At 37.4% G+C, this 144,179-nt stretch overlaps 5 protein-coding genes across 5 annotated transcripts; 4 read left to right on the top strand and 1 right to left on the bottom strand.

Moving 5' to 3' along the window:
• Window positions 1-20,754: 20,754 nt before the first annotated feature.
• fgf3 (fibroblast growth factor 3) lies at window positions 20,755-25,418 on the top strand. The gene is made up of 3 exons (XM_026268497.1): window positions 20,755-21,919; window positions 23,141-23,244; window positions 23,653-25,418. The coding sequence occupies exons 1-3, from the start codon at window positions 21,643-21,645 to the stop codon at window positions 24,076-24,078; spliced, it is 807 nt and encodes a 268-aa protein (XP_026124282.1). The 5' UTR covers window positions 20,755-21,642; the 3' UTR covers window positions 24,079-25,418.
• Window positions 25,419-31,133: 5,715 nt separating this feature from the next.
• Window positions 31,134-36,323, top strand: fgf4 (fibroblast growth factor 4). The gene is made up of 3 exons (XM_026268496.1): window positions 31,134-31,776; window positions 32,991-33,094; window positions 33,790-36,323. The coding sequence occupies exons 1-3, from the start codon at window positions 31,482-31,484 to the stop codon at window positions 33,964-33,966; spliced, it is 576 nt and encodes a 191-aa protein (XP_026124281.1). The 5' UTR covers window positions 31,134-31,481; the 3' UTR covers window positions 33,967-36,323.
• Window positions 36,324-50,432: 14,109 nt separating this feature from the next.
• fgf19 (fibroblast growth factor 19) lies at window positions 50,433-53,333 on the top strand. The gene is made up of 3 exons (XM_026266376.1): window positions 50,433-50,726; window positions 51,441-51,544; window positions 52,551-53,333. The coding sequence occupies exons 1-3, from the start codon at window positions 50,525-50,527 to the stop codon at window positions 52,875-52,877; spliced, it is 633 nt and encodes a 210-aa protein (XP_026122161.1). The 5' UTR covers window positions 50,433-50,524; the 3' UTR covers window positions 52,878-53,333.
• A 1,025-nt stretch (window positions 53,334-54,358) lies between these two features.
• Window positions 54,359-56,613, top strand: lto1 (LTO1 maturation factor of ABCE1). The gene is made up of 5 exons (XM_026268495.1): window positions 54,359-54,521; window positions 54,674-54,779; window positions 55,496-55,566; window positions 55,671-55,788; window positions 55,906-56,613. The coding sequence occupies exons 1-5, from the start codon at window positions 54,463-54,465 to the stop codon at window positions 55,975-55,977; spliced, it is 426 nt and encodes a 141-aa protein (XP_026124280.1). The 5' UTR covers window positions 54,359-54,462; the 3' UTR covers window positions 55,978-56,613.
• Window positions 56,614-61,707: 5,094 nt separating this feature from the next.
• ccnd1 (cyclin D1) lies at window positions 61,708-69,197 on the bottom strand. The gene is made up of 5 exons (XM_026268493.1): window positions 68,738-69,197; window positions 67,157-67,372; window positions 66,616-66,775; window positions 65,062-65,210; window positions 61,708-64,977 (listed from the first exon to the last, which is right to left on the bottom strand). The coding sequence occupies exons 1-5, from the start codon at window positions 68,933-68,935 to the stop codon at window positions 64,822-64,824; spliced, it is 879 nt and encodes a 292-aa protein (XP_026124278.1). The 5' UTR covers window positions 68,936-69,197; the 3' UTR covers window positions 61,708-64,821.
• Window positions 69,198-144,179: the final 74,982 nt, after the last annotated feature.

Below are 144,179 nucleotides of genomic sequence, written 5' to 3'. Positions count from 1 at the left end.
AAAGACTCCTGAGGCTTTTATTTTAGCAAGGTAAACAAATAAGTACACCTTCAGAGGACTTTCCGACCGAGACAAAATAGTTTAAAGAAGAGATTGGTTTTATGGTCTAACACATCTCCACAATGCCCTTGTGTTGTCTTGACGTGTCTAGTTAGAGAAAACATCACGCTAGAGTTCCGTTCAACTCAGAGAGTTGGAATGTCCAGCTCCATTCTTAAAAAAAAGTACATCAAAACAATACTTGAAGTTCCAGCTTGGAAGTTATCAACCCTGAGATGCAGTTGTCCATGGACATGACAGCAACACAGTTATTGACGTACATTTATTTTAAGCAAATAAAATTAATCTAAGAATCCAACAATAAAACCTGCGGGTGAATTATCTTTACGTTTGATAATCAAACAGCTGCAAAACAGATGCTAACAATTTTATGTTATCCATAACCTTCTGAGAATTGCACAAACAAAATGTTTTATGGGTGAAAATCTGAAATTGGATTATCCCACATGCAAATTTAGCTAAATGTGACTCAGCCTGTAAAAGGTCACAAAATTTAAGCCTATAATTTTGACAGAGGCAATATATTTCCTTAGGGGTTTTTTTTTGGCAAACAAAAACAACAACAACAACAAATATTCTATCTCAAGATCAAATGTGTGAATTTGTTTCGCAGTGGTCGGATAGTGAGTCATTTGGGAACATAAATGTTCCTGAGAAGAAGCATCATCCAAGTTTGCCCCAGATTTGAAATTTAAAAAAGATGTTTATCTTGATCTAAATTTGATCAGCCTGGGTTGGGCTTTCCATAGATCACTGACATTCAACTAAAAAGTATGTCATCATCTACCCACCCACATGATGCTTTACCCATGTAACAACTTGTAAAAGCTACTCTTTTCCCTGTAATAAAAATGCACGGTAATCACTGGCTGTTCAGTAATTGCATAGTTTATTAAAAATGCTCCGTCTAAAGTCAGGATTTGAGCCCTAATCCCATTTCATGTTAATCAAAAAAGTGATTCCTCTCTTCCACATGTAAAGAGAACTGCTACGGTAAGTAGTCCTTTGGTCAGGTCTTATCTTACCTAGTACTCCAAAAAAGGTGCATGACGCCATTGCCCCTGAGGCGGCTAATGTCTGTGTCGCCACTTCAACTAAATGGAATGAAAATAACGGCACAGAAGCAAAGACACAGTATGCAGAGAGTAGACAGCATACCCTAACCACACTGATGGGATTCTGAGAGTGGGTGGGATGGAGGGTACCAGACAGGAATGTACTGCTGCTGGGACCTTAGAGAAATGTGGGCCATTGTGTGTTGACTGTCTCTGGAATCGAACAGTGGAACCGATGGTATCTCCACCCAGCTTCCTCACTTGGAGTCCCAGCAGGGGGATGGGAGTGGGATGTGATTTAATTGTCTGAGAAACAGCTATCCCTTGTAGGCTGGCCAAATCCAGTCTGGAGAAGTGGGTTGATTTCTTCTGCATTACAGAGTGGCTTGACGTGGTCAGGGACACACCGAGGACAAGCCCTGTCTGCAAGGCAGGGCAGCCCCACCTCATCAAAGCTCACAAAGGAAAGCCAGTCCTAAATGTAGGGCAATATATAGTATAAAGCAACCAAAATACAGGTGACCACCTATTATCTACAACTGGACATTTTATTCAGTTTTGTCCATCAGGAAAGATCTCCTCTAAAAAAAGTAGTACACTGATACAGATGCAGGTCTGGATCTTTTGACGCTTTTTGCCAGTGAGACTGTGACGTCTGCTTTCATTTACATGTCTGAGCTATTCAGGTCTTCTACACACCTTTTATTCTCGGTGGGTGCCCTTTGGAGTAATAGCTTGTTTAAGCTGCAGTAAAGCAACCAAATTAAAACAAGGACAGAAGAATAGAGGAGGCAAAATAAAGAGTCACCCAAACGCATGCCCACAGTCTTGTTGACACCTTGGAAATACATGCAGTATCATTCTTTTAGCTGCTTCTATGTGTCTTGTAGTTGTGCCTTGTGTGAACCATCTGTGGAATCTATGGCATCTCATGAAGGCAAACATTGAATAGTATCTCTGTTTTGGAAAGGGTTGTTGTGAACTGTGGTTTCCTTGTAAAAGCACCCATTTGGCATATATAACATTGCTAAATGTTTCTATTGAGTGTGGCTGAGAGTGTTTTGTGCAGACCTGTTTGAGCAAGACAGCTCAAAGGGGGCTTGATGATAGAGCTACTGTACAAAGTCTGGCCCTTAAAATGAGTAGTCTACCGAACTGAAGCTAGGTGGCACAGTACATTTGCAAATGTAACCGTATTTACTGGGAATCGAACCCTTGACTTAAAGCTTGTTGGTGCAGTGCTTTTCCAATTGAGCTACAGGAAAGAAAATATATGGTCTTCTTACAGGATCTAAACTCATTGTAAAAATTATATTGAGAGCCTTTTCAATAAGCTGGCTTCATCCTTTATACTTCTCTAGTTATCAAAAAGAGGATATTATAGTTTTTGTACATCAAATAAAGTAACTTAGAAACCAAAACTATGCAACTGACGTGGTTTTGGTTTCCATTTGCAACTGCTTTATTTGGAACCAATATAACTGTGCAAAAGCTATGTACAGCTGATGTCTAGGCACGTAAATCTGTTAGTAGCTCTCACGACAGCTTGTTTGCATAGTATCAAACGCACTGGTAGAACTGGTATTGTCACAACAGTGGCATCTGAACAGCGTAAAGCCCTCCTCTACGATTTACTTCTGCATTTATAAAATCCACCTGCAGTCTTTAAAACACAACAAACCCTCTTCCATCTCCAAATATTCTTCTAGAGGGCCAAGCTGGTCTTCATTAGGGTTTTCAAAAGACTCTTACAATAGATAATAAAGAGCTCTAATGTCTCCTATAGGCAATATCTTTATAGCCATGTCTGCACATCTCTTACACCTCCTTCCCATGGTGCTACATGAGGCCCACCTGAGTAAGAGCTCAGGGAGATCAATGTCTTTAACACTTCTGGTCTCAGTACTTAATATTAAGTGCTTCATCCTAGCTGTGCGGCAGTTCTGAACCACCTCTTATGTTCAACTATACTTCTAAATAGTAACACCTGCTGAAAGCCACAAAGCTGCAGCCCAGGGACAACACACAAACAAAAGGGACAAAATGAAGGAGAGGCCGTCTCCTGGAGATGAAAGACAACAGCAAGGAGGGCCTTTCTTCTTTTGATGAAAACAAGAATCATACGATGGAGACTAAAGAGCCTGCCATGTCATGGCTTCGTTCAAAAGCCACACCTGCTGTTTGCAGTGGCTGTCTCTCCACTCCCGCCGCACAGAGACGAAACAACGCTGCCAGAAAAAAGTTCAGAACTTCAAACAGTCGGCTGGTTTCTGCTCATGCTGCCACACCCGGCTTAAAAAAACACAGTTTTTGATGCCTATATGTAGAGCTGTTACAAGTAAAGACAAGTTATCATTGAACCCCGAAGCCTTATTTAACCTTAATATGACACTACTGATGAAACATTATTTATTGTTGTTTATTAAATTCCTTCAGTGGGACTGAATGATGTAAAATTGTTCTTTGTAATATGTTTATGTTATAAAATAATAACTTTCTTAGAAGTTTGTGGACATGTTGGTGCTGCAGTCTTCAGATTGCAGGTGCATTTTAGCAAATATCAATACACAGACTGCAATAGTCTTATTACTGGCCTCATAAAAGGGTTAGTTCATCGAAAAATTTTATGTCATTAATAACTCACCCTCATGTCGTTCCAAACCCGTAAGACCTCCTTTCATCTTCGGAACACAGTTTAAGTTATTTTAGATTTAGTCCGAGAGCTCTCAGTACCTCCATTAAAGCTGTGTGTACAGTCTACTGTCCATGTCCAGAAAGGTACGAAAAACATCATCAAAGTAGTCCATGTGACATCAGAGGCTCAGTTAGAATGTTTTGAATTATCGAAAATACATTTTGGTCCAAAAATAGCAAAAACTACGACTTTATTCAGCATTGTCTTCTCTTCTGTTGTGAGATTTTAAAACACTGCAGTTTAGTGATATCCGGATCACGAACGAATCATTCGATGTAACCGGATTTTCTTGAAACAGTTCACCAAATCGAACTGAATCGTTTTAAACGGTTCGCGTCTCCAATACGCATTAATCCACAAATTAATTAAGCTGTTAACTTTTTTAATGTGGCTGACATGCCCTCTGAGTTTAAACAAACCAATATCCCGGAGTAATTCATTTACTCCAATAGTACACTGACTGAACTGCTGTGAAGCGTCTGAACCGAGCTGAATCTTTTGGTGATCGATTCTGAACTGATTCTGTGCTAATGTTAAACCGAAGGCTTGAATCGAGGGCAATCATCGCAAATGACGTCATTACGTCAAGCACAAAAGAACTGGTGAACCGTTTTCTTCAACCGGTTTTTTAAATCGAACTGTGCGAAATAACTACTGGTGATCTGAAAACCGATGCATCCGGTTTGGGAACGAGTCAATCTTTTGTTCATTATCTGGCTCGGCTCGGTGTTCATCTTCAGTTCTCTCTTCACAGCAGTTCAGTCAGTGTACTATTGGAGTAAATTAATTACTCCGGGATATTGGTTTGTTTAAACTCAAAGGGAGTGTCAGGCACATAAAAAAAGTTAACAGCTTAAGTCATTTGTGGATTAATGCGTATTGGAGATGCAAACTGTTTCAAACGATTCAGTTTGATTTGGTGAACTGTTTCAAGAAGATCCGGTTACATCGAATGATTCATTCGTGAACTGGATATCACAAACTGCTTGTTTTGAACTCTCTCACAACAGACACGGAAGAGAAGACAATGCTGAATAAAGTCATAGTTTTTGCTATTTTTGGACCAAAATGTATTTTCAAAAAATTCTAACTGACCCTCTGATGTCACATGGACTACTTTGATGATGTTTTTCTTACCTTTCTGGACATGGACAGTATACCGTTCACACAGTTTCGATGGAGGGACTGAGAGCTCTCGGACTAAATCTAAAATACCTTAAACTGTGTTCCGAAGATGAACGGAGGTCTTACGGGTTTGGAATGACATGAGGGTGAGTTATTAATGACATAATTTTGATTTTTGGGTGAACTAACCCTTTAAGACAACTGTCATTTTTTTGATGAACCCAAATAACCCCAATAAACTCTTACAGAATAAGTAGGGATGTGGATTAATTTTTCAATTTTGAAAGAAAGGCTAAATTCTTAATTTACTCACCCTTCATGTCACACCAACCCTGTGTGATTTTCATTATTCATTGGAGTTGTTTTTTTTAAAAACCTGGCCATTATTTTCATGTTAATGACACTGAATGAGGACTAGAGCTGGCAATCTCTTAAATAACATAAAAAAACATAAAATAAGTATAATAAAAGTGGCTGTGCAGTATATTTAATGTCCTGCTAAAATAGTATGATATCTTTGTGTGAGAAATATACTTCAATCAATAAAAACACATTTTAGGTATTCTGAGATTTATAGAAAGTAAGTGTTATAGATGTAAGAATGTCTGAAATAATTTTTTACAATTCCCCCCTTCAGTTGTATTTTTTGAGTGAACCATTCCTTTAAATGATGCCACTAAAGACACAATCCCAAAAATAACAACATTAGGATGTACATTTGCCTTTTTTTAAGAATATGGATGAAGATACTAAGTGAATAAGAATGATTTAGGATAGGTTTAATGTGGTTATGTCTAGGTTTAGAATTGTCACATTATTTTTTGATAAATACACTAAAACTGACTGACAATGCATGCTTTGCATTCCTTGCTTTTAGTCATATATTGTACTATGAGCTACAGTTTGTAAATGGGATTGCAATAGAGGTAACCGTGTGGGCACAGGGTTAAGGGCCAGTTATACGCCATACCATACCAAGAGGTATTTTTATCCTCCCATGTCCTTGCCCCCTCTGCTATGTCCCTACACTGGCTACAGCTAACAAAGGGACCTATTCACTTTGATACACAGACACACATACACACACATATCTTTCCAATGAAAGCCACAAAGCCACAGCAGCCTCACTCAAAGCATTAACAAGAAATGTTTTGATGGAGACATTCTTAGATGTCGATGTTGAAAATCAAAGATGTAAGTCATAGCCTTGCACTTGCTGGTGCATTTGAATGTATTCAGCGCTGTAGACATAAAGAACGCGTGCTACGGCCGTGTTCTGACCACATCAAGCACAGTTAATTTCAACAGTCAACAGACGCACAATGGAGACAGACATCATCAAACAACAAGAGGCTGATTAACCGCTACAGAATCAAACGCAGAGGCACAGGTGAGACGCTTTGCATAACAATCAAAAACTTGAGCCGCATGCCAAAGGGGGAAAAAGGTTAATGCTTGTTCCAGGAAAAATGGATTTGAAACGTTTTTTCTGGTTCAAAGATTCCATAATTTTGAGAATGAAAGACAAGTGAGTTATTTCAACTTCTTCCCTAGATTGGAATTGGGTCAAATACTAACAAAAAATGAAGGCCAGCGGCAGATCAGATACTAGCAATTATAGGACAAAATCTTGCGGCTCACTCAAAGTTCATAAGTCTCCCAGGAATGCGATACTATGGAAACCTCTCAGCTCTTTTGTCACTAAATGACGTGAGACCAGATGTACAACACATTTCGGCATGTCACCACTACAAAGGACTGTTAGACAACACACCTTCAAATGCTGATGTGTTAGACCCGCTGAGTTATTTGGACCCTGTGAGCTCCAGTATGTAATATTATGATGGTCACCAGGCTAGCATGCAGTAATTAACTGAAGCAGAAGAAACTGGGATCTCCTTGTGGTTTCTGGAGGAGTTCTGCTTGCCTTTGGGGAGGAAAATTCATTTAGCTGAAGACTCACACTTTGAAACTGAAGTCAGTTTGGGATTGTAACTAGCCAACGGGCACTTATCAGCCATTTAAACTTCTCACTCACTTTTCTCAACTGGTCAGCCAACTTCAGCTCATTTAGGTAACATAGGAGCTGTTCAATCCCGAACACCTAAGAAAGGTTTATATTTTGGATATAAGTTTTAAAATTCTCACTTCTCCCATTCAGTTAGTGTGCTTTGATTCTTTCTCTGTCTCATTCTGTTCTCTCCTGCATAGCTTTCAGTTTTTGTTCTGTTTCAACCATGTCAGCCATTGATGTCCCACCCAAACTTTTTTTCTCTTTCCCCTTTTGATTCCTTTTTCATCCAGCACTACCTGCATGAAGCTGTGTAAAGAGAAGGGACAGAGGGAGGGGACACAGCGCTGACACATAAAACCCGCATTTCTCAGTTTTCAAATGTCTCATTGAAGCTCTCACAGGCTTTGATATTTTAAGTAGGTATCACAACAAAGGGGCAACAAATGGCTGGAAAGGTAATGCAGAATATTAAGGCAGCTAATGGCCCTGGCCCTCTGGAGCAGAGCTGGCCCAAAAGGAAAGCCCTGTCCCACGAGTCCTATTCGGTTTCTGATGGGCGGACCCACCTGCCTGGCTGCTCCCTGCTGCTGCCCTCTGCATGACAATCATTTGGACATTCTGCTCGGTTTACCATAGGACCACGACGCTTCAAACTACACCGATACAGACTGTGCCGTAGTTTTAAATCATGAAGCCCTGACACTCTTGATACAGGTTTCCTCTCCAGTGATGACAGTCTTTTATTTTAAATGTGTCCCTCAGGTCGGCAGTATTATAATTGTACCAGATGGAACAGGTTTGATTTAATTCAGGTTATCAAATTACATTCTCTACTGTACAAACTAAGAGTAGATGACTTTATTATCTATATTATGAGGAGATACAACCGGATTTTGCCACAGTTGTATGACGCAAACAAACTCAACTTACGATTGAGGATAAATACAAAAAAGTAGTAGTATATTTTTTATTTACGCCATGTCAGCATCTTAGGCTATTTTAATTGCAAAAACAATAAAAACATAAAAGTATAACAAATATAAACATGTGCTAAATATTCTACTAAATACAATTCTACTAAATAACTCTTTGATAAACAAGCAGTAGATTTTTTAAATTTTCTGAAGAAAATCTGATTCCCTCACTATCAAAAACTTTCCAAGATATAAAAGCATTTTGGGTGTTTGCATTAACATTATTAATGCAATAATAATTTTACTGCATTGATAATAATATTCTAAGCATTGGGTATCTTCTGACTATTATTAATTCATCATTGTCATTAGGATATGTTGCCAATATCTTCAAACTGACTGTTATTAAGCCTCTCATTAAAAAAACACAACTTGATCCCAAAGAACTAGTTAATTACAGACTGATCTCGAATCTCCCTTTTCTGTCCAAGATACTAGAAAAGGTAGTATCCTCACAATTATATTCCTTCTTAGAGAAAAATTTTATCTGTGAGGATTTCCAGTGAGGATTTATACCAAAACATAGTACTGAGACTGCTCTCAATTAGAGTTACAAATTTCCTGCTCATATCATCTGATCGTGGTTGTATCTTGTATTAATGCTACTAGATCTTAGCACTGTGTTCGGCACTATTGACCTCAAAATATTTTGCATAGACTAGAACACTTTGTTGGCATCAGTGGAAGTGAATTAGCATGGTTCAAATTATACTTATCTGTCCACTATCAATTCATAGCAGTGAATGAAGAGGTATCATATCGATCACAACTGCAGTATGGAGTACCTCAAAGCTCAGTACTAGGGTTGTTACTTTTCACACTTTACATGTTACATGGTGTTAGCTTTCACTGTAATGCTGATGAAACTCAGTGCTATAAAACTTTGCGGCTTGGCCAAATATACCAATTTGAAAAACTAACGGAATCCATAGTTGATACAAAAAATGGATGATGAGTAATTTCTAAATGCTAAGTTCTGAAAGGTGTTTATAATCAGACCAAAAACCTCCTCATGTAAAAACCTAGAACACTGTCTAAGACTTGATGGCTGCTCTGTCAATTCTTCGTCATCAGTTAGGAACGTTGGTGTGCTATTTGACAGCAAACTTTTCATTGAAAGCCACATTTCTAGCATTTGTAAGATTGCATTTTTCCATCTCAAAAATATATCTAAATTAAAATCTATGCTCTCAATGTCAAATGCAGAAATGTTAATTCATGTGTTCATGACCTCAAGGTAAGATTATTTAAATGCTTTATTGGGTGGGTGTTCTGCACGCTTAATAAACAAACTCCAGCTGGTCCAAAAGGCTTACTAGAACCAGGAAATATGACAATATTAGCTATATTCTGTCAACACTGCACTGGCTCCCTATTAAACATTGTATAGATAAAGCCCTGAGTGGTTTAGCACCTCAGTATTTGAATGAGCTCTTTTATGGTCCTCCACGTCTGCTGTGTTTTCAAAGGTATTTGATAATACCTAGACCTTCAAAATTAACTGCTGGAGGCAGATCCTTTTCCTATTTAGCAATGTTTGAGAGGCAGACACACTCTGTCAGGTTATCTAGATTAAATACCCATCTCTTTAACCTGGCTTACACATAACACACTAACACATTTCTAATATTCAAATCCGTTAACAAAGTTTAAGGCTGTATAAATTAGGACACTGGAACTGGGAACACTTCCAATAACACATGATGTACTTGCTACATTGTTAGAAGAATGGCATTTGCGCTAATATTAGCCTGTTTTTTTCTTATTCAGAGGTCATCGTAGCCACCAGATCCAGTCTGTATTACGATCATATGGTCACTGCAGTCACCCGGATTCAGTACGTATCCAGCCCAGATGGTGGATCAGCACCTAGAGATGACCTTGACAGCCCTGAATGTCAGCGGAGACCAGGACAACTAGATGAGCCCCAGAGACAGAGCGCTAGTCAAGACCTTGTCTCCTAGACGACCACCGGGACAAGACCACAGGAACCAGATGTCCTCTGCACAATCTGAATTTGCTGCAGCCTGGAATTGAACTATTGGTTTCGTCTAGTAAGAGGCGGAATATGTTGGCGGAAAAGATGAACGCTTCTGAAGCGAAGAAACCGATCTGCTCATGCGCGAAGTTAAAGCGCGCGAACAGATCATCTACGGGACAAGCAGGAATCCACCAAAGCTTCACAAGGTAAAGAAGGAGTGGGATGGAGTAGAATTTCATTCATCATTATAAGTAGTAATAGGCTGAGTTGCAAATAGGTAGCCTAATTCAATACACGCAATGACTATCCATCATTACATTTTTATATTTATGTAGCCTACACTATAATATTCTTTTACACTGTAATCCTTTTTGTTTTAAATATTTGCCATGTTTGAGTGATGCACATCCCTGTGTGTAATAAGCAAAGTCAACGTGCACTGTGGACCCGGCCAGTGGCGCATTTTCTACCAACGCGCTCTTTAAATAACAAAAAAATATTGCGCCATTGACTTAAGACTTTAGACCAGGTTTGAGTTGGTCTATGGCGCAGTCTATTTTCAGCTCCTTAAAATAGCAGTGCACCAGCAATGCGCCTGAACACACCTCTGTTTTAGACCAGCACGCCCAAGGGTGCAGAAATGGGTGCAAATGCATTTGCTAATTAAACGACGTGGGGCTAGTCAAAAGAGCCCACCTCCAGGACTCTCCTTCAACATAAGTCTAGAGAATGTTTATCCATTTTATTGTCTTCCATGCCAAAGTTTAATATTTAAGCATAGGAGTTTATTCAAATCCTTGAGTATGAGGAATAGTAATTATGATAAACATGACTAATTACATCACAAGGGTGATCCTTGCTTTACCTTGTTGCTTAAAATGTCTTGATCTTTAAGAAGATGCTGGTTGTTTGAGGTAGTTTTGCTAGGTGAGCTAGTTACGAATACTGACACTAGTGTCTCAAAAATAGGCTGCATCCTGCTATGCTGGGCTATTTAGCAAGGTTAGCATTTTGTTTCCCACACCAAACGTAGTACATGTGCCACGTTGGACCTTCGAGGGCCATATCTAGTTCTGAAGCTCCTACAGATCTGATTGTAACCTCATTATGATAGTTACTAGCTAAAAGCCACCAGTTCCCAGAGACACTAATCAGCACAAGACAAACATGGATGATGACTCCTGCCAGCATGTACCCCTTCATGGAGGTGTAGACACTGCTCCAAGCTCAGTTTGATATGGGAATAGAGTCTTCAAACAGGATGTCCTGGACTTTATTGGGGTATGCTAAGCATTACAGCATCACACTTCCTCACTGGGAGTTTGAAAAAAGGATTAGTAGCATATGGCTCATTGAACAAGAGCTCTGCTTTTCATTAGCTAACCCCACCACCCAGCATCATCCAACCAGCAACTCAACTCATTTCTGTCTGTAAGAAAAAAAGCATTCCACATATGTGTGTGTGTGTGTGTGTGTGTGTGTGTGTGTGTGAGAGAGAGAGTATGTTTTGGTGAGGTGGGGGTGGAGTCATTGGCGGGAAATCTGGTTTTAGTTTATATTTTCATTCTTTTTCCAAAAGCAAATGTGTGATTTTGACCAAGAAGGTCCCATTGTTGATGTATATGAGTATTAAATACAATAAAATGGCATCGGGTTTTTCTTTGGGGCACTTTACACACTAATACCATTGTGAAGCAAAATGTCTTGTGGAAAACAAGTGCTTTTCTCTCACAGAGGACAAAGCATGTGGAAATATTTCAACATATATTGCCCTGAAGACTCTTTTGATGTCTAAGGTTGAGGAAAACTGACACTGTTTGTATAAAGGACACACTCAATGATGTACCCAAAAGAATACCGAAAAGCACACATTGGCGTAGGGATAGCAGAATAAGCTACAAGGCTAACAAGTTGTTGTGGTTGTGGCAAAGTAAGAAAAATAGAGCATTGTGCTGAAATTAAGAGGCAGTCTCATACCATACAAAGGCTGCATCCCAGACTCTATTTTTGGGGTGAACCAACAACACTTAACCCTTCACCTTTGCTGATGTCGACAACGATTCCCTGCCTCCTCTCAGTCTTAGTGTCACGCAAAGCGGAAAAGAGCAATAAGTAACGCCTCCTCCAACATGTCCGGCTCTACGTCTCTCTCTCTCTCTTCTCGTGTCAAACTCTGCCATGACTGCACTGTCACATTTAATCACTCAAACATCCAGACACCACTCCACGAGGCAAATGGGGGAATTACCCAGTGTTTGGTGACAAATAATTAATCAGATCTGGTGTTGGAAAACATTAGCATTCCTGTGGCTAACACTGCACAGAGTTCAATACTGTTTCCAAAGCCATCATAAAAGCTGATCCTTCAACCTCCATGTATGAATGCGAGCGCTTAGAATTTGATCTGATTCTAAACAAATTTCCATATAATTTAACTTCAACCATAAAAGCAGCTAAAAACAACTAGCTTTTGCAGTCTAATTCAAAATGGGTGTATTGAAAGTTAGCACACACAAATGCATACTCTAGGGTTACCACCCAGCATGTCAAAGGTATCAGAGGATTTCTAGCCCCCCTCCTTGCCCCGAAACCAGAGAGCAAGGCCACTGGCCTCTAGCTTTACAGTCTACAGCTCCATAACACCTGTTCTTGGTCCAACTGACAAACAATTGTGTCATTATTCACTGCCCAAAAAGACAGCTTGACTGCATCCCCGCCACAGCCAGCTCCCATGCCCTCAGTACCATTTAGGCCACAGTGAGGTGACACCGGCTGAGTTTACCAGCTTTGTTTGTTTATTTAGCCGGCTATAAAGGGTCTAGTTTGCAATAAGTTGTAGAATTTACAATCTACTTAGAATCAGGTACTTGTATCAAATTACCTTTATTGTGAACTTGCAACAAAGCATATGATAAAATGGGAATTGCTTAAAGTTAGCATATTTAGATACATTTTTGCTTTCACGTTTTATCCAATTTATAATTATGCAGTGCATTCAAAAGTCAGCCAGATATAATATTGTCTTCAACCCTTAAACATTTCTGTGGAGGTCTATATATATATATATATATATATATATATATATATATATATATATATATATATATATATATATATATATATATATATATATATATAAACAACAAACTATTTCAGGAGACACTTCACCTCTGAAATAGTTTATTAATGGGACAATGCCCTGGAGCAACCAGGGGTTAAGAGCCGTGTCCAAGGGCATAATGGTGATTGGGCAGAAGGGGTAAATTGTCCCTGCCTGGGTTCATGGCCTCCTACCTGAATGTTACAAAAATGGTTTCTTCGCTATTAGGCCACTATCACATTTTACAGTAAATTATTTCCTGTAATAAGCATGGGATGCTATTTTGCCAATAAATTAATGAGTTATTGCAGCAGCATTAGCCATTCTTAGATGTTTGACAAGTGGCTATGTCTCCTACAAGAGTTCTAGGTCAAGTCTTTGTTAAAAAGTGAATTCAATGTTAATCCTAATCCCCCTCTTCAAAGCCAGCATTCAGGCCTGTATGGAGACAAAACCTCTGCTCTGCTGTTGTCCCTCACTATGTGTCTGCATAGAGTGTATTTAGCATTGCAACAAGTGATTAATGGTTCACAGGGTCTAGTGGGTTTTATATAAAATGCAAAAATGTATGCAGAATATTAAAGTAAATATGGTTTTCTTATACTGTACTTATACTGTAAGATTCAGACCTTTAATAGCTGATGCAATAACCATTTCAACAACTATTTCAAATCTGTCTAAAAGACTATTTCAAAGTCTCATAGACACAAAACTGAGCATACAGTGATTGTTGTCTAGAAAGTTTATTATTAAGTACTTATTATTAAATAAAATAAAGTTATTTGGTGTTTATTGGTTTATTGGTGGAAACCTTGTCATCCATGGAAGCTTTCCATTGCACACGAATGGAAAAAGTGCATTAGATGATGCAAAATGTTCTTTTAAGACCTGTTCTTTGGATAACCCAAAATGGTTCTTCTATGGTATCACTGTGAAAATCCCCTTTTGGAACCTTTATTTTTAAGAATATTTAGAGCAATTTGTGTGTGTATTGATTTAGTGTTTCTTAACTGGCTATGCCTCGGAACCAGATTTCACATTGGAAACAAACAGCACCAAAACTATAACCATATTTAATTTAGCCTGAGTTGTAACTTCTTGTATCTTGCACAGTGGGTTCTGAGGATGAGGACCTATTGCAAAGTGTTAATGCTGATGGATGAATGTGTGCCAAAATACCATATACACAGACCTACACTGTTGAAAAAAACAACAACTACTCATGACCAACTCAGGACCAACTTAAACCAGCTCAAACCAGCTGCCATAGCATAGGCTAGTTTTTTTCTCTTTTTTTGGCTTCTCTAGCTATACATGATCATGCATTTAGCATTTTTATCCACAATTTCTTTATAGCCTTATATGAAAAGACCATGTGGCCAATTTTTGGGTCCTGATCTACCAGCTCCACTGGTTTAGTTGCCATTAGCATGTGATTTGGCAATGTGTCCCCCAGTCTTATGTGAAATATGTTTAGGCCTTATGAATCAAAGGCTGCTACAACTATTTACCAGAGTCACATGCTGGAGTTTGAACACTGTGACCGGAAGAGGCCAAGGAATGGGCCAGTGCAAGGTCACAAGTCATTGCTCCACTGCACTCAGACCTGCCAGACTCTTGCAGTCAGGATGCCTAATGACACTATATGATCAGAAAACAAGGTAGCTTTTAACTATCATAAAGTAGCTTACTGTGAGTTGAAATATACAACATTCTACTACTACTCAGAATTAAAGAGATTTTTACATATTTTTATTTGGAAATAAGAATATATTGAGAAAGCGGCTGGGAGAGAGTTTAAACCCCCCACATCTGCTGAACGTAAAGCAGTATATCCAGTTTCATGGTCATTACTGAGAGCCACATTCAGCCTGGTTCGCACTGCAGTGTTTCATGATGCCACAATGGATGGAAGAAGAGTGAACAGTCTCATTTCTTGTTGAGGTTTAGAGGTTGTGTAAAACTGTGATTTGTCACTCATGTGTGGACAGATCCTAGAAACAGATGTGCAAAATCCAACCACCAGTCAATCATCCTCACCACCTCAATCCCCAACAAACACACTCATCCGAATTTGACCCTTTACAACATGCTACAGTGGCCCAGATTCACTCTGCCCTCGGACTGAACCAAAGTACATTGCCTTTAACATCATTACACACTGTCTAGAGTATAGGCATAGGATTCAGCTTTACATTGTACAAGCACCTTTCTGTGACAATTCAGAATACAATAGCATCAGGTTACAAAAATATCTTCCTCTGCAAGTAAACATTGACATTAATACTTGACTTGGCACTCATTTTTTGAGAAACAAATATTATTTAAATATATATTAATCTTTTCAATTCATTAAAAATGTTGTTTGTAATGAATAATAATGACATTAAAAACCAACATGCATGGAAATACTCTGTCAAGTGTTGTGCATGTTAAGCCACAACTAACATGAAGCATAAACATTACGGAGTCTTGCTGTCTTTTAAACCATTGAAAGACATCAGCAAACAATAACATCTTGTTAAGTGATTTCAACACAGGATTCTGTCAGCACTTCAATTTCACATGGGGGCACGCTCATGCATTCTGATTAAACTGGGAAACCACAAGAAATTAGATTAAGTACAGAGAAATCCATTTAACTATGCTTAGTGGCTGTTACTCCCCAGAAGATGTAATGGGGCTGGCAACCATTATGAAAACATGGGGTGATCCTGGGGGTGACAGGCGTGTGGTGGCTGCACGTGGTCCTCTTTGGGTCACCGTGGGCTCCGTCATCACTCTTGTGAGACTGCTCACTTATGTTAGCACAGGCAGAATCGTAAGTCTAGGGATTGGAGCACATATCTATTTCTATCCCATGCACCACATCAGTGTATTTATCAGCTTTATAATCCGTCCTAATGCATTTGTAGTTAAATACAAACCAATCCTGAATAAAGTGATGATGCAAATAAAAAAGTTAAATTCTGCCTTGATTTACTTACCTCCATGTCATTCCAAACCTGCATGACTTTCTTTCTTATATGGAAAACAAAGCACGGTATTTTGAATAATTGTTGCATCCAAACAAAACTGAGATCCAATATACTTTCATCAGCTAAGTTTACACGCACCCAAATAATCCATTAGTAATCAGATTGATGGCAGAACTGATTTGATAATGAGACATCTGTTTGCATATGTTTTACTTTTAATAACATTGCATATATTTATTTCTGACTTATGAACTAGTAAGTGGAGTAGACTTAAAATTTACTAAATATTTGCTAAAAAAAAAAAAAAATCTGACATATTTGCCAGCTTTTCTTTTAGGTATGTCTTCAGGTGTAAAAGGGAAAATTTTGCTACTTACTGTAGCTCTGTTGTATGCTCAGTTCTGAAGTTTTGATTGAAATATATAAATAATACACTTATCGACGAATATGTGAATTGCATTGACAATTTTAGAGTTCATATAAACATGAACTTTTAAGAATTAGAAATCGAACTGGATTCATTCAGACTGACAAAAATTAGTGCATGTAAACATACCTATTGTATGAACAAAAAGCCCTCACAGGCATTTTCCAAACTATCTTCTTTTGTGTTCCACAGAATAAAGAAAGTCATACAGGTTTGGAACAGGTTTGAGTAAATGCTGACCCGAATTTTCATGTTTGGTTGAACTGTCCCTTTAACATATATTGTGATAACAGTTGTATGTGTGTGTGCACACAAGTATATTTAAGGAGGTATAGAGAAGAACAAAAGGTGTTTGAAAGTAAAAGCTCAGAGAGGGTCCATATAAATGTTGCCATGAAGTTTTGAAAAGGAGAAATGGGAACAATGCAGTTTGCAGCAAACACTCCTCTGCCATCCATCTTTTACACAATCAACATGGCCCTTTCACATGCGTTGGCCCCTGCTGGGGACCCCATCCCTCTGTCAATGGCCTTATATTTAAGGGAAATTAGGTGACATTGAGTTTCAAATGAGTCATTGACAGCTGCTTCGTCACTGTCGGCCTGAGCAGTGTGCTGTTCAGTGGTGGCGTGACATTGTTTTCCTGCAGGACAGAAAGAGCAGGAAGGGACGGTACTGTACCAGAGAGCGTAACTCAATAGCAGCGCAGACAATCGATTGGTTTTGCCACATATAAACACAAAATCGATTCGCATGTGTTTGTCGAAACGCGCATTTGTGGCGAATGTAAAATGTGTTGATTGTTTTCATCGCTCAGCGCGCTCTCCCCCTCGCACCCTGAGCACTCAGTGTGACAAACCATTGATGCCTTATACAGTTACAGGCCACCACAATCATTTTACTGTTGGAAGGTGCAGAGAAATCCACTGTCCTCCCAAAAGGTATTTGAGACCTGCAGCTAGGAATCAAAGGGCTGCAGAGGTATAAGGAACACCTATCTGGTTTCAAGACGAAGTGTGGGAGAGGAATAGAGAGCGAGCGAGAGAGAGAGAGAGAGAGAGAGAGAGAGAGAAGTGCTGCTGGCAAATCACTTTGAGCCGTCATTGAGATTTATGAAAAGTGTGTGTCATGAGCTAGATGATCTGTCTCTTGGGAACTGGAATCAGTATTAAGGGGTGTTGCATTAAAATCAGTTCAAAGCAAATAAAAGTGTCCTTTGGCATGTTCAACCCTGACAGATAAATTGGGCGTGTCTTGACCACAGAAATCAATCCAACACTTCTGACATCTCGCAGGCTATGAAATGGAAAAGGTGCAATGAGGCGCTACGGCCAGCATTTATAAAATCGTCCCGTAAATCTCCCCTATGTTCTGCTGAAAAGGCAATGGCCAAGGATGTGATGTGGGGTTCTGTTAAGGGCTTTCTGGCAAAAATAATAAGACAAACTCCCATCAGTGAGCAGAAATGGTTAACATGCCCATGAAAATGCTTTGCATTAATCGGGTATTTAAAGGGGTTAACATTTTTTTTTCCTAAAACCAACCTGAGGTAATGAGGTATGAGAATAAAGTGGTTGCCAATTTGTTTGCAGTGCGTTGGGACTGTACGGGAGTTCTTTCTGAGCCCCTGACAAGCAGGTGAGATCAAAGTAAACCCGGACAAAAGGGGCTCAACAGTGATTTGTCAGGGGACGAGAGGCATTCTCGTCTGGCTCTAGCCCGGCCCTCAGATTACTAGTGCAAAAAAAAGCATGCCATGAGAAAAAGTACAGCAGAAAAGGTTCAGAGGTCAGCTTGATTTGGTCTGGATTGTGGTACCTCCTTTTCTGCAAAGGAGCCGGGGGAAAAAAACTAGTGACTATTAAGCTTTGCTGAATGTTGGGGAGAATCTTGCACAATCAGTTTTTAGCAGATTCTATGCAGCGCCAAAAACTCTTCAGTTCAAAAAACATTTCAAACTGTACAGTGTTTTTTATTATCTTTTTTTACATTTATTTATATAGATTAAAGTAATAGTTATTGGTGTTTTATGTTCCATAAAGCACCAGTACATAGTTTTAAGAAAATAATAAAGTTCAGAACATTTTTTGGAATCTAAAAGGCTTCTTCTATGGCATCAAGCTCTAAAGCCTTTTTGGTTTGGCTTAAAAACTTTATTCACTAAAAACCTTTAGTCATATTTAGTAACATATTCATTTAGTTTATTCAATTCAAACTAATGTTTTACTGTACATCACAGAATCAACCGGATTACAACAGATTTTATATATAAAAGCTATAGCCTAATATGTCATTGTTAATATGACTTTAGTTGCATTTAATATATATTAAATAAATAAATATTAATTAAATGTTAGTAAATGATAAGAGCAAATTGCTTGACTTGCTTGACCATTTGAAACCGTGCTCTGTTCTTTTAAATGTTTAAACAACTTAGGACAATCATAATTGATACTGGTCAGTATATTTTTTGCAGATAAAACAGGTTAAATAATACAACATACTACCACGTGATTTATACAAATCTGAAGCGGAAGGCTGTGTATAATCAAGTGTATATTCCCATATTTTTTTTATATTACAATACAGGAGACTGGTGTCTGATGCATTTAATTTAGCAGTGACTTGTGTGCTGTGTAGGTCTCAAACGTTTATGTAATATCTCCATGTCTGTACGCTACAATTCATGCCATAAATTTAACTTATGCCATAAATGAATGTGGAGTGCAAAGTGTGCCGGCTGCACTTCCAGGGTGGGCTGTAACACTAATAGAAAACACAGTCATTTTAAAGGTTATGCATGAATTCACAGGGGTAATAGAATTTACTTTTTCAAAACCATTATTACGACACACCCTCATTTCATGGCAAACAACCGAATTCAAAATAGTAGATGCAGGAAATATATTAACTCAACAAAAACAGAAAGACAAAAAAACATACATGAATGATTTTTTTTTTTTACCCATTTCTTACCTATAGTTACTTTGTCTCAGTCTTTTTGGTATTTTTGCTTTGCCAGATATTAGATAATTTTACATTTAGATTATAAGCTTGTGCTATTATACGTTATTATAAATCAAATTAAAAAAAAATTCTATTGATTAACATCTATTTATTTACACACAAAATCCAATAAAAAACTACAGGATAGCTCTTTTATAATTGGTCAAACTGTTAGCCCTATATCTCATCCAATTTTCCAACAGACCCCAATTTGCCTTAGTTTAATTTTAAAAGCAAAGGGTCGCGAAGAAGTTAAAGTGATAAATGAGGGCGTGATAAAGAAAACGACTTTAACATGGTACGATTTAACCGTTCAGCTTCAAAATAATCGTCAACATCCTGAGTGAACTCCCCCTCCTCTCTCTCTCTCTCTCTCTCTCTCTCATACTGATTATTACTGCTGGGCTTTGTGGGCGGCTGTGGGCCGTAATTAAAATACTTCCAGAAAGAAACAGCCGACCACATCAGAAAAGCAACCCTCTGTCAGGATCAAACCACATCAAGAGCGTCTCTCTCAGAGATGGTCACCAGAGCGGCTCGTGATGTACATCAGTAGACTCGTATACTCCAGGTCTAGTCTGACACACACCGGCTCTGCAGCGACTAATAACTTATTAGGAGCGGCTACCTGTTTTAAAACATAGTGGCAAACAGTCAGAGACGCCAGTTGATGTATGGAAAGAGAAGATGAATGAAGGGTGCCTTCCCACGAGGTTTTCTAGCATGCGCTGGTGTTACGCCAAAGGGCAGGGAGATTTGTAGATGATGGTGCTAATTACGAGAATGGTAACCATAATGCGACCAATATGGAAGCAATTTAGGCAGAAGTCATTTGCGTGTTACTCTTCCACCCACTAGCAGCACACACCAGGAGCTTGAGTGTAAGTTGCTGCAGGGCTTTGAGTCGCACTTGCAGTCTGGTTCCTGAGAGAAGATGCATGTCAGGTATACCGCAGTTTTAGAATGGCCTGCTAGATTAAGACAAAAATAAATAGGCGTGAAATATGTTTGAGAGGGAATGGAATATGTAGCCTCTCTCTCTCTCTCTCTCCAAAATCAAGATAGAAACTTCGGAAAAGGCAACATTTTTGGATTTCTTCTTCTGAAATGACAGGGAAATGTAGCTGCATGTTTTTTACGGAATGCAATGAATGGGAAAACAGGTCTTGATCGATTTATTCCGAGCATCATCCTAACTAGCCCACTCTCAAAACCTGTGCTTCATATAAAATATTTAGAATTAATTATTGAAATATAGCTACTTCGGAATGATAATGGGCGGTCTATTGAAAGATCTCCGCATCAGTGTAGCTAATATCGCGTTAAATGTTCGTGATTGGGTTCATAATTAAAATAATAAAATCGCTGTTATTTACCGTGCTTCTAAATAAGCAAACGAACCGCGTAACAAAACATTTTTATTTTATTTTTATAAATGCATAATGTCTCATCATGAACTTTTTCCGTTGCAATTGATTTTTTTTCCCTAGCTGATTGTCCAGACTGTTTTGTGTTGTCAGTCAACTCTTTCATATTATGAGTCAGAAACACTCCATACATAAATGTGGATCATTGAAAGCCACGTGCGTATGTCTATGAATGTTAACATCACTGTCGGAAAGTGCCAACAGGCATGAAAAGAGAATCAATAGCGGCTCTCCCATTCAGGCCAGTATTCATGTTCAATATAATTTTCGGATCTTTCAAAAGAAGCAAACTCTTCCCTTGGATGTCTCTCTCTTTGTGATGCGGTTTTCCGCTGTAAGCCACCGTGTGTAGTGCTGTGTAATTTTATCCACGCTGCAACCTCTTGGTTCACACAAGACTGATACCTTGCCTCCCCTTTTCCTTTGTATCAATTGGTCGGGGTTCGGGCTATTGTTGCAGGAGGGCTCTTTTATTTCTGTGCACACTGTCGATCAGCGAAATCTCACGATAGGCTCCCTGTGAAACCGACTGGCTGTTTTCTCCTCCTCGGTCAGATACAGTCTGCTTGGAGAGCAGAGTGGAACCCATGAGCACCAACGAGGCGAACCCATGCTGTTGCTACCAAGCCGGCTCTAACAGATGACCGCGACGTTTTAAAGAGGGGACAGAAGGATACAGCACGTTTTGATTTTAATATTCAGTTGACTGGATCACTGACTAATGATACTTCTTTGATGGGACCCCGTGTGTCAGCTCTTTCTATTCCAGCAAGATTTTGCCGACATCCCGCCATGCCACAATGGTTATAATTCTGCTCTTGTTGTTACTGAGCTCCTTGGATCCGAGTTTACAGGAATCGCTGGCTTCGGCGCTGACCAGGACCCCAAGGGCGCCCTGTGTCAGGGGCCAGGCTTGTGACCCAAGGCAGCGGCGAGATGCTGGTGGACGCGGCGGGGTTTACGAGCACCTCGGAGGAGCTCCAAGACGCAGGAAACTGTACTGCGCCACAAAATATCACTTGCAAATTCACCCGAACGGGAAAATAGACGGATCCCTTGATGAAAACAGCCCTTTCAGTGAGTAGCTAACCCGTTCTCGCTTTTCATATTTGTCAATGTCAATTTCTGTGCGGTATGAGACTTGCATAATTGTGCAAATCCTACACTGGAAAACATTGTGCATTGCGCTGACAGTATTCGGGAGGCGCCCTGCGCATTAAATAATTAACATCGAATAATAATTCACCCTGCCCGACTTATGCTTAGTTGACGAATATAAAACACTTAAATCAGCGTTCTTACCAAACTAAAATTAACATTAAAGTAATGATGAGAGCACTTTTGCGGACTGCACAACTTGTAACTAAAAGCTAAATATTAGGTCTTGAAAATAAAGCAACTAGTTAGAAAAAAAACTGTATTGCATTATTTTGTGACGAGATACATTTTCAAATTGCTTTGATTGTATAACTTACACCGTAAAGACAATTTCCTGTCAAATTGCCTATTGCAATCTTAAATCGTCGTTGTTTAAATTATAGCATTCGTTTATCTGTCTTAGTTTTCCAATTAGTCAAATCCGAGTGCCCATGGAACATTACCATACGAAAACAGGATTCAACAGACAGTTTAACATAATGACTCAAACAACGGATGTGTTTATCCAACGTAAAAGGATGATTATTCGAAACAGGAGAACGCGGAGAGACATTAATCAGTGAAAAAAAGGGACGAATAAACATCCTCTTTAAGAGGCGTTTAGAGTCTGTATATCTAACCTGACAGCGTATGTTGAGTACACTGTGACTTAATCAACGAAAAGCCTCTGTAGAAATAAAATAACATTTAAAACTGCATGTAACACAGTATTTACAATGAATCCGACTAAACAACACACATTCCTATTCCAAACTATTTTTTTTTAAATGATTAATAAGTTTAAAGCAAGTGGTTTAGCCTAATTAAGTCATTTAATTAAGACATAAATCAATAATTTTTATTTATATAAAATACTTTTATATGAATTAATATTACCGTGAATAAAGGTAACTATTTAATGTATAGTATTACAACACTTTTATAATCATTAATTAATAATAGGCTGGAACCAATCGTTAACTGAATAAAATTACGTTTTCTCAAACATTAGCTAAACCAGGACAGGTTTGTGAAAACTGATGAACGACCTCGACTGACCTTGTATCGAATCCTACACATTTGTAATGCTATTTGGAAAGCTGTTGTAAAAGACTTTGGCCATTTCTAGCATGCGCAATAACTGCTCCGCTCTTTTTCTAGGTATACTCGAGATCACAGCTGTGGATGTCGGTGTTGTGGCGATAAAAGGCCTGTTTTCTGGAAGATACCTGGCAATGAATGAGAAAGGACGTCTGTATGCTTCAGTAAGTGTTATGTCACGTCGGAAAATCAAGTAGCTGAAATTCGCTAGCTGTAGGATCAGATAACAAGAAGGGCTATTTGAGGCTCTCGCCACATGGTGGTGTTTTTCATGCGGAACAAATATGCCCACATGCTGCTAGATTATTGAGAGTTTGATTACTGAGTTTTGTTTCCCTCACTTGGGACCTTGTCACTGAAAATTCTGGTGAGCAAAGAGTGATCACCACATACGAGGTTCTTACTTTTGCCAGACTACTGAGAGTATTTGTCAATTGTGCAGGTTGGATCAGTTTAAATGTTGACTTTTCTACAAAATGGAGATGACTTGTTTTTCTGGGCGCATCTTGTTCAAGGTCCAGTTATGAATGTCAAAATATAGTAATACAATTATTATTTTTTTACCCTTTCAGGAAGTCTTCAACCGAGAGTGTGAGTTTCTGGAGCGCATTCATGAGCTAGGCTACAACACCTATGCATCACGGCACCATGCTACCACCCAGCCCCCACCAACAGGGTCCGGGGCAGGGGGCAGCAAGCGGCGTGCCAGTTCTAAGAGGCAGTGGTACGTGTCCATCAATGGGAAGGGCCGGCCCAGGAGGGGGTTTAAGACACGGAGCACGGATAAAGCTTCCCTCTTCCTGCCCCGTGTTCTGGGCAACAAGGACCATGAGATGGTGCGCAAGCTCAGAGAGAGCCAGCGGCACCAGGCCGGCTCTCACAGAGCCTCTGTGGGTCGGGCAGAACGCAGAAGACGACGCCACAGGGGCTCCAAGGGCCACAGCAGAAGGGCTGACATTACACACTCTCTTGACACAGATGGAGAAGAGATCCACTGAGAGTCCAACAGACCAAAAGAGTCACATGGAACAATTTTCTCAAGAAAGGATGATGTTAAAAAAGAAAAAAAGAAAAAAACCTTTTGGAGAATTATGTGGCAAGGAGAGCCGAGAATGAAGAGAAACATCCTTTTGCTTTGTTTTTGCATCTGAAACACAAAGACAGTTCAGATAGGTTCATGTGACCAAATTTAACACTACTGAAAGTTTTGTCTTTTGCGTTGTTTTTTCATGTTCACTCTTTTTGAAGTCTTTTCTGCTAACCCAGGTGCAAAAAAAGCACACTTCCATAATGTGCTTAAAGTGCTCTTATTATTTAGTGCACTAATTTTGTACTTAAAAAAAAAGATTATAAGTACTTCTTAAGATAATCTTCTAAGTGTACTCAACTGTCCTGTTTTGAGACACCATGCATATGAACTATAATGTGCTTTTAACATACTGTCTCTGTATTAATAAATGTATTTAGATACCACTTGTAGTACACTTGAACCCACCTTTGCATGAAAGATGGCTTCAAGTAGTACCTAAATACATTTTTATTACATTTTAGTTCATATTTATGGTGTCTTAAAATAGCACAGTTGAGTACACGTCAAGATTCTTAAGATTAAGTACTAAAAAATAATTTTTAGTATATCAAGTACAAAATTAGTGTGCAAAAATAGAGCACTTTAAGTATGCAACTGTTGTTTTTTTCACCAGGGAAAGACGTGTAATTATTGTACATAGCTGTACAGTCATTTACTTTTTTTATGTGAGCAAGATAACATAGAGTAAATGTTTGTAATCACGAATTAGGATGTTGTACAAGTGCTTGACAATGCCAATGATGTGTTATGTATCAGACTACGGCTTTTATAGGTGGTGTACAGACAAGCACTTTTTCCTTATTGAAGTATAAAGTAGAAAACAAAGATCCATAAACATAAAACAGATGCTTTTTAACTTACATGTGATAGGCTACTGTTCTTAAACTGCAATCAGGAGTACTTTGTACATTACTAATGTAATACATATTTATTTTGTTTATATGTTTTTAAGTTATTGATGACATAGTTTCTACACTTCCAAATATCAAAGATTTTCTTCTTGCGTTGTTAGAATAACACTGTTCTCTTTGAACAACTGAACAATCCCGTATGAGTAGACTCTTCAGCTTCCTATTTTTTCATACAAATTTGAGTCTAAATATATGTAATGACATCAGCTCTGAAGCATAGTTTTGATAAATGTCAAATGTATTGAACACTGTAAGCTGAGTAATGCATTAAAACGGCATTGTTTGACACTGAAAGCTAAACATCTGGAGGAATGTCACCAATAAATTATATGAAAATTTTTGGTTGTATGGCTAAGCATACATGATACAGTACATGACAAAAGACTAGAGTGAATGATCAATGATCTTTTATTTCGTTCCCACCTTACATGCATTCTCTGTTTCCAGAATAGCCTTCATATTTTGTGGAGCTTAATTAAAACTTTGACAGCTAAATTAATGGCAATGTCTGCAGATATATTCACCGCAACTGTGAAAGTGATCGCATTGGTATTGAAGTCTGTCCGCGGTCCAGCAAAAAGGGACTCACTCTTGGGACCATCCCCCCTTTCTCCTTAACTGCCTCAAGTGTCATCATCTACAAGAAGAAGAAGAAAAAAGAAAATCGATAGGAGAAAAGAAAAACACTATAACTTATACTCATATGAAATACTATTTTTTTTTTTAATCCGTACTTACTGTAACAACCAGTGTTTTACATGAACAGCGGCTACTTGCAAGAACAGAGACCTGTGCTTTTGAAATCTATAGGAGAAAAAAGAGTGTTATTCTATACTTCGCATTTTCGAGAGCTTCCTGGCGTTCACAAAGGCGTATCTCTGGGGGAACCTGGGAAGCCTTAGAAAAGGCGATTTTCTAAACAAGGCAATCCCCGATGAAAAAATATGTCTTAGAAAGAGCAACGCGTTGTATAGTTTGTTATGAATGCCAAACTCTTATATTACTTAACAGGTATGCCGGACTCTTAGATAAATGAAACTGTTTGAATGAACTTTTGTCTTGCCATCCTGATAGCTTATTTTTCACATACCCTTTCATAGACACATAAATACATGAGAGGCGACATCAAAGCTTTCCGCGACGTCAAATATTATATTCTATAATCACCATATTAATCAGAAACCAAGGAGTGCTTTCTTCCCTCTGGCCAATGAAAATAATGACAGCACCAGCTTTACAATACTTAATACAAATAAGTGGTTTGATCTCAAAATTATGGGTAACATGATTCAGATTTAGATGTATTCTTCTAAAAATAAAGGTGTATGCATTTGGATCCAAAAACAATTGTATGCAGCATGATATCACAAAAAAAAGTCTGAAATCAAACTTTTCATTAACAACATTTTACACTTTTTTGACACGTTAAAGAAAGCACTATTGCACTTTTTATTTGTGCATCACTGATCAAAGTTTACAGCCGACTCAAGAATAAAGGAAAATAAATGTATAACAATTTGATAATTGTTGGCTTATTAAATATAAATCTGAGCAACAGACCTTACGATTAAAAAAAAAAAAAAACGGGTTACAAAAATATTTGAAGCCACTGGAATTACAAAACTCATATGTGCAAAGTTTTGCATGCTCTTTGGTCGTAGCTGTAACTACCTATTCAGGCACACGACGCCCCTATTAGTTCAGTGGCATATAACAAGTAAACAGAGACCCAGGGGTTAAGGTTCAGCGTCCCGATCGAGCGACTTCTGATGACCTGCCTTCAACAATGACGCGTCTGCCGCCATGTCGAGGGCATAAGCACTCATTAACCCTGCTGCCAAAAAAAAAACACACACATAAAGCTATAAGGCTATAAGACCCTGTCGGGTCTTGTTGAGAGTACACCTCACGTGTAATTTCGAATGAGAACAGAAATTGTACAAGTGCTAAAAAAAAAAAAAAAAAAAAAACCAGAATGAATGATTGAATAAGTTAATAAATGAATAAATAAATAAATATTATTTCGAAAATTACTGTTATGGTTTTAAATCTATTGATAATGAAATTACCCCCCGAGTGCTTTTTCAGAAATTACTTAAAGCCGTGCACTAGTGAAAACCGCTGCAATTAAAATCACTGTGATTCAGTCTCATTCTTCTCCGGCCCGAGGGCCTCAAGGGGCTGCTCCTCGTGCCCATCTAATTGGTATCGTCAGGAATTCCTCAAGTATTGACCCAGCGGAGCCTGAGGGGTCTTTGTTCGTACAGACAGGCATCCTCTGGCCATCTCCGTGGACCTTGTAGAGTTGCTGACCTCTGCACTAACATCACACCACATTGCTTCCAGCTTTTTAAGTGATAGTATATTAATACTGTTAAGTTATTAGATAAAATGTTTTTAAGAGTGCTAATCTGTAAAATGCTTCATATTTTATAGGGTATTCTTCTGGAATATTACTACAAATACCAATATAATAGGTTACATATGAGGCAAAGATAATGCTCTGAGCAAAGTAATGTTTGAGATATAAGCACAAGCTTTAGAAAATAAATTCCACTAACACACAGCCAACTGTTCTGTCTTTATTCACTAAAGCTTTCTGTAAACTTTACAGCAGCCTAGGCCTAATTGTCTGGGCAAAATAAATCCTATTTGAATTAGTCACACTTACAAGGAAGGTTAATGCACTCCGACATCTCAGCAGTCTAAAAGTTAGCAAACTCTTCAGTCACTGTGTTTCCTGAAGTGTCCTATAGGGGGAAGCACTGACTTCTGTCCAGTGTCTGTGGAATCACACAACGTTATCAAAGGTTTGCAAGTGTTGTCTTTACAATAAATCTAGAATTTGAAGGCCGGGTTGTCACTTCTGTGTTTGATGGTGTGCTGCAATAAAAGTAAAAGTAAAATTAAACATAAAAGTAATTAACATCTGAAGAGAGGAGTCACAGGCCCTCTAAACACTTGCTCAGTAAATCCAGCACACTATAATAATACAACTGTATTACTGTGAGAACTCACAGTTAAAAGAATTGTGCCTGATTTATAAAATCCTAGAGCATTGCAACTAATTAATCTCACAAATACAATCAAACAGCACAAGTCAGTTTCTCACGACCCCCTAATTTCATATTTCACGCCACTTTTATTACATAATAATACTAAAAATAACAAATCTAAAAACTATCTCCTTGTATTAACCCAAAACTTTTAAACCGTTTGACTGAACAAAATCGTCTCATGTCCACACACATTTGAGAGGCGGATCTGAGGCGCTTGAGCGCGACTGCAGCACCATGGAGAGCGGCTGAGCGCCCTGTTATTATTAAATTCACTTCATTGCGCTGCTTGTAGTCAGAAAGTTGATAGGGCTTCAGCTGTAAGAGACTATAATAGTTCAAATGTGTAGCATTTGTTTATTGCAAGTTCTATATCAACGGCAAACACCCGGTTTAAAAAGTAACACAGTGACTTTCATGTATATAAAGCGTTCATTATTGGTCAGAAGCAGATTAAATTATGAAAGCGTGCATGGTATGTGGGTCTAAACATAACCTCTTGTAAAGACCGTTTGAGTTTTTTTGTCATTATAATTCAGCAGTGGGTATAAAGCATCACACGCCTTTTCGATTTGGGTATCCAAATGGGTCAAAAAACAAGTCTGTTTGATCAGTGTCTGTGCCGCCAACGTGTAGCCTATATAAAACCAGCCACACATGCTTAGATCAAATGAACCGCTTGACAAACGACCCATTCCTGTGTGCAGAAGACCCCCATCAACAAGCAACATTTAGTGAACCGTCAGAGCTCGGATGGGTGGGATCGCCTAGATACAGGTTAAGCAATTTGGGTAACAGGCTCTGTGTCTAGAAGGTATTCAACTCTCCTTTTTGAAGTTAAGAGATGAGAGTGCTCTGTCTGGAGGAAACGTTGTCACGCGAAACAAAGGAGGGGCAAGCAAGAGTTATAGTGAGGGAACTTTTTGTTTGTTTGCCACGATGATTTGTATAAACAAATCAGGCCCATATACTTTTAAATCAACAGACCTACCTTGTAATTAATGAAGTTTTGGACATTTTACCACTTCCTCAAAATACAAAAACATCTGAGTGTACATTTTTTTTCTTTCATTATAGTCTGCTCCTAATATTGTTAATGTTATGTAGAAAGAATGTGCATCAAATTCAAAATGCGTAAAGAATAAACAAATAAATGAAAATAAATAAAATAATGAAATAAAATTGTTAACAATTAAGTAAAAATTATTAATAGGCATCCATATAGTGCCCCTAAATGCATGTAGACATTTTCTGGACACACCTAAAGCTAAATAACACAACATCTGCAAATAAATGATTTTAGATTTTAATATTTCGAACCAAGTTCTGCAAAGATGATTTTTGAGAATACATGAAGTAACTGCACGTTCTAGCAGAGTTTATCAAATTATCAAACACCTGTTTTAATTTTAAACATTACATTGTTTAATGATTATTATTTATACGTGAAACATATCCATGGATACCAAGTATGGTAAAAGTATCCAAATACTTCTGTACGCCACTGTAACGTGTACAGGCACATTCTCTAACTGTCCTTGAAGAGGAACTTGTTTGTTTGTACACAACAGAACATAAAAGACTCCTTCTCCTATAAACGGATGTGTAATTAAACCCTCTGCGTAATTTGCTCCAATATAGTAAATAAGCCTACACCCTCGAGTATTCATTCAGCCTGAGCAGCAGCAGCAGTCGGTGCGTTAAAGAGGTGTTCATTCTGGGCGGAATGATTTTCACGTACTATCCTTACGAAAGCCTCTATCAATAGTAGCGCAAATTGCGATCTTATAGAGGTTTCAAGTAGGTGTCTTACTTTTATGTTGATAAGTGTTTTGACCATCCCCCATGGTCTTTCCGTTTTACGTCGCATCCTCTACAGGAGCAGCAGGGAGCGCGCATTACCCGGGGCCGCGGAGAAAGCTTGACTCACAGTGTGATGCGTCCAGCGGTTTACACGTTCTCCCCCACAATGCTCTGACGCACAACATACACAACTAGACCCTCGTAAGAGGTCAGCTACAGCACTGTCAGGCTGAATTATCTAGCATTTTTTACGCTGTCAGAGGGATGTGCAAAAGCCCCTTTAAAGACTTCATAGATTGTGTTTGCACATCAACGTCTGCTTGTCATTTTCATAACAATGTATGTCATTACGCAGACCATTTCCTTATTTTCTTTTTCCACAGTATTGTTCTTTCGCGGAACAGGGCCGCTTTTTCTTGAATTTGTATTTGCAATTCGTTCGAATTCGACTTTTGTTTTTTTTCCTGTTATTGTTCAGTTATAGAACGGTCTCCATGACACTGCAGTCTGTTAACGTTGCGATTTCCGATACATCCTCCCATACATAAATTATTTTATTTCCGTCCGATTATAAAAGAAGCCTACACAAAGACTCAACTATCTATAAAGCGAACTGTTGAGGGGGTTTGCAAAGCGCATAGCCTACACTAAACTTAACTCCACGTATTTTTGCATGAAAGATTTTACTTTAAAAATGCTTTTCAGAAACGACAAAAAGCTATGACACTTTCCACCTGTCGCCAAAATATTCCTTTTGTAAAAGAGATATAGTTGCAGAACGCGGGTAACCATAGCAACGGATCATTATTGCTGGACACATTCTACAAAAAAGTCGTAGGCTACCATATTTGTTACTTTATAACACACTCTTATATTATTGAACGTAGTTAAGAAAAATTACATTATTTATTATAAGCGCATCAAAGCGATAATACGCCAGATGACCATTAACAGCTCCTAAGAATGACTTCTTTGAAAGTCATTCGGATGCAGATTTGAAGCTGATAAAGACATTATTCCCATAGACAACGGCATTGAACTGTCAAAATTAACTAATGTTGTTTTATTGTAAGGGATCCGTTATGACGTTTACCTCTCTCACTCGCACGCGCGCACACACACACGCGCGCGCTGTAGTCTCACTGCCCACGGCATGGACGTGCGCACATTATAAGGAATCAGTGTGCTCGGAGTGGCGCAGAAGGCTGCTCCGTCATGCACTAGGTAGTGTGTGATGTAATTTCGCTGCAGTTATAAATATCGTCGGCAAGGGAAAAAGTAGCATGGCTGAGCGAGGCTAGAATTGAATTAGAATTTTCCAACTTTTGTGTGAAAAGAAAACAGCTTGAACACCAGTCTGAAGTGTAGTGTCTTGAGAGGAAACCCGCTGAGCGCGACTTCATGCCGCTCACTAGGGTTGACCGTAGCTCTGTTCGTGAGTAAGCCCTTTGTGCGTCTTTTTGGCTGCCGACCCAAATACAGAGAAAGACAGTAGTTTGGTGTCTTCAACTCTTTCAAACGCTCACGTATCGCTCAGAAGGATGAGTGTCCATTCGGCCCTTTTACCAATAGTGGTCTTAGGACTTATGACAAGCTCAGTGCGCTGCGCTCCGCTGCCCGGTGGGCAGAACGGACCCGTGGAGCGACGCTGGGAGACCCTCTACTCGCGTTCTCTAGCCCGAATCCCCGGGGAAAAAAGAGATATCAGCCGGGACAGTGATTATCTCACGGGCATTAAAAGACTGCGACGTCTCTACTGCAATGTTGGCATCGGGTTTCATCTCCAAGTATTACCGGACGGTAGAATTACCGGCGTGCACAACGAAAACCGTTACAGTAAGTTTCATCTGTTATTTGTACTTATGCATGCTTGATCGGAGGTTGGATTTGAAACTGTCACCCAAATGAAACTGAATTAAGAAAAATAAATTATCTTATAGAATAGAAAAGGAAAATAAATAAATAAAATGAATAAAAACATTTATGGGAACAAATAACACTCAATGGCTGTTAATCAGTAAAAATAATCTTAATAAAACTTTAAATTACACGAATTCAACATCATGCCATGTTTGATAACATCAACAAAGCCTGTTGTAGCGCTTCCATTTACATTTCCCGAATCAAGTCAGGTGTGGTAGCGCACCAGCATCTGGCATCCTGCGTTACGCACGCAACAGGTCTCTGTAACTAGAACAGGACAGAAACCGGGCCAGCATCCCAAACCTAAAGTCAGGAGCGAGACAAACTCATTCTTTACGACAGATTAACCTCGGCTCTTTAAAAAAAAAAAAAAAAAAAAAATAAAGATTCTTCAGTGATTCTTTGGATCATACTTTCTTATAATGAAGAACTGTTTTGGCTGTATAGGTTCCTGAGTTGCTTTATGCTTCTTTAGAGATTGTTCAGTCTATTACACACCAGTACAAATTGTTTTCTAAAGAACTACAGATTAAATTAATCTGGAATTTAGAATGTCTTTTGACATTAGGCTAAAACAAAACATTTCTGAGTCCATATCTTTAAAAATATCAACCTAATGTCCATATTGCAGTCCTTCTAAACGTCTGTTTACGCACTTCATGCGTTTCTAAAAACAAACTCAAGAAGTACTAGATATGTTTGTCAACATTCATCACAGACTAAACACACAGTAGTTTTTTAATCATTAAATGACAGTTTAATGATGAAATGATGACATTAAATAACGGTTTTCTTTAGACCCTTCTTAAGTGGCCAAGGATCTGATAATAAAAATGTTCTTTTTCTGACACGTGTCAATCAAATCACTGGGGAAAAAAGTGGTTTAAAATAAAGCAGAAGTCATTTAAAGATACATCTTAGTGGTTTTACAGAGAACGATAGATGCGATATTACGTTTGGGAAATCTGAAGAGGCGGGAAGTGTCATTTCCTTCAAAAAGGATGCTCTGGCAACTTCAGCGTAAACACGTACAATTTTTAGAAGGGCAGTCATGGTTGGGAGTTGCCAGACAGGGCTAAAGATATAAGCCAAACAAGGTCATTTATTTTCTTTGTTGTGTGTTTAAGGTCTTCTTGAGATATCTCCGGTGGAGAGGGGAGTTGTGACACTGTTTGGCGTCCGGAGCGGGCTATTCGTGGCCATGAACAGCAAAGGGAAGCTTTTCGGATCTGTGAGTATGAAATGATTTACAACGGCTTTCCGCCCGTGAATGTTCTTATCAGAGCTCGATGACATATTACCCTGTACTTGAGGTGTATCCCCTCACGGCCTCACCAGCGACCTCCCCCTCCCCGTCCCACAGTCTCCGACAGCGTTACATTGTTGAACTCAGTTGTGGCGTGCTTCCAGTGACTAGTGGTGTTTTCATTGTGGGACGGACGAACCCAGGAACGGTAGCGCAGTAGATCATTCGGACTACGCATTCCATTCTTAGCATTGCCAGCCAACACATGCACCTACTGTCCTTCTCAGTCAGAGTAAAGATGAACTGGCCAAAGAGGACCACCCAAACCATACTGGCTACCCTCTCCAATTTCTTCACGCTGACCAAGACCCCCAAAACACCTACACGTTTCCATGACCCAGAAAGAATAGGTGTAATTTCAAACCAGTTAGGCCAAGCCATGGATCTATTTACTTTGGCTGTCCCTTGCTTGGAGACAGATCAAAGCTGTCTCTTTGCTGTAGATTATGAAAATGTAATAAACAGTTTGTTCTATTTGCTCCATAAAATTCCTCGCTGTAAAAAGAACGTCGCTGTATTATTTAAACACAAGGTCGATGATATAGCCTATGTTATGACTCATGAGACGGTCTAATGAAATGTCAATGAAAATAATAGTTGCTATGTCTTTTTTATTGTAGACGCAGTTCACAGATGAATGCAAGTTCCGAGAAACGCTCCTTGCGAATAACTACAATGCGTACGAATCGCAGGCACATCCCGGGATGTACATCGGACTGAGTAAGACTGGCAAAACAAAGAAAGGAAATCGAGTATCGACATCCATGACGGTGACACATTTCTTGCCTAGAATTTGAGCTCGCTTGGAGAAGCGCAAGGCGGAGGAACTGCGATGCACTTTCTACAGAAGTTAGGCTACATGTGAGGTTAAGTGTGTCGTGTCATGTATGTAAATATTAGACTATTTATATCTGTTGATTTTATATACATCACAACGTCCTCTTTCCGAGGTGCAAGACAACAATTAATTTATTTTTTATTTGTTTATTTATCCTCATTGCTGCTACCACGTGTTCATATACAAGTGAAATTCCTACAATGTAATGTTTTTTTTTTTTTTTTTGCACTGTTTGAGTTGTTCTAAAGCAACTGTTTTGGAGAGGTGGTCAGTGTTAGACGCCATTTTTATTTTCTCGCGAATGAAAACACGTTTTTTTTAAATATAATTTTCAGAACAAATAGTGCATAGCCATTTGGGAAGGTTTCTGAAAGGCGCATTTAAATTTTGCGTCTGTTGAACGTTCAACACTGAGATAAACACAATCCGTCGCAGCCCCATTTTCAGTCATGAAAAATTAAATATGGCGTCTACGCTGACTAAGGTCCATTTGTCCTTCTTTGGAAAGAATATGTAAGTCTTAGGTCAAGCCTCCTATCGTTAAGGTGTATCAACCCCCATAGTATTAGCACTGGAGCAATTGTCCAATGTCTGAGCTCCTTTGTGAGGAGCTCGGATCTAACTGAAGCAGTATCGGCTTACTCTAGCTTACTGAAGTTCTACCCCTTCAAATCTGTTTTTAGCTCTGCCGGGGGGTTGAACTTTGAACTTATCCGCAGTCAATCTTTGTCACATTTCTAAGGCTCTAGATAGAGAGAAGTAGTTTCTTTAACATACAGACATTAATAAAAAGAAGAAAAAGTAATTGCAGTGCAGATACTGTACCCCGAGCCCCTTTAAAGAGACATACTGTACAAAGCCAAGGTCAAGTCAGTCTTTGCCTGGTGTCTGGGTGGAAATCAGACATGTTAAAGATCAGTATTTTTCTATGGTGGTAACACGGAAAACAAAGAAATGACAGTGTTGTGTGTAAGTGAACGCAGAGTTAAGTTAAAAACAACTTCCACAGTAAGTTACGAGAAGGCGTATTGCCCACTTTTTTTGTCGTTTTCTACCTCATGCAGTTTCCAACTGATCATTTCCTACTTTGAAAATCAGCTGACATAGAATGTTTAGTTTTAAGTTGCTCTTCTGAGGCTACCGCTACTCTTGTGAAGTTCTGGCGGCCATTGCGTCCTAGTTGCGCCTTGTCACGTTTGAGCTATCTTTACCCTGTGATTTACTTTTAGAAAGGATAATCATGTTGGAAATATTTGCAGACAGCTGTTAGACTATACTATATGCTCAACCAGTAACCCTATATTTTTCTTTATATATGTTGTAAATGCAATATGGTGCAAAACTGAGAAGCTGCTTTGAACATGGTAAATGATGTCAGTAAAGTAAATATTAAGAAATGATGCATTCATGCAGGGATAAACAAGCTTTCCATCTTGAACCTAAAAAAACAAACTCATATTCGAGAGATTATCTTTAAAAAAAGCATTCCTTATTTTCATCAAAATGGCCTGCAGGTACACTTAATGGAAAGAGACGAATGTTCTTGGGTGTAAACTAAAGTGAAAATGGATGGGCTTCAAAAAGCTTTAAAGAAAGCATTAAGGGACAATTCTAGCCTTAAAAGCATGAACACATTCACATGGTTTTATTTAGTGTAATCTCAAAGCCGTGCTATTTCAGCCGTTACGAGTCCAAATTTGCCATTTGTTTCTTACCAAGCCCTGCCTGGATGTGCACATCAATTAGTTTGACTTGATGACTCTGAGCTACCTGAGCTAATGCTGGAAGAGGGAGGGTTGTCTGTGTTTCTCTTTTACACAGCTGTGCCAAACCTCTTTCCAAATGGACATGATTTGCATCAGTGTGGATGTTGTTTACAATAGACCGAATGGCCATTGAAGGCAAATTGTCCCTCTGACCCTCATTACAACTGACACAAAGCATTGGTCTTGATTTGTTTAACCACAAAATGCAATATCAACAGGCTTGACCTAGTAGCCTGAGATTAGTGAAAACAGAACATCCTCGTCTTTCAATACACCAATGTTTTTTAAATGTGTTTATGAACAGGCATATATGTGGTGTATTCAAATAAAAAAAAAAAATTCTGTCAGTTCCCATACAGTTGTGTTTGCATCCATGGCAGAGCTGTAGTAAATGGGCCGACGTCCGAGTCCTGTAGTAGTGTGCTCTGAATCCTGTTTTACCAAATATTGTCTGTAGTTTTATACAGGTCTTGTTAAATATTGTGATGTATGTGCTGTGCACATGATGATACCCTAACTTAAATGGAAGTTAATAAATATGTAAATCATACCCGGTCTGAGTGTTTTTAATTCTTCCTACAAAAGCACACGAAGGTTCAAAGAAACCGACAGCTGTGATGGCACAAAACATGTAAAACTAGAATATCTCCCAGCATAACTATAGAAAGGGGCCTTTCCCTGGTGAAGCTAAAAATACGCTCACAGACTTGTGTCACTAGACTATGCGGGCCCGCCTGGAGAGCTGTGCCTGATATTTCTACAAGGACAGCACTGCCAAGACACTCTGCTGCTGTTGTTTAACTTGCCAAGGCCCAGTTTACAGATTGGGTGGTTTTGCCATCCGCAAAGCCATGGGAGTGGAAACCACTATTTCAACTTCTGTTTCCAAAGGTTCAGAGGAGGACTCCACTGCAGTCCTTCCAGGCATGCGGTTCCATGAAAGGGGACCCCGTTTAAAGTAGTGCGGGCCCTTCCTTTTTCTGTGTGCTGACTAATGAGCAGATATGTCAGACTGGCCTTTTTGAGGCCACGATTGGCTTTTACTCTAGATCAACTGCCAATGCTATTGTCTTTCCTTAGTACAATCCACAAACTGACATTTTATGCAAAGAGAGTTATGCATTTCCATGCTGTATGGCACGTAAGTGTAGGATAACAAAAGGAGACATGCAAGACAAAGGACAATCTGCATCCACCCAAACATCCATTTCATTGTCTTTTATCCATCATTTATTTATTTATTTGTTTGTTTGTTTGTGTATTTATTTTTATTTTTTTATTTTGAGCAGCTAAAAAGATACTTACTTTCACATTCAACAGATGAGGGTGGCAAAAAAAAAAAAACATGATCATAAACAAACAAACAAACTGAGAAAATAACAATTAAAATGCATTCCAAATTCAAGTTGGTTTCTGATTGTTTAAAAAAAAATATAACGTTTAAATTTAATAACTTAAAAATGTCATGTGATGCAACCATCTAGTAAAAAACATTAAAACATTAACATAACTTTCCTTACACCTTGAATAAACATGCATCTCTTATTATAAAAAAAGAACATCTATTTTTCAGGCAAAAAGTATTTTTAGAAATAGAATGAATTATTAATTTATAAATATCATACATATTTGGGAATCACATGACATGTTATACCTGAATTAACTGTGACCTGTCATAAAAAGTCAGATTATCTTGTATTTTATCATACATTTTCCTGAATATTGGCTGCACTCCATAACTTAAATTTTGTGGACAAAAACCTTACTTAATAAAACTTTTATATATAATTATGATGCAAGAACGGTTAATCTTTTTCATGTTATATCCTTAAAAAACACCAAAATTGATTTAATTAATTTAATTCAGAAATTAAAAGCATGCCAGTAATCAAAGGGGTATATTCAAGTCATCACATGTATATATTGCATGTGTAAAGTACTTTTTCGTCATGCCTTTGATCATTGCTTTACAATACACACTCTGCACTCAGTATATTCAAATAAACCTATCACTTTAAAGCAGGACAGGCGAAGTGAGACAGGTGTGGTCACTTAATACACACGTATTCCTGGCCATGAGCTGGGGCTAAATGGAGCCCTATCATTGCCCAGAAGAATGATAACTTTTTGCTCCAATAAACTTAGTCTGCCATGTATGAGGGCTGTAAAGGCCCTCTTAAAAATAGTTTCTCTTTGCCGCCTATCTGCGTCAGTTTCATTGTCTGTCAACCAAATAAACATCCATCCACCTCTCAAGTGCTTCTTCTCCAGTCAGTTGTTTGGCCCAAAACTGTCTTCATATCATAACAGGCCTTTCAAGTTCTCAAGAGCACAAAGACTTCACAAGACGGGCCGATTGCTTAACAGCTCACAAGAATGTGTTCGCTAACAGAAAGTATATTGAGAGTAATTCACTTGCTGATGCTCTGGCAGCCAGGTGGTGGCTTCAAGCTGAAGGGAGGAGAAGGAAGCAGAGGAGGAAGGTGGAACGAGACACTTTGGCTGCTTTGGCATTGTCTGTGGTCATGCGTATGGCCCATCCTTCTGTAAGAACAGAGAGGCTGTGACACATGTAGAGCTCTTTAAGGGCAAGTCAAAACCACTTATGTTACAAATAACACATTACATGACCTCAGGCAATACATGTCTAACAATACAATCAATCACAGACGAATACACTCCCATTCAAAAGTTTGGGGTTGGTAAGATGCTTTGTGAAAGTTTCTCATGTTCAGTGTATTTGAACATAAGATCTTAGCTTATGATTATATATTTAGTAAAAAGCAACATTGTGTAGTTTTCTATTTTAATAATGTGATTTATTCCTGAATTTTCAGCAGCCATTACCTGACATGATCATTCAGAAATCATTTTAACATGATGATTGGGTGCTTAAGAAACATTTCTTACTTGTCAATGGTGACATTTTTGTGTGTGTGTGTGTGTAAACCGACATACATGTTTTTTTCAGCATTTTTTGATTTCAAGCAAACAGCATTTACTTGAAATAGAAATCCTTCATAACATAATTACATTTCTTCTCTGTAACTTTTAATCAATTTAATTTATCTTTGTTAGAAATATTAGATACAGACAGACAGACAGACAGACAGACAGACAGACAGACGGACGGATGGACGGACGGATTGTATTGAAAGTAAAAAAAAACGTTAAAATACCTTTATTTCAAATATATTTTTTTTGTAACATTATATGTGTCTTTAGTGTCACTTTGATAAATTGAATGCATCCTTTCTGAATAAAAGTTTAAAGTTCCTTAAAAAAAAATCTTTGAATTTTAACTTTTCAATGGTATGGACAGACAGATGGATGGACAAACATTCAGATAATCAATAACAAATACATGTTGTATTTTCCCTATTATTCCCTTTATTTTGCTAGCAATCTATTTCCTTAGGATTATTTGATGATTAAAATGTTAAAATTAACAGCATTCATAGAAATCTTTTTTCATATGTGACCTTGGACCACAAAAGTCACAAGGGTAATTCTTTTCTTTTTATTGAGTTTTATACATCATCTGAAAGCTGAATAAATAAGTTTCCCATTGATGTATGTTAAGATGTATGTTAACAATATTTGGCCAAGATATTTGAAATTCTGGAATCTGAGGGAGAAAAAAAAATGATGCTATTTTAAGATGATCATCTTTAAAGTTGTCTAAATGAAGTTCTTACCAAAGCATATTACTAACAAAAAAATTTAGTTTTGATATATTTAGGAAAATAAATTTTAAAGTCTGGAATCTGAGGGTGCAAAAAATAAAGTAAAATAAAAATACTGAGAAATTCGCCTTTGACATTGTTCAAATGAAGTTCTTAGCAATGTGTATTACTAATCAAAAATTAAGTTTTGATATATTTACGGTAGGAAATTTACAAAATATCTTTATGGAACATGATCTTTACTTAATAATTTTGGCATGAAAGAAAAAAATATAATTTTGACCCATACAGTGTATTTTTGTCTATTCCTAAAAATATATCCCAGTGACCTAAGACTCGTTTTGTGGTCCAGGGTCACAAAAATACCCATCTGACTTCTGGTGTTTTGGTCCACGGTCACATGTTATAAATGTATGTACTGACACTTTTAAACAATTTAATGCACCCTTGCTGGATAACATATTTAGAAAAAATCTTGCTGACCTCAGTTCAGTGGTATATAGATAAATGATGAAATCATGAAACATACTTTTATTGCACTGTAAAGTCACTTCTGATAAAGGCATCTGCCGAATACATAAACAGCACATACAAAATGGCTACAGTGAAACAAGCATCTGGAGGATGGGCTGGGAGAAGCAAATAAGTGATGAAGCAAATTAGATGAATTCAAATTCCCACACCTGGTTGGAGACACAAGCAACCACATGAATGCATCTGCTCCGACCTCCACTGACAGCGAATCCGTAGACTTCACAATCACTGTTATACCAACACAAACCTGCTATCAAACACACCTAAACAGAAGCTTTTCAAAAGAGAACCCACAGTGATAAAGTACTTAATAAAATATAAAACAGATATCTTTCCATTGAAAATGTTAATTATAAACATAAACTTATGTGTAATGGTTATCAGTGCATTTCTCTGCACATGTAAATATCAGCGCTTGCGGTTTGTTTTTGCATGTTGCTGCAGAGGGAGAGTACAGGGACTCTGATGCCTGAGGCAGTCTGCCTGAGAGTTGTATTTAGATGTGTTTGTGCCTTGTGCCCTCTTTGTAGGGCCAGCTGTAAGTTGTCTGTTTGGGATACTCCAGATGTTTGCCCATAAAGACAAGGCACTTCAAACAGCTGCGAACAACATCCTAACCCTCTTGCACTTCCACCATGTTTAGAGGTGTATGCTGGGGCTTTAGCAGAGGGGAAATGACTCCGACTCTTACCCTGTAATCATGGGGCCGGCTGGCCAGCATGTCGAGGGGGGAGGAGGGAACCTGCCAGTCACTTTCTTTTCCGCATCTTCTAGCACTGAGGGGAAGCCCTGAAACTCCATGAAACCTCCAGATTCTCACCTTTCCCAAGGGAACTTGAACTTGAATCAAGTCACTCCTGTCTGGGAATATACAGGTTTAATATGAAAGCTCAGAAAGAAAGGTTCTTCATTGGATTTAAGCAGGGCTTTGGTTGTGGGACATCTTTTTTTTCAAGAATTTGTCGGATATGCTTTGTTAGAGAGTCAGAAAGCTTAATGTTACATAACTTGTTCTTCGCAGCAGCATATTAGTTTCAGGAGGGTTTGAATCAACAATACATGGATTTAAACAGGATAAAAAAAAGATATTCTAAGACAAATGGTGTCAATACAGTTTTCCCACAAAATACCACACTTTAAATGATGGAGAAACACTTTTTACTCAGAAATGGCTATTACATTGTTTTTATTATTATTATTAAGAAACAGAAATTAATACTTTGAATTAAAGGGACAGTTCACACAAAATTTAAAGTCTGTCATCATTTTATGAACTACTTTACATCCAAGATTGATACTATTAGAGATCAAATTGTAAACATGAATTCCTCAGCTACAGTATCACATCAGATAGATACCCTGATGAATAATTCCACTCATTCTCTTCTATAGGAGAGGAAGAATTGTATAAACTTGTTAAATCATCCAAACCAACAACATGTACAGGTGCTTCTCAATAAATTAGAATGTCGTGGAAAAGTTAATTTATTTCAGTAATTCAACTCAAATTGTGAAACTCGTATATTAAATTCAATGCACACAGACTGAAGTAGTTTTTGGTTCTTTTAATTGTGATGATATTTGCTCACATTTAACAAAAAACCACCTATTCACTATCTCAGCAAATTAGAATATGTTGACATGCCAATCAGCTAATCAACTCAAAACACCTGCAAAGTTTTCCTGAGCCTTCAAAATGGTCTCTCAGTTTGGTTCACTTGGCTACACAATCATGAGGAAGACTGCTGATCTGACCACAAGACAGACAGACAGACAGACAGACAGACAAATAGATAGATGTTGAATTTTCCCCAACACTGATTTTTCATATATTTACATTCATTCATTAATTTACTTTTTTTTTTTTTTTTTTTTTTTTGTTGTTGTTGCTAATAACACATTTTCATAGGAGTATTTGATGAATTGAAAGTTAAAAAACAGCCTTTTTTAAATAGAAATATGTTGTAACATTATACGTGTCTTTACTGTCACTTTGATAAATTTAATGCATCCTTGCTGAATAAAAGTATAAAGTAAAAAAAAATAAGTTTTAATATATTATCAGTGTATATATGTACAGTGCATTGTTGGCTATTGTTACAAATGTGACCCTGGACCACAAAAAAGTTTTTTTTTTATATTGAGATTTACACATAATTGAAAATAAACAAGCTTTCAATTGTTGTATGGTTTATTATGATAATAAAATATCTGGCAGAGATACAACTATTTGAAAATCTGGAATCTGAGGGTGCAAAAAAAAAAAAATGAATAATAAAAATACTGAGAAAATCGCCTATGAAATTGTCCAAATGAAGTTCTTAGCAATGCCTGTTACTAATCAAAAATTAAGTTTTGATATATTTAGGACATTTACTAAATATCTGCATGGAACATGATCTTTACTTAATATCCTTATGATTTTTGGCATAAAAGAAAAATGTATAAATTTCACCCATACAAGCTTAAGACTTGTTTTGAAAAGTGACAGTGTGACATGACATACAGTCAAGTATGGTGACCCATACTCAGAATTCATGCTCTGCATTTAATTCATCCAAAGTGCACACACACACACACACACGAAGCAGTGGGCAGCCATTTATGCTGCGGTACCCTGGGAGCAGTTGGGAGTTCGGTGCTTTGCTGAAGGGCACCTAAGTCATGGTATTGCCAGCCCGAGACTCAAACCCACAACCCTAGGATTAGGGGTCAAACTCTCTAACCACTAGGCCACGACTTTCCCACGGTCAAAGAAGCTGGCTATTCACAGAGTGCTGTATCCAAGCATGTTAACAGAAAGTTGAGTGGAAGGAAAAAGTGTGGAAGAAAAAGATGCACAACCATCCTTGAAAGAACTGCAGCCTTATGAGGATTGTCAAGCAAAATCGATTGAAGAATTTGACCCACCTTCACAAGAAATGGACTGGGGCTGGGGCCAAGGCATCAAGATCCACCACACAACTGGCTACAGTTGTCATATTCCTCTTGTTAAGCCTGTTAACTCCCGAACCACAGACAACATCAGAGGCGTCTTCTGACAATTATCAAATTGTCATTGTCATTAGGATATGTCCCCAAAACCTTAAATATGGCTGTTATTAAGCCTCTAATTAAAAAACAGACAAGTACTTACTCTATTAGTTAATTACAGACAGATCTCGAATCTCCCTTCTCTTTCCAAGATACTAGAAAAGGTAGTATCCTCACAATTATATTCCTTCTTAGAGAAAAATGTTTTTTTTTTGTGAGGATTTCCAGTCAGGATTTAGACCGTATCACAGTACTGAGACTGCTCTCATTAGAGTTACAAATATACGAACACAAGTGCAGTATGGAGGACCTCAAGGCTCAGTACTAGGGCTGTTACTTTTCACGCTGTACATGATATCCTTGTCAGATATCATCAGGAAACATGGTGTTAGTTTTCACTGTTATGATGATGACACTCAGCTCTATTTAACTTCGTGGCCTGGCGAAACATACCAGTTTGAAAAACTAACGGAATGCATAGCCGATATAAAAAAACTGGATGACGAGTAATTTCTTACTGCTAAATACTGAAAACAGAGGTGTTAATTATCGAACCTTAAACCTCTGCATGTAATTACCTAGAACACTGTCTAAGACTCAATGGCTGCTCTGTCAATTCTTCGTCATCAGTTAGGAACCTAGGTGTCCTATTTGATACCAATCTTTCCTTTGAAAGCCACGTTTCTAGCATTTGTAAAACTGTATTTTTCCATCTCAAAAATATATTTCAATAACGACCTATGCTCTCAGTGTCAAATGCAGACACATTAATTCATGCGTTCATGACCTCAAGGTAAGATTATTGTAATGCTTTATTGGGTGGTTGTTCTGCAAGCTTAAAGAGCAGGTAATTTAACATTTTAAAGTGTCCTAATATTGTGTTGGAGTCCCCTACAACAGGTTTAAATGCATCTAAAGTCATAAAAAAATTCTAAGAATATACATTTAATACAAGAGTAATTCGCCAATGATTTCAATATGATTTGTTCCAAGCATGTTTGGAGCAAAACCCTCCCTTCCATAAGCTTACTCTGCTCTGATTGGTCAGATGGCCAAGCCTGTTTGATTGGCAAAGAGAGGAGTCCTTCAGCCAGTGAGTGCTACCATTGACAAAGCACCTTTACATAAAACAATAATATAATGCACCAATCCGTTCTTATAATAATAACATAAAATACAAAAACATTTATGGAAGTGAATCGTGCCCACAGCTAAAGTTTAGCTGCTAAACTGTAAACACTTAAAACAATAACTGTGGATATGCTAGCCGAGGGCTAATGTTACTAAATGATGAAAATATACAGTTTGTAAACCAAAATATATTTACTGTAATGTTTGAAGAATGACAGACAAAAGACGGTCTGTCTTAAATTTTTAACCATTTGTGCAGCTTCTCTGTTAACAATGGCTCTGTGTAGTAACAGCTGCTTTATGTGAAACCTGAGGGAATTTACCGCTCATTAGAGAACTGGCTTTACTGATGAGATGTGCATAACGATCGGCCGATCGTGATCGGCGCAGCCCTAAAATTTTCACATAACTTCGATTGGATTATTCTGAAAGAGGAAAGTCGAATACATCTAGGATGCTTCGAGGGAGAGTAGAAGACAGACAAATTTTCATTCTCAGGTGAACTAACCCTTTAAGGATAGCTACGTTATACTGCAAAAGAGATATTTTTCAAAAACCCATGACCTGCTCTTTAGTAAAAAAAATCCACCTGGTCCAAAATGCAGCAGCTAGAGTTGGACCAGGCTATGGATTACAGGTAATGCTCATGTACAATCAATAAAACACTGATAGGTTTCAGGCCCCAACATAGCACAGAAACTGCACTTGCTTCTTGCGTCAGACCAAGGCTGCATCTCATTGCTAATTTTACTTGATCTTAGTGCTGCGTTCGACACCGTATATCATGACATACTCATAGATTGATTACAAAACTATATGGATATTTAAGGGCAGGCTTTAAGATGGTTTATATCCTACCTGTCAGATCTCTGTTTATTTAAATGGGGAGTCATCTCAATTATAACCAGTAAAGTATGGAGAGCCCCAAGGATCTGTCCTAGGTCCTCTACTATTTTCAATATACATGTTGCTCCTTTTTAATATTATAAGAAAATACGGGACTAGTTTCCACTGTTATGCTGGTGATACTCAACTATATATCTCAACAAGACCAGATAAAACTTCTAAACTATCTAAGCTAACAGAGTGTGTTAAAAATGTAAAAGTAAAGATTGGATGACTAATACATTTCTCTTATGAAATTGGATAAGACAGAGATATTAATTATTAGACCAAAAAAAACTGTACACAGAATCTCTTGGATTACAGTTCGCAACTAAATGGATGTACTGTTACTTCCTCTACAGTCAAAACTCTCGGTTTTATATTAGACAGCAACTTGTCTTTTGAAAATAATATTTCCCATGTTACTTGTTTCTGATACAGAAAAGATAGTTCATACATTCATGACGTCTAGAATGGACTATTGTAATGCACTTCTAGGTGTTGTCCTGCATCTTCAATAAACAAGCTACAGGTAGTACAAAATGCAGCGGCTATAGTTCTTACCAGGTCAAGAAAATATAATCATATTTCCACAATTTTACTGTCTCTGCACTGGCTACCTATTAAATTCCATTACAAAATATTATTACTTACATATAAGGCCCTTAATGGGTAAGCTCCTGTGTATCTATAGCCTTCTACCATGCTACAATCCATCAGGCTTCCTAAGGTCACAAAACACTGGACTTTTTGTAGTTCCTAGGCAAAGTCCACTGAAGAAGGTAGAGCTTTCTCGCATTTTGCTCCCAAATCCCCTTTGGAATAGCCTTCCTGATAAAGTTCGGGGTTCAGACACACTCTTTCTGTTTAATTCTAGATTAAAGACGTTATTTCTTTGGCCAAGCATTCAAATAATGCATCTCATAATCTTGTACTGCAGTTATATTTGATCAAATGCACATGACTATTCTTTAGCTGTGGTAAAATAAATCAATTATGCTTGGTTGGAACTATAGCTATGCTAATAATGTCTGTTTGATTGCCACGGGATTTACACAAGCTTCAGTCTGGATCCTGAACACCTGAGAAGAAATGATCTCAGAGTACCTCAGATGATGCTAAACCTCCAACAGAACCACCAAATTTTGCTTTGATTGCAACATAATAATTGCTGTAAATTGTGTTCATAGTCTGTTTGATTATGTCTTTAAATCTTTTTTTTTTTTTTTACATTTACTGACATAGTCACCACTGGTAAGTTACTACTAAATATATTGTAGAAAAATATATTGTACAGCTGCTTCGCAATAATTTGTGTTGTGCAAAGCGCTACACAAATAAACTTGAATTGAATTGAATTGAACTGAATTTGATAGTTTTGCTTCACAATTTCTCAGTATATCATCAAGAGCCAGGGGTATAGCTAACCAAACAGTTTCTGGTCCCCTTTGACTCCCTTAGTACTTTTTTTCCCCATACTATGGAAGTCAATGGGGAATAGAAGCTGTTTGGTTACCTACATTCTTCAAAATATCATCATGTTTAACAGAATAAAGAAACTCATACATAAATTAATATATCGTAATAAATCATAAATGATGACAGAATTTTCATTTTTTGCATGAGCAATCCGCTTAAATTATTTTTCTTTAAGTAGAAAGAGTAAAATAGTATTTTCTTGTAAAACATACTCCAGTATCTTTGCTGTATTTACAACTTAGGAAAATCTTTATGTGTGTTTCAGTGTATGAACCATTATTTGCAGCTAAGATAAACTGAAAAAAAAGAAAAGAAAAAAAAAAACAGTAAAGCTCCTTGATCTTTATAGCTTTAAAGGCCCAGACCTTTGTACAGAACAAGAGCGGAGGATTTCACATGGCTTTAATTAAAGTAACACCAACAAAGTGGGTAATGTTGGCACAACATGGAACAAGAGACACCTAGTCAAAACACGCTTTGAGGGCTTCAAAGGGAATAGTGACTACCTGCATGCAGCACCAACATACAAATACTTCAGAGGTTTAATCAAACCTGTGTTTTCCCAACATAAACAAAAACCACCTCATCCAACCCTATGACCATAAAGAACTCAAGCGTGCAATCAAACACTGGAATTAATTGCAAAACATCCTTTGGATTATTAAGGAAACTAAGGATAGACATATAAAAGGCTATATGAACCAGTTTTGTTTATATGACTTTGCAAGTCTCTTCTGCATATTACACTTGAAGCAAATCTTTGAGGTTTCCACAAGAGGGCAACACATAAGTCAATTGTGTTCAGATGTATTGGCCTCAAAAATAGAACTGTTTCTTACTATACAGAAATTGTCATGAGACATATATGAAACAAATATGCAACTAACAGATACCAATTTTAAGCTTCTTGAAAATCCAGATACTATATTTTACCTGATCTTTAAGTTTTTGTTAAGACTATTGAGCTGGAAACTGACAAATCACAATCTTTTGTCATCACTCAAATCCATTGCTTAAACATTTGAAACAGTTCAAATGTATGACATAAGAAAAAGAATGAAACTGTATAATTTGCATATACCTTGGCATCATTAGAGGGGGTTTAAGTTGCAGAGGCAACACAGTTTTGTCTTTAGTAATACAAAATAATTAAATATCTCGCATGGAAAATTATGATTAAAATTAAGTTAAATAGTGATGATCCCAAAATGTTGCCTTTATTTACACATAACAATGATTTACCACAATAGTTTTTAAATAATTTTAAACAATCTTACATTGTATTGTAGTAGTTACAGACATTTGAACACTTGGAGTGTTATTTGAACACTCATATAATAACACTTAGAGTTCTTATATATTCATATATTTTCTCAGTAATTATGAACAATGTATATAAACTATAATTTTGGGTACATTACATACAAATTGTAATCCATTACTGACACAAATTACTTTTCGATTACTTTTGACCTATCATTTATCACTTTTGAATAATGCAATCTTAAACCATAAAGATATATATAACAAAAACTGGAAGACTTCCCAAACAAAGAAAGTTTTTAAATATAAAACAGATGAATTAGGGACAATCTGTGAAGTAACTGAACTTGAGCATTTTAAAACATAATATAACCTAATAAGAAATACAAATCTGATGATGTAATCCAGATTACATTGGTATATATTGTGGGAATTTATGACAAGTTTTACTTTTCATTAAAAGCTGTTACATTCTAGGTGAGCTTTCACTTCAATAAAGGGGGCATCAGAAATGAAGGAGGTCAAAGTGTGCAAACCACTGGCAATATGTAATTTACTCTTATGTGCGTCATAAAGCAGCATTGACCCAAAAGTCAACACTACATGTAATTATCCTTGTTTGCTTAACAGGGGATCTCCCCACGTAGCTCAAAATGCACAACTCTGCACATCTGAGAAGGAGAGACACAAAAATAACATGTTCACAGCCTCTCTTTAAGGGTTATCGTACCTACAATACTTCTGTCATGATTTAACATCCCTTGTTTGCTTGTTCAGAATAGAGTTCATTAAGAGGCAATGTGGAAGTATTACAAAATATATCCAGACAAGGACCTTTGATCAACTCGGTCTGCTTTACAAAATCAATTATACATCATTTTCTTGCACAGCACAGTGGGTTTGGTTCGATCTGGCATATTTCATGAATGAATGTGATTATTAGATAATACAGACGGTCCAATCAATGACCTGGGACTGGTGCGTGAACTAGAGATTTCCTCTGTAATTACTATAGTGTTTCTGTTCAGAGGCACCAAACTGAATGACAGCATAGGCCAGCGTTCAGATTTACATCACTTCCTCTGCACATTTTTGACAAACAGCAAGAAGCCAAGCTTTCAAAGTGATGTGACATCACTGAATAATTGTAATGAACAGTAATGAATACATAAATGTCACACAAATGATGAGATGATGGACACTTTAAGGGTAACTTGCTAACTTAGCAGAACAAATGAACCATTCATTCATTTCTCATTTAGTTTTGTATGATATTAACTGATTTGTTTAGGCTTTGCTTGATATGACCTGTTTTAAATATATATTATCCATCATGAAATAATGAGTAAACCCTTGGGAATGTGATGTGTGCTGAACTGCCACAATGATGAAATCAATGATGAACAATATTGATGGATCTTCTTAAATGACAATGAATTAAAAGTACTTTTTTATTATTATCAGGAATGCTTTTCATTCAGTACGTGCCGTTTATTTGAATCTTGTTTGTAATGAGTCATTCGAGTCCAAAAATCGTATGGAGCGTCAAAATTGCCAAAGTGCTGCGACTACAGTGCGCCATCTAGCGATCACTGCAGGGAAGTGGAATTGCAAGAATCCTGCAAAAGCAGTCTGGTGAGAATGTATTGCACAGAGATTTACTGTCACATATCCGTAAAGCCTTATAAAGGCTAACTAACAACATTGATTAAGATAAAAAAACAGAATTAAGATTTTTTTTTATGCAAGATCAACCTTATGTCTACAATGAAAAGCACATATAAGGATAGGTCATTTTCAACATTTATACATGAATGGGAATATTTACTCAGAATTACTCTTTAACTTCCATGTAAATCCAGCTGCCTCAGCAATTCATAAAATAGACACAAGACGCAAAATAAATAAATAAACAAAACAGGGCAAATGTGTTATAGTAGGTTAAGTCTTCTGCAGAGTGCCCATGTGTTAAGTTAAACAGATTCACGGGGTTTTTCCGAATCAACCATGGGTGAACATTTATCTCCCTCCTTTCGAATTACTCAAGAATAGCCTATGTTAAAAATGCAAAAGCAATCTTCAAAACACACACAAAAAAAAAAGAAAAGAAAAGAAAAAAAAGCATTGAATGGAATTTTTGAGAGAAAGAGAGAGAGAGGGAGAGAAGTTATCTACCATGGTATTTTGTAGCATCTTAAAAGTTTTTTTCCACAACATATCATTAATATTTATTTATTTTAGAACGATTAATTTAAATTATTTGATAGTCATCAACTGTTTGTAAATTTCTTACATGGATATGAAAAATGTAGGCATATATATATATATATATATATATATATATATATATATATATATATATATATATATATATATATATATATATATATATACATTTGAAAGTGCACTTCGATTGACGATTACTCCTCGAAATGCCCCTGAGAACATGGTTAAGTTAATCGGAGTATGCATGACAGATGCATTACAATAATATAATAACAGGATCAATTTTGCTCATTTATTCTGTCTTCATCGTCTGTTGGATGTCCAACGGGGGTGTGTTGCCCTGTTCTCAGAACTGCCAAAGAGGGGAAATGCTTATCGATTGATCTGATAAGAGGACAATTTAAAAGGTCAGCTGCAGAGCTTGCGCCAAAACAGAGCAATACAAAGGAGACAGAGTGTGCAGGATTCACATCAGAACAAGACAGCCTATAATTACTACAGATAAAAGTTAATAATGCTCCTCTTACTCTTTGTCACTGTTTGTGGAAGTAGCATCGGCGTGGAGAGCGTCCCGTTGCCTGACTCTGGTCCACATTTGGCAAATGACTGGGGAGAAGCAGTCAGGCTCAGACATCTGTACGCAGCCAGACACGGTCTACATCTGCAAATAAACCCAGACGGGGAAATAAGCGGATCGTACATGCAAAGTTCGAACAGTAAGTGACAGTCATGTCATGTAGATAGCTACTATACGCGTATCAGCGCTTCACGTAATATGGGTCAATGGCAAATAAGGATGTCCGGAATGATTCCCATCTGAAGAGGGAAAGTCTTTTAAAATATCATTTAAGACACATGTCGATTCCTTAGAAGTTTATTTTTGAAATGTTTATTGATTTGAAATATGTGTATTATTAGGCTAGGCCTATACAAAAATGTCAAGTCGTGTAACCATCAAGTAAAACAGCACGTGGGTGCACAATTGAATCAGTATGTTTTTTTTGTTTTTTTTTGTGATTTTTTATTTATTTGTGGTTTTCGTTAACTTTATAAAATTATTATTATTATTATTATTATTTAAAAAGAGTTAACTTATGTCACCTTTTCTGTGAATTGCACTATTATTATTGGTTATTGTTGTTATTGTTATTATTATTTTGACTCACTCCCTCACTGGTGGATGTCATGCATCATTATATAATTCTGCAACATGCACTATGCTTTTTCGGTGCTACACAATTTGATGCAAATATTAGGCCCAGAACTGCGACTGGAAGTTAAATGAAGTTATCGTGCATCTTCCCATAATCCTTTTTATGTCAAACCAATTTTCGACCAATAGTGTTTAAATTAAGATTTGAGAGCTTTTTATTTCAGCGCAACAAAATAAAAATCTTACTTCAATAAAAAACATGTTTTGTTTCCTAAAGGTTTGGTTGAGATACGACCGGTGGATACAGGATGTGTTGCCATTAAAGGTGTTGCAAGCACCAGATTCCTCTGCATGGACAGAATGGGAAAACTGTACGGATCGGTAGGTTTGACAATCAGACGCAAGAGAATGTACAATCTTCTTGTATTAGCAATTCTACTGATAATCATACCTACCTTACGAACCATATTAACTGAAATAATTTGTGTTGAGGGTCTAAGGCTATTTGTAGGTGCCTTTAGACTCCTGCTCATAAGATAATGTCCATTATTTCAAAAATAGTAGAGTTCATGTAGTCTATATTGTCTTACTGACAGAGGTCAACTGAGGCTACAAGTCTGGACACTTTCTAAAACTCTTTTTAGAACAGTGGCATTCTTATTGCAATAATTAAATTCTTAGAGAGCGGAACTTTGGCACTCTGCCACCAATTATAATACAAACCACCCACATTCATCAGAGATAACCTTGTTGTGCTAAGGTCACCTCACAATGTCCTTTATGACTGCGGAAGCATAGACAAGCCGATTTCGCCACAGACATCTAGCTTTATTGACATTGTGTTCTGGTCATGGGTTCATTACTCCCATCTGACGTTATAACCAAGAACATTATTTTTTTTGGACAGGAGGAAAAACAGTCATCAGCATGCATTTAACTCCAAAAATGAATAAACGTTTGAGTAAATGTGCTAGATATCTGTCCTTCACTCTTAGATACTGAACTGATATTTATAACAGCTGCCAAGCCAATTTAAACAACTGATCACAAATTATGAATAGTGAAAATATGACTTTAGGAGTACTTCACTATTCAATTTACTTGAATGACCAGAACACCATGCCAAAATGATTCTCACAAAAATGGTCAAATATGCTGATTTGAGTGGAGTCACTGCATCAACCTTTGCCCACGGCGGGGTATGTTTGCATAGCTAAAACCCTCATTGAAAAGAAACAGCAATAACAACCTTGACCTCTCTATGTGGTGAGCAAACAGCTATCAAAAAACTTAAAACACATGCAGGGCAGGGCAGGTTGATGAGATATCCATATTGTGGTTCTTTGCATAACTTTGTGAGTTTTCATGCTGTTGCATTTGTTTGCAGCACACTTACACAAAGGATGACTGCTCTTTTTTGGAACGCATCATGCCGGACGGCTACAACATCTACATCTCAAGCAAACACGGAGCCCTTGTGAATTTGGGTGGCGCAAAAAGCAAGTTGAACAGTAACAACGGGAATGCTGCATCCCAGTTTCTGCCCATGGTCAACACACTTTCTCAGGAACCTACCAACCACCTTTCAGGGGAGCAGCATTTTTCTGTGGACCCTGAACAGGACCATCAGTTGGGCCTTGAAATAGACAGCATGGACCCTTTTGGAAAGATCTCCCAAATTGTGATCCAGAGTCCCAGTTTCAACAAAAGATGAGGACTGAACAATCCCCTGTGAATGTTGTAAGGAAACGACCCAGAGGTCAAGAAACAGAAGACGGTTTAAAATCAGTTCTGCTTTGAACCAGAGCACAGGGCCAGACTTTTAGAAAAAGTCCAGTGAAAGCAACCTGCACACTGGACACAGTCACTGGACAAATGTAGTGTTATAGACTGGAAACAAAATCACTCCAAATGTTGAAGATTGTTGTAAGATCAACCATAATGGTTCAACTTGAATGTATTTATTTTTCCATGTGTCTGTGATGACCTTGCTCTGTAATTATTGTTTAAAACTTTAGTTAATACAGTATATACTAGCATAATCTAGAATGCACTGTAAACACATTTTGTTTACCTTTTTTAGTATTTCATGAATATATAACTATTTGTTCTTTCTGAAAGAGTACATAATGATTAAATAACTTTTGAAATAAAGGATATGCTAAACGTGGTTACATAGTTTTTCTACAGAAAAACGTAACTGATCCAATTTTTTTTAAATATAAGCAGCAGCTGTTCATCTTTCATTTCCAGAACAAACCATAAAAAAAGACACAATTCAAAACTGACGAGATATTTTATTCTTGATATTGTTGACTGCATGGTACTTCCACAAAATACTGATGTAAAGTACATATGTGTGGGCCTAAAAAACAGCAGAATATACTTTAATGTCCTTGCAGGATAACCTTGCCTTGAATAACAAGAACTTTTTTGTAAGATTGTGGCTCCCTCTACTGGCATAGAATTTAGTTGCATTTTGAGATAATGTTATAGACTGTAAAAACAGGCTTGTTATATGTAATATAGAGTCTCATTCAAGCTCAACCGAAGCCCACATGTGGTGTCTTCTGTAAGCAAGCAAAGTAGACTAGGCCTACATGTATTAATAAATTGAATTAATAAATTATTATTTTTTTGTACAGTAAATGAATGAAAACATACAAATGCATTTTGTAAAAATAAAGTTGAAGACAAGGACCAATGCTTGAAAAGCCATGCCAAGTACAGTTTACAAATCATTAATTCTTATTTGTGATATCAGACATTAGATTTAGTATAATGACACATTTTATAGCCTTGATATGAATGTAAACATAATATGTGGCTGATTTTATGCTTCAATCATTTCCAAGGTGCTGGTTCATATTGTCTCATAATTAGTGGCACCGACTAGCAGCATGCTAGCATGTCCCCAAAACACAAAAAGTTTTCACAATCTGACAATAATAAATATTTATTTATTATGTAAATGTATTATGTATTTATTTATGTAAATAAAGTTAAAACGAAGGTAAACAAAACATGCAAGTGTGATTAAATGTTCTGCCTTGAATTTCAAGATAAAGTCGTTCTTTCAGTTGATAAATGTGACATCTCACTTTATTTTGATCGAGAATAAAACATGAAACATGCGTTGGTTTCATAGGTTGGTTTACGTTCCCTTCCGGAAGAGGCGCCGTTGAGGTCCCGGCGCATCATGTAAACATCAGGCAAACTGCAACGAAGAAGAACGATTCCGGAAGTTAGTGTCCATCAGCGAAAACTTCGGGATAGAAAACAAATCATTTTATTGTAAAATGGCTTTTGTGTCCAACAGTGATGATTTATTTGACTCCATCATCATGGCCGATGACAGGTAAAATCCGCGCGTCATTTATACACAAACTCATTCGTCACATTAGTTTTTTTCTCTCTCTCTCAGTAGTTTAGTGTGTGTTTAGCGTTAGTTCAGTGACTGTCGCTGTGAATGCTGCTGTACTTGGTCTCATAACGTCCCTCTTGTTTAAGGTTTCATGATGAAGGCTATCAGGAAGGCTTTGAGGAGGGCACTCGTCAGGGAACCCTCGAGGGCAGGAACCACGGGCTGCTACACGGAGCTAAACTCGGCGCAGAGGTGATGATGACTGAAACACACACGATGAGGGATTCATTTAGTGTAGATTAAAGGCTGTTAACAGCACGTTTCATAGATTTTCAGTTGGCTGGAGTTTAGAATGATTCTGTTTGAATAATGTAAGCAGCTTTCTGGAAAAGCAGTGTCAGGTTTTTTTTGCTGTTGTGTTGTTACAATGACTTCCAAATTCTGGGGCCTCCCGTCTGAACACACAGCTGACACGAATGACTGCATTGTCATCATGCATGAATCAATTTTAAAAGAATTTAAAGGGTTAGTTCACCCCAAAATGAAAATTATATAATGTCGTTCCATGTCGTTCCAAACCCGCAAGACCTCAGTTCATATTCAGAACACAGTTTAAGATATTTTAGATTTAGTCAGTGAGCTTTCCGTCTCTCCATTGAAAATGTATGTATAGTATAATATCCATGTCCAGAAAGATAATAAAAACATCATCAAAGTAGTCCATTTGACATCAGACTCTCAGTTAGAAATTGTTGAAGCATTGAAAATACATTTTGGTCCAAAAATAACAAAAAATAAGACTTTATTGAAATGCACAAATGTACCTGTGCAACTTAAGACTGGTTTTGTGGTCCAGGGTCACATATATAGCCTACAGTTTTATACACTACACATTCAAGTGTAATATTCACTTTAAGTAAGCTATTTAAACTATGTAAATGCATAGTTTTTTTTTTTTTTTTCTTCAGGTTTCTTTTTATTATGGATTTGCCCTTGCCTGGAAATGTCTCCTTCAAAACAATAGTGATGTTAAAACAAGGTATGCTCTTTAACAGATAACAAACACTGCTTTTCCTCAGTAGTAGTACGATTATTAGGTAGTAAGATCATTTCTCTCACTGCTACATTTCTCTCTACTTCTAGAAAAAGGCTGAAAGCTATGGAATCTTTGATTGGCGTGATCCAAAACTTCCCATATGAGGATCCTCAGTATGAGAAACTTCAAGAGGACATGGAAAGGGTGCGTGCCAAGTTTAGACAGGTAATGTCATCAAACATGCCCCATCATCTCTTTGTTAAAATGCAAGCTGTTTCTAATAGCTTATTTTAACTTTAAAATCGACAAAATACTACCTGCCTGACACATTTAACATTACAGGTGTGCTCTTTACTGAACGTGGCAACAGACTTTAAAGAATATGTGAGTGGATCAACAGGAATGTCCTTCTGAGATGGCAGGAGCCGTACAGCAGCCGAGAGAAACTCAGAGCGCCTCCAGTCCTCCTGTGATGACAGACAGTCCTGATGAAGGGGTTTGTGATGTTCACGTGCCGTGTGTATAAGAGTGGACCGTTATCACTCTCACTCTGGACTCGTGATGCAGGATTCTGGATTCTGGAACAGCTCTTTAAACTGACAGCGTGGAAGAATTTGAGTGCTATTCTTAGGTGTTTGAGGGTTTTAAAGTCAGATCAAGAGGGGTGAAATAGCAATGGTAGTGATTTGAGTTAATTTAATATACCACCATCTTCATAAGATTATTCCATCTCCCAAGATGTTTTTTATTTTATTTTATCAATTTCAACCCTTCTTTGTGTTGATTTCTTAAAAGAAGGTGGCTAATAACACCATCTTGTGGTGAAATTTGGAGACAGGTTTTAGCCATCAGGTGGCCCCGCCTGCTGGTAAACTGCAAGTACTGCAGAATTGTTACTTGTCAAATCAGTATTTAACTGGATATAAGCAGCACAGACAGTTTAGCAATTATAGATTTTACATACAGTTTATGACTCTTCAAATGACTATATTGTTAATTCCATGTCTATAATAAGAGACATTTCAGAATAAAATAAATACATTGATCATATTGATGTGTAGCTGTCTAAATTATGATTCTACTATGATTCTTATATTTCATTGTTAATAATATTTTCAAATTATTATGTTTATGCTGATGTTGCATGTTGTTTGTCCTTTATATCAATTCATCATACATCTATTAGATATTTTATCAAATAATTTGGAGCTAGAGAGTGAGAGCTAGTGATTTGACATTACACATCTGCCATTTGTGGAAATCCCATGTTTCACGGGTGGTCAGCAGAGTCTCCTGACGGATAGTTTTCTTCCTCTCTACTGGGCTCAGAATGGGGACAGTTGCTGTGGCCGCAACAATGCTGATGTGGGGCCCGTGCGAGAGGCCAGGGGGCTGCGCGACGTACTCTGGTTTTGTTCCGCTCCCTTCACATTTGAAGTCCGAGGTGCAGATCAGAATTCAGGCAGACAGGAGTTGGCAGCATATTAGAGGGTGTTTCTAGAGATGGCAGCTGGTCTACGCTGTGGGCAGCAGCAGGTAAACACTAGGCCTGTTGGCGGCACCTTCTGAGCCCTGACAGATAAAACCCAGCTCTTCCCTGAAGACCTCTAGTCAGCCGCTACATCGGTCATTTTGTGCTGGTGGAGTCATACAAAGTTTGGTTTAGGCATTAATAGGAAGCCAGAACTATAATATAAATATATTATACAGTAATGGGAAATTAATATAATCAGAAAAGAACAAAATTAGTTATTATCTGTTAAATTATCTGTTGGTTTATCATCTAAATCCTAGGCTGTTGTCTTTTAAAATAAACCCATCTTGGTTTGATATTTTGGCAATCTAAACAATGAAGGGTTCTGAATCATTTTTAATTTTGGTTCAAGTTTCAGGATACTTTTTTAGAGACATTGCATGTTAAAGAAATAATAATTAAAAAAAGTTATTATTTACTCACTGTCATTCAAAACCTATATAAAAGAAGATATTTTGATGGTTGAAACAACAACAGATTACATTGAATTTCATTGTTTGGACACAACACACTTTTCAGAAATTCAATCGGTATGGAATAACATGATTCATTTTTCTAAATACTTTTGGTGCCACTGTATATTATGTTCAAGAAATTGGATCATCCAGAGGTTTCAATTCTGTTATCAATTACTCATCTTCTGTCAATCCAAACCTGTATAAAATAAGACATTTTGGGTTTTAAGCAACACTGGATCCCACTGACTTTGTCAGCATGAAGGTGAATAAATAATGACAGAATTTTAGGGAATTTTTGGGTGAATTATCCCTTTAACGTTTTCATGTTGTGATCTCATAGTTAAAGTCCATGAATGGCAGTAGAGTCAGGTTTCTCTTTGTTTGATCCATAAATGATACATCATCTTTCTCAGATATTGTGTGTGTGTGTGTGTGAGGGAGAGAGCGAGGGGGAGACTTATTCCAAATGCAGAACAGAAGAACATGAACTTGGGGGGTGTAAGACAGAGGGCCGAGTCTGTGAAAGAGAGTTAGAGGAGCAATGTTTCTTTGGTTTCCTTTCACTTGTGGAACAGAGTGGATGGGGCCAGCGAAAGGGAGCGAGGCCGAGAAAATGAAGCAGGACGCTGGAAGTTTTCAGAAAATGTTCAGGAATTTCAGGAGCAGGTGGCGAGTGGTGACATGAAAGGAGGACGTGACAAATGCAACCGACGGGCACTTGAAAAAAAGGCCTCAATTTGAATGGTGGCATAGTATCTCCCTTTTTTGCCTTGGTGCCTCATACCCCCCACTCCTTCCCTCTCTCACACACACACACACATGCTCCAATCTCAGCACTGAGCTGCTTGCTTCCTCACATGGTTCATGATGTGGATGATAAATGTGCAATTCCTATTCACAGCACAGACAAGAAAGGTTCAGCCACTTTCATGAGGGAGGCTGATTGAGTTTTAACTAGCGGTCATATATTGTATACGCTGATATAATATTTCAGTTCTGATGTAGTGATCTCAGCTGACAAACTGAATCTTCACGGTCATATGTAACACAGATCAAAGTCATTGTAGTCCTGGAATATGATCATCTGTGTCTTGAAACTGAAAGATGTTTGAAAAAATGTGAATCAAATACAGTGGGGAAAATATTTATTTGATCCCCTGCTGATTTTGTAAGTTTGCCCACTTAAAAAGAAATGAAGGGTCTGTAATTTTTATGGCAGGTTTACTTTGACGTACAGAGACAAAACACAAACCTAAAAATTCTGAAAAAAAAAAACACATTATATAAAGGTTAGAAATTGCATTTTAGTGAGGGAAATAAGTATTAGATCCCCATTTTGCTTGGTGACTATGGTCCCAACTGCCTTAACATCATTAAGAAGTTCCTCCATTGTTGTTCGAGACTGATCCTTCACCTTTCTCATGATCATCCTTACCCCATGAAGTGAGATCTTGCATGGAGCTCCAGACCAAAGGTGATTGATGGTTGTTTTGTATTTCTTATATTTCTGAATAATCGCACCAACAGTTGTTTCCTTCTCGCCACACTTCTTGCTGATGGTGTTGTAGCCCATTCAAGCCTTGTGCAGATCTACAATCTTGTCTCTGACATCCTTTGACAGCTCTTTGGTCTTGCCCATGGTGGTGGCAGATGTTGGAATGGAAGATGCAGATTGTGTGGACAGGTGTCTTATACATATAACGAGCTGACATTAGAAATAACTTCTTAAAGTGACAGGACTAATCTGTGACTAAATGACTCCTAAGGTTGTGGGTTCAAGTCTCGGGCTGGCAATACCACGACTTAGATGCCCTTGAGCAAGGCACTGAACCCCAAAACTGCTACCCGGGTGCTGCAGTATAAATGGCTGCCAACTGCTCCTGGTGTGTGTTCACTGCTGTGTGTGTGCACACTTTGGATGGGTTAAATGCAGAGCATGAATTCTGAGTATGGGTCGCCATACTTGGCTGTATGTCACTTTCACTTTCAGAATTGCAGACCCTTCATTTTTTTGTACATTGGCAAGTGTACAAAATCATTTTTGTAAAAGTCATTATTTCCAGAATAAAATAAATCGAAAAATAACTGGCAGCTTATCAAAAATTGTGTGTGTGTGTTCTGCAGAAGAAATAAATTCCATATAGGTTTGGAAAGTGACTTGATGATGACAGAATTAAAAAAAAAATCAGTCATCTATCCCTTTAAGCCTTACTTTATATATGAGTATTATCTTATTAGATAAATCATAGCTTAACATTTATTGTAAAGAAAGACAGTATAAGTGCACTTTTCAAGCCAATAACAAGAGGAAAATAAATTTGTTAAGTTTCAAACGAATAAACAATATAATAATACTGTTTAAAATGAAGGCAAAAATTATTTGCCACTTTGGGTCCATCTGAAATCACACAATACCTTACTAAATTGTAACAACAGCCTATATGAACAGAAGACTGTGTCTGAATTAACAGTATACATAAAACAGTAGGAAACAAGTCTCTGGATGACCTACTATCTCTGGCTAGATTCTGAAGTGTGCATCCAATGGACACTTTACTATCCCATCATGTCACAGGAGAGGATTTATGAATGGCAGTGAATTACTGGTTCAAACCCGATTCTAAAAGAGTTGGGACACTGTACAAATTGTGAGTAAAAAAGGAATGGAATAATTTACAAATCTCCTAAACTTATATATAAACGTTCCATCTGGAAACAAAGATGACGTTGCACCAAACCCCCTCCAACAGAAGAAAGCCATAGTGTTTACAACTGTGTCGACGATCGCATATCAGGATCAACTAAACACAGGAGTTTCAAAAGTATGTAAAATATTTAAAGTTCACGGCATGGAATATTTAAAATAAGTCCGAGTGAGTTTTTAATACGTCTGTTATTGTGGCGACATTTCCACGCCCCGAAACATGCCGCTGAATGAAACAAACTGTGATTGGTTGTTTGACATGTCGGTCAAATCGCCTCATGGGCATGGATTCCAGACCTTCAGCCGTCAGTCTGAACGTTTGGCTATGCGAGATTAATATACTAGCATTATAATCTTCTTTCAGCCATATGATGACATGGTAAAAATAATAAGCTTTGCTGTAGCTCAAACAATAGATCATGCCACTTGTAACACCAAGGTCATGTCTTCAGTTCCCAGAGAAACCCAAGAACTAATAAAATGTGTACCTTGTATGCCTTGAATGATTGGTTAATACACAAAAAGTTAGTTTCGACAACCTCAGGATTAATTCTTTTCCTGATGCCATCTGGTTTATTTTCACATGTGAACAGAGTTCAGTTTTTGTATGTCAGATCTTGGAAGGGCAAACCTTAGCAACTTAGCCTTTGGGACAGTATGTATGAGGGGAGCAATGTTGCTCCTTCGTCTGAAACCGCAGACACTGAAATGCCAAAAACCAAAGACACAGTATTATCTCAAACCTCAGTCGGTAGCAAAGGTGCGTGAAATAGTCAGAGTTCTTTCTTTCTTGCAGTCTCCTGAATGATGCCTGCTGGCCTGTCCACAGTGTGTTTCAAAACCGATTATCAAAGACTGTCTGTTGGGGATGCCAGATAATACTTGGACAATAAAAGAAGGGTATCACCTGCTTGAGACATGAGAGAACAGCGTTTATTTAGTCAACAGACCAATCCTTTCTCACCTCAGCAAGGTTGGCACATCCTCTGAAAATGTTAATTTCAGTATCTGTTTTAGCTGTACACATCTTCAGCTTCCTGCTTAAATAATATTTAGTGCCTCTAAAAGTTTTTAAGCAAAAACAAGAACAACCTGTTTTCAGCTGCTCTTTTTCGGAGGCACGTGACACAAAGACGAGCTTTATAAGCAATTGCTGATGTATTTCACATTTAAGCACTTAATAGTTTTTACATGTGCCATAGATGAACTCAAATAAATTAGGGGACTTCAATATAAAAAATTTTCTTGTGTACGCTTTTTCCCTTGCATTTTTTATTCTGATTAGTATATTAAGAAAATAACAACATGTTCTGTCTTAAAAGGATAGACATTGAAGGTATGCAAATGTTGGTTTGAAATATGAGGTTGAGGAAATGTCCAAATGTTCATTTTTTAACACTTTCTAAGCTGTGCTGGCACAATAAAAATACAAATCACGCAAGACAAGTGGTTTTTGAAGCTCAAGTTTTATTCTAGTTAACCTCATGTCTAAGATGGGTCAGCAAGATTGTGCATTTCAGACCAGTGACCGGTTTGTGAACAATAAAACAAAACAAAAGAAATCAAAGCATGACGTTGTATTTCAGGATCGACACACATTGACCCTTGTGAATGAATGGCACATTGAACTAAAAGACACTACAGGTTTGTTTACAACAGAATCAAGCCATAAGGCCAAGCTTTCATGGTGTGGGGATGGGAGGATGCACTCAATCATTTCTCATTTCTCCCCTAAACACATTCAAGAAAAAAGCTCGGGACCTCCGCAGTCTCTTTTCCTCGATTGCATGACAGACTCTAGGTGTGTGTATCAGTATACATGCTAGTTTTCATCATTCAGTTGTATCCACCTTGAGGTAAAATAGATTCCTGATACTACAGGGGATAATATATGTGTCCCCTGGGTCCTGAATCACTTCTTTCATCCTTCCTAGCTTATCGCCGCATCTCTTTCAGCAAATCATTTCTAGACTCATAGCAGCACCATGTCAAAGGCTAAAGGGAGTGAACTAAACCAAGTAGAGCATCCCACGAGCACTGAATATATGGATTTTTACAAGGATACAAATTTCATGGGTTTAAGCAAAAAAAGAAGAGGAAGGGAAACACCACTGGTGATTGTAGCTGCGTAACATTTATTAAGACAACGACTTGATGTGGAAACACCAAGTCTCTTGTATTCAGATCAAGACATGCAGCCACTTATACATGAATATCTGCACTGTGTTAAACTATGGCTTTGTAAGTACACATGGCAGTATAACGGTGTCATTTTTCAAATAAAATCTTCATAAACTCATCAAGATGGGCTAGAAGAGGCTAAAGTGGGGATATAGTCTCCTTTAATGAAACAAGCTAAAAAAATTAAAAAAAACTCAGAGTTTATGGCACCAATTCCATTCAATGTGCTTTCTACTCGCTCGCATCAGGACCCAGTAGGAGGATGATTAACGTTCATTTGCATTTTACAACAGGACTAACAGGCACGGTATAAACCAAAAAACAATAAAATAAAATAACATAAAATCAGAACTTAAGAAAAAAAATCCCAGACTAAATCAATGCTAAATCACGACTGTAGATTGAGGTATTGTGGGTATAACAGGAACATTTGACTATTTTTTCATCTGCTTTTTTTTTTTTTTTATTATCATTTTTTTTTCCTTTTCTTTGTTTTGGGAATAGCATAGCGTAGAAATCACATTAACAAAAATTGATCACATAAAAAACAAAAAAAACAAAAAAAAAACTACTAAAAAGAACCAAAGTTTTCAATAATATCATAATTTTCTATGAGAAAATTAACCTATTACATGGCATTGTATTGACATTTCATATAAACAAAACCAAAAAATAGCAGCAAAACAAGACAAGAGAAAGAAGCATGTCTTTTTCTTTTTTTTTTGTTGTTTTCCATTTGAAAGTTTCATACTTGCTGGAAATCCCTCCATAGCAGCTAAATATGAGGAGTGTCTTTCTCCCAGGTTCTCCTCTTAAGTTATTCCTCACGGTACAAACGTCTCAGTTCTGCTTTAACTCTTTGATGTCCAGCCATCACCCTTTTTTTGCCTCCCTCTACCACCTCTCCTCCTCATCTTCCCCCCCTTCCAGAGATCAACAAGACAAACTGACATCTCTGGGTTTGTGCAAAATCTACTTGAAGCCACAACTTTTGTTTTAACAATAACTAGACCAGAGTACATCAACTCGGAAAAAAATACTTTAACTATGGTGTCACGAGTTAGCAACTAGCGGATCATTATACATACTTCAAAGATAGGTACACTTGGGCATTCGTGCATACTGGCCTTAAGAGGGGAACTGAAAAAATAAATAGTTCTTAATCTTTGATTTAACGTCGTAGTGTTTCTACCGTCTACGTGCGTTCTGCTGGATCGCACCTTAAACGTTCCCTAGCATCTATCCGTTCTGGTAAGAGGATTGCGTAGCCGTTAAACTACACCGCAAATATCTTCTCAATGTCCCCCTCTTCTCTTTCTCTAACAGACCACTAACACCATAGATAAAGAGACCTGCTCCGTCCTCCATTCCATGTTTCCCCCTCATTGTTTTAACAATTTCTTTCTTTTTTTTTTCTTTTTTCTTTTCTAAAAGCCAGCCTTTAACGACGGACTGAAAGTGCTTTTTTTTTCTTTTTTAAATGGAATGGTTTTAGATAATACATGAATCTAAACAAAAAAAGCAGACTGTGGACCGCACAGCAAGCTCAGCCGGGGAGCAGGTACAACATAAGCTTATTGTGTCATGGCAGTGATGACGATATACATTATTAATGGCAGTGAAGGCAACGATTCGAAGAAATGTTTCCGTCTGGCCTCAAGTTAGCACCTCAGTCCCTGGCAATCCACAGCCTTCTAGATCATAGCAAAAATACATGCGTACAAAATATACTAAGATTACATAAACCATTTTGGAAGAGAAGAGAATCTTGTTAGGGGACCTGTCTAGGAATTATAATAAAGTGACTAAAGGCATAGCAAGCGGGGATATATTTACACGGCTAGGCTGCAGAAAAAACAAGGAGCACTCGTAGCAAGTGTACAAAGGTACTATCTATGAGAGAAAGAAATCGAAGATATACAAATTACGTCTCTTCTCTTTCAAAAATAGTTTCTGACACACTTGAAATAAAAATACCCAGCGTTGTCTTTTCAGCAACAAGTCAGGGCAAGTCACAACTACTGTTGTCGTTTACACGATTTAAAAATCCTAGATAGCCTATATCATTTTTCGCTTGTTTTATTTAAGACTTAGGACATAGAGGGGGAGCCGAAGGACAGAATTGAGATTTCCTTTCATTCCCTGTGCTCCACTGGTGGTCCTGGCCAGCGATAGCCCAATCGTCAAAACCACAGGGGATGCCGCTCAGCGGTCAACAGTTAGGGCGCGCTGAGGGACAAGTTGTCGAGGTATTGGTCGGATGGTGGGGTGCAGGTTTGAGCCTGATTTCCATTTGTCCCATGAAGCCTTTGGCCAAAGCCCATACCCAACAGAAACAAAGACGAAGAGATTCATCGCACACAAGATGAATAGTGATCCGTTCAGATATTAATGTCTCTGACATCTGTGGGAGTGCAAGAGATGTCCACGTCCTCCTCCGCTCTTTTGGTCTCTGTGGAGATGTTGTGCTGCTGAGCTTGTCTGAGACTAGATTCCAGCAGGGACTCGATCTGTTCCTGACAAGATCGCAGACAGTCCTTTGGAGAGAAACGGGGAGATTAGCAACAATGACATATCAGGTCTTCTGGAGTGATACAGGGTGCGGAGGTTGGAACACTTACAGGGTCGCTTCTGATGACTTGTGAGAGGAAGTTGGTGAGGTTCTGGGAGGAGAGGCAACTGTCGCTGCTTTTGAGGTACAACCCCTGCACTGCTGCTGCAACGCTGCCGGCCGCGATCATGGACGGAGGGCTGGCGATAAAGTTGACATCTGAAAATAACAAATGTACCATTGGTTGGGAATTCTCAAAAAAAGACACCAGAATGTAAGTGGCCCAAAGAATAAGATGAATAAAATGGGCAATACTGGATCAGAAGACAGAGTTGGGATTGAGCTCATAATGAAGCATAGCATGACTAAACTATAATGAGAGGAGGGTTGGTAGGGGACAGTCCGTGACATTTGGGGCCTGACACACTATTCTGCAGCAGGGCTCAAAGCCTTTGTGGGGAGCCAGAGGACTTTGCTGTAGGTCCTGGGCAAGCTACCACCTACTGCAGCCTTCTCATTCCCAAAACGTCCCATAAATCATGCCTCTATTCGCACGTTAATGCCTGAAATGCATAGCAATCTTAGGGTTTTCAAGATATCACAATCTCCCACTTCATAAAACACAACTTGTTCAAAATGTCTCTGGTGCGTTCAGAACCTGAACGGACAATAAGCGGAGCTTATAAATCAATGGCGCCTCTTTCCCTTATACTCTCACTTTGTGCTTCGCCCACACATGGCGAACAGAGAAATACAACTGCCTTTCTTATAGGAAGTCATCTAACATTGCTAGCTCAGAGACGAGAGGGCAATTGTCAAGACAAATTGAGCATAAAGGCACGGGAGCCTTCACCCCAGCCCATTCATTTCATTCAGCAGCGCCCACCCCCTTCCCAGTATCCATCCAACCACACTCTCCCTGGCTGAGATCCCAGGCTACTTCCCAAAGAAATGCAGGTCATAAACATAAAAGGGGAGAGCGAGCTTCGCTGATACCCACCATGTAAATGTGAGTGGGGAATATACTGGAGTAGTTCCTTCCTGTAGCATTACTGGCTTATTCTAGCAGGTGATAAACTGACTGCTGTAGGTTTCGCGACAATGCCGTGTATGGGCAAAAGAAAGTGGATTGGTAGCCTAATATCTGAGCACATGATCTCAATCAAAGAAACCTGGACTACAAGACGTCTTAGGCATGGGAAAATATCAGGTTACAAAGCCCTTTTTCCAAGAAAAATGTAAGAAAACAGCTTCCTCTTTTTGGTTCACATTCCCTGCATGCATAGCAGTGGGGTTGGAAACAGGCAGGGCTTCTCAGGAGCCATGGTGCAGTCACAGCAATCACCACAAAAGGAAACAGACTTCCTCTCTCTTGCAGAGCCTCACACTGGTTTACAATAACCGCGAGTGAGGAATTAGGACAAGCGAGATGGCTCTTTCCATTGCAATAAAGAACTCTGCCTGATAGCAAAGTACTGGGTTAGGTAAGTGGAGGTTCTTCAATGTATGTTTGTTACAAAGCCCTCAATACTTTTGCCTGGTCTGCAATATTTATACTAAGATAAATTATCTTACATTAATAAATATGCACAAAGTAAAACTGAACACAAACGGTTAAACATACCTGTTGCACAGAGGGCCACAAATGTCTGGGCATGCTTGCGTAGTATCTGCTTGGAGCTCTGATGTATAGGGAGTTTGGCTAGGAAATGTTCAATGAAATCATGTGGTGTCACTGAGGCCAGATCCCACTTGAGTTTATTTAGCGCCAGCAGTTCCATTTGCTGCGAGGGAGATATAAAAAGACCCAAGTTTACATAAAGGCGCATTTTCCATATCCGGTTTTACAATCTTTGCCCGCTAGATGGAGATGTCGATTAATTGCACAGTCAAGCAAGGCCTACATTCAATTAGCGGACACATAAAAAGTACAAAGAAGTTTGTAACATGCGCGTTTATATTTATGTCTGAGGGGTGGCTTTACATTTGCAGACCAATCCAATTAGGCTAGCCTATATATCTGGTTAGATTTTTATCCCAAGACATTCACGTGGCGACACATCTTTGAGCAAAATTACTTTACTTGCATGAATTTAATTGACTTAAGGTATGCAATATAATAAAACAGCATCAAGCTGTATAATTATGAAGTGTTGAATAATTACCAATAATTCGCCAGGACGGACGGAGTTGTCCGTGTATATGCACAACTTCTCTGCTGTTAATGGCACAGTCTCTTTCATCTTAGAGGCCAAAAACATACAAGTTGCTCCTAACAGCTGTAATCTGGTCTTTTTGGTGGGCTCCACAGATAAAAATCTGTCCAGGTAGTTCATAGCCAGCGGAAAGACTTCCTCTTCGCATTTCTGCTCTTCACAGACCTTTAATGAAAACAAAGTGCATATAATTAAACAAAGATCTCGAATAATTGTCTGCGTCCCCCCTAAATATGCGGTAAGAATAGAAAGAAACCAATATTTTGGGGAAAATGAATTAAATAAACGAAGTGAATTTTTATTTGCTATACTTTCATCTTATGGAGTCGCCCCACGTGTTCAGCATCTGCTGAGTCGTGCATTTGCACTAGAAAGGGTTAAGTTAGAAAAGAGACTTTTGCAAACGCTAAATAAACTAGTAGGCTACTTTATCCGTTAATTGATACAAATTTAAAGCATTGGACAAAGTATAAATATTGCAATTTGCTGCTGATGCTAGCAGTCGTTGCTTTCCGAAGCAAAAAGGTGGCGTCCAAGCTAGGTTCAGGAAACAATTTTCTAGTTCGTCATCTTTTCAAAAAATATTAAAAAATATAAGAAAATTGTTTCGCTCGACTTAAAACACATGTAAATGTTGGGTAACGCATGCTTTATTGGATAAAAGCTAAATCTTTCGAATTCAATGACTAAAACGATGCGAAATGAATTGATTTCTAAAGCTCCAACATACAAAGAGAAGCATGCGACATTTGCGATTAGCGGGTGTTTCAAAAATTAATATAAATTATTCCAAAGCATTAAATCGAATGTTAAACATCTGTAAATCCAAATCATTCGATGGGGAATATAATCCGACCGTTTATATCACAATATTGAATTTAGAAACTTAAAAAATATTATATTTTTAGACCGTCGTGCAGGAGGTGTATGGCAAACTGAAACAAAACTTTTAAGATACAAATATGACATTTTCTTGCAAAAATGAGGTTTTAATTATAGCAGTGATTTAAAGCACAACTAGTAAGCGTCTTTAAGCAAGTGATGTCAATAATGTTTCCATTTTAGAATTTAGATATATAAAAAACTTAAGCAAACGACAACAAAGATGGCGTATAATAGCCTACTGGCACGAGTGAGAATGCATACGTGTACATTGGTATTAAATCGAAATAAAATATATATTGATTTATATTTTCTTTAGATTAATAAGAAACGAAACATATGAATGGGTAAAAATAATTGACTTAAAAAATGTGTTAGCGGAAACCACAGAAAACATCCCAGGTGTAGGATTGATATTACTTTCGTAATAAACCATTATTTTTACTAAAATCGCTAATAATAATCGGACAGCATGTTTCAGTGTGCTAGTTCTGGGATGGATAACAATGCTGAAGAACTCAAGTTACATTTAAACACGTTTAGATTTATTAAACAGTTCTGGGGGTCCAAAGAGCAAAAATCACAATCATCATGAGGCAAACTTGTGCAGCTAATACAAAAAAAAGACAGCTATTATCCAAAACAAACCTCGAGCATCCATGTGGCGACGATTTTCCTCATTTTAGGTACAATTTCTTTCTGAACACACTTGAAATAATTTGGTGATGGAAGGTAGTTTTCCTCTGCTTTGAGCATTGTCTGTAAGACTCGGTCATTCAACAGGTTGCTATCTTGGTAAGCTCTTCTAATGGTATCCACTTCACAGCAAAACAGCTGGTGCTCCATGTCTTCAGCGGTGCCCGAGGTTTAGCAGTGACAAAAAGTAAGAAAACTGGATCTCGTGTCGGACACTGGTCCCGTGGATGCTTTGCTGCCTCTGCTGAACCCTCTAAAACTCTCGCTGCAGCTCCGCTTGACAAAACTCCCCTATGACGTGACTGTTGTTAAGGGAAGATCAAAGCAGCTGCGAGCCTGTGAGAGCGCGAGAGTCTGTCTGATCAGGGCGGAGGATCAATCTTAAAGAACTATCTTCTCTCGAGCTTGGGCTCCCTTCTTTAGCAGTAGGGAAATAGGAGGTCCTATGCTGGGTGACGAGTGACCAAGGAGAATCGGTGGGGGTAGGCTGGGGCTTGGGTGGGGGTGCAAGGGGCAAGCTGCTAGTGTTGTGGGTATCGGGGTTGGAAAGACGGGGTAAAAGGGTCTGAAGATGTGTATTGGTGAAGTAGTGTTGGTAGGGGGCGGTATAATAGCCCAAATCAAGGTGCCCTGCACTGTCGCATTCAGAAACTCTGTGCGTTCAGGACGCAAAGTTTTATTTATGTCCAATTCAAAGTCTGTTAACAATTGTTTTCTGCACCTTTTTAGATTGTTTCAACTCTTTATGACCTTAGTAGCCTATGGCACAATCACTTCACGAAGTTTTATATTAGCCTACAGTTATTTATGCATAAACTTGAATGTGGTTTTCGTAGCCTATATGAGACAAATGTGTGGTCTGGGTTGGGGAAAAAAAAGCTTACTCTTTTGGGTTACTCTAAAAGAAGGAAGCACAAATCATCCTAAACCAATGAACGAGAACGCCTGTTGCCAGGCAGAACTGCGGCATAGCTTTCATCTGAAAACTCCTCGTGCAGATGTAGACTATAGCCTAACGTACAAAATATTTTGTACAATTTTAAGAAATCTTACGAGCGGTATTCCACTTGTAATCCTAACTTTATAACGAAATATAGCTCATGAAGTTTCAATAAAATGATTGTTTATGTCAGTAGGCTATTACGTATTTCAGAAAATACTGAAAAATGTCATTACACTTTTTCAAATCATGAAAAAAAAGTGTTCCTCCTGTTAAAGAGTGCTGGCTTGTTCATGGACTTTAGACATACCATCTGCACAAAGCGTTAACAACACACATTGCTTGATAGAGTTTGATCAAATAGGGGCGCTCTCTCTTTAAAGAGCTCACTGCCTCACTGCTGTATCTTCAGGATGAATTGAAGCTTTACAAATTCCACACATTCCACATTCAGTACCGTAATACAACTAATTTGGTTGTCCCAAAAACTTTGCCATTGAGAGAGGAGCTAGCAAAAAAAAAAAAAAAAAAAGGGAACAAGTTCTTCATATTACAACGTTTTTTTTTAAATTTAATTATCTTGTATAATACAGATATACACCGATACACTATGTCAATTAGATATTAGTTCATTTTGTGCTCTTTGAGATCAAATGCTAGACCTTTATTTCCACCCAAGTGGAAAAATAAATGTAGGCTAATTCATACATTGTATGTTTATATGTATTAAAAACATTGTAATATTTTCCATTATTTTTCAAGAACAAAAGTAAAAAAAAATTAAACTGGTCGATTTTTTTTCTTTCACTCACGCCTATAATAATACTAATATAATAATACTAATACTACTACTACTAATAATAATAATAAACTAAAGACTTGACCACATATGAGCTTGACCTATCAATAACAAACTGTCAGAATCCGTTTCAGGAAAGTTTCGAAACGAACTAAATAGACAGTAAATTATTACTGATAGCTTTCTTGGGCTACAAAAGTGTTGCTAACAATGAATGACCGACCATGTGAGTTTTTACTTGTACTTCTATTACAATAAGTACGGCAGAAAGAGTAGGAAGTTGTAGTGCTGCGGTCCAATCGGAAATCGCTCTCTCCTGTCTACAGACAGTGCATGTACATTTCAAGTTCAATTTCACTCTTAAAAAACTAGATAACAAAATATTAACAAGTATCTGTATTCATAAGATGTTTAGATGTTTGTGGATTACCGATGGAGTTTTTAATGTAGCATATTGCAAGTGACTGAAACGATCACAATCCATAAGCCGACAAAATTAACACATCTTTTCTTTCTTCTGCTTCATAGAAAACAAGTGCCGTCGGTCCGGAGGAAATTACAATGAATGCAAGCTATACCGTATTTATAATTTTAACACGTTTCCCACAGTCATGGAAACTTGGAAATATCTGTGAATATAAAATTGAATTCATATGAATAGATATTCATCTTAAAAAAAAAATCTAAATTAATTCAGTAATGTTTACATTGAACCTTGAATGAAAAAATACATAATGCACAGTCATTTTCTTATTTAAAATGCAAATACTTTTTCCTCTTTTATATTGTGTTAAATATATTAACACACACAGATGACATTTATAAGGATTTTCTCAACAAACAGCTGGATTTAAAAGTATAACAAAGAGCTGAGTTTTTTTTTCTTTTCTTTTTTTCATCGGCTAATTTTCAGGTGGAGTCTAAAGCAAATTACACATTAGGGAGGTTTAAGGTGAATGTGGATGCATGCGCATGAATTTAAGGGTGAGAGAACAATAAATAACTCTCTCCCTGGCTTCCTAGAATTAAACGACTCAGTCCTGGGGAGCACTGAGATTAAGAAACAAAAGGACTATCCTTTCTTTCAAGAATTCAAACAAGCTGTCGGTCTAATTGCCAATGAGTGCTCCTCCCCCAACTCAAGATCATTTATACCTTTAGCTACCTGTGCAGTTACACCTTCCTTTCCTTCCATCTCCATAATGCCAGTGGCTCATATACTGTACCAGGCATGCACATATGCAATTTGTTTGTTAAAACATAGCCCTGGATTTAAATCACAAAAGGAACATTTATTTATTTATAATTCAAAACAAGAGTGCAATCTCATTCCCAATCTTTTTTCTTTTTTTTCTTAATAATATATTTTGAGAGAGCGGGACATCTGTCCACTGCAACAAAGTATCTGAGAGTTAGTTTGTGCATCACCATACAGTAACAGCAGTGACAATTTGTCACATTAATCACTTTTTTGGAGTTTTAAGGGTTTCGATTGAAACCTTAAAGTACCCCGTTATTGGCTATATTCAGTTATAATAAAACAAATTACACTTTAATAAAACGTGGTTCATTTAGATTGTTACCACATAAAGCACATGCTATAAAATACCTGACAAATTTTTTTTTTACAGAGTCATTTAGTATTTATGTTGTTTTATATTTAACACTTACATATTGTTTTCCTTTAACTTTCTGCTTTAACATTTATATAGAATTATGAGTAAATGTCAAATTAATTTGCCATGGTGGTTTAGAAGTAACATCAAACCCTGAAAGGTAAAAATGACTTCATTCATTATATTAAAACACCCTGCAGTAAATCAGCAATAAATCATTGTGCTAGTACAGCTATTGTAATTCTCAGTTGTTAGCGCCGAGCTAACGGCTATCCTAATGAGCAGAGTGCTGGTCATCAATCACTTGAACTAATCCCTCCACCTATCACATTAACCTGCAGGCTCTCTCCTCTTCTGTAGTCTTCGTCTTTCTTACTGAATATTACTACTCATTAAGCCCTGACTATTTGTCCTGTGCCCTCAGGTGTACAAGTACTGATATTGTCCATCCTGTAGCATACAATAGACTGATAATCTCTAGCTCTAGGGATGGGATGCTTGCTTGAAAACAGTTCAATTCAGGTGCTTTTAATAGCCATGTCTATTGGAACCAAAATAATCTGTTGTATACTGAACTGATTATAATAATCTGTTATTTGATTTGACAGCTCCGTCGGATTGAAACGTCTTCATGTGAGCTATACTCAAACAATACGATCCGAATGAAATGTAGATCGGACTAAAACTCCAATCAATAGCAAAAATGTAAGCATGTAAACGGTTCAATGCTATCTTTTCAGTAAGATTAAAAAATACCTTGTGCACATGATGCGATGTGTATCTTTACCAGGGCACTTTTATAATGAGATCTCCGGTAAGTTTTACTTCTTGCAAACATATTGAAGTCTTCTGAACTGGTGACTGGAGGAAACGGAATATTTACAGAATTGGCTATTTGCACTGTGCTGAAAATTTGTCCAAAATACATACATGCACATGTAAACTAAAACGTGATTAACATCGTATTGCAAAAAGGGTTCATAGAATCTGAAATCAAATTGGATTCATTCAGCCTTTTTAAAATTAGTGCATGAAAACATACCTTGTGTGATCTCAAATTTAAATTTGTTTATGGCACAACAGCTTGGAATGTAATTATTGAGAATTTACAATGTCGTAAAATAGAGATGAACAGGACTTCATGATGTCTTAGCCTTAATAAAATCTTTATAATGGAAAAACAACTACAACGGTATGGTACAGCACCATATAACAGGGATCCAAGATGAATGAGAAGCATAACTGCATTTTTTTCAGGTACGTTCCCAGACAGTGATTCCCATACATTGCAAAAATATTTAAACAACAACAGTAACTTTTAAGATACAACCAAAAGAGTATTTTCAAGGCCCAGCAGTGCGTCCTTTCACAGCTGAATTCTGATTCAGGAAAAAGGAAGGATGAAGCATTCCCCTTTTTTTCTGAAAGATAAGCATGATGATATAATACAAAGATTCCCTGTTTAGTTCTGTGATCATGTCATACCACTTCCATAATGATCATCTGCACATTTTTGAGCCGAAATAGTGAGCAGTGTGCAAAACTCCAAGTGGAGTCCTGCAGCCTCTTTGCCCCCTAAACCCCAAAGCCAGTGCACTCTCTCCCAGTGGCTAACTTTTATTCCACTAATGGTGATTAAGATTAATGTGGTGCCAAATGAAAGCAAATGGATTTCCCAAGAACCATGCAGGAGGTAGACCAGCAGGCCCATCACCCTCAAAAAAAGACAACTGAAATTTAAACCCTTTTCACACACCTTCAGATTTTGCTGGAATTTGAATCAATACTTGCATTGTACACAATGTTGATTTTCAGGGATCAGATATGATATAGAATAAATGGCTTTTAGCAGATGATTTGGGAGTGTTATGTAACTCTCCAAATGTCTTAAAACATTTCTGTGTTCAGTATTCTGGTCATCTTTACAAAGACAGTCTGTTAAGATGATAAGGAGATCATAGATAGATCTGGAGATATAGCAATGCACAAACATAAAGAAAGCATTATCCCGTGCCCATTATTTGACACCAGAGGTATCTTGTACTACATACAGTAACACTGGCTACATCCTCTAATCAAGTGAGGAATGCATGCTAGAATATATGCATAATTGTATGACTTAAGTCTGTAATTTGCCGGGTGGGTGTTGACAAGGGCACACAGGGTCACCTTGCACTGCAGAGAAGCCTTGTTCTTCAGTGACCAGATGACAGACAATGCACCATCTTTTAGTGCAAATGCTTACCCATGAGATTAGGATTTGAGATCCTCTTCAAAGAATTCCTGATTTGCTAAAGCAGTACTTTGCTTTAGCCCATTTATCTTACAAGTCTATATTTAAGAATGCTAATAACTGTTTACTTACAGACCACATATACACATACAGAAGTCTAATATCACTTTACAAACATGGCTGAAATAGTTATGAAATTTGTAAAAAAATAAAATAAAATTGTAGATATAAAATGTTCTTTTTTTTTTTTTTGTGGGCAAAACAATGACTTGGAATGGTTTCACTTGAAAATTGGATAATTCAAATAATCTGAAATTACGACTTCTCAGTTTTGGATTTTGTACAGGCCAACAAGCAAATATATTTTAATTTGTCCCCAAAGTCTGACCTCTGATCTAACCTCTTTCATTGGGTTGGGGGAGGTCAGTGTCACACTAAGTCCATCTTCAGCTTTGAAGTCTTGACTCCTCTTCATATCTTTGATATGTGCTAAAAAAAGAACCATAACAGACAAAGTATAGGGGGGTTCTTTTGCACCCTCAAAACCCTCCCCACCCACTTCCAAGAAAACCCATCAAAAGGAGAGGAAAGATCGAGCAAGAGAAAAAAAAGGAGTTCCCCACTGAAAAGGACCCTTTTCTGCAGGCAGGGTGGCAGTACAATAGCCCATGAAAAGATGGATAGAGTGATTGTCCTGTTTAGTGATCCGCAAACGGAGAGAAACAGGGTTCTGCCGCAGTGCAGGGGTGGCCTGGGTCAGGCCTTCACACGAATTGAAGCCAAGGGCATTGAGAAGAGGAAAAAACTCTAAAGATAATAGAGGTCCTTGGAAGAGACGGCACAGCAGCAGAAGGACTGGCTGCTGAGGGCCATGTGAAGACCAAACATAGTGGACAAAGCTCAAACACTTCCTTTTCCTCTGAAGATTTAGAGCATGCATTTAATTTCACATCACATTCTAGTTTTGTTTTACAAATTATTTATGGATGTTGACTTGAGTAACTTTTTTGTTCTATACAGTGGTGTGAAAATGTTTTTGCCCCTGACCGGTGTTTTTTATTAAATTTTTATTGAATTATTATTATTATTATTATTATTATTATTATTATTATTATTATTATTATTATTATTATTTTTATTATTATTTGCATACTTGTCACACTTGAATGATTCAGATCATCAAACTAATTTTAATATTACACATAGATAACCCCAGTAAATACAAAATGCAGTTTTGAAAAGAAAAATCCTGCTCAAACCTGCCTGGCACTACGTGAAAAAGTAATTGCCCCCAAAATCTAACAACTGTTTGTGCCACCCTTTGTAGCAATAACTGCAATCAAACATTATAGCTGCGATAGCAATCAAATGCGATAGCTGACAATAAGTGTTTCACATCCCTGTGGAGGAATTTTGGCCCACTCTTCTTTGCAGAATTGTTTTAATTCAGCCACATGGGTTTTTGAGCATGAATGGACTGTTTAAGGTATTGCCACAGCATCTCAGTAGGATTTAAATCCGGACTTGATTTGGTCGCTCAAAAACCTTAATTTGTTTTTTCTTGAGGCATTCAGAGGTGGACCTGCAGGTGTGATTGGGATAAATGTCCTGCTGCATAAGCCAAGTGCGCTTGAGCTTGAGGTCACAAAACTGATGGACATTCTCCAGGATTTTCTGATAGAGTGCAGAATTCATGATTCCATCAATTATGGCAAGTCATCCAGGTCATGAAGCTGTGAAGTAGCCCCAGACCATCACACTACCACCACCATATTTGAAGGTTGGTATGATGTTTTTCTCATGAAATGCTGTGTTAGTTTTACGCCAGATGTAATGGGACACACACCTTCCGAAAAGTTCAACGTTGGTCACATCAGTCCACAGAATGTTTGCCCAAAAGTCTTGGGGATAATCAAGAAAGCAAATGTAAGATGAGCCTTTGTATTCTTTTTGGTCAGCAATGGCTTTTGCTTTGGAACTCTCCCATGGATGCCTTTTTTGCCCAGTCTCTGTCTTATTGTTGAATCATGAACACTGACCTTAATTGAGGCAAATTAAGCTTGCAGTTTTTTAGATGTTGTTCTGGTTTCTTCTATGAGCTCCTGGATGAAGCGTCATTGCGCTCTTGGAGTAATTTTTGTTGGCTGGCCACTTCTGAGAAGGTTCACCAATGTTCTCCATTGGTGGATAATGGCTTTGAGTTTTCTCCATTGGTGGATAATGGCTCTGATCGTGGTTCGCTGGAGTCCCAAAGCCTTAGAAAATGGCTTTATATCCCTTTCCAGACTGATAGATGTCAACTATTTTGTTTATCATCTGTTCTTGAATTTCTTTAGATTGCGGCATGATGTGTTGCTCTTTAGGCATGCTTGACTTTGTCAGACAGATTCTATTTAAGTGATTTCTGAATTCAACAGGTCTGGCAGTAATCAGGCCTAAGTGTGGCTAGTGAAATTTAACTCAGCTTTCTAAAATAATGTAGTTAATTACTGTTCTTTCATGATTTAACAGGCGGGGACAATTATTTTGTCACATAGGGCCAGGTAGGTTTGGACAGCTTTTGTCCCTTAATAAAATGAAATCATAATTTAAAAACTGCATTTTGTATTAACTTGCATTATCTTTGTGTAATATTAAAATTAGTTTGAAGATCTGAATATTTTCCGTGTGACAAATATGCAAAAATGTAAAACAACAGGAATAGGGCTAAAACCTTTTCACTGCAATGTATTTGTGTTTACAGACACAAAAGCAACTTTTCTGTAGCATTCATGTAGCTCAAGCAATACAGCATGGTGCTAAGGACATGGTTCGATTCTAGAGGAATATATGAACGGATATCTGTCTATAGATAGATATATAGATAGATGTAAAATAAATAGAAGTCTTAAGACCCCCTAACCTTTTGTTAGTGGGGTTCAATCCTTAATTAGGAGGTCAGACGGCCCAAAATTCACACCCTGAAAACGGACGTTGCATTTTCCCCAACCATTACCCCCCAACACATACACGCATGCAAACTAAACACTCACACAGAGGCACACAGGCCGTATTTACACATGTGCTAAAAGGGATCAATGTTGGCTGATTGATCAGGCAGGCCCATTCTCTCAGTCAGGGTTGCCACCGTTCAATTTCTTCTGTTGTTTATGTTGTCACCTCCGAAAGGGCCAGATGGAGAATTAGAACATTCAAAGCCAATTAGAATGGAGAAATGGAATCATCCATCTTGTTTTCCAGTCACTCTGACAATGCCATGGTAGTCTTAAATGGAAATCCCATTTGCATTTGGAGTTTTCAGTGTATTGCAATTTGTTAAATATTGTTGCCATGCTGGGCATGATGGTATATTCTGACATTAATGTGAAACAGACATGATGAGTTGTCAACAGATCTGAATCCCTTTATTAGAGCCAAATGTACATGTTCTTAATCCATTCATCAAAAGATTTTAATGTCAATCAAAATATGATAATTACGATCATTGTTTTCCAGTGGTGTGTGAGAGAATTGTGAATTCCTCCTCCTCCATCTAGTTCAAAACTATAACACATGTCTGGAATATTCAGTCTGGGGTCACAAATATTACAGAGAGAACATATTCAAATTTGTATACATATAAACTATTAAATGTTACTGCAGATCTCAGTTATGGATCATTTAAATAACAGTTTTGTTTCAGATATTAATTAATGGATTTAATAATAATATTTTTTTAAATTAATGTAGATATCATAGATCAAATAATTTTGTTTTAAGTGTATTTCTCAAGAGAAAAGGTTTAATTTAATCTCAATGATTTCAAGGAGAATCAGTTAAGATATTAAACAGATCTCATTTGTGATTTCCCGGCTCATTTAACAGTGCCTTGCATGTACAGTCAAAACCAAAATAATTCAAACACAAAATGTATTTTACCAAATGTAATTTCTTTTTTACTAGTGGGTGCAGGACATTATAGTTAATTTATGTAAGTGAGGATAGCAAAATAAAATAAACATATATAGACATATAGACATATTATACCCAAAAATTCTTCATACCGTGGACTACCAGTAAAATCGATAATTGGGACCAAAAATAATTCAAACACTTTGACCTGACCATGTGTTTTTCCTTTAATTGCTAATGTGACCTTTTTACACCACAGACTGAACAAAATTAATCATTGCTTGGTAATTGGTTGACCTAAATTGGTAGTATCTATTTGTGAACTTAAATTTAACAGCTGACAGCTATTTAACCTAATTCATTTGTGAGACAGTCTAACAGCAGCATGGCATTATCAAAATAGATTTGCTTTGAATTCTTGTCATAATTTATTACCGTTTTAGCTCATAAACTGTGATAATGTGAGAAATATTGAAGGTGTCTGAATACGTTTTGGTTTGACAGTATTTCAACATTAGAAGGTAAGTTGATGAGCGACTCTTGATTCTGAATCCTCACACTGCTTTCTCTCTCTCTCTCTCGCTCTGACAGCCTCTGGACGCTGGTTCTCTGCTCATTTGCTTCTGAATGCCCTCGTAACCCTCTTTTTTCCTGTCTTGAGGTAGACATACAAAGAGCACTTGCATTCTGTCACACACACACATACACACACACAATATGAGCATGCTGGGAGAGGGGGCTGGAGAGCGTTATCACCTGCTCCTTCTCCCAACAGCCATTTGAATGTCCTGCTCAAAGGCTGTCAGTGTGCCCCAGGTGACCTGATAAATCTTCATAGCTCTCTGTCTGCGCCCCCAAAATTCAAGTGCCTCGTCGTCTCCAGACTGTATTAACATACATCACTCCATTCAATCTTTGACTTTTAAAGGAAGGAAATATGCATTATTCCATTAACACATTTCCCAAATGCATAATGGTCGTAAGTTCCATCATTACCAACACAGTTCAAGGATTTGGTGTTTCCCATATCTGTCTTCCAAAGAACATTTACAACCAGCAGCATAAATTGTGTGGTTGGAACTACAGCTGTTGACCTGTGGTTTAAAGCATAGTTTCTTGTTACTATGACATGTGGACAAATAGACGATGCATGTACAATCAATATCTTTCATTCAATATGTATTCTCATTTCATTCTACTTCTATTAGTTTGATTATTAGAATTTTTGAAGTGTGCATGTGTGTACTTGCTCTATTACCACAGGGAACTGTGGAGTGATATAAGGGAACCCACACAACAGCAAAACATGTTTGAAATTTTAAAACAATAACCTGATATTAATTTGACCTTGATTCATTAGCAGAAGTTATCACCATCTGCTTAAAATCGTTAACATCAGTTTTAACCAATGTGGTTTGAACAATGGATGTGCAACAAAGTTCCTAAATTTCTTTGGAAACAGTTGTGACAAGCTAGTTGGTTTCTCCAATAATGTAGTTACGTCATTGTTCAGGAAACGCTCATTGATCGATTATACTCTTGTAGATTATTATAACATTTTTTTTATGATAATTTTAGACCTCATAGACTTTTATTACATGGTCAAAACAGTTCTTCGATACGTTTTCTTTTGTGTTTCCGCAGAAGTCTTGGATAACATGAGTGTGAGTATGTGACAGAATTTTCTTTTTTTGTGAGCACTATCCTTGAACCATACAACTTTTACAACAAATACATTAATGATTCTCGCACTGGTTGTCGAAAACCCCAGATCTCGAGCTCGCCGCCCACCGTGGTGATGTGAGAGATTACCTTCAGCTGGACTCGGGCTGCTTCAAATGAAATACAGACCTCTTTCGGTAGAATTCATTTAGAGCATGGATTTGACTGTGTTGCTGAGGAAATGCAATACCACCAGCGTGCCTCAGGCATAACGAAAGCAGGAGAAGAAGAAGGCAGCGTGTTCAGTGCCTGCTTTTGTTTGACCTTCATAAAAAAATGTTGATGCGGTTGTGGCACGTTCCGAGCAGCTCATTTGCATCATTTTGCATTCATTTTGCCTTGGCCGCCTAAAGAAGGCAGACTGTTCCTTGATAGTTTATAATAAACTGTTTGAATAACCTGGAAAAGCCCCGGGAATGTTTTAAGTAAAGCAGGCAAGCCTTTCATATCTCAAGCAAATCGCACGGGTTTTATTGTGTGCATTGCATACTAGAAATTGTCTAGTAAGGCAAGAAAAAAGCTTCAGGGCAAGATGAAACAGTACCAGTATGAATTTAAATGACAAATACAGCATAGTTAAATGGAATCATTTTTCTTTGTTTAAAAAAGGAAGTTTGCTAAGTGTGGAGAACATTCCCCATTTTTTTTTTTTTTTTTTACACAAAGCATAACAAACAGTGAAATAAACTTGTTTACTTTGCAGTGTGACTCATATGTCAAGTACAGGTGCTCTTGATAAGAATGAAGAACAGCTAATGTACATTATGATTCACAGACCCGCCTTCTAACTGTAGTGGAAGATCTAGTATGCAGGATGCTCCAATTCGGTGTGACCGTTTTAAATCTACACCTGAGGCTGTGGCTTAAACTATTGGTTTAATTACCAAGATTCAGCATCAGCGGCTTGCTTTATTTACCTTCTGCCTGTTGTTTCAAACACCTGTCTTCCAACGGAAGTCTTTGTTTGCCGTCGGCCCCTGATCGTGCAAGGTAAAATTACTAATTGTACGTTTTTACTCTGCTCACAAACTGTAGGCACTTTCTTGAAATGACATTATGAATGCAAAATGTGTGTTTTTTTGCAATACAATTCTATAATATTTAACTGTGGTGGTACAGTGTGAGTTATGTAATGACAAGGTCTGACAGCTGTAAACTGGGACTCTCTCGCAGGCATTGAGATGTGGGTTTTGTTTGCCATGGGAATGTGCATATTTATATTCACTCTAAGCAGGCATGGGCCTCATCTCCTCCATCTCAGATAATGACACAGTCCCTCACTGTGCTCCTCCTGTGATGTGCCCTTTATGAGCCATAACAGGGCATGAAGGTTTGATCTTTCTCTTTCTTCCTCTGAAGCTCTTTTCTGGATCTTTTTCTGCCGATCAGTTCCCACTCTTGTCTTTTTGAGCATGTTCAAGATTGTCAGAAGCACACCGGACAGGCTCATTATCTTCCCCCTCGTTTTACGACTGTAGCGCAGCCATTGGAGAGCGATCTCGTGGTTCCCTCTGTTCACGGGGACGTAATCGCATTTGAACTCCCGCTTGGGTCAGTGACAAAATGCAACGCGCACACACACAAAGCAGAAGAGGGATGCGTGCCGCTAATCAGGTTAGCGTGATTCACGCCGCTGTGGCCCATAGGATGCTGGGACTGCGGCAGATGAGTGCTGCTGCGCCGCGGGGTTTCCATCATCCGCCATTCCATCCCTTTTTATGCCCCGTAATAATGCCCACAATGTGTTTATTAAGAAGACAACACAGGACGGCCTCATCGCCAGTAATCTCAATTATGGTAATAATCTCAGCATACTGACAAACACTTTTTGTGTTGCCCTCTTGAAAGTAAATCGTCCTCGACACTAGACGCTAATGGAATGTGTATCAAAGAAACATCCTTCCCTAGAAAATAGACAACTCCAATTGGATCTCATTAGTATTCGTAGGTATTTGCACGTAAAGTTTAGCACATTGGACTTCTAGTACTCTAGTATTATTGTTTTTTTCAATATATCTGTCCCATTTAGATGTACAAATGTTTTTATTTTTATTTTATTTAATACACTAAAAATAATAATAATAATAAAAAAATTTAAAAACAATTTTCACAAATAACTACAAAGAAATGACAAGTAACACATTGAATTAAACATGAAATTTTGAAGGTAACACTTTTGATTAGGAAACACTAATTACTATTAGCTAATTGCTTTTTAGTATGCATATTACAAGCAAATTGACTGTTTATAAGTATTTATAAAGTACATATTAATGTGTTATTACACATGTCTAAAATCCAGATCCCTTAACCCTACCATATACCTAAACATAACTACTACTATATGTTACTTATTACTTACAATCTGACCTTGCATCTTGTATCTCGTTCCATGTAAAATGTCTAATAATGTTTAAGAAACATTGTTTTTACAGTAAATATTTTTACAGTGTTAGATATGAAGCAATAAAACACAACAGTCAAAACAGTAGTGACAGCACACAAACATTATTATTTCTCTGTAATAAATGTTCTTATATTTTAAGCTTGTTAAGCTTTGATGGTCACTGAATTCCGCCATACAAAAAAAAAAATTCAGATAATTTAACTTTATTAATCCCGTCTGGTTTTCACACTAATACATTTACCATTAAAAATATCTTTCTCAAACAAAGTTTGTCCATCATTAAGAGCCAAAGAATAGGATTGTATCTTAATATTGGACTTACCACGGAGCCCTAAATAAATAAATAAATAAATAAATTGTCAAGAGTTACATGTCTGTGAAATCGTAAGTCATTATCAATCCTCTATCACGTGGTAAACCTCCCATTATCTTCAAAATCTTTCTTTTAGGACATGATTACATGTTTGACTACGGAAGTGGGAGTGTGGGAGTGTTAGTTAGGTCTTCTAACTGGTATTAAACCCTTAAAAATATTAATTATTCAAGTCTAAAGCCAGAGAATGTGACCTTTGACTGTGAATCGCTCAAACTTTCTCTAAGGAGCTTTTAAAGCCCACCCCAGTGCAGTGATCTAAAGATGCATTCCAGCGCCAGTTCCTCTCCCATAAACCCCCAGGAACTCTATATCCCCCACTTAAATAAAACATCTTTATTTTGAATTTATCAGCTCCAGTGCAAACAGACTCTCCCTCAGAAAGTTGCGTTTCGCTGATTATCTTGACATCTGCCAACTTTTCTTGCCGCACAAGTCTGAGATCACCCATTTGTTATGTGATATCAACTTTTCTTGCCGCATGAGTTTGAGATCACCCATTTGTTATGTAGAGCGGCTGATAGTCATTCATGGTGTGGTTGGGTGAATATTGTGGACCGTCTTCAAAGTTAAATGCTTGTTTGTTTGTTTTCCTTTGGCCTTCCTAAGCAGAACTGTTGTCACCCAGTGAGAACCCCCTATTCGCATTTACATATGAACTCTGTGACTGTAAACAGACAGCAGACAAGGATGTGCAAACCAGTGGAGCCAGATTTCAGGGTTTTGTTGACATTATCATGCAGCTGGAGAGATTAAGGTGAGAATGGCTGGGCAAGCTTTCCTTCATTTACATTTGTCCATGTGTAATGTGTCAATTGCCTCCCTGTGGTAGAAGTTCCTATCAGGATGAACCATTAGAGAGTAGTTTGAATGAAGTGTAATTCAACGATTATGTGCATGTAATTAGAAAACGCTTTTGAAATTTGTACAAATAAGAGTCGATAAAAAAGTTCAATGCAAGGACTATTAAGTAAAACATAATAACATATTTTCCATACACTTGTCATTTTCATAAATATCATTATGATTTTGGGAAACTGCACCACAAAGCATCTTACAACTTTAACTAATCTTGCATTGTCAAAAATATCAAATGTTCTGTTTTTCAGACAATTCCTTGCTGACTTTAATACACAGTCATGAGGGTCTGCAGTCTCTATTAAGATTTATATATATATATATATATATTTTTCTTCTATATGTTAGCCGCACCAGATGATTTTGAGTTTGTGAAAGTTTTTCAATTAGATTGTGATACATACAAAACGCAGATTGTTAAAAGATACATATTTAATGATTGGTTGATTGAAAAAGTAATAAATGATTATTCCAAATATGATAAATGTTTCGGTAGCACTTTATTTTACAGTCCTGTTCCTCATGTACATTCTATGTACTTATTATAGTAGTTACAATAACTATGTAATAACTAGGTACTAACCCTGAACCTACCCCTAAACCTAACCCTACCCCATGTAGTTACCTTGTATTACAAGAACTTTCTTCGATAAATACACTGTAAGTACACTATAAGTACACTATAAGTACATGTAAGTACACGTACTGTAAAATAAAGCGCAACCAATGTTTCTTTCAAATTATTATTTTTAATTATATCTTGAAATTTTTGTCTTTAAAATTCACTTAATGATGTATGTCATTAATAATGGCATAATGTAAAATCAAAACATACTTATCATATTATAGGTGAGGGTTATTCATGATTTGTCCATATCTTTTGGCTTCTAGACTGCATTCATGTGTCTGCAGTGTTGTAATTTAGTGCTTAAAACAGTGTGTGAACATACTTTGCTTGATTGATGGATGCTTCAAGAGAAGTTGTGGCATGTTGTACTGGTTGGCATTCTCAGGTTTGACCTGTGTCAAAGGGTTCTGGTGTACAAAGAGCGGTGACTTCAGCTGCTTTTATAATCCATTCTGACAGACATTTACAATGTTGAGCAGCAGCAGTTAAAGCCATCACAGTCTGAGCGAGGACACCCCCTCACAGCTTTCAACCTCCAACACAAACGTATCTGGCAACAAGAATGAGAAACATTTGGGAGAAAAAACATGAATGGGGTTTTGCGCCCTTCTCTGTTTGTTCCACCAGCATGTGAGATCACCATCGTCCAGTGAGAGAAAAACCTTCCTCATTCTAGTATGAGCCTGCAACTCAACGTGTCTGGTCCAGTTTCATCTGGCTATTACTTGGTGGTGCTGAGTGGAAAACCACAGCAAGCTTATATGGTATTGAAGTCCATTAATACAAAGTCAAATTAACTAAACAGTTGACTGAACTAGGACGTGAAGGTTTATTTACAGATCAGTTTATAGATTAAAATGGATACAAAGCCTTGGATAAAACAGGAATTCTTGGGAAGCTCTCTCTCATTCCAGTAAACGTATTGACACTATCACTAACAAGAGGAGTTGTAGCTAAAAGCTAAAACTATAAGCAAACAAATTTGAGAGTGATGGACAGCTGAAATATTATTCTTCCTTGATAACAGGTTTGTGATAGAGACATAAGTGTTCTGTAAGCCTTTAAAGGGATAGTTTATCCAAAAATGAAAATTGTCATCATTTTCTCATCATCCATTTATTTCAAACCTGTATGAGTTTGAGCAAATTGAGGGTAAGTAATTGACAGAATGTAGATTTTTGGTTGAACTGTCCATTTAATACTAGCGGTGTCTTCACATGTATATTTTACATTTACAATTAGTCATTTCGCAGACGCTTTTTTCCGAAACTACTTACAAATGAGGGCAATGGAAGCAATCATAATCAACAAAAGAGCAATGATACTCAAGTGCTATAACAAGTCTCAGTTAGCATAGATAGTATATTTAGGCTAACGTGTGCACTTATAGAGACACGTCCAAAAATTTAAGACCATGCTGAAAATCTGGGATGGATAATCTAATTAAAATCAAGAAATCAATAGAAGCTTTATGCTTCTGAACAAAGAAACACCCTAATCTGAAGTAAAATTTAGAAATAATAAGATTCTGCACTATTTACGCCAATAATCACATAAGAACAGTTGTGACACTGACCAGTGTGAACTTTGCACAAAAGGTCATGTTCCCAAATTATGCTGTAAAACATGATCATCGGGTTTTGCAGAAACTTGTGCACTTGTGTCATTAAACCAAGGACAAAATACCAAGGCATTCTGAAATTCATGTGCAATCAAACAGTTTGGACTCATTTTGTACTCAAATTGTTATGCTGATAATATAAATTGTAACAAAAAATATTTTATTATAGTGGAAAAATGGAAAATTACAGCTTTTTTGGTCATAGTCTCAGGCATCAAATACTGGATTAAGGGCAAATATGTAGATATAATTTATTTTACACATAGAACTTATCTTGATCATCCGATCAAAGTAAAATACTCCATTTCAGTTTTCATAACTAAACTCCCCTGTTTCCACTGAGTCTAGTTTTAGACCAATGTTCTCCATGTTCCCCAAAAAGGGGCCCTCAGAAATGGTTGGATGGATGACCTCCGGATGCCACCTGGGTGGGAACGCAGTCATTGCTGGGGGAGGGTCAGTACGTGTAGGCTACGTGGGCCCCATACTCTGATTATTCTGGCCCCCCAGGGACCCCTGAGCAGGGCTACTGTGAACTGCTGCAGCCCTGCTGAGTTAAACTAGAGCTGACCACCCTAAACATTGCCACAGGGGTAAAATGACCTTGCATGACATCAGTTTACCTCCATTTTATTAATTGTCCTCTGACTACATATGTAAGCTGACATGCTTGCATATCCCCAAAACTGAAACATTGATCTTCCGCCCACACAGCGTTCTTCTCTATGCTTAAAATTAAATCAATGACATCAACGTGAATGATTCTCAAAAACAAGCCCAAACAGGCCACAGCTCACCAGAGAAACTGGACTTCTGTTATTTTTGGCTGCCACAATCAATCTTACGATATCCTGGCGGACTTAGAAATGGGGGGCCAATATAATGAGACCCGTCCAACCCCCCCCCCCAAGAACTCGGGACTCCTATGGAGTTTGACGGCCTTCTAATGGCGGCAGAGAGCTTTTCATTCTTTTCAGAGTCAACTGTTTTACCTCGCTCTCTTTCCTGCTCCCTAACACTCACTCACTCACTCCTGGAGCCCCTCTAAGTGGTTTCAGATTTTGTGCAACGCATAGGGCACAACCGTAATCAGGTTTGGTATGATGAAAGAGAAAAGTCTGGTTCACACGGATCAAGCAGGCATAGAAAAAATGGCCCATTGCAATGTAAGTTTTCTCATGCCCCTTCTTTTTTTGATTTGTTACACAATGGCTGCAAGCGCTACCTGAAATGCAAGTTCAGGTATAATTGGTGTGAAAACCTGTTGTTTTTTTCTATTTCAGCAGAAGGATGTTTGCATGAAAGCTAGTCTTTGCATGCATGGCAAACCATAAAAATAAGAGAAGACAAGGACAAATGTCAATGAAAAGCAAATATTTGCACAAATGTGCAATTGTAAAACACACATCGCTTAAATGTGCATACAGAGGTGCATTTTGGCTAGACTATAACAATCTGCTGTGCAAACTATTTGAAAGTTTCGTATTCGGATGTGTAGTGGGTGTTCTTATTTACAATTAAAAAAAAAAATCCTGTCATACTGTTGGATACATACCCATTGTATTCTGTTGCAAACGGTAATGTTTGACCTCGAATGCCTTTGTAAATATCTGTGGTGTTTGAGTCCTTCTTGTCTAAGCCAGGTTTATTCTTGTCATTCAGCTCGAAAGGAAATAAAGGTGTGGGGGGCACGGTTGCTGCCACAGGGCTGGTTTACCTGTCACACAACCACGACTGACACTGCTGTGTACTGAAGCTTGTCTGTGCTAAACATCCTCTCTCCTGACAGATATCCTCCCACCAAACGGAGACAATTAGGTCAATGCCGGCTTTGACAGAGCTGCCTCCAGGTGCATGTGGCCTACCCCTGTTCCATCATCATGTCAAAGTTAATGCTAAGCTGTCTCTTTAAAACTCTCTGTTTGGTTCATGTCATTATGAGTTTTGTCTGAAGCATCGTTTGTTTGTTTTTTGTTCTTTAAATATAATTTCATAATTTGCCCTAATTCACAACAGGATGGAACCAGCCAACCTCCTTCAATCCAGTTTAACGATGGGAAAAATGCTCTGAAATAAAACCATTAAGTCATTCCATTTTTTTTTTCTTTTTAGCACAAAAATATTTTATTTTCAAGTAAATTAGACTCATAGTTTTGCCTTATTCAAATTTTTTTTAAATAAATAAAAAAAATGCAGAGCTATTGGTCTGGCGCAGTTAGCGTTGAACTGTCAATGCCCAACAGAACTGTACACTTTTTTTTTGGTAATCAAGAAAGCAGTAATGCATCAGATGATGACTAAATGAGGGAGAAGTGAATTGTAAGTGGAATATATCCATAATTTCAGGAGTATATATGCCTAAGGTGCTGTTTACCCCTGGTATTAAGACGCATTTTCATTGATCCAAACATGTCTAAAATGTTTTAAACTTGTCCACTTTTGAAAATGTATTTAACCAAATTGTTTCATAGTTTAGATGCTCATGTGCTTGATTGCATTCAAACACATACATAAGACAGCCTATTCTTTGCCTGCTGACCTACTGTGTAATCATTGTAGGATTTGTTCTGAGAAAACACACCAAAACAATCTTTGCCATGTCGTACCAAAACACACAGATTTACAAATTGCAGATGTCTGTCTTCATCATTTTCATTTGCTTTGCTCACAATCCACATTTACATGGGTTTGAGCAGATAACAGTATTCCTGCACCACACACAGCACTCCTGCAAAAGTGGTAAAGCATTTAAAGAAATGAAAAGGAATTATATTGAGGAAATCTGAAAGAAAAGTTGAAAAGCATTAGAAATATTATACTTAGAAGTTCTGAGCACATGAATGACAAAGCAAAGAGAGAAACTCTAGATGATATACTATTATTTCACCATTGTGAATTCAGATAAGGGTTTGCTGTTCACAATCTGATTCTCCAGATATGTTTAAGGACACTTGAATGTACTGGTTCTAACTTGAATGTGTGACATGTCATAATAATGAAGGCCTGACTTGGAAGTACAAGTTTCAGTGGCACTTGAAGACAGGCTTCGTAATAGATGGGAACAAGGCGATGAGGTACGTTCTCAGTAATGTATGTCAAATAGTGGTAGTCTGCTGCAACTGATCTTTAAAACTGAAAATTGTGTCATTACCTGATTTGTTTGATTCTTTGAATGAATCGGACTGTAAAATGCAGACAGCTTGTGCAAATATGCAATGCTTTCAGCAGGCACTGTTCATTCATTGTAAATTCCCCCAAAATGTTGCATGAGGTGCAAGTGAACTTACAGCTACTATGGCGATAATTGTGTTTAGTGCTATGTTGAGAGCCTAAGCTACTATTTGAGGCAATTTAGAGAAAGACCATCATCCGGTCTTGTGGAGATATGCTATGAAGAGTCTGGACCAGATGAAATCAAAGCTGTTTCTTGTTCGCAAAGGCATGTTTTACAATCAAAACATGTGGACTGCAAACAGACAGTCATATGGTTGATGTTAAAGATTTCTATGTAATCCATACCTTGCAAATCAATGCTTTTGGAGGTTGAGTTTGTGAGAAAGCAAGCAGCGGATGATCGTCCCATGATAGGGGGTTATGCTTATTGCATGTTTTTGCTTCATGTAGTATTGATCTATGATATATGTCTATCAGAACTGTCCCCGAAATGCTGCACATGGCTGTCTCACGCCTTCATAGTCAAGACCATAATCAGGATAATTGGAGCTTCCACATTGTCCTTATTGATTGTCTTTGACTAATGTTTGTCTGTAACTGGCAGCAGTGACCAACTGCAGATCTTGACTCCTCCTTTCCTTCCACAGCCTTGAAGTGAGGTCCCACCCACAAATAGTGACATTGTGCATGGATGTTTATGGCAGAGAATAAATAATAGAATTTTATAGAGAAGAACGGTGGTTTTGACATTTCTTAAATATGTTTATTCTGACTGTTCTGTGATTATTTTTTTTTTAGAAATGTAGAAAGTGTGCTATAGAATTACATTTTAAATGCATTTTACAATAATATAAATGGGAAGGAAACTACTTTAGAATTACACTCTGCTTAAAAAATACTCTGCATCCAAAAAAACAAAAAAAAAAGCAAAGCAGCTACATTCTTAAAAATAAAGACTTAAAATGTGTTTTCCCAGCGATGTCATAGAAAAAACAATATATACAATGGTTCCTCTCATATATATATATATATATATATATATATATATATATATATATATATATAGAGAGAGAGAGAGAGAGAGAGAGAGAGAGAGAGAGAGAGAGAAAAAGAGAGAGAGAGAGAGAGATTGCCTCATTATGACGTGAGTGGCCCCTCACAAATGATTGGGGCCCCACGCATGATTTTAACTAGGCCATTTGCTCCAAATGCAAAACATGAGGGCTATTGATCTATCTGTTCTAATATGATTAAGTCAAAAAAGATATTGACTTAACACTGACAACAGGAGACCATCAAATTGAATTGTGCATGTTTGTGGTGTAAGAACATTTTGGATATGCTTTGCATTAAGCCAGATTGATGTATAGGGGTTCTTGCACCGTCAAAGAAGAAAGCAGGAATAGACTGAAATCTCATACTAATGGTGTAGATCTGGCCAGCTTGTAGTCTTATAAACAACTGTATTTACAGAAGCCTCTTATCGTTAGTCTGGTAACGCTACCATACCACCAGGAAAAATAAACAGTTGCTGCCTCTGTAGAAGTCTATACTAAGAAGAAAGAGGGCAACACATGCTGTTTGCGAGGCTGGCAGAATCCTATGCTTATCCATCTTATGTGGCTGGAAGAGGGCGAAAAAACATCAGATGTTGCACCTCATATCGTTTTCTTCCTCAGCGTTTTAATGTCTGTCTGAAAGGTTGGTTTATGAGTGTGGTAGAATGTGAAACACACAGTATGCATCCCACCAAACGTGCAAGCAGCTGTGTAGACTGGGTTAAGGGAATAGGGGTAAATCCTGTAGTGGAAAACGTAATAGCACTGCCTTATAATCTCAGTCCAAAACCCCAGCACTGCCGCTGGTTCATCCACAACTATTTTGTGGTGCATGCTCAAAGCATTTCCTTCGCCTCTCTTTTCTTTTCCTTCACTTCTATGGAAACGTGAGAAAGAAATGGTACCTGCTATCTTCAAGAGCTGTTTGTCTGTCCATTCACCAAAATGCACTACAAGAAAAACATAAAAGATAAATAAAATAATTTTTTTTAGGAATTGTTCACACACATATTGACTTCTAATAACATTTTTAAATATGATTTATTTCATTAATTCATCAGCATGCCATGTAAATAATTAGACCTATAAGTTCAAATTGATTTAAAACCCTACTAAAAATGAATATTTATTAGATCTGAATACTTTAGACATTAATAACATGTTAACATAAAAAACACAAAATGTTGGTGTTTTAGTGAAAAAAAAGACAACAGGATTAAAGTTGTAAAATTTTGAGAAAAAAAAATTGCGAGAATGAAGTCGTAGCAATATGAGAATAAAGTCTATATATTTTGAGAACAAATTCAAAATGTATCTTTCACAATATTAGCCTGCATTAAATTCAGATCAGACCTAAGAGACCTTGATGGTTTCATCCCACAAATTTGCTGAAAATTTTGAAAAGCTTTTGAAGAGGCTTCTCCAAGCATTTGAAAGGCCTTGTGGCATCTAAAGGGACTGACAGTGACCTTTTGACCCCCGGAGTCTGTCTTTTCCCACATGGGCTGTACGTCTTCTTCCTACAAGCTCATGCCTGACCCTTCTTTCACACCTTGTCTGCATAGTGGTGTGTACATCTCAAATGGGAATACTCAACAAGACATGAATGCTCTCTTCAATGCTCAAGTGTTTTAACAAGTGAGGGGTGGTTATAAAACAAGCCAAATCAAAACTACAATAAACCTTTCAACACATCACAATGTGTGACAGTACAATACAGTATTCCAAAACCAAATACAACTTGTATTCAAAGATTTGAATGTGGCCAGAGTGCATTATTAACCGAATCTAAAAGAAAACACGGCATTGCTAATCTAAGCTAAGCTTATTGTTGAAAGGATCGCATTGTTACGTAAGAAACAAGCCACATCTGGCAGCGCAGTTCAATAGGCATCAGTCATGACGGAGTGATGTCATGAAGTGGGAGTACTGGTTTGGAGAAAGTACAATGCTTAAAGTTAAAAAGTAAAAGTAAAAAATGATCCTGACCTTTAACCGTTACACCAACATTCAACAAAAGGTGCGAGTGGAGGGAAAAGCCCACAGCTTTTGAGGGAAAAGAAAATGGTTGAACTTTCTTCCAGAGCACATCTCAGATACTGTAGCTGCAAAGGGGGAGAAATGATTATAATAACGTTTTCTAAAACGTATCCTCGTCTCCCAACCCCATTTTTATGATTTGTTTCTGTTTCTGGGAGCCGTTTCAATGGTAACAACTAGACGGCCCAGAATGCCTGTGGCGGGCCCACTTCCTCCCTGGGTGCCCCTAACTCATCACTGATTGGCCCTGCCGACTTTCATCTGGGCTCATGCCCTAATCAGAGAGGCTTGTGTGTTTTTGCTTTTTTTTTTGTCTCTCTCTTTTAGAAATGAGGTTTGTGTTCTGCTTCCAGCAGTCCGGCCTGCTTGGGGGGCCAGCCAGCCGCCACGCTCCTCTAACACACTCAGATTTGGCAGCAGAGTCTGGTGACATCACACACACACACACACACACACACACACACACACACACACACACACACACACACACACACACACACACACACACACACACACACACACACACACACACACACACACACACACACATACACAGACTGCCAGTTAAAATGAGGTCTGCATATGTAGTGTTTCCAAAGTGCCTTCATTCCTCCTTTAGTCCCCTCTTTCTTTTAGCTTCTCTGTGTCTCTTATACTTGTTTCTTTGCTTGCCAGATACAAAGTGATTAAATTGCAGGTGTAAAGATGACAAATGACCCCTGGTGTAGAAGAGGTGAGTCAAAAAATCACTGTAAAATCTGCTGTTCAGCTTTCTGCATTTAATATATACATTTAAATTATAATACATTTGCATTTAATTGCAATTATACTTTAAGTGTCTGTAAAACATTACATAAAGTGTTCACTTAAGTTATTATTGCTACAATTTTTTTTTTTTTTAAGTATGCTAAACTGTATTTATCACCATCTGAGAATGCTGCTTTGATAATGTTATTAGTGTGGCAAACAGTACATTTTGGACACCCTCATGTCATTCCAAACCGTACATCATATTCAGAACATATATGCAACATAACACTTTGAACCAACAGTAACATCACACCCACTCTTCTAAAACAAAAAGTACACTTAATTTTATTAAAATAAGACCTTTAATTGGATATTACAAAGTGCTCTTTTTAAAAGTGTACTTAAATGTATTAAAACAAACATAGCAATGAAAGTGTACTCTCTTAAAGTACAATTAAGCAGCCTTTTATTTCATTAATGTTATATTATCTCTTTTTTTAAATCTACTTTTAAGATCTTAAGTACACAACAAGTGCACATTTCATACAATTAAGTGCATTTTTTCATTTTAGAAGGGCAGGTACAATGTCACTGTTGGTTCAAAATGATCCATTTTTGGTTTTGTAAGAAACATAAGCCAGTATGTTGTTTTGTGGTCAGTATATGTGTCTTTGGTGAGGTCAGAAGGGCAGGGTGACTATACAGTGATAGGTCTTGCCTGAGTGACCCCGGCCCCCCCACACACCGGATAAATGAACAGAGCTCTGGGCCCCATAATTTCAATGTCCATCTTCCATTCCAGCCACTAATAGGATCAAACACAAAGGTCAACGGCACAAATCTGCTATGGCATTAGCACTTACCGCTCACCCATACCCAGAGCGCGCCAACCTAGCCCATCTGCCTCAGACACGAGCCTAAATCATCCCGAGGGGATTTAGGGAGGGTTGTGGTGAGTGTCCAGTCCTCTTTGAGGGTGTGTGCGGGTGGACTGTGGCTGACATTGAGGATGCAGATGGATAACCCCTCCACTTCATCATCGTTTAATTTGCACTGTTCCCTCTCTCGCCTTTTGAGGTGAGATGACCAGGTGGAAAAGCTAGTTATCCCCTCTACCCTCCCTTCAAAAGCAGCCCAGGCCAGCCGGGGTGTCCCCACCATCTGGGAAGTGTAGCGCACATCTAGTGACTTAATCCCCACCATGCGCCAAAAACACTTGTGTCAGCATATTCACGCCAAACTGATGGCCACACTGTGTCTGATGAATGCAAAGCTGAAATCAACATCGCCACAGGAATATTCATGAAACCTTATTCTGCTTGTTTGAAAGATCTTTCAAAATGCTGATTCGTTTTATGGAACTGCTTGACTACGAAGAAGTGCTTTTCAGTTCCATATTTATTCAAAAAGCTATGCAGGTCTTTGAACCGAAGCAAATCTAATAATCTAGTTATTATTATATAAATGTATTTTTGTATCTTTTTTTTTTACAGTAAAAAGTAATATCATGAAATATTATTACGTATTAAAATAAAACAATTCTATGTGAATTTATTTAAATATATTTTAAAATTTTCTGTGAAGGCGAAGGTTTTTATTATTATCAGTTTTAGCTGCTTAAAAGTTTGTAGTGTAACTGAACCCATGATTTAAGTCTCTTTGATGCACAGAAAGTTCTAGAGGAGAAGCATTTATTAGAAACAGAAATCTTTCGTAACATTATGAATGTATATACGGTCATTTTTTTATTAATTTGATGCATTGTTTCTTTCTTCAAAACAAAACACAGTTCCTTTTCTTCTACAGTAACTCACTGCAACTAAAATATTTAGTTAGATTATGATGTATTTAAACAAATTAAAAAGTAAAACCTTACTTAAATCAATAGCTGCGTAATTTAAAGTGGCCAAAAATGCTGAGAACCGCAGCAGACACAGGCAATCACACATGCTTGGTCTCTCTCATTCTCACACAAACACAGCCTTTATTACTTCAATAACTGCTTAGAAATGGTTTAGAGTGCTCTTTTGAACTAGTAATGATGGTTTGGACAACTCTAAACACTTTCGACACAGCTTTTGGGACGAAAACAGAAAGAAAAATGTGTTGAGACGGGCCCCACCCAAATAACTTAAAACGAACGCACACCTGAGTTGCGACCTGGCTGCATTTACTCCCTGAGGGTGTACATTAATTTCAATAATTCAGTGGTCTGTTCTCATTCCTTACATACTTTGCACCTTCTTGCAAATTATCAGCAAAGACTCGGTTTTAGCATTCCCTGTGCCACTCCTTGCTCAGCTTGAGCGAAATAAACTAAACGACAAGTGAGTGCACGACCAATCTCTTACTCTAGTGTGATAATTGCACTGCCATATGGTCTGAGTGTGATATGAGACACAGAGGAAGAGACTGTGGGGGAGAGGGGCGGCTTGGGAAAGCGGAAGAATGTGAAGTGAACACTTGTCAGAAACGTGCTCCCTGTTCTTCTCTTCTCCCTGCCCTCAGAGGAGCTTGTTCCCTGGCCATTGTTGAGAGTTCCTTGGCGCTTTTTTTTTTTCCACTGGCCCGGTGCTATGTGGCCCCTGACCTGCTCTGTCTTTGTCCCTGTGAGCTGTGTTTATAGTCCGGGTGCCTCTGAACTAGCAGCTCTCTTTATCACATATTTTCCCACTAGAGGATGATAAAAGAGAAGGGAAGCACTTCTCTGTTTTCTCCCCCTCCTCTTCTTCCCAGTTGGCTCACCTCCAGGGGCTTCTACATTTCGGCTAGCTTCACTTCCACGAGCACACACACAGTCACTGATGCCAAAAAGAAAATAAACAAGGATGCCAAGATAAAGATGTAGAGCTGATAAGAGATGAGCTGCTCGGCGGGACTGGACTGTAACGTACGGAAGTCCTCAGTATGTTTATGAGAGCAAATATTTGGGGTACGGCGAGATCGCTGCTGAGTTGCTTTACCAGTTTTTCTCAGGCGCTATCTAAAAGGATGTTTTCTTAACAAACTTTGTCCTCCCAACACAATCTTTTTATCATTAAAACACACTCGGCGGTCTGAAGAACAACACCCAGCTGTGTCATTGTTTCTCATTGGCTTTAGTGTCCAATCTAGTGACGCTGAGGATAAAATGAACCATTAAACCCTTTTGTTAAGTGTCTTTGTGTCCTTATTTATCATTTGATGCCACTAAAAGTAAATGCTGCAGATTCTTGAGTGTGTCATTTAAAGGACTGAATCACAACGAGAAAAGAATCGAGCAATGTTTAGGAAACTCTAAATGAGTTTGAACTCTACATTAATTGTTCAAGCCCCGAAATCCTGTGCGGAGCGGCGTTCTTCCACAAGGCCATGCGGCTGGTGAGAGTTGACCCCTTGCCTCCCTCGCTCTTCTCTGGGTTTGGGGGTGGCTTTGGGGACAATGGTGTCTCTCTCTCAGGCCTTGCATGGCTCACGTTCGGCCCACATTCCTCTTGCCCACACCCCACCCAGGGCGAACAATGCCTGCCCTTTTTAGAGACCCCCTCAGACCGTTGTCTTCAATGGACTGGCCAACGTTAATGATGGCACCATACTCTCAGCAGGGAGTGATTCAAAAGTCTACATCTCTTTAGCCACAAGGGCACAACTTACAAAGGCCTCCATCAAACTAGAATAACTTCATGAGAACTTATAGTAATGGCAGGGCAGCATAAACTAGTCTAAACTAGCTGAGCCACACTCAATCATTATCAAACACACCTTTAAGACACCCATTGAAACACAGGACAGCAGAAACCATCCTCTTGTTTAATTAAAATTACGTTCTAGGAAGACAATAAAAGTAATGCTAGTTCACAATACTGTAGCTTTACCATTAACAAGTTACTTTATCTAACGATCCAACGTAGTGTAGCGTGACTAAACGCTAAAATAGCTGATTTTAACATCTGAGCTGATGGGATAATTAAACTCTTGTCTAAATGGTTTACTCTGTCTTCTGATACATCTAGTGAATTAGGTCATTAGAAATATTAGTTTCAATGGATAGATTCACAAAATTGATTAACCAAGTCGAGTTCCTGTTCTGTTTCCTACCTAGTTATGTAAATTAGAGCATTTTTGTAGTAGTTATTATAAATGTACCTGTTCTAGTGTATTACAACCCATTCTCACTCCAAAGGCGTCAAAAACCGAAGCATGGTCAAGCGCCCCTAGCGTCACTTTTATGACGCCAAATGTGCCTCTCGGCGTCGACTATCGAAGCACTACGACCTTCATTGCTTTCAGTGGGAATCTTTTGGCGTCAGAATTCGACACGAGGACATGAGATGTTAATCGCTATGAAATCACGTTCAAGAAGTCTCATTCAGCACACATCGCGCGATACTTGCTATCAGTTCCACAGTTTGGGTGAGTAGTCGTATATACGCTCTTTTAATGCCTTTTATCAAATGTATTCTGTCTTCTTTATTAATCAGATTAGTGCCATATGTTTAATCGCTGTATTATATCGGTCATCCGCGGCTGTCTTTGAGTTTCATTGCGTTTAAATAAATGAACACAGCTGCTAATTAGTGTGATTAAACTCTATCTGTCACGTGACGTGCCATAGACCTTCGATCCGTTTTATATTATTATTAATTTCAGGATCAATGATGTAAGTTGTATTTGTAGTAAAATCATGGTAATCACGACACAATAGTAATAAATGAAATGTGAAGTTAAAACACAGTAAATGGGACATTAGTAACTGTAACTGTAGTTTTACTATGATATATTAATAATCAATACAACAATACAATAATCACCAAACCAGCTATGTTTGTATCACTGTAATGTTAGTGTTTTTGTGTGCTTTTATATGACAGATATCACAGTAATCATGTGTTCTGTACCATGCTTTTAATACCTTTTAATGTGAATCCAAAAAAAAAAAAAATCAAATTAAAAATAAATAATAAAACATGTATTTTTCCATCTTGCAGTTCATTCATATCAGTTTATATATATATATATATATATATATATATATATATAAATATTTTGCTCACAGATCATTATTAACATTCTGTATATAATTCAATTTTATTTTCTCTCCCCTTTTTTATTATTTTTATTTTTAGCTGAAAAGACGTAAAGGCAGTCAGCCCAGTGGTGTTTCTGGAGAGGGATTCCTTCAGAAATGGAGAAGACAGAAAGCTGCGGAGGCAGATATTTGCAGCAGTAAGTCTGTGATAGTTTTTCTCTTTTATCAAAAATTCCTGCTGTTATAATTTGTACAGCATTTGTTGTTTCTTAAACTGTTGCACTGTCCAAATACCCACACTTGCCATCTTTTCACTTGACCACTTGATTACTTATTTGAAGTCTTTCCTGTATTTGGCCTAGTGTTCGAGTGAGCATGATGACCACGAGTGTGTGTCAAACTTTTCATGACCTGATGACTGTGTTTCCCAATCCTGATCCTGGAGAACCCCAGCACTGCACGGTTTTGGCGTCTCTCTTATCTGACAAACACACTTTTGAGGTCTTGGAGTCTTCACTGATGAGCTGATGAGTTGAATCAGGTGTGTTTGATCAGGGAGACATCTCAAATGTGCAGTGTTGGGGTTCTCCAGGACCAGGATTGGGAGCCACTGCCTTATGGGACACTTATGTGTTTACAGAGATTTTTAATATCTAATTATCAATATTTCACATACTGTACTAAACACATCACAGTCTTAATAATCCAGTTTAACACTTGTATGATATTGTACAAGCCCCAGGACGGTCTCATCTGACACTATCAAAAGAATTCATATGACTATAGCTTGTTATTAATTACTTGCTTTCAATAATGGATTCATTTAACATTTAATTTTACAGCATCTTTACAGAGGTGTAATGTACAAGCTGCACGTAATTAATAATATGTCCTTCCTTCTGTCTTACAGGATTTTTTCCAGATAATGCTGTTCTTCTTTTTCAGGTCTAAAATATCGAGCTCAACAGCTATTTTAAGAGCCAACCCTCACAAACCTTCCTAAAACCTAAAAGAGCTATTACTGAGTCTCAGCGAATCTTGCCATGATCAGCTCTTCCCAGGTACATTTGTTTACTCCAAAAATGCTCTGGTCTGAATCTTACTTTAAATTAACTTAATTATGTTTAATGAGCAATATTAATTGCACAGAGAGTAAGTAGAGATTATCTTGTTTCACAGAAGAGAAGGAAGACCAAGGAAATGATTTGCTCAGGATGAGGAATGAAGACGGCCATCTTGAGCTCAAACAAACAGAAGTCCTCTGGTATGTGTGTGTTGAAGCAATGTTATACAACATTTTATGATGATCTCTCACAGAACTGGTCATGTCAGCCTTGATTTCGTTTTATACTATTACAATTACAGCATGTTAGCAAAGTGTGACTGGACATTTTTAATATTATGTTTTTAAAAACACACCACCTGTTTTAAAAGCAGACAAGTATCATGAAATTGGTTTAGTTGATATAAACACCAATTGACATTATTTCATTGTTTTGTAAATGTTATGTTATAAATTGTGAATTGATAGTTGATTGGTTTGAAGCCAGGCCTTACACTGCACAGACTAAAACACATTTGTGAGAGAAGTCAGGAACTTTGGAGAAAGATTCTAGAGGAAAAAAACACATTTACTGCAACATTAGATCAGTTCTAGAGTCTCTAAGAACTACACATGCTAATGCAGTCTCATGAGCAAGACCTTTGCTTCTGTAACTTTTTCTTAATTCTTGGAGAATGACATATTTATTGCAGTATTTTTATTTGTACAGATGATCTCATCAGCCAAATGAGAGGTTTTGACCAAGTGATGCTCTTGAAAGGAGTGGATGTGGTAAATTGTCTTCAGAGAAAAAGCTTCTCAAAAGGTCTTAAAACAGCTTGAAGAATGGTAAGTGTACAGTACTACAAGGGTCATAGTTGCTCACCCTGCTAAAACCACACAGAACATAAGCTGAGCTCTCTGTCCATTAAACAACTTCATCTGGATTGTTTGTTTCACTTTGACCAGGTCTGGGATGTTAGGACTGAGAGATCCTCTGACTGAGAGAAGCTACACCACATCAGTGCTGGATATCAACCACAAACAGTTTCCAGACACGAGAGAAGAAGAACACGATGGGGAGATGAAACCAGTTTAGATGTGATGATGGGAATCATTATTTTCTGGAACAGTATCTCATGTCTTATATGTATCACATGATCTGTATCACAGTTGACTGAATGGGACTGTGTGACTTTTAAGGACATTTCATCACTCATCTGTGTGAACTGATTTATATATGAGGTTAATGTATCTTTGATGATAATTATTTTCATTGAATCTTATTTGTCTTGATGCTACTTTATCAACTTTATAGTCTATGCTTCAATAAAATGAAAATGGTGAATATTGTGTTCTGAAGATTCTTGGTAAATACATCATTTTACTAGGTAGGCTCATATGTGTTTATTTTAGACTTGGAAAAACGACATATTAATTATTGGGATTATTTTTTTATTTAAGACATAAACATTTTTGATCGGATTAATAACATCTGGGACATCAGTACACCAGAAAGTATTTTTTTATATTTTAGTAACAAATATGCACATTTTTTGTGAAATACAGGGAGTTACAAGATTAATTATTCTGCATTACAATATGGTTCCATGGGCTTTTTTGTTACAAACACTTGAGGGATAACTGAGAATGTAGCAGGAATGATCAATGTGGATCTTGTACTGCATTAAAACCAAGAGCACGCACATTACTGATGTCCAGCACATGAGGAGCAAGATACGGGGGTGAGGAGGACATTTTTACACTGATTTCGGCTAATTAGTTATATATAATGCTAATATATATATATATATATATATATATATAAATTAATATTATTAGCACTGCATGAATTTGTCCTTGTGTAATAGTGAAGTATCACAATGTGTATACATTGTCCTTGATTACTGCTTTACAGTGGGGAATAGATAATGGCAAGTTGTTGCAGGTTCATCCATTATATTTCTTGCCATTTACTTCAAAAATCAAAGAAATAATCTATTATTTTCATTATTAAATCATTTCTTTCTAATTTTTCCATGTTTCATCAGATGGCCTCACAATGTCCTGTCAAAAGGTATAATAGCCAAGATGAATAGAATAGAAAACAGAGGACTGTGAAAACTGTCAGATATAAATGTGACTCAGCTCAGTTTGTTGTTCATGATGAGGAGAATACATATATGTAGGTTTTACTGCCCTGCTACCCCCAGGGGCCCAGTAGCACCCCCCGGAAGAGCCCAAAACTGTACATTTCAAATGGCTGTAAATCAGAGTCCAATTAACATATCAAAGAGAAAATGGGCAGGATTATTACTTATGCTATGCTGCTAAAATAATGTTGAGCTCAGTTTTCAGAAATAAGTGGAAAGCTGGCATAAAAGCATTTTAAATATTGCTCACTGTAAAATACCACATTTCAGCCTGCCTCTCAAATATATCACAGATGTTTGCACAATAAACATATTTAGATATCCAGTTTACCTTAAAATAAATAATTTATTTAGTTTCGTTAATAAAAAGTTTTAAACTACATTACCCACAAGCCTCCGTCGTTCTATCTATAGAAAGGCAACACTAGGGGGCTGTTTTTGTAGTTCATTGAAGTTATGCTTAGGGTTAGGATTAGGATCTCGCTAAAGATGTCATTTTTCTCAAGATAGCAACACTTCATTGTTGACTTAATATATTACTAATGTGATGATAGGAGCAAAACATACTTTTTAACATGATGCGCTGTTTAATATGGGTTAAAAGATAGTCCAACCACAGACTGTCCTGAAAAGTCATAGCCAATGACATCAAAGCTGAGCAGCAGCGTCACACTTCCTTATCCATGTATGACAGATGTCTTTCGTTTTTCGGCTGAAGGGATAGATTCGGTTAACAATAGATTAAGCTTGCTACTTATTAGATTCTGTTTTATTAACGTCTTCACCTTCCTCCGTTGTTCAGCTTGACAAAAATTGGGCAATATTGATGTGCACATGCCCAGCAGTCGCAGTTGTATCCAACAGATAGATTCCTCTCATTAAATATAAGACACATTTTTAAGATTTGTATATTTTTTTTTTGACCAAAGACAAATATATTTACTAATCAAATGACGTGCTTCTAAAATTTACATTGTATATTACATTGTGTTTTAAAGTTAAAATTGTTCACATTTGTGTTTCTGTGATTTACCATTCTCTACCATTTGAACCCTAGGAATAAAAACAGAAATTATAAATGAATGAATGAATGAATGAACAAATAAATACATAAAGCATAATAAACATGCATATTTTTGTAAGGATCTTCCATTATTTATTGATATGTCAAACTCATTTAAAGACAACATGCCCAAATTACTACACTGCATCCTCTGTCACCAAGCTCGTTTTTGCCACCATAAAAAATAAAAAGGCAGTTATGTTGTAAACATTAACTATTTTCAGTATGCAAATGAAAATGCTTTAATTAAAAAACAAAACAGTAAATACAGTATGTCTTTCAGAGAACACTGGAAAAAGATCAATTTTATTTAAAAAATTAAATTGACCAAAATGTTATACAACACAATGTTAATGTTTCAAACTCACAAAAAAAACACCATGAAGACATGCATGTCAAGTGTGCAATATCATCTATAAAACTCAATCAGCACAGCATCAAATAAACACTGATTGTCTGAACAATGGAAGACAGAGAAAGTGTTCAGGAAAACAAACACCTGCTAGCTTTGACATAACATCATGAATTCACTTCATGACTGGAGCTAGGGGATGACTGTGTATGAATATCTCCTTTACTAAAACTCTTAATTAAAGTCTAAAAAGTTCACTGTATGAAGCTTGAAAAAGAGAACAAAATGCTTTATCAATACGAAACATACTATTTTTAACTATTGTTTTCATCACTGGTTCTGTAATGTATTCATTATGAGCTTATAAATAAAACAAAGTTACATCTTCTGCAAAAATCAAACCACTGCAAAGTCTAATCACTGATCCAGGGACCATATCTGTGTGTGTGGGGGATAAAGAGTTAACGAGGTGAGTCCTTGTGCATGATGGAGAACTGCAGTGTTATCCTCAAACAATCCTGTAAAACAGAAATATTACATTACATTCAACTTATACATTACACTGTGTTTTGTTTAGACCATAAAAGCAGCCTCTGTAAAGATGCTGTAAAATTAAATGTTAAATGAATCCATTATTGAAAGCAAGTAATTAATAACAAGCTATAGTCATATGAATTCTTTTGATAGTGTCAGATGAGACCGTCCTGGGGCTTGTACAATATCATACAAGTGTTAAACTGGATTATTAAGACTGTGATGTGTTTAGTACAGTATGTGAAATATTGATAATTAGATATTAAAAATCTCTGTAAACACATAAGTGTCCCATAAGGCAGTGGCTCCCAATCCTGGTCCTGGAGAACCCCAACACTGCACATTTGAGATGTCTCCCTGATCAAACACACCTGATTCAACTCATCAGCTCATCAGTGAAGACTCCAAGACCTCAAAAGTGTGTTTGTCAGATAAGAGAGACGCCAAAACCGTGCAGTGCTGGGGTTCTCCAGGATCAGGATTGGGAAACACAGTCATCAGGTCATGAAAAGTTTGACACACACTCGTGGTCATCATGCTCACTCGAACACTAGGCCAAATACAGGAAAGACTTCAAATAAGTAATCAAGTGGTCAAGTGAAAAGATGGCAAGTGTGGGTATTTGGACAGTGCAACAGTTTAAGAAACAACAAATGCTGTACAAATTATAACAGCAGGAATTTTTGATAAAAGAGAAAAACTATCACAGACTTACTGCTGCAAATATCTGCCTCCGCAGCTTTCTGTCTTCTCCATTTCTGAAGGAATCCCTCTCCAGAAACACCACTGGGCTGACTGCCTTTACGTCTTTTCAGCTAAAAATAAAAATAATAAAAAAGGGGAGAGAAAATAAAATTGAATTATATACAGAATGTTAATAATGATCTGTGAGCAAAATATTTATATATATATATATATATATATATATATATATATAAACTGATATGAATGAACTGCAAGATGGAAAAATACATGTTTTATTATTTATTTTTAATTTGATTTTTTTTTTTTTTTTGGATTCACATTAAAAGGTATTAAAAGCATGGTACAGAACACATGATTACTGTGATATCTGTCATATAAAAGCACACAAAAACACTAACATTACAGTGATACAAACATAGCTGGTTTGGTGATTATTGTATTGTTGTATTGATTATTAATATATCATAGTAAAACTACAGTTACAGTTACTAATGTCCCATTTACTGTGTTTTAACTTCACATTTCATTTATTACTATTGTGTCGTGATTACCATGATTTTACTACAAATACAACTTACATCATTGATCCTGAAATTAATAATAATATAAAACGGATCGAAGGTCTATGGCACGTCACGTGACAGATAGAGTTTAATCACACTAATTAGCAGCTGTGTTCATTTATTTAAACGCAATGAAACTCAAAGACAGCCGCGGATGACCGATATAATACAGCGATTAAACATATGGCACTAATCTGATTAATAAAGAAGACAGAATACATTTGATAAAAGGCATTAAAAGAGCGTATATACGACTACTCACCCAAACTGTGGAACTGATAGCAAGTATCGCGCGATGTGTGCTGAATGAGACTTCTTGAACGTGATTTCATAGCGATTAACATCTCATGTCCTCGTGTCGAATTCTGACGCCAAAAGTTTCCCACTGAAAGCAATGAAGGTCGTAGTGCTTCGATAGTCGACGCCGAGAGGCACATTTGGCGTCATAAAAGTGACGCTAGGGGCGCTTGACCATGCTTCGGTTTTTGACGCCTTTGGAGTGAGAATGGGTTGTGTATTATATCGAACTATTGAGGAATATAATAACAATAATAATAATAAAAGGACATTCATTTTTGGGTTTTTAAATAACCTTAAACAACCTTAATCTGTTGTTTCTTTTTTTTTCTTCACTTGTGTTTTTCTGTGCAGAAAATGTGTACTAGCGCCCTCTACCTTATAATAATTAAAACACAGATTCTAGGAGCACAAGTATAGCTCAGATATAATTAGACTTTTTGTCTAAGTATAAGTCAAGTGTACTTAAATGTCATTTTAAGTATATTTATGTGGATAAAGCCCATTTCTGAGAAGTACATAAAAAGTAAACTAAAAGCATACTTTCCTAGTTTTAGTTTGAAAGAAGTATACTAATAGCACACTTGGATAAACTTCTTTGTTGAGAGGGTTACCTTCACAATTTTGTGCACAGGCAAGCAAGAATAAAGTCATGTGTCTTAATAGTGATGTAATGTTGTGTTCTTACATAAGAATCAGAATTAATTTGGGCTTGGACTTGTTTGTTAATGTCCAAATGTCCCAACAATACCAAGCTGACAATTAAAGGAAGGTGAAAGATCTTGTCTTATGACTTCCTCCATACATTTATGATTAATACAGATGGCCACCTCAATATCATCTGTTGTGCAAGCACCAACTTCAGAAAGAGCCGACGTGTCATACAAAAAAAGGAAGGGAGGGGACGAGATACTGTTTCATGCTCTTTGGACTGTAATAATGTCTTGTCTTCCTCTTACCCCAGCCTTTCTTATTTTACAGAGACATATTATAAGTTTAGCATCAGCTGATCTATTCGCATTTATCGACACCGGGTTATCTAAAGTGTTTACACACTACTCCTGTCAGTCTTGCAAAGTCTGTTTTAGTTGCACCATAATCCAACTTCCATTGTTAAGATAATTTAACTTTTAACAGTCTATTTTTTCCTTCTCCCCCATAGCACATATTTAAGATCCTAGATTATTTTTAAACAGTTCAACAATGGTACTGGGGAACAATTCTGTGCTTTGAGAATTTGTAATGATTTACACACTACTGAAAACTGACTGATATAACACAGCATGCCACTGCAACAACAAAGAACAAAGAATAATATATTTAGATTATGATGTGTGTAATAAAAATATGCTCTTCCAGAAATAGAGCCCGAGTCAGCTCATTGTTTCTGCTGTGTTAGATATGAGGGACTATAACAATACATTTAGCACTGGGTTTCATACTTTGGTGGAGTCTTAGTAACAATACAAAGGCAGTGCACATCCTTTACTTTCCTTTACATCCTTGCATAGTAGAGATAATAAACATACGCAGCACTAATCAATGTGAAACTGTAAGCTGTAATAATAAAACAATACTCACTTAAAGGTCCCGTTCCTCGTGATCCCATGTTTTAAACTTTAGTTAGTGTGTAATGTTGTTGTTAGAGTATAAATAATATCTGTAAAATTCTAAAGTTCAAAGTTCAATGCCAAGTGAGATATTTTATTAAACAGAATTTGCCTTTAATGAACGACCCGTTTGGACTACATCCCTCTTGTTCCTGCAGTAATGACATCACTAAAACAGTTTTTTGACTAACCTCCACCCACATGAATACACAAAAAGGGGGCGTGGTCTTGTTGCGCTCCGATGGAGGAAGTGCTGCGTTTGTGTTTTTCGCCTTGTCGTCGAAACACTGTTATTTTCATCTCGGAGTCCAATCACCTTTGTTTGGTCTTCCCAGGGACGCTGTACTTGGAGATTAATGGTTACAATTTATGTTTAACTCGGTTCCTGAAAATTATGATCCACATGTAAAACTATGTGCAGCACATTTAGCTGAGGACAGCTTCCTCAATCTCAATCAGTTTAATGCCAGTTCCCTCTTTGTCTGGAGAAGGCGTTGTTTATGGACCACAACCGGTAAGTGTATTTTATTATTTAAGTTTGTGCATTTAACAGTTTCTGTAACTTATTACACAAAGGGCAACGCTGTTTAGCTTTGTTAACTAGATGTAAGGGCTGTGCAAAAAAATCGAATGTGATTTTCATGCGCATCTCGTCAGTAAAAACGCTCCTGTGATTAGAAGTACATCTCCAGCTCATGCATTCAGATCAGCATTGCCAGGTTTTCAAAACAAATCCTGCCCACTTGCTTCTCAAAACTAGTACAAAACTAGCCCAATCGCGTTTCCAGGAGAAGTTGCTGTCGAATCACAACACAGTAACCGCTGGCCCAATCAGAACTCGTTACGTATTTCTGAAGGAGGGACTTTATAGAACAAGGAAGTCATCAGCCCGTTTTTATGACAGTGAAAACAGCGGTATACAGATAGGTGAATTGTGTAAAAAATACTGCTTTTTTTACATGTGAAACATGAACACATGTTATATTGCACACTGTAAACACAATCAAAGCTTTAAAAAAAGCACGAAAAACGGGACCTTTAAGTCACTCATGTTTTTAATAAGCAAGTAGATTTTGCTGAACCCAGAGGCATTTTTTTCCTTCTTCTTGTAGAGCAGGCCTTGTCTTAATTAATTATATTATTGGCAGGAATCAATTAAAGCGCATTAAAGTGTTCGCTGAGGGAGGTTTAAGTATTTTACTACAGGCTCTATGGCTTTCAGCCACATTGATGATTTAATTAGAAATATGTGCTCATTGCTTACTGGCTCATCCCAATCCATATCATTACATTTGGTCCTCTAAAACTAATCCCAATACACAGATGCCAGACTTATTGATTATCACACGTCTATCAATTAACTCCTTAATATCCTGCAGGACGCGCCTCCTATAGTCACACTAATCTGGGATCATGAGGTAAAGTGGGGTATTGAATGGACAAGGTTTAGAGAGATTATGTGTTTGCTAAAACAAAAGCAAACACATACGGTTTTATTCTTTGATTATCTCAGTTCAAGATTAGGAGCAGATTAGAAAATGGGGGTTATGGGTAGGCTGGGCTTTGGGTCTGTTGTACGTTTATGGTCATCTTGTTATTTGAAGGGAAAAAAAGTTACTCTTTTTGAGTTGCATATACTTTTACTGTCACCTCTTATCATTGCCAGAATCTTTTTTGCTCAGTAAGTAAATATTATGATTCTCAGCAAAACAATCAATCACTCAGTACACAAATTTATGGACCGCTGAGCTCTATTTCATATAAATGTGAAAACAACAAACAAACAAACAAACAAAATATAAATAAATATATAATAAAAAATTTTATCCAATTAAATTAAATAGAACCCAATATTTGTGGACTGCCAAGCTCTATGCCATGTGCTGTGACAAAACAAAATAAAAAAAAGATTAAAAAGAATTTAAATGACATTTTAAATACATTTTCTCAAATTTAAAGAAGTACAAAAAATAATATCATCCACTGAAATCAAATACAACCCAATAAACCAAGCTCTACGTCAGATTGCTGTGATAAAATTAAATAAAAGAAAAGCTCAATTAGTAAATTAAATTAAATTAAATTAAATTAAATTAAATTAAATTAAATTAAATTAAATTAAATTAAATTAAATTAAATTAAATTAAATTAATAAACCAAGCTCAGCATCAGATTCTGATGTAGATTGAGAAAATAAAATAAAATAAAATAAAATGTTTGTCTCACATTTAAAGAAATACAAAAAAATATAACCTTGTCTATTGGAATTAAATACAACCCATTTTACTTTGTTCAGAAAACAATGCGTTATATAGGGTCTTTGAAGCTGTGCATAGGGTTATGTCTGTTTTAGAGCTGGCATGTCGTTTACATGTTTGGGTACTTTTCTCAATGTGTGTCTAAACATATGTATGTAAATGCATCATGTTAGCGATCACCTTTTGTTTCCTGATTTTTCATTTGAGAGCATTAACACAATGGTCTCCATTTTCCATACAATTCAGCGGCGAGTCTATTTTGTTTCCCAGGGGTTGCCATACAGTTTCTTAATGTTAAGGTCCATATGCCCACCATCACTAATTGCATCCCTAGATACAGATTAACTATAGCACCTTGGGATTTTCAGGCTATTTGCTTAGCCTTGTTTTTAACTACTCTACCCCTCCTTTTTCAATCAATCTGCAGCTCAAATTGATTTTGATAGCACAGGCCCTTGACCTAGTTTGGAAACAATAGACAAGGGTCCAAAATTTACGGTTCGAGGAGCACGTTTCAACTGCTCCCCCAGCAGAGGTCAATTCAGTATGCAAGACTGTGTCCGATCCTGATGGCAAATGTGACCCCTGTTCCCCCTTAAGTGCCCACCCCACTCCCTCAGACGTCTACCTCGTTCCTGCCATCAGCGCTGCTGAGCAGTGACTCAGTCTGACAGGTGAATGACAACCATGTTTCACCATCCAGACCAACTAACGACCACTGGAACCTCAGGCAAAGACGACATCCCTTAAGAACAACTGATTCCTTGCTCTGAAAAAAAAAAGTGTTTCAACCATTTGGATGTTGGTAAGGGTTCATCTGCACCATCTGTTTTGGTCAAATAACTGGAAACTAGTATGTGATGGAACTCTTGAACAGTGATCCAATTACAAAATCTGCTTCTGTGGGAAAGTCTCTTAATACGGCTGTGTCTGAAATGTGAAGCCTGGCAGTCAGTCAATGACTGTTTTATATAGACCGAATAATGATGATAATAATAAATGATTACTATAGTTTTTGCTCAGTTTAAGCAACATAAAAAAAAAATGAATGTGCTAAGCCATAGATTGCAATTTGCTTCAGTTCTTCAGGAGCAAGTGAGATAATAACATGCATAGTCACATAGTCATATATGTCACAGTAATATAGCCACATCCCTAACACTAAATATCTTATCTTCAGGAAACTGCCTGCTGAGACCTCCAACTGTTTTTTATGAGTGAACATTTTTATGCATGCACAACATGGGTCTCCAAAAAAAAAAAGAAAAAAAAAAAAAAAAAAAAATCCTGCTACTTATCCACCACACATCTCCAGGATTTCCAGGGGAGGAACTGAATAAAAGGAGCTAATAAAAATAAAATACTAAACAATGAAGAGCTCACAAATGAGATGTATAAACAGTCGTGAGAATTACAAAGACAATGGCAAAATTGCAATCAGGGCAATGAGTTGCTATACCGGATAGGAATGTTACATTATCCAAGATATGTTTCTAGATATAAGTAGAACTGAATAACGCCTTCACCTCATTGTTCATACTGGTGCATGTTCAAACACTGAGAACTTAAGAAGCATATGTCCTTCACGGAGACTCTGCAGTTTTCACATGGAATGTACCCCAGACAGGTTTATCCATGAAAAAAAGACGTCATTGATTTCCATAGAATTTTTTCTAAAGAAATATTGGAATGAATCTTTCCTAAGAAACTGCTCCAGGCAAACCATAAGACGCAATTGTGTTAAACTGCATGACTGAAATGATTATTGTCCAGGGATAATGGCAGGATTCCGGGGAAACACTAGACTAGTAGCAACACATTTCTTTGCCTCTTGTCGCTGGCGTGGGTGGAAAGTTTTGTTTTTGTCAAAACACTAAAAATAACAGATTCAGTATGACAGTTTGTCAGCTAATGCTAGGGAAAATATGCATTAGGCATGAATTTCTCACATGTTCAAATCACACCATATACAAATTCTTCGTAGCTTCCATGTCTAGTCATATTGACTCGAACAGTATTTATTTTTTTTCAGTGTTATCACATTGTACTAAAACTGGCTGACTTTGCTTACACAGGGTATAACAACTTCCTCCTTTTTATTTAGTGTTCCCAGAAACCCAAAAATGTGCTGATAAATTTAGAGTTATGCTACATTACCATTATGGATTTATATATTTTTAACAACTGGTTTTCTTTCAGTTATCACAAGTTTGCATTTCATTTTGAAACTGACCATTCGTAAACCTCATTGATCAGTGCTTATTTCACCTCAGTTTTTAAGTTAAACGATCTACAAATAATGCATAAGCTCAGAACAACGGGGCCTATGACCAAACAGACTCAAAGAGAAATACAACACCTCTGCTTTTAACAAGAAAGAAGTTGACAAACAGACTGAGCAAGATTTGATGGCAGTATTGCATAATGTGAGATTTCCGAGCACTTTTTAAAAGGCCAGTCATTTTAGACTAGAAACACCATATTAAGTATTAATTAAGAATGTTAATGAACGATTTTTAAGGATATTTCTTAGCAAAGAAAAAGGGTTGAGAAGGGATTTATCCGTGTTAAAGAAAAAAAAAGAATCTGTCGCACACATTAAAGAAGAGTGAAGTTTAAACAAATGGGGAACTGCAAACAGATGATTTCAATCTGCAGGAAGAAAAAAAAAACGGTGTGAAAGATAAAAAATAATTTTCTAAAAAGAGGAAGAGAGAAACTCGTCTGCCCTTGTATGGTTGAAGTGTGAAAAATATACATAAAAATAAATGAATTAAGCAGAAGTGCAGCAGCAAATAGTAGGAAGTCTAAGATGTACTGTAGAGCTGAATGAAGGAAGGCACGATGGGGTGTGATAGCCTTCACATACATTGCACATCCTGTTTGTTTAGCTACTCTAACTTAGATCTGCTCAGTTTTTCATGAATGGTTCTGAAGTGCAGCCTTCCTATTGGCTAGCTGTTGGCCAATCACAGCTTGATTAGATGACCACACAGTGAGCGCATGCAGCAGTTACCTCTGAGAACTTTTAACTAAAGTGCGACCACATTCATGCACACCCACATAGACAAACTTTCCTCTTCCCCTGATCTATCGCTGTTTTCTCTGCCCTCTCTGGACTCATCTGCTTTGTGTTGCAGAGTGACATTCGAGAGAAAACACACAGTTGACTGCCTCGCAGGCTGCAAGCCTCTTCCTGCTGCCTCCAGCAGCCCTCACAGGAAAGAGCAGTTAAATGACCGTAAATTTCTGCTTGTTACATGTGGTCGATGCAGTTTTTTTGTGGCTGGCCTCCACAGTAGGTTTGTTTCAAGACTGAGCTGCTTTTTCCTCCCCTTTTATCTTCACCTGCTAACTCGTTTAATATCCGAAGCTCATTCTGCACTGCTTGTAATTCAGTTACCATGAAAAAAAAAAAAAATCACTGAAAAATGAATTCACTTATCCTTATGTTGTTCCAAACTGTACAACTTTCTTTCTTGGGTGGAACAAGAGAAATTTAGTAAAAAAAATAAAGCTGCACGTAAAAAAATATAAATATTTAGTAATAACAATATACCCTACTGGTCAGTAATTTGGGGTCAGTAATTTTTTTTCTTTCTTTTTTTTATATAATCAATACTTTTATTCAGCAAGGATGTGTTAAATTGATAAAAAGTGATATTAAAGAAAAATATATATTATTATAATATATATTATTAGATTTTTTTTTTATAAATGCAGTTCTTTTTAACTTTTTATTCATCAAATATATTAGACAGCAGAACTGTTTCCAACACTCATAATAAAATCAGAATATAAGAATGATTTCTAAATGATCATGTGATAGACTGATGTTACATGTGACACTGAAGGCTGGAGTAATATGATAAATATAGTTATCATTATATGATAAATATAGTTTTTAAATTGATATAATATAATCTGACTTTAAACAAACATGTTCTTACATTTACAATTTACTATTTAATATTTACATTTAACTATTATATAGATATTTAGAAGAGCTCCTACAACAAATAATATACAAATAAATTGCAGATATTTTAAGCTATTGTTCAACGCATGAATGAATGAATGAATAGAGCTGATCCTTCATCTTATTATTAAAATGAGAAATATGGAAATGTGTTTAATTATTGTGATGGCATTTACCATAGTTAAAGATTGCTATTTATTAAATAACATAAACTCATCCTATTAATTAAATTCATTTAATGTTCAGTGAAACTAAGAGGATTGTTTTGTCAGAATGCTTGTGTAATGCAGTTGTGTTTCAGTGTTTTTACACATGGCCTAAGTTAAACATAGCACAAGTTATGTGTGCCGGAAACTCATTTTATACCTGAATGCCTATGATTGTTAATTATTAATTGATTAAAGTTGGAATAGCATGAGAATGACAAAACGGGCACCAATTCTATTTTGTGGGTGAACTAAAGCTATTTGCACTGAAATGCAGGACAGAGAGCCAGTATATAAAATCCATGTACAACAGAAGTTAGTAATTACACAGCAAACCTTAAATAAACACTGTTTATATGCACAGGTCCCTTCATTCATCAAAGCAAGCTTCAGCTACAAAGTTGAACGATGAACAATCTTTTTAAAAGACCATTACTTAACTCTCGTGTCCTTTAAAAGAATAAATGGATGATCCAAAATTAAGTTTTGCTTGAAACAATTTGTTTTATCACCTTATGCTAGACACCGGGCTGCCTGCCAATTTACAGCATCTGCTGTTGCTTTGACATCCGGACTTATGTTCCTGAGTCATTATCTCTGTGTTAAGATGCACGGCAAGATATAAGAAACTGTTACTAGACAAATTAATGTTCAACCAAATACTTTTAATAAATGCAAAGTGTTTCTATGCAATGAGGAATTCATAGATTGCTTGTAGTTTTTATTTAGTATAATCCATCTCATTTTTGTACTCTCTAAGGTTTTCTTTTCTTTTTTCTTTTTTCCTTTACAGGTGATGTGACTGTTATAATGCATTATATGCATAATCTCACCTGAGATTAATCACATGGTTTCAGGTATGATGAATCATATTGGTACGTTTCTTCTGGACTCAAGGGAAGTTTATTGGTACCGCTTGTGTTGTAGTTTTGGGCAGTAGGTGGAGGAGGGAATGCATCGGTTGTTATTGTGTATCTATTAGCAACTATCACAGCACCGGTAGCCCACCTCTGAGGAACAGCATGACAACTGCTGCATCACCCACGTTGTACCTTTATGAAGTCTAATTAGCCATGTTTTCAGCATTCCTGTTGTAGTAGTTGTTTGACTTGTGGTTTATAAAACACCTGCATGTCATTTCCTAATGTGCTGCATGTGGTGAGATGCTTTCTCCATGTTTCTCTGTGATGCTTTCGCTCTGTTTTCACCTTTATGCTAATTACAATGTTATGCTTATTAGGTGTGCAGAGTTGCATGGGAAACGTGTTTTAAAAAATTCACAATATATAATGTAAATGTTAGCCATCTTACCCACCAACCTGCCTCACAAGCACAAAGAGAAAAAAAAAAAAAAAACAGAAAAACAAACAAATAAGATGTACAAATTATATATATATATATATATATATATATATAATTTGTATTTTATTTAATATTTTATTTATTTATTGGATTTTTGCCACTCAGGTGGACAGAAAAGAAACTGAGAAGAGACAGGATCTGCAATGATATTCAAATTTAGGACATAAACATGACTTCAATTAATTAGTTTTCATAATATAACAGATGGGTATTTTTGTCATTAATGTTCTATTAAATCTTTATTTTAATCAGTATTTAGTGACTTCCATCAAGTTAGAGGTTGTGTGTCCTCCATCATCCCTCTCTGTTTTGTCTAAAGGTTACCTAAGATATTGGAACAATTAGGATTACAGCTTTTCTCGATTGCTTAATTAAACACGTTCCTTGAAATTATGCCTTCTTTTTCAAACTCTAAACACAAATCCATAATTTTTAACTCAATTTCCCAAACTTCCTTTATTCAGGTCAAAATGAAGCTCTCCGCTCAAAACAACCCAATCTTTCTAAAACACAAAATTTGCTCTCAGACATGACAAACACACACACACACACTTAAACACTGTTTTACTCACTGATGAGACAAATTCAAGACAATGCAAAAACCAGTAATAAGTGTACTTCCCAAGTGTTTTACTCCTTAATACTGTAGAGTACACTACAAAACAGCAAACAACAACTAAAATAATCACAGATATAGGCCCTGGCCACGCAACAGGGGTTAAATCCTCTTGCATGCTTGATCCAACCCTGGCACGCATCAACTAAAATATCTGATTCTTGCCTTTGCCCTTCCTCTTTCTCTTCCATGTTGTTGTTCTCCTCCTCCTCCTTATTTTCCTCATCTTCCTCTTTCTCCTCCTCCTCTCCATCCTCTCTCTCAACCTCCCACTCTTCCTCTTCCTCTCTATTCCCCACTCCATTGGTCTCAAACTCAATTCCTGGAGGGCCACAGCTCTGCACAGTCTAGCTCCAACCCTAATAAAACACACCTGATCCAACTAATCAAGAAATCTTCAGAAATCTTTAGTTCATCTCTTAAAAGTAAGTATTTATGTCAATGAACATATCAGTGCCACCGGAAAGAAGTGTCCTTTTGTTATTGTTCACAAACAAGATGGAGGAAAACTGTAAACTGTATTTTTAAGCATTTCCGCCATGCTACAACTAACGAGGCTGATTTCTTCTGTTCATTAGTGATGAATGGCTCTGTGCCTGGGCCCCTTAGAGTGGGAGCCCTGGATCAGTGCACAAAACCTGAGGAGAGCTGAGAGATGCTGTGTGAAAAGCATCAGCCAAGTGGGTGGCTTTATCAGGGACTTCACGTTTCCTACAAGCAAGGATGGTTAGACAATAGCACTGTGCGAGTCTGGGATCTTGATGTCAAGTGAGTCTAACCTGTCCAAAAATAATAATGCACCACAATCAGCAGCTCCTTAGTAGAGATATATTATCTACTTTCAAAAACTTTGACCAACAATTCGAGTGATTTGCTAATGGCATATACAGTATATGACGCTTTGACGAACATTTAGCGCAAAATAATATTAAACTACGCATGTTGCATCATTGTAGAATCATCACAAATGTAGAATTAAACTAAATTTTTGGTGAGCATGTGTGTAAAAAATCTAAGGTACATGTGTATTTGCATTAAGCCATTTTCTCCTCTTAGATGTTTAATTATTATTATTATTTTTTTTTTCATTTACAACAGTTTGAAATGCTTCATTCAGCAGTTGGAAACACATTTGAGGAATCTCAGATCAGACATGCAAATGCTCTTATTTGCCAGCGTTACTTCCTGGGAGATTACAGGTTTCATCATACAGCCCTCATACTTCCGCTTCAGTTATTCAAATGCTTTAAACAGATTACTGAGGACAGATTGTCCATTTATGTATAAGTGTGTGTGTGATGTGCTGCAGATTATTATATTAGCAAGCTTTGCATTACGCTAAATATATTCAAACCAGTCTCAACTAAAAGGATCACTCAACGTACTTCTTAGCCAATTAATTAAAAATGTTCACAAACAGTTATTTCTGCAACTTTAGGCAAAATTATGTTTTATTAAGATTTGTTTACACTTTATTTTAAGATATCATTGTAACAGTGCAATTATATATTTATGTATTAAGTAATATTAATGAATGCATATAATATTAGGGTTAGGGTTATGATTAGGTTTAGATATATTTCATTATGCATAATTTACCAAGTTACCAAGTTTTTGTATCAACAACAGCTTTTATTGTAATTTTTTTTACACGAGTGTTGGAAACTTTTTACGATGCAAATATTGTGTTTGAAATTTCCTTATAATTATCTTTTTTTTTTGCATTTATTTACTTTTTGTTCATTTTAATTAAAGCGTGAAATAATCCATTCTCTGCTTGTTAATTTATAGTGTGAAAGTGATTTATATAATGTTTTCAAAAATTATGCATGTCCCACATTTGTGTTGTCGCATCTACCCGTTTTATTTTCCCTAAAGAGAGAAATAAATAGAAATCAATTTAAATATAACTTGATCATTTCACAAATATTAAAGAATGCATACAAACAAACATGTGTACTGTAAATCTGTAAACCAGTGTGTAAACTGTTTCTGAAAGTCCACAGAGGCGAATGTACTGTACTTACAGTTGAAGAGACACTCATACACAGATGTTTCTTCATTTGTCACAAAGGTAATCTCTAAGGTGATCACCTCCTGTAGCTTTCCCAAGCTCTGTTTGGAAATTATAAATTTACAATGTCTTCTTTGCCCTTGCTAAACTTAAATTTGGAAGATTCCAATATTTCCATTTCCATTTCAATTCCAATATAAAATGCAGTTCAGGTATTAAAAGGGGGATCCTATTTTTTGGACAATGTTGCCTTATGAAATGGAAGAGGAAATAGCCAGCACAATAGCTTTAGAGTTCACCCTAAACTTCCAACTTCTACACCCATCCAACCCCCACTGCCATGGCGCCCCGGCAGGACCCCTAAAGTGAATCTCAAGGAGCAAGAAGACCACCCTGTGGGGGCTCATAATGTAGAAGCTCGCATTCCGTTGGCAACCTATTGAAACACAAACAGTTCATTTAAATTTGCTCCTTGATATGACCCGGACGGGTCTCCTTTTGAATCCAGACAGAGCTGCCTCATTAGGGTTAAGATGGTGGAACGGGTGGTGTTGTGCGGATTGGGGGGATGGTGTCAGACTGAGGAAGGGGTGAATGGGAGGTAGACCATCTGGAGTGCTGATAGGAGAATCTGATGGTATTTGCGTATGCATGGATGTTTTCTCATTTTCGTAAACAGAGCACCAAGCCCACAAACACTGGCTAATTGTTGAGCGTGTAATTGAGACAGTGGAGGCTGAAGCATCCTTGCTGTTTTACAATTGTGAAGGGCTGGAGTATTCAGGTATTTATAAAGCAGGAAGCCTCTCTGCATTCATTTACACACTCTTTCCTTACACATACTTATTACAATTAACACCACCACACAGGGGCTCTTTAAGCAAATGCAGGGATCTGTCTAAACCCTTGGTACAATCCTGTATCCACACGTAGCCCTACCTTTGTTGTTGCCCATGTGTGTGAGTTTTCTCATTAAAGCAATCAATGGCCATTTGTCAATGCAAATAAATCAGGATTGACTCGAGCTTTAAAACAGAACTACAACGTTCAGCCAAGCCCTTAAGTAAAAAGGCCATTTCATAAAACAGTTTAACATAAAATTAACAAAGTAGCCTCTTTCTGTAAACGGGCCGTACTCATCTTGGTCCAAATTCCCTACAGCTTCTCGTCTGGATTACAGATTCAGGGCAGATAAAACTGGTCCAGGCTTTGAACTCACATAGGCTCTTTATTTCAACACATGGATTGTGTTAATGCTTTAACTATATTTATTTACATCAAACATGTAAAACATACCTGATGCTTTCTACTTTCAGTATCATATGAGAGAGTAGCATCTATCTATCTATCTATCTATCTATCTATCTATCTATCTATCTATCTATCTATCTATCTATCTATCTATCTATCTATCTATATCTATATCTATCTATATATATATATATATATCTATATCTATCTATCTATATATATATATATATATATATATATATATATATATATATATTAGGGGTGTAACGATACGCGTATTCGTATTGAACCGTTCGGTACGAGGCTTTCGGTTCGGTACGCGGTACGCATTATGTACCGAACGGTTCGTTGGACTAATTAATTATATTTGGAAAATAAAGAAAAAATTGTGAAATATAATGATATGCGTTCAACAAGGTAGCCCAATAACCCAAACGACGTAACAGGCAACGCCCCTGACACCACCGAACAAGAAAAAAAAAACACCAGCTTATATGTTTATGTTAGGCTACTCAGGTCAGGCGTTCGCTCACTCAGTACGCGCTGAAGGCTCGTTGCAAAATGGCCAATGCGTTTAACAGACCACAAATAGAAGATCCTCCAATAACCAACAGGTCTGGTGTTTGGGTGCACTTTACCAATCGATCGGGGCATCCAAACAAGCACGGTAATCAAAATGGACTAGTACTGTACTGTGTCGGAATTTCCTGAGCAGTACGATTCAATTAACAGGCCTGCACGTTATAGAAGAACTGTTATAAATAGAACGTATGCACGGGCAGTTTTGAAAACTCCACCTACTTTGCTCTTGGCATAGTGCAGCGCAAATCGCGTTGTATCTGAAGGGCAACGCTGAGCCCAGGATCCAGCGCCGCGCGTATCGCGTCCTGTGTGAAAGACCCTTTAGTCATTTTGCAACTAGCCTTCAGCGTGTGCTGAGTGAGCGAGCGCCTATAGTGGAAAACGCATGTTTTAAGCACATTCTTAATGTAATTTAGCCCCGTTACTATATTCCTTCACGAGCCCATTTCAGCCAGACCGTAATTCCTGCTTTGTTCCAAAAAACATAAGCCCTATAGAGAACCAATTGAGTAAAAACACACTCAATATAAAGAGTTATAGAGTTCCATATAAAAAGTTACATCTTTGTATTTGTTCATAACTACTACAACAATATAACATTTTCAATTTTTTTTTATAAGGAGCTGTTTTTGTTTTATACAGTATGCTGCTAAGAAAACACCATAGAAGATGGGTAAAGAATAGCTCCATCATTGTTCAATGTAAAAAAAAACAAAAAACATACTTTGTTGCCAATTTGTTCTTTTTGCTGTATCTAAAACATACTGAACCGTACCGAACCGAACCGTGACATCAGTGAATCGTATCGAACCGAACCGTGAATTTTGTGAACCGTTACACCCCTAATATATATATATATATATATATATATATATATATATATATATATATATATATATATATATATATATATATATATATATATCTGCATGATGTGTGACAGTCCTTGCTAGACAATAATGCACAGGAATTATATATATATATATATATATATATATATATATATATATATATATATATATATATAAAGCTCAAATATTGGATTAAATAATATATTTAATCAGATTGACTGTTTGTATAAAAACACTTAAAAAGTCTTAAAACGTTCTGAGGCAGTTTGAGCCCAAAAAGCTATCCAGGCTATTTATTAGGAATGAGATATAACTTTATATTGGACGATATTTAATTAAGAACTCATCATTCAGTTATATATGGAGATGAAGCTGAGGATCTTGAAGGCCTCTGTCAGAATGTGTGAGAGGAGGTGATAAGAGTAACTTTTAGCATCAGAGACCTGGGGCAGAGGGGTCAGCCATGGAGGTCAGCCACTAACAGTGCTGAGACCACTCACTATTATAGGCTTTAGTTTAGCTTAGCTCTTCATGTCATTGAGATTATAAATCAATGTCGAAGCAAAAGAGGTTAAGACCACAAGAGAAGTTAGTGGAGATGGGAAAGTTGTTAGTGAAGTCAAATGAGTTGGGGGAGGAATGAGTAAAAGTAAAGAGCAGACAATAAATCTAAAGTGAAGCATGTGGGCATACTAAGGCTGGATCTCGAACTCTGTCCATCCTAGGTGGATTTCAACATTGCGTTTGCAGTTTTTAAATGTAGGAATGAAAAGTGGGTTTAAAGTGTATTATCTGCATTGCTCCTGCAACTAGAATAGTCACTAAAACTCCTAGCTGCTGTCCATTGTTCTGACAAACAGAAAGTCTCACCTGAAACATTTGCTATTGCCATGCTACAGAACCAATGTGTTTTTACTTTTCAGAAGTTGGCTTATGAATGCTTGGCATATAAAACTGGAGTCACTTAATTTAGCAATAGATAATCTTGTAAAATGCTAATGGCTGTACAAATGCAAACATAATGTAACAAGTTAAGACATTTATTTATATAGTGCATTCAGCTCAACATAAATAAAAATTAATCAGCGATGAAACAAATTGAATTTCAACTCTACCGAAGATAATGGAATCATTATTCAGTTCAGTTTATATCAATGCTATTTTAGTTCAGTTCAGTAACTGTCAGTATTGCAAAGTTCATCAATTATGAAACAATAGCAATAATAAGCTCTACAGGAGGTTATTGTCTTATTATTCAGGTCAGTTCAGTTCACAGTTGATTGAATCCAGCTTGAAAGTAAGGGTAGTTGCATATTTAAATTTTGACAGGAATGAAAACAAGGCTATGTGAGGGATAGAAGTTAAGTGTGTTCAATGGATTGAACTGTTGTTTTACATCACAAAGATTATCGAGCTGACGAAACGCCTTTTTAAGAGAAAACAAATCACTAAACAAAAACTGAGTATGAAAATTGCATGATCTAGCACCTTTATACAGTTCGTGCCACTGTAAAGACTGTTGTTCTATCCCTTACAGCCTCATTTTCATCCGTTTGCAGTTTGGCATCTATCTTGATTAATGTCTATATCAGTGTCAGTTTTGCAAAGTTTTTATGTCATTATCTAGCTCAATTCTTTTTAATTCTGAGCAAGCCACAACAAGGTGCACTATTGTTTTAAGGTGTTGTGTCTTACTTTACCTACACCCGTGAAGTGCATAGGATTACAATGCAGACTGGAAAGCAGTTTGAGTGTCCTCTCGCATGTGATGAGACTGTAGGGTGTAGGAGGTAGATGCACACACTGTGTATGGTGTCAACACAAGCCTCAGGGCCGCAGCTGTCCCTTATTCAACTGCATAACCCCACTGCTTTCACATAGCCGGCTTAGCTGTTGTACTGGATCTGGCCCGGTCCAAATCACACACGCACACACAGACACACAAACACACACAGACATGCAGTGGTGGTGAGAGAAGGCTTTGATTGTGCTGTGCAAATGTGAGTGGCATTTATTTAACTTTGTGTCATTGCCTACCCATTCAACAGTTCTGCAGCTTGTCTCCTCAACACATGGTAAAGTTTCCTTCCTCTTCTCTGTCTCTCTTTTTCTCTCTGCAACCCTTTTGTCTACAATGTATACAAACAATTCCTTCTGCGTTAAACCCTCAAAGGAAGATCCAATAAATCATCTTGCAACAGAGGAAGACATCATTCAGTACTTCTCAGTACTTCTCTGAGTTGTCTATATGAAAGTGACATTCAGCCAAGTATGGTGACCCATACTCAGAATTTGTGCTCTGCATTTAACCCATCCGAAATGCACACACACAGAGCAGTGAACACACACACACACACTGTGAGCACACACCCGGAGCAGTGGGCAGCCATTTATGCTGCGGCGCCCGGGGAGCAGTTGGGGGTTCGATGCCTTGCTCAAGGGCACCTAAGTCATGGTATTGAGGGTGGAGAGAGAGCTGTTCATGCACTACCCCCACCCAAAATTCCTGCCGACCCGAGACTCGAACTCACAACCCTTCGATTGGGAGTCCGACGCTCTAACCGTTAGGCCACGACTTCCCAAATATATATATATATATATATATATATACATATATATCACATCTATCTGTGGTCAAAAACGTAATAAAACAACTAATGCATCTGAATACTATTATGCAAATATCTGTTTTCAGTGCTGTAAAGAGTCTCTCAGGTAATGTAAGTGTTGTGAGGATAGTGTCCGATGACAGGAATTTTCTGAATTTTCTGCTTTTTGTTATATTTAGTAAACAGGGATCTAGTTCAACACTGACTGATTGATTTAAGGGTGAACTTTCCCAGGCTGCGTCTGAAGCGAAAAACATTTGCAGCTTTGTTGGGCAGTCAGTCAATGACTTCACAGCAATTTGTGTATATAGCTAGTTTGAGACAGGCTTCCAAGGCATCTTTAAACCGCTCCTTCAAATATATAAAACCGCTCGATTTTTATGCTTTCCACCAATTGGATTGCGGGGATATCCTAGGCAACAAGAAACACATCTAGGCTGCATTCAACAACAGATAAAGACATCTTAGAAGACAGGATTTGATGTTACCTGTAAAGGCAGCATTATAGATGCTGTCTCAGTGTCTGCGATTGGTCAGACCTGTTTAGGGAGCCAGTCCAGATCTTTAGATGGTCAGGAAATCCAGGTCCCAGAATCCTTAAAGTTCAGGTTCTCTGGTATTTATGGCCCAAGCTAATGGCTTTACAATATTGTACTGTTTATCATCTGTTCATCTAGATTTTCAGTATCCCACTGAAGTGCAAACCTTGTGTCACAATGTCTTAACCGTTTTGCATGCCTTCATTGTATCCACAACAAACGAAGATCTTTTATCTGCTCACCATGTGAGAAGATACGAGAGGAAGCTACAAGTTTAAACATTTATAAAGTGACAGTATTGGAATTTCAAACATACTTAGTTGTACTTTAGCTCACTTTGATTGCAATAAGCCTTGGCTATTCTTGAGGTCCTGTTTTTTCTTCAAATCCTCTATAGATCAAAGCTCTGGAATAGACGGGCAGGTTGGGGTGACGTGGATTGGGTCTGGACTAAAGAGTGCTGGAAACTTACAGCACGGTCTCTTCAGAGGAGGTGGGGGTAAAAGGAGACAATGAAGGCAATTCACAATAGTATTAGCAAATGAAGGGACTCAGGCATTCCTTATTGTGGAATGCAGTGTTGAATTAAACTGTAACATGCCTTTTTTTTTTGGCTCAAAAGCTTCCAGACAGTCTCATATAGCTGTAAATGTATGAATGACCAAATGATTTCATAGTATTTTAAGCTGTAGCCCTTTTCTTGCATTAAAACCTATTTGTGTCTGACAGTATTACATTATCCGTTTGTTTCAGTACTCGAGTGTTTAAAATAACCAAGGCTGAGTTGGTTACGACATAACATAATTTTAGCCATAAACTGCCTACACACACACACCAACACACAAAACAATACTGGAGTTGATTTTTTTTTTTTGAGAGAGAGAGAGAGAGGAAATATCTGAATGTGATTATTGTGGTGCACTTTGAGGAGTGTTGAGAAGAAAACCCACTTGTTTATTTAATGCTGCTCCAACTGGAAGTGACTTTGTGAGCTGTAGACAACAAGCCAGGATTCATTGGCTCTGCTTATCCAAACAGTGTCAACATGTTCATTTTTACTGGTGGTCTTTGACTTTCCTGACAGACCCCATCTGCCATTTTACAGGCTTATGGGCTATTTAACAGAGGCTCTCTGTAGCCACCAGAGGAGCAATGAAAGGGAATTCTGGTATTCACCCGAAACTCTAGACTTTCACTTTTGAGAAGCCAGTGATTTGACTACCTTGAAATCGGAGACACTTTAAATCTAACAGAGATGCAGGAATGCCCCAGACCCCTATATAGCCCCCTTTCCCAAACGTCCTTCCATGTTAAGATCTGGAAAGAGGCCTCCACTTAGACTTAAGCAACTATTTCTTGTCACATTTCTGCTATGCTCTGTTTAGGCTGATCACTGAAGAGGTCTGGGAAGTACCTTTAATTTCATCACTGGACTAGCTAAGTGCTACTGGATGTAACTGAGTAAAAGTGACATGTCGTACAGCCAGGTATGGTGACCCATATTCAGAATTCGTTACATGTGGGACAGGTCTTGGTTAACATAGGCTTGCATCTTATCCTGTATTGTATAGCATCTGTAACAAAAGCACTTCTTCATTGCAATCAGTCCCAAATCCCAAATCTAGTTTAGTATGGTAAATGTAGAGTAGATGCCAAGCTTTGGCCACCTTCATAAAGCCTTGATTGGTCTCATTAATTACCCCAAGCTATAAACATAGATCTAGGTGGTCAATGGTCCTTACCTTTGCTTTAAAGCTAAAAGATCTTTTCTAAAAGTAGTCTGCACTTTGTAGCAACAATTAAGATTCAGTTACATAAGGTAAAACTGGCATAAAATTGGTTTATAAGCATGTGAATCTTGTTGATTTCCTTGTGTCTCGGATATAACACCAGAACGTGTTGGTTTTAGAGAGTAATGAATGGTCACAGAACACTGACAACAGTTTATTTTTCATTTCCTCCACTCCTTTCTGATTCATACATGATCGAGTATGTGATGATTGGGAAGTAATGATGTGGAAGTGTAAATATTTACAGATTGGTAATGAGTACTGGAGAGCCGGCCACCCACCCCCCTCCTAGCTCACTGACCATCCCTCTATAACTCCTCCCCTCCAGCCATACCATGCATTCCTCTCCAAATCTGGATTTCATTGATGGCAAATCCAGTTTGCAATGGTGTAATTTTTGCTCAGGATTTGTACTGACAGCATTGGTTACAGTGATATCCACTCCCTGACATAAAATAAAGTCCATGTCAGTTCAGCCATTGATCCTGGATGAAGGACTAAACGCTACCATAGCCAGGGTTTCCAATTTGGTTCTATTCAGAATCTAGGCTAGTTACTTTAGCGATTGTGTTGAAATTATTGTGGATTAAGTTGAATTCCCTGCAGTATTGTTGATTAGGGTTAGGGTTCAAACATTGCTTTGACTTTCTGACACATTTAAAAACTTTCAGCAGCATCCCAGTATGCTGTTCCTGTTTGCAATTAGCTCAGATGAGATCTGGTCCAAGATGGCTTTTCTCATCTATGTCACCTCATCAGCTGGGCTCTCCTTCTGAAAGATGCTAGGTGCTTATGTCTGCTTCAAAAGACATTCCTGTTCTTCCAAAAAACAGGGGTCTCTGCTTTCAGTCCTTAGGCCAAGCACACACATGACCCCCCCCCCCCCTTCTTCCAAAGCTCTGCTTCTCCCCCACTCCACCTCTTCACCAGACAGGCCTTTCATGATTGCCCAGCACAAAGCCTTGTAGCTTGTGAGAGGAAGTTTCCAATTTCCAATTTTGCATGTGGGAAAATATGTACGTTTCTGTGAGGACCTTTTGTCTGGGGCCGTAATGGCAGCAATTGGAGTGCAGAGGTCATAAAATGCAGTGTGTCATCGACACTATGCAGGCATGCAAGGGACTTTTTATAGGCTCTCACTCTAAGCTGCAACCAGAATGGCTACCATGACAAAAAAAACCATAAAGCGTATATACATCTGACAGGTCCTGTATATATTAGACAGTATGATGTTTTTTTTTATGAGCATGCTTTATCTCCAAAAGAGGAACGGCGGCTGAGAAAGATGTAATTTCTGAATCATTTTCTGAATAATATTTGGGAAAATTTTATACTCAACATCTGTCCTAAACAACTCTCACCTCTCTCACCATGTTCAGTGAAAACACATATACTTCAACATAAGTCTTGTATCTGTCATAGGAGAAGAGAGGAAAATAACTTCCTCATTTTCTCCTTGCTTCCCGATGTTCCTAGAAGGCACTGGGCTCAGTGTGTGAAAAAAAAGAACCTTGTCAATTTTTCACACACAAAAGAGGTTAAAACACTTTTATTTAGAAATGTTAACAGCCAGTTGCTGTGACAGTGGCTACAGAAAACCAACAAATAATTGCATAAAAAGTATTGGTTACGCTTTATTTTAAGGTGTCCTTATTACACTAGAATTATACATTTATGTACTGAGTAATATTGATTAGTTTCATACTCCATAATCGAATCTAATCTAATCTACTGTAACATGTAACAAGGACACGTTAAAACAAAGTGTTACAAAAAGGGTTACCAAAGTATCTTTTCTAAAAATTTAATTTACAAAATAGCATGTTCATGGGAAACAAATGATAAATTAGATATGAACCTAGGAAAAATGACTGCAGTTGACTTTCTGCTTAGACTTTAGCTTGTCTACAGAATAGTCATTTATGCAGTTGTCTTTCACAGCAGTCCCCTCTATGGGATGTCCATCTTCAGAATTGAAGGGACTGCTGGGAGGGCAAGCTTGGTGGTCAGCGCTCACTGCAGACTCCGATCCCCCACGCTGCCCGAATGCAGCCCATGTCGGGTCTATCCCATGATTAAAGGAATCATTTCCCGTTCAGAGGCTCATGGGACACAATGCAAGTGCCTTGAGAGGCTCACCACAAAGGAGAGCAAATCTTCCCACAGCCTCGCCACATCTCTCACTGCAAGGATTTCCCAAAATGTATCACCATATCAAAAGTGCATTCTACCTGACCCCATTCCCCCCAACTGCGACCTCCAGCTTTAATGGCCGCTCCAAGACAAATGGTCACTACATGCCCTGCCCAGCTAACCTTTTGTGTCCCCTATTTCTCATCACTCCAGTTCTGACAGGTAGGGTAGGTCAAGCCTTTTTTCCTTTTCTTTTCATTTTTTAATAATTAAAAAGGGGGGAAAAAGAGTCTGTTTTAAAACTAAAATTCGAATAATGAGCATGACAACAACATGTCAAAATGTTGGACAACTAGAACAAAGTCCCTTTTATTTTGAGTTATAACTGAAAAATGTGATCATAACATAGTTTGATTGTTTGTGTGCTCATATAAACAGGGCTGTAAACCTTCTGATCAGACCCAGTTGGACCTTTTCACATCTTTCCTGAATTGATTTTGTCGGAGAATCAAGGGAATTCCATGAAATGGATGCAGACATGGTTAAAGATGTTCAGCTGTGCTAAGGACAGTAGACAAAAGTATAAGCAAATTAATAAAATAAACAAAGAAATAAGGGATGTGTGCATGCACAATTTTGTGAAAGATGGTAGTTTGATCTTTGCAAGCTGCCTCATGATTAATGTGAATTAGTCTACCATCACAGAACATTTTCACAGTTTTATCAAATCAATTGAGTCATGTACGTTTACACTTTCATATACTCTCTCTTTCTGGCAGTTGTTCACACCCCCTTATCCCTTTTGATAACCCCTTCCTGTTACCCAGCCTGCTAACTTATTATTATTATTAGTATTTTAGCGGTTCGTGCTGCCAGAGAGAATTATGGGAAATGTGTTTTTTAATGATTATTACGCAAGCCTGTCCCCTCACGAACAAGCTAAATGAGTAATATACTCTGGCATGTTAGATCACTATTGTTCACAACAGTACAGTCTCGAGTTTCCCACGGGTAATTACGACATCATGCATTCATCTCATATATACTTCCACTCTGACATGACTTGAAGGCATTGCTCTCAGTTCAAAGCAGGCATCCATCTATATCGAGAGTGGTCAGAGTGAACTGACGCCTGGGCTCCTAGAGGTAGATGCCTTGCCCCTCACTCAGGACTGTCCCACCCCGGTCTGAGATGAGCAGCTGCAGAACACCTTGTTGTCTTCTTTTTGTGCTTCCAAGTCAGTTTAGCCTAACGAACAACTTTGGCATGATACTGAAAAGTAGCCTAAATGAAGCTAGCACACTGAGATATCCCTTTAAAGAATCAGTTTAGAAGGCAAAAGGCAGCACGAGGGGGGATATGAGAAAGAAAAGAGCCCAAGCATGCTCAGTACAGATAAAAGAGTTTCTCATAATAAAAGAACATGTAGGAATGTGGATTTGCATAAGACCCGACTAGCAGGCCACACAGAAACCCAGTGGCTCCTCCACACCACCGTCTACAACCCAATAACTTTTCCTTCTTTGTTTCACAAACGGCTAGTTGGAAGTGATCCCATAGTCAGACATTAAAATGTTACGTTTTCTATGCTGTTGTTGCGTGTAAAGTCACTAACGTAAGAATAAATGACAAAGAGGAATATGGGAGGCCATCAAATTGCAACTTATTTGTCCTTATAGGGCATGACATTTGGTGATTGTGATTCTTTTTTAGCATAACTCTTTCGTAAAGTAGTTTCATGTTAAGTACGGGAACAGTTTGCCTTTGTCAACACTTCCAGCCACTTCCAGTAAGGCCAGAGACTTTTGCCAGCTAGTAGCTTTCTTGCAGTTAGCTCTATCTTTATTGACAAACCGGCCAATGAGGTTTCAGCCTGCAATAAGGGAAGTCATGGTGGTTTTGGAAGTACTGTGGCAAGCATACTTCCTCAACAATAGCGATGCCATTATAAAAAACATCCTTAAACCATACTTGCTGGTGGCTCAGGGCACATACTTGCACTTTGAGATGAATAGTAAAAATGCAATCCCTCTGCAAAATCCACAGCTTTTTGATTAAATATTGCTTGGGCGCAGTGACACCAGCACAACTGCTGATGGGTATTCCTCCCACTGTCTTTCTCCTCTTGAACGCACCAACTTTTGTGGCGTAGTCCTTATGCTCCATGTTCCACAACAGGTGAAATTAGGAAGGGCTACATCTATGTTGCTCCAGCCGATCAAAAGGACCTCTCTTCTCTGCAGCTGTTGTGTGTAAATCAGGGGCAATTTCCGCACACTGTCCGCTCCTAAGCACCCAGAGAAGAGGAAGGAGGAGCAGAGGAGCTCTCTTGGGAACCCATTGTGCAATGTGACTGCAAAGAAAGATTACAGAGTACAGAGGGTATATCAAGTGGGTCCAGGCATATTGGGTTGCGGCTCGGAGATGACGCAGGGCCCACGGGCTCGGTTGATCAGAGTGCTGCCAGAGGGATACGTGGGTGACAGCTGGAGGTGGAGCAGAGGGCCACTAGTGTGACTAGTGTATGCATTCCAGTGCATTGTGATCACATGAAAAAGGGGTGATGGCAGTTTTCACAGAGGCGCCTGTGTCTGTGGAGTTTTAGTGCCCAGTCTCTTATCCCAATTACACAGGCCCCAGGGGGAGGGTTGGTAGAGAGAGGTCATGTAATCATGACCACAATGATATGCAGGGATATTTATTCATTCAGATGATGCCATGAGGAATGTACATATGCGTGTGAGTGCAGGAAAGACTGCTCCGTCATGATGAGGTTAACCCACATGAAGATTTTTCTGCTTAGTGGCCGCTGGCTAAATGACATCCAAGAAAGGAAAACTCTGTGTAAATATAAATTATATCGAAAAGCTTTTATTTTATTAACATTTGTATTTAATAACCAGAAATGTGTGGTAAAAGGTGGCTACATGCGAGTGTTCCCATCTTAATCCTTATTTTTAAGAAAGGTTTATAAATATATTACAGTAAAACATGTTTTACATTTATTAATTCATAAATGTCATCAAGTTAGGATAGCTACACCACATTCAGCCTGAACTATCCATGTCTTTTCATAAAAAATTAGAGTTATGTAATATTTTAGTTATATACTTATTGACATGCAGTCATGAGGTTTTGTAGAGGTCCTCTCTATGATATTATTTTGTTTGTTTATGTGTATGTCTGTGCTGTTTTAGTACTGATTAATCGCATCCAAAATAAACATTTTGTTTACTTTATATAGGTATGTGTACTGTGTATATTTATATTATATTATGTATCTGTACACACACATAAAGTATATATTTTGAAAATGTTTACATTTATATATTTATATATTCATATTCTTATATTTTATGTTATATATAAATATATAAACCTAAAAAAAACTTAAATATCTACATGCATGTTTATATTTATTTATAGGCTACATAATTAATATGCACAGTATACACACATATATTATGTAGGCAACAACTTTTATTTTGGATGCAATTAATCGTTTGACAGGACTACTGTATTTTCATTTAAGCTGTTTTTTCCCATTATGTTGTCAGGAAAGTTGTCCCCTGGCATACTTGAAAAAATGACAAATATGAATTAATAAATTATGAATTATAATTTACCATAATATAAGTGCTATCTAGGAGATCTCATAAAAAAAAAATGTAATTCTTGTCAGTTAGATGATTGACTATATTTATTCATTTAGTATTATAATAAAACAAATATATATATGATTATGTATATTATAATCACGGCTTACATTCAAAATACAAGAGCAGTTTCTAATACAAATTCTCACTGTTGGGTGATGCATGAGGGTTACTATGCTAATCATGAAAAAAAAAAAAAAAAAAAAAAAAAAAAAAAAAAAGATCTGATTTGCAATGAACAGGTGGGTTAAATCATAGGAGGTTTTGTAATGTTCCCCTCTCTGTGCTTCTGAACTGGGCACCATTCAAGAGAGCAGAGGGGAAACTCAGAACCGTAAAAGAGTTCATGGAAATGGAAAGCATTACAGAACAGCCGCTAAACAGCAGCTGCCTGAGAGAACAGCCTTCAGATCGAATGTGAGGACTGATGTGACAGAGCAAAGGATGGCCTATTGCACTATGAGTGGCATTGGGAAGAAATTTGCAAATGTGGAGCCTCACACACAAAAGCTGACTTAAAGTTGCGTACCTGCCTCAAAGAAGCTTTGAAGAATCCAGGCTTGTGGCACCTCAGTAGATCAACAGCTGAAACGGAAAAGTATGTTTTCCTTTTGATATGGAGTAAGGCGATGTGTGTGCGTGCGTTCGTGCGAAAAGGAGAGGGGGTCAAGAACGGATGAGGTCCATTGGCAGGAGGCCACTAATAGCTATTCAAGCATTAACGGCCAGTGGTGGAAGAGAAAGAGAAAAAGAGACATGGAGAGGCAGACAAAGACAGTGAGCGAGAAAGGCACACTAGGCCTGAAGTAAGTCACTTTCAGGGGTGACAATACCCGGGGAAGAAAGAGGCCGATGACTGCTGCTAGGAGACTTCATTGAGAGGCATGCGGACAGCGGGCCCCAAGACCCCAAAAACATCAATGGGCTCATCCAATCCTCATTAAGGGGCTGAAATGATAGAGATATACATGAGAAAAAGCCCATAAGAGATTTGAGAGAAAAGAAGATCATGCCACCCAGTGAAACAGGGCTGGCGTTGGCCAGAAAGCCCGGTCAGACCGTATGCAAGTCACCCGAGACCATCTGCAGAGCAGTCGCCCGGAGGGGAAAAAAAAGCTTGTTTGTTTATCTGAAAGGAATAAAATAATCAGGGAGTATAAAAAGTTTTACACCGATCATGCCGAAACAGTCAAGCACATCAAATGCGCCGAATACATTAGCAGAAAATGGCATGATACTTTGTTTCTGTCAGCTGATGTGCTGCTTGTGATGATGGGACATTTGTCAGCATTTGCACACTTCAGACTAATAACATCCTGCTCATAAAACACAGCTGACCTGCTTCTGATCCTTTTAGCACTTTAAAACTGTGTTTATTAGCTTTTTACTTTCAGTAATAAAGCAATAGTTGAAACCTGTAATTACTGTATTTGTACCTGTAATTTTACAAGTAAGTTTTTAGTAAAACTTCAGCTGTGGTTGTCACTAAAAATGTAAACGTAGTTCATGAAACGTTTGTGTTATATTCCAAGTGGTTTTTCCAATTATAATTTTTTTGAGTACTTTTATGGTGCTTCATCCTAATTACAACTCGGACAGTCATGGTTACTAACGCTTTACATGGGAAAAGGTTTTGCTGTGAAACTTTCCATGGAGCGCAACAATGTTTTGACCAACAAAGGAGGGTAAATAATGACTGAAATTTCATCTTTGAACTATTCCTTTATGTAGAGTTACCAAAAATCACAGACACTAAGTCAGCATTTGGCAAGGGTCGAGGAATGGTTGAGGTTACGGTTGACCACATTTTCACACACAGCAGACATGTTTAAAAACATGAAGCGCTGAGGACACTCAGGTACTCATAATGTAGTCATGTAACCAGTGATTAGTAACGAACACCCTGTGGTCTAAAAAGCCTGAGCTCAAGTCATTCCATTTCAGATGCAGTTATTAAGCACTACATGCAGATAATATAACCTCTCACATTGGAGGTGACTAAGACCATTTATATGTTATGGTTCACCATTTTTGTCCGGGAAGGAATGTAAAAGTGGAGTCAACACAATTTTGAGACAGTTTGTAAAGAGCATGAGGTTGACAAGCAGCTGTATTCTGAAGGTGTTACATCTACAACTACATGGTTAAATATGAATTACCAATATAGAAGTTTGCAATACTGTGAAATAATATTACAATTTAGAAAGAAGTGCTTCAGTTCCAATTGATTATTCATCAATCATTCCCATGCTGATTATATATGTTGTATTATTTATTGTTTTATAAAATGAATGCACCTTTGGTGGACTTATTTCAAAAACATAAAAACATAATTATTCTAAAGCTGTAATTTCTGTCTTCCAAATATTCTTCAGAGTGGGTTTAAATATGTAAACAGTGTGAGTGAAAACTGTGAGCACTGCTCTCTAGTTCAGTTCTGAAGGCTTTGTAGATAGGCAAAATATTTCAGTGGGGTGTGAATGGCAAGTGATTGTATTCTGAGGAATTCTGTGCAAGCTTAGTCATAATCCAACTGTAGTCATTTTTTAACTTTCAAGATACTTCAGGGTGTCTGGAGAAAACTTTCCTCAGACAACCTGAAGTATCCTTAAGGTTTATTATCTTCATCTTTTAGATGTAATGTTTTATATAATGCAGTTTATATTAAATATTATTACAGTATAGATGAAAGTTATTCCAAAAGCTTCCTATGAGAAAATCTATCTTTTTTATATAGTGGATCTCTGGGTTGGCAAAGAGTATAAGTGATGATTGCAAGGTCTGTAAAGATTGAAAACCCTTGACCTTTTAAAAAAAGGTGATGTTTTTAGGGTGTTAAGGATGAGCAATCATATTCTGTGAATATACTATATACTATGTTTGAAATTCATGTCATTTTAAACCTATAAGACCTTTGTTCATCTTCGGAACATAAATTAACAAGATATTTTTGATGAAATCCGAAAGCTTTCTGACCCTCACAGCAGTGGAATTACTATGTTTAAGGCCCAGGAAGGAAGTAACGACATTGTTAAAATAGTCCATCTGACATCAGTGATTCAACCTTAATTTTATAAAGCTATGAGAATACTTTTTGTGCACAAAGAAAACAAAATTGATGACTTTATTTAACAATTTCTTCTCTTCCATGACTACGACACGTGCATGTGCATTCTTCTCTTCTCATACTCTTCTCTGACGCATGCGTCATGGAACTCTTGTGAATGCACTGTGGAAATTGTTTCATAAAGTAATTTTTTTATTTCTTTGAAAATAAAAAGTATTCTCATAGTTTCATTGAACACTGAACCACTGTTGTCACATGGACTATTGTAACGATGTCCTTACTACCTTTCTGGGGCTTGAAGGTGTCAGCTGTGTTGCTGTCTACGCAGGGTCAGAAAGCTCTCAGATTTGATCAAAAACATCTTAATTTGTGTTCCGAAGTCCTTATAGGTTTGAATTTCCATTACCCCTTTGCTTTTATTATTATTCAGAATGTTAATGTTATTATTTTTAAGGTTTCCTGAGAATGTCTAGCATTTTTGGCAGAGAGTACGGGTGGGGGTCCCAAGGTCTTTTTTTTTAATCTTTCCGTATTTTAGCCACTACCCCCCATTCCCAGTTCCAAAAGCATGACCCCAAAGCCATTTCCCTGTACGCCTGTTGCCCACCTCTGGTGCATTCCTCTATCCACCGTTCACACAATCGTATGGCCAGCAGCCTCTAAGCACATAATCCCCGAAAGCACAGCCACTCGCTGTATCCCTATGATCTGCAGAAGGGGAAAAGGAAGGGGTGGATCCAGGGAGGAAGAGTCGTGGAAAAGGAGGTATGCAGTGTGAAAGGAGAACGGTGAACGAGAGCAATGCAGAGAGCGAGGGAGGACTTAACGAGTGGAGGAGGGCAGTGAAAGAAGGGAAAAGGGGCACCAGGGAGAGAGAAAAAAGTCAAACCCTGAGATGGGGGAAGCAATTGTGCAGGAGAAAAGAAAGGATTAGGTGACAATATTGGACAGAGCCGAGGGGTCAGGGGACCTGGGGCCGGATTGGCCTCCACTGAGAGAGACAGATGAAAGGAAGAGACCCTCCTCCTGTGAATGGACATGGTTCAAGTGCAAGCGCACCTCTTGCCGGGGGCAACCTGCAGTGCCCTGCGCTCTGCTCTCAAGCCTCAGATCCACTGTGTGAGGCAATGGCTTCACATTAGTCCACATACATATGGCCCTGTAGGATCTTCACTGATACATGTGGCCCTTGAAGTGAACAGGAAAACTGTCCATGCTAGTAAACATTTATACATTTAAAATACATTTATTTCATACTAACTCTAGTTCAAACCTATTAACAGATTTACAAACATATCACTCGAGACTTAATGATATAAAAATAATAATTCAACTTAATTTGGTGTATCACTTGTGCGCAATGCACTTTTCTTATTATCAAGCCTAAAATGTGTTTTAAAGTGTTTTAATTGTATGATCTTAGAATAATATCGATCTTTAAATGTATAACACTGTATATAAATATATATAAAATGCACCTAAATTAAATTTGCCATAGTTCCACTTTAGCACAACGAAATATACTTCGCAACTTCAGCAACTACTTCAGCACAATTAAAGTACGGTAAGTACAAAATTAGTTGTTCCAGTTTAGCAGATTTTAAGTATACCAGTGCCATTGCCATTACAGTTTTTTCCTTTTTTTTTTTTTTTTTGTAATTACAATTAGAGACAACTCATAAATCAGATAATAGATAAAGTTCTTTCAGCTTGTTTTTGGAAAACAACCATATATGTGTACAGTGAAAGTCTGGTTCTTTTGTTAAAGCTACATTTTTAACCTTTAGTTTTTCAACATCCTTATTTAACAAAGGGCGCGTCAAAACAGTTGACATACAACAAGATAAGAACAGGTAGTTTTTAAAAGAATTTGAACGTAGCTGTTGACTAACACAGCATTTCTGCTGCAAACTATCTTTGGCATGCTCTAGTAGTACTAAGAGTCTGGGCCTCTCAAAAGGCTATTGGGCTTTAGTAACTACTGGTTTATTTAATTGACTGTACATACTTTGGTTGCACCATTTGTTTATTAAGGCAGCACGTAGCTAGCATATTGTCAGCTCTCTGGAATGCGTAGCTGCATGATAAAAAAAGAAATAGTAAAATAAAAGTTAACTTCAATTGCCACTTTCAAAACTTTGAGTTGAAGTTGTTAAAATGGCAAAATTCCATTGATCCCGTTAAAAATATTGGTTGGTTTGTTCAAAGCAAGAGTAAGCAATTAAAAGAATGAATGAAAATTATAATCAGATGATGCAAATGAAAAGTAAATAAATAAATAAATAAATAAATAAATTAATTAATTAATTAATTATTAATAATAATAATAATAATAATAATAATAATAATAATAATAATAATAATAATTCTGAACAGTCTGATGTCTGGGCACATGCCAGGAGGACATTTGCATGATGTTCAGTTGTGAGAGTAAACAGTTCTCAAAAACAATTGATAAAGATACGATTCGCTTGTCTTACAAAATAACTGGTTGTGAAATGTGAGTTTAAAACTTAACATTTTGGAAATTTATGGGCTGGAAATTTAACGTGTTAATTAGATTAATTAGTTATGGAGAAAAATAACGTGTTAAATTATTAATACATTTAACGCACTTGACCCGCTCCAAACCTATGTGGATCATCCCTTTCATACAGTCAATTGATGACTAATATGAGGCAGGGCAACAACTTACTGCGTGATGGAGCCTAGAGAATATCTCTAAAATTCAAGATATGAGGCAAAACACCCATTTGAGATTGTATCTCATATTTACATCACATAGTTACGAAATATCATATGAAAGTAGGCTAAGTGCAATATCACACTAGTGCAAATGTGATACTCATCTTATAGAACAGTTCATTAAAAAGTTAATATTGTGTTATTTTAGACACAATGTTGTCTGTTTTGCTCAATTTTGCCAACCAGAAGATAAAGACAAAGCAGAACTGTTCATCCCCGAGCAACCTACAGCGGCATTTTATTTCTTAATCCACGTTTTGAGCGAATTTGGTGAACCATTTGGCGTGTTGAACCATTGGCATATGCATTTAGCAAAAGCACAATTATTTTTATATTTAGAGTATCATTTAATTCAAGAAATAATTTCATATTTTCATAGTAATAATAATAAAATTAAGAAAATAAATTATTAAAGTTATAGTTCACTCAACCAAAAATGACAATTATGTCCTTATTTACTCACATGGTCCAAAAGAGTAGGCTATATGTAATCAGTTTTATCAAACAGAATATTTCTTGCTGAACCTACTTTTTGTAATACCTGTTTGATGCTTTACACAACAATGACTTTAAATTATCTTTTGGGAGTGATTTCTACAAATCTGATGTGTGTTTAATTTGATTAATTAATCACCACATCATGTAATCACTTACCAGCCCAAGTTACAAGCTGTCATTTAAGTGACAATGTTGAGTGTATGATTTGAAGAACAGAATATATTTTGTAGAATGTGGGTAACCAAACAGTTTCTGGTCCCTACTGACTTTCATAGTAATTTTTCCCCCAACTTACTATAGCCCCTTTCACACTGCACGTCGGACCCATCATATTGCCGGAACATTGCCGGGTCGCCTTCTGTGTGAAAGCAACAACATCCCGGGATTGATTCCAGCATTGAACCCAGGTCGGGGACCTAGTAACATTGCCAGATTCAACCCGAAGTGATGACCGGTTGTTTTGAAGGAAGATCAACGTTCGCGACGAAAACATATGTGCAAACTGTAATGAAGCAGAGATCAGTTAGTTCCTCACTTTCCGCGCTGACACCGAGATCGTTTGCTTGCTTCAGTGAAAGTATAATGTGCCTAATGTTTTCGACTCGTACATTACACGTCACGCCCTGATGTCACGTGTCGTTACGGGATCTTCAAGGGTTGTGTGTGAAAGCACGCACATATCCCGGGTAATCACTGGCAGTGTGAAAGTGCAAAATCTAGCGACCCGGGAACAATTGCCGGAACACTTTACCCGTGTATTTGCCGGAATGGCAGTGTGAAAGGGGCTTATGAAAGTCAGTGGGAACTAGCACCTGTCTGGTTACCCACATTCTTCAAAATAACGTCTTCTATGATCAACATAAAAAAGAAATTCATACAGATTTGGACCAGCTTGAGGATGAATAAATTATTTTTCTGTGAACTATCTTTAATTTTAGTTAAGCCCCTTTCACACTGCACGTTACGGGATTGACTCCTTAATTGATCCCGGGTTGGGGACCTAGTAACATTGCCTGGTTCAGTCTCGGAACGAGCTCTGAATGGACAAAAGCCAGCACCAATGCTGTAAAGGGTGTGTCGTACTGATGACTCTTTTACTGGGTGTTTTGAAGACAGATCAACGTTCGCATCGAAAAAATATGTCCAAAATGTAATGAGGCACAGATCAGGGAGCTGTTCACTATCCGTGCTGATGCTGAGATTGTCCGCCAGTTTAAATGAAAGTTAACGTGCCTAGTGTTTTCAGCTCGTACATTACACATCACATCCTAATTTCACGTGTCATTACGTTGTGTGAACGTACTCACAGATTTAGGGAAATCACTGGCAGTGTGAATAAACTAAAATCGAATGATCCGGTAACAATTGCCGGGACACATTACCCGTGTATTATCTGGAACCTCAGTGTGAAAGTGGCTTCAGTAACATCTTTGATTTCAGGAAGAATTACTAAAACGTTGTGAGGTAAAGATTTTATTTGAAAATAGTGAAGTACCCCATCTGAGTCCTAAAATAGTCCTCCACATACACTGTCATAAAAAGAGCAATAAACAAATCCATTGACAAGGTACTCAATAGAAAGGCAAATAGGTAAAGATTAATAACCGTGCTCTCAAATAATGATGTCACCCAACTGCTTGAACTGGTCCTTTGTTTGTTTATCAGGAACCAGTCTAACTGTACGAATTGCAAATGGTTTCTTTAGAAAGCTGCTGGTGTGGGTCAGACTCTGGTGCCAAAGAGGTGGAGCAGCTGGCAGAGGTGTGATAAGCTGAGAGAGTCAGTTAGGAGATCACAGAGGTTCAAACGCTCCTCCACGTGCTACGTTTACAGTTTTGCTTAATCCAGTGCTAAAGTGCTTTCAGTAAACAAATAACACACACTTCCACCTTCCTTCCTTTCCTCCTGCTATTTCAGGATTTGCCAAAACAGCCACACAATCTCAATGTCATGTTCAGGAAGCTTCTACTTTTAGCTATTTGCATACAATAGGAGTCTGCACTATTCCAGCGATGGTGACTTTAGAAATAGTGCAGAACGGGGAGGGGAGGGGGGTTTCCATATCCTTAATGCAGCAGAGGTACTTGCACTATTGGCCCTGCCTATCCCACAGTCCTCTTTGCTCAGTCACTGAGATCACAGCACTGGGGGACAGTTAGACCTGCGCTCATTTAGCCGTCCAGGACCCTCTTCCTTCCTGGCTGACAGACAATAGAGCGGGTAAACATGACTCCACCCTCATCCTTCCCCGCACACGACCGCACGAGTGTTGTCCCCCACCTCTCACCCCTCTGCTCCTCATACGCACTTACAGCATGCACAAAAGGAAGGCCAGCTTTTACAATGCACTGCATCGGGACAGACGCAGTCAGGGTAGGGCATGTTTATGAAAAGGGCCCGGTTTATGGAGGATGTAACATCTTTGGGACTGAAGCGACTCAATGATGTTCACAGGTCTCCGGCAAAGCCCACAGAGAGCAATCTATTGTGAAAATGTTGTAGACCTGAGGTGCCAGAGGTGTCAAACCAGGTGCTGAAGGTGTCGGGACACTATGACACGCATCACTTGCATTTCACTCAGGCAACACAACAACACTGGGGCTTTTACAAATACCAACATCAGCCCTAGTGTCTCAGGAAGACATTAAAGGAGTATTTTAACTAAGCATTAACTTGCGTGCTTATGTGTTTATTGTACAAAAAAAAAAAGAAATTCAGCTTGCATGTCTACATAACAATTTTTGTGTCAGACAGTTATATTACAATAATATCACTCATATTATTATAGTATTTATTATTTTTTATTTCAATTATTTATTATTTTTTTTTGTTTTGATCACTTTATTTTATTTTGTTCATTTTATTGTGTGTTTATAATATATATATGTGTTTATAATATATATATATAACTATATATATATATATATATATATATATATATATATATATATATATATATATATATATATATATATATATATATATATATAGTTATTTGTATTATTTTTCTACATAATATTCAACTACATTTATTTTATTTTATTTTATTTTATTTTATTTTATTTTAGTGAAATCCATTCTTAATAAGCAAGAATGGATCATGCAAAAATATATAAGGATTCAAGAACAAAGCCATGATTATCTGAAACAGGTTCTTCAACAGCATCTTATTTCTGTGTATATACTGTATATATATGTGTATGTATATATAACTGTATGTATTTTAAAGCATTTGTCTTATGAATTTGTAGGAATATTTACATGACCATGTAACTGTAAAACCACACTGTTGTGAGTTACAACACACTTATGAGCTGTTATCTCATTAGCTTAGCAGACAGCGAGCATGTGCTGATGTTGATAAATAACAAAGGAGTGAAGTTTTACAAGACTTGTGATCAAATGTTACACTTAGCACTTAATGTAGCACTAGGCCGTGAGAAACAATGTGTTATTTACTGAAATTTGAGAATGGTAACAGTTTACCAAGGCAGGCAAATGTCACTTCTAAAAACAACAGATTGTTAATCACGTGAGAAGAATAGATCATGCAAAATTACAATTAGGTTTGGGCTAAATCCTTTTAACAAGCCCATTTCCTGCATTTATGGTAAGAAAAATGTGACAACAAAGACTTCTGCACCTTTTGAACCTTTATCTTAACATCTGTTCATGGAATATCTAAACCAAATTACTAAGACAACTATTTGCATAGGTAATAAAAAGGCAATTTATAATCTGTTAAGTGTCAGGTGTAGCCACGCTCTTTCATTCTGATCTAATAAAAGCAACGTCCGTGTTGCAAAGCATTGTGCTTATTTTCTTTCAGAGTCCCTTTGAAATGAATGCTGCAGGTTTAAAGATGGCCTTGTGTGGAATGTGGAGGAGATTTGTGGCAGATGAGGGCTATCTGGGACATGGTGACCCCTACCACCCTGCCACATGTGTAAGAGGTTCATCAAACCAAGGTCAGGGGTCAGGAGGTTAGGATTCTGTTTCCTGTTTCACACAAACCACCGCTTCATCTGGGTCCAGATCTCAGCGCCTCCATCAAAGGTCTGACAATGGCAGCCATTCAAGCATGGGCCCGTTCTCAAGCCATTACGGAGCAGACACAGAGCAAGCCTAAGAATTTCACTCTGATTATGACGAGATGTGTATGTCAGTACACTTCCTCCCAGGATAATTCTCTGACAGCATTTCATTGAGCTACTGTGACTGATGTTTACACATGTCACAGTAGGTTTGGCTGATGATTGTTGTCACCTATGCCATCTATTTCTGCAAATATGGCATTTGATTTGCAAAGATTGTGTATTGCATTTATGTTATAATCCTTGTGGAAAAATTGCAGTAGATTTTCACGTGTAGAGTACTTCAAATCTTAAATGGTTATTTTTGTTCAACTGTACTTGCATAAAATAAAAGGCACCTAAGTGTAAGGACATAAAGAGAGCAAAACACACTTAAGCACACTTTAAAAAAAAAAGTGCGCTATGTAACAATGTCAGATTAAAAGTTTTACTTTAAAGTGCATTCTACATCCTAATTTATTACTCTTGTTGCTTTTGATGCATTGACTTACAAAGTAAAACACATGTAAAATACTTATCATTTTAACTTTAGTGTGTGATTCAATAGAACTTTTACATTTTACATATCTTAAATTTACTTAATTGCAACCTCAGTATTATTAATATATTCACATAAAATTAGCCACATGCAATTAAGCATATATTACATTACATTCAGCTTGCACTTAAGTATATTCTTTTAAAGCATATTATTTCTGTATTAAGTACTTTTTTAAAAGTATGCTGAAGTGTACTTAGTTTCACAAAGAAATGCATTCATGTAAAGTTGGATGACAGGATGATTAAGCCCTACTGAGTCATATAAATAAACATTCATATGGATGATTCAGGAACATAAGAATGCATACAGTATAAGTCAAACATTTTACAAACTCTGGAAATTTGGTGTGACATGATTTAGCCCTTATTAACACAGCTACACACATATAAAGCCAACACACACACACACACACACACACACACACACTCTTATTATTGTTATTATTATTATTATTATTATTATTGTAGTTGTTATGCATTCTGGGAATGTCTGTGAAGGAGACATGCTATCTTAGAATTTGACCAAATTTAGTTTCTTAAGAGCCAACAATCTAAACGCTTACTTTTTGGAACAACATTCATATCAGAAGTGTACCTATTATGCCTTAGCATGCTACATCTGAAGGCAACTGACAAGGTTTTGGAACAAAGCAAAATACACAGTCACACAATCACTAAAACAAAACAAATCCTTCAGGCTTACAAAGTCACAAAGGTCATTTTAAGCAGACTTCTGTACATGAATGTGTTTTAGAGCTGACCCAACCCAGAGTCAACATGCATCAGCAATCCTAGGTCAAACTCAAATACCTCTGGGTTCCATGAACCCATTCACATGTGGCTAGGGAAAGGTGTTTTTTTTTCTTCTGCAGTGGGTCTCAAGTAAAGTATGCATTGTTTCATAAAAGCTCAATACCATGAATGTGTTGTCTTAGATGGGTGTGTATGGTCTTACTTTTGGTTGGGGGCACACTGAAAGTCAGCTACAGTGAAGAAACTTTACTAATCAATTGGAACAGAGAAAAACTATGAAAAATGTGCATTGATTGTTTCAGGTAAAACGTGTAAAAAAATGCATTCATATGTCTAATAATGTTCTCGGTAAAATCTAATAACATCTCAAGTTCGTAAATACATTAAAAATTATGCAAACACGCAAGTCATTAAGGCCTTTCTTTGAGTAACTTACAAACATGACTTTTTGTTCAGTTCAGAGATGTAATATAGTGAAATATGCTTGGAGGAAGGAACTTTTTGCATGGCTCTAGACCATGTGCAATAGTGTAAGGCTGTCATATAAAATATAAAATATTGTAATGTTTTTATATTAAAAATATACAAAACAAAGCATATATACATACTAATGATACTACTACTACTACTACTAATAATAATAATAAACAACAAAAAATCTTTTTGCAAAAATGCATCTAAAAAAAATTGCAATCAACAGTACTGCTGCATATTTTAAAGTACCAAATATTTATGAATGAGGTTTCGTATATTGTAAATGTAAAATCACAGTATCACCGCAGCACTTTACTTAATAAGCGTATAATGTCAGCTATTGAGATCAGGCTGGGAATGTGGAAGAAGCCTGGATTATACAAGACTTGCATCCTGGGGCTTATGAGCGCCGCCATAGCCCGTGTCTCATCACCTGGCTCTGGTTACACTCCTCAATGTGTGTGACCATCGGACAGAGACAGCACTCTCCATTTCCCCTCCCTGTCGGCAGTCTAGGTGGGATGGGCAGATAGGGGCCGGTGGTCTCGCACCATTGCATCTGTGAGGGCCCATATCCAGGCGTAAAGCACGTCTCATCTTCATAAGAGTGTGGCAGAACCAGGGGCTCTGTTAAATTCTTCACCTTTGTGCGGCCCACATAGAGACTCTGTAACCAACCTGTTGGTCTGGTCCACACATCCGACAGTAGATCATAACACAGGGAAAAGGATTGCCAATTGTCAGGCAAAGAAGTGTCTAGAGACTATACAAACAGTCACACGGCATTACAGAGAGTGTGAAACTTTTAGGGCAGCGGCACATGTGCAGCCCCCCCCCCCCCCCTCAGTTACTCTATAGCCATGCCTTATAATAAAGAGGTACCATTGTTCTTTGATGTGATACTATTGCACTTGACACATTTTAAAGAATGTGTATGACCATATTTGTATGACATGGTATTTAGATTTCCTTTATTAATAACGTGACATGTCCAAAAACAATGAAACACGGGCTAATGCAGAGACACACTTAAGGAAAAGCCTGTTAAATCATTACATACAGTAGGTTTTAAATAGAAAGCTGAAATGAAATCCAAGGACAATCCACATAAACTATATAGATAGTGCACAAGGTTATCTTGACGTGAAAAAAAAAAACACCATAAAGGCAACACATGACAGTAAAATAAAATAGTTGCAATAAAAATGAATTAATGTAAAATGCAACACAAAATATCTAAATGTACAAAACTGATAACATAGATGATACTTTAAAGGGATAGTTCACCCAAACATGAAATTCTTTCATAAATAACTCACCCTCATGTCGTTCCTTGAGACACTGTTAAGAAGAAATACACACAAAAAGTATTCTTGTAGCTTGTAATTAAGGTTGAGCCACTGTTGTTACATGGACTATTTTAATGATGTCCTTTTAGCTTTTTGGGCTTTGAACGTGTCAGTTGCTTTGCTATAAATGCAAGGTCAAAAAGCTCTCGGATTTCATAAAAAAAATCTAAAATTTTCTTCCAAAGATGATGAATGTCTTACATGTTTGGAAAGACATGGGAGTGAATAATTAAAGACAGAATTTAATGAATATAATGCTGAATATAATTATAAACTAACATAAAATACTTAGACCATAAACTGTTTGGTAAATCCTATTAATTTTACAGTAAAAAATGCATATAATGCAATGTCAAACTATTTAGAATTTTTCGTTATAAATAGAGTAACTTTCAAATGACAAATTAACAGGTAGCATTAATACCATTTACTTGCATTTTAAAGGTCCCGTTCTCCGTGATTCCATATTTCAAACTTTACTTAGTGTGTAATGTTGTTGTAATGTTGTTGTTAGAGTATAAATAATATCTGTAAAATTCTAAAGCTCAAAGTTCAATGCCAAGCGAGATATTTTATTTAACAGAATTTGC

Source organism: Carassius auratus, chromosome 7 (genome assembly GCF_003368295.1).
Source record: "Carassius auratus strain Wakin chromosome 7, ASM336829v1, whole genome shotgun sequence".
Taxonomy (NCBI): Eukaryota; Metazoa; Chordata; class Actinopteri; order Cypriniformes; family Cyprinidae; genus Carassius; species Carassius auratus.
Note: the sequence above shows the minus strand (reverse complement) of the source record. Positions and strands in the feature narration are given on the sequence as shown.

What these genes read in the sequence shown, in the direction of transcription:
- fgf3 (XM_026268497.1), top strand. Translation starts at nt 21,643, where the DNA reads ATGGTTATAATTCTGCTCTTGTTGTTACTGAGCTCCTTGGATCCGAGT. An exon ending in TGATGAAAACAGCCCTTTCA is followed by an intron (nt 21,920 to 23,140) that starts GTGAGTAGCTAA and finishes CTCTTTTTCTAG; the next exon opens with GTATACTCGAGATCACAGCT. An exon ending in AAGGACGTCTGTATGCTTCA is followed by an intron (nt 23,245 to 23,652) that starts GTAAGTGTTATG and finishes TTACCCTTTCAG; the next exon opens with GAAGTCTTCAACCGAGAGTG.
- fgf4 (XM_026268496.1), top strand. Translation starts at nt 31,482, where the DNA reads ATGAGTGTCCATTCGGCCCTTTTACCAATAGTGGTCTTAGGACTTATG. An exon ending in GCACAACGAAAACCGTTACA is followed by an intron (nt 31,777 to 32,990) that starts GTAAGTTTCATC and finishes TGTGTGTTTAAG; the next exon opens with GTCTTCTTGAGATATCTCCG. An exon ending in AAGGGAAGCTTTTCGGATCT is followed by an intron (nt 33,095 to 33,789) that starts GTGAGTATGAAA and finishes TTTTTATTGTAG; the next exon opens with ACGCAGTTCACAGATGAATG.
- fgf19 (XM_026266376.1), top strand. Translation starts at nt 50,525, where the DNA reads ATGCTCCTCTTACTCTTTGTCACTGTTTGTGGAAGTAGCATCGGCGTG. An exon ending in GTACATGCAAAGTTCGAACA is followed by an intron (nt 50,727 to 51,440) that starts GTAAGTGACAGT and finishes TGTTTCCTAAAG; the next exon opens with GTTTGGTTGAGATACGACCG. An exon ending in TGGGAAAACTGTACGGATCG is followed by an intron (nt 51,545 to 52,550) that starts GTAGGTTTGACA and finishes ATTTGTTTGCAG; the next exon opens with CACACTTACACAAAGGATGA.
- lto1 (XM_026268495.1), top strand. Translation starts at nt 54,463, where the DNA reads ATGGCTTTTGTGTCCAACAGTGATGATTTATTTGACTCCATCATCATG. An exon ending in GAGCTAAACTCGGCGCAGAG is followed by an intron (nt 54,780 to 55,495) that starts GTGATGATGACT and finishes TTTTTTCTTCAG; the next exon opens with GTTTCTTTTTATTATGGATT. An exon ending in TGCGTGCCAAGTTTAGACAG is followed by an intron (nt 55,789 to 55,905) that starts GTAATGTCATCA and finishes TTAACATTACAG; the next exon opens with GTGTGCTCTTTACTGAACGT.
- ccnd1 (XM_026268493.1), bottom strand. Translation starts at nt 68,935, where the DNA reads ATGGAGCACCAGCTGTTTTGCTGTGAAGTGGATACCATTAGAAGAGCT. An exon ending in TGTGGCCCTCTGTGCAACAG is followed by an intron (nt 65,211 to 66,615) that starts GTATGTTTAACC and finishes TGTTATTTTCAG; the next exon opens with ATGTCAACTTTATCGCCAGC. An exon ending in AAGTCATCAGAAGCGACCCT is followed by an intron (nt 64,978 to 65,061) that starts GTAAGTGTTCCA and finishes TTCTCTCCAAAG; the next exon opens with GACTGTCTGCGATCTTGTCA.